This window comes from Pagrus major, chromosome 17 (genome assembly GCF_040436345.1).
Source record: "Pagrus major chromosome 17, Pma_NU_1.0".
Classification (NCBI taxonomy): domain Eukaryota; kingdom Metazoa; phylum Chordata; class Actinopteri; order Spariformes; family Sparidae; genus Pagrus; species Pagrus major.
In genome coordinates this window covers 9,707,936-9,852,114 of record NC_133231.1, presented here as the reverse complement: position 1 = coordinate 9,852,114, position 144,179 = coordinate 9,707,936, and the positions used below count along the sequence as shown (strand labels likewise).

The 144,179-nt window shown below is 39.7% G+C and overlaps 2 protein-coding genes across 5 annotated transcripts; one reads left to right on the top strand and one right to left on the bottom strand.

The window, feature by feature from the left end:
* Positions 1 to 41,922: 41,922 nt before the first annotated feature.
* Positions 41,923 to 56,975, top strand: ctnnb1 (catenin (cadherin-associated protein), beta 1). 2 transcript variants are annotated; one of them, XM_073485052.1, is made up of 17 exons: positions 41,923 to 42,083; positions 49,331 to 49,381; positions 50,152 to 50,376; positions 50,482 to 50,735; positions 50,837 to 51,075; positions 51,377 to 51,578; positions 51,714 to 51,858; positions 52,064 to 52,167; positions 52,415 to 52,549; positions 52,722 to 52,925; positions 53,265 to 53,423; positions 53,555 to 53,674; positions 53,997 to 54,147; positions 54,441 to 54,562; positions 54,729 to 54,789; positions 55,626 to 55,873; positions 56,178 to 56,975. In XM_073485052.1, exons 2-16 carry the CDS (start codon positions 49,369 to 49,371, stop codon positions 55,835 to 55,837), a joined length of 2,346 nt encoding a protein of 781 aa, XP_073341153.1. In that variant the 5' UTR covers positions 41,923 to 42,083; positions 49,331 to 49,368; the 3' UTR covers positions 55,838 to 55,873; positions 56,178 to 56,975. The 2 variants fall into 2 exon arrangements, with proteins under 2 accessions (XP_073341153.1, XP_073341152.1); XM_073485051.1 differs by having other exon boundaries at positions 41,993 to 42,083; positions 50,131 to 50,376.
* Positions 56,976 to 58,671: 1,696 nt separating this feature from the next.
* ulk4 (unc-51 like kinase 4) lies at positions 58,672 to 136,402 on the bottom strand. 3 transcript variants are annotated; one of them, XM_073485983.1, is made up of 37 exons: positions 136,343 to 136,402; positions 135,323 to 135,463; positions 134,810 to 134,909; positions 134,364 to 134,503; positions 134,107 to 134,269; positions 133,508 to 133,609; positions 133,124 to 133,207; positions 132,834 to 132,909; positions 132,375 to 132,494; positions 131,725 to 132,059; positions 131,354 to 131,423; positions 130,855 to 130,921; positions 130,464 to 130,556; positions 130,059 to 130,119; positions 129,732 to 129,949; positions 128,948 to 128,994; positions 128,550 to 128,628; positions 121,816 to 121,923; positions 116,177 to 116,260; positions 105,061 to 105,222; positions 104,626 to 104,811; positions 102,904 to 103,031; positions 96,020 to 96,153; positions 95,192 to 95,313; positions 94,968 to 95,024; positions 94,649 to 94,700; positions 94,087 to 94,181; positions 91,190 to 91,241; positions 90,058 to 90,262; positions 88,937 to 89,029; positions 83,564 to 83,612; positions 81,014 to 81,119; positions 73,808 to 73,974; positions 71,888 to 71,989; positions 68,866 to 69,060; positions 63,580 to 63,668; positions 58,672 to 59,096 (listed from the first exon to the last, which is right to left on the bottom strand). In XM_073485983.1, exons 2-37 carry the CDS (start codon positions 135,458 to 135,460, stop codon positions 59,036 to 59,038), a joined length of 4,140 nt encoding a protein of 1,379 aa, XP_073342084.1. In that variant the 5' UTR covers positions 135,461 to 135,463; positions 136,343 to 136,402; the 3' UTR covers positions 58,672 to 59,035. The 3 variants fall into 3 exon arrangements, with proteins under 3 accessions (XP_073342084.1, XP_073342086.1, XP_073342085.1); XM_073485985.1 differs by lacking the exon at positions 71,888 to 71,989; XM_073485984.1 differs by lacking the exon at positions 133,124 to 133,207.
* Positions 136,403 to 144,179: the final 7,777 nt, after the last annotated feature.

Genomic DNA, 144,179 nt, shown 5'->3' with positions numbered 1-144,179 from the left:
ATCGGAGATGGTCTGACCTGCCATTTTGTCATCATCTGTCAACCCCACGCTGTAAACAGTAAGTGCTCCAGATAAATCCGAGCTAATCCCCACATTCTCAGGTCGGCTACCACAGCTGACCCACACACATATGCACACACATTTCCAGCCAGGTTAGCCAGCTAGGCGGGAAGCAGCACACCTGACCCTACTCTGCTGTTTCCCGGGCCGTGCAATGCCAAGACTATAGGTTAACTCTTTACACACGCTTGACCACACACACATATACACACAGACACACACACATTTTTTGCTCCCTTGGAATAAGTCAGAATCTATCAAAATGGCTTGGCTGGGCTGGCACAGCCACACCTGACACTCTCAAACACACTCAGGTGTCCCTGCGATAGTCTCAGTTGGCCGGAGGATTCTGTGGAGAGATAACTGCATCAGCTGTTAGGTGAGGAGACTGAATGTAAGATGGACACGAGCCAGGATAGAGTGAGTGAGGGCAATGAAAAGTGAATGAAAAATGAGGCTGTTGAGGGAAAAACAAGTTAATAAGGGACACACAACCTATGAAACTGAAAAACATACAACACTCATTTTGGTTCAATACTTTAATGGAGTAGAGTTGATGAAAACCTATTTCTTCAACAGTAGTGAACACTGCCACAAAGGTGCCAAATCATTTTTTTGCAAGGAAAACATGAAACCTGAATCTTTACATGAAGCTTACCAACTGTGGAAAGACCATCATATCACCACATCAGGCCGGTCAGTTAATAAAAACAACAACACTAAAAAAGGAAAGTCAATACCAAAGAAACTCATTGCGCAAAATCAATTAAATGTTTATACGTACATTTTATTTAGACATTATACATAGGGGTGATAGCTAGAAGACTGTTATTACAATAAGTGGCTACAGTACAGCGTCTTCATTAGGCATAAAGGGACCTCAGTTCATTCATGTGTTTCAACATTGAATGATGTCATCCAGTATAAGATAAATCAGAACTGTATCATCTTGATAAATGTACCTTTAACTGTGGCGCGCAATCAGAACTGCTGACTCTTTATATAAAGCCAAAATTCATTTCAGTGTTAGTAAAAAATCACTCATCATCCAGAAGAAATCAGTTCAAGTGTTGTCAGCATGTGGCTCACTCATTCTTTGGTAAGTTACCTACAATTACCTTGTTTAGACGACCTCCATTTTCTCTTCTGATGTTTAATTTTACGGTTGCTTGTTTCGTACTTCTCCTGCCTCGAGGCTGTGCTGCATTCATTACAGTTCATGTAGAGAATAACTGGCTTTACATGTAGCCTGCTGCAGTGATGTGTGTGACTGTCAATATGGACAAAATGCACTAGTAGGTGAACAGAATTCAATTGTGTTTATTTCATTATTTACACCTTAGCTTTCCCTACTGTGACATGCCCTCTGTCAAAAAGTCTATTGTGTAACAGAACAACCTCTGTCCTCGAGTCTTGCTGTTTTTGTTGTCTCTCTTATTTTATTTTTCTCTCACATCAGTCTGTCTCTACCTCTTTCTCTCCCTGATTCTTATCTGTCTCTAAAACACTATATAGTGTAAAATACTCCTACATACACGGTTTAAACACCCATAAACAAATATGGACACGCATGGAGAGGCATCACAGCTTGTAGGCACCGTTCAGCCCCCGGTAGCCACCATCCAAATAAACCACCCCGCTTCTGCAGCGGTGATTTATCAGCCAATTAGACAAGTGGACAGGAAGAACATTGCACTCATAAATAAGAAACTGGAAGTCTATTAAAATTGATCAATATAAAAAAATAAAATAATAAACTTTAAAAGTGGCAATAAAGTTTATAGATGAGACAAATCGGTAGCCCGCTCTAGGCTGAGATGGCACAAGGCGAAATGGAAAAAGAGAGGAATTGTACTGCTACAAATATCCATATTTACAGCAGTGTTAATCAATGTTTTAACCACTAGGAGCAATCAAGACTTTGTAGGTAACATGATTGCACTCAGCTCCCTTTGTATACAGTCAGAGAAATAGAATAAAATAAGAGTATTTATTTAACCCAAAAGAGAAACTGAAGCATTATAGCAGCCACACACTGATCACAAAACAAAACAAACCTGGTTATATTCTGCACAAGTCCTCACACATTATTATACTGAATTGCTCTACTGAGTTGCCTATTTGAGATAAACTACACAGTAACAGCATATTAACAGGGGTTTGGAAGCTGCTCTCTTCAGGAAATATCTGAGTTTTAAGTTTGCTCAACTTTCACAATCAACCTGTTTGGGTTTTTTTTTTTGGCTCATTGACATTATTGCTCCTCTAGTAGTGTAGAACAGTTTTAGTATTTAAAAACAGTACCCTCAAAAAAACGCCTTAATTTGCAGCGTTGATGTGTTTTTGCAGTGATTACGTAGGCTTTGGAGAATGTAAATTCAGACTGCACCCGTGCTTTTATATTGAAGGGACAGGGAGAGCCGAAAGAAATCTACTTCCAGCTAACTTTTGATTTTATTTTTTTTACAGGAAGTCGGTTTAGAGAATATTGCTTAGTGGAGCATTAAAAAATATCTGAAACAACTCAAAATAACACGAGTAAAGATTGGTAAGTACTTTTGTCTCTTTGTTTCATTATAAACTGAAAAACTTAACTGCCGTTGAGTTGACTAGCTTGTAAGCTAACGTTAGCCATAGGGAAATGTATGCTAGCATAATTAATTACGCACGACTGAGGGGCAAAAACACATTCACATCAGCCTCCTGGTTGTCATTTTGAGTTAGAGATATAGGAATTTCTAAAAGAATAACTACACTGGAAGTTATTTTAATAAAAAATCCCATATTAATCCAATATTAAAATGTTCACAATAGGTTTTAGGTAATTAAAACGGAGCTGACGCCACACTGTATGATTTCACTTGTCAACGAAATGCTCAGTTAACTGCTAAATATGATTAAAAAACACGACTTAAAAAAGGAGCTAATTTAGGTTTAATATCCCTTTTCCAGTGTGACTACAAGGCTAACAACACCCCATCTTGGAAAAACCTGTTCTGAGGTTTTCCTGTTCTCCCCATCCTGCCAACATGTTGTGAATACAGCATCTTTTCAGGTACTTGTCTTTTCTTGTCAACACATCGCCATCATTTCAGTGTTAATGCTACAGGTGACTCAAAGGCTAGCTGAATAGGAGCTGACTCATGTAGCCAACTCAACAGACTCTTGCTACAGCTCATTAACAGAAGCAGGGCAACAGGTGTATGTTATAATGTTAATTAGGGCTGTTTCATTTAGGTGTCAAAGTAAGTCATACTTCTGTGCCAGCATGAACAACACCAAAGATCCTGGGACTCGAACAACAAAATGCAATGCCTCCTTCATTAAAGTTATTTGTTGCATCTCCTGTCAGAAAAGTCTATTCCTAAGTTCCTGAAAGGCAAATTGCACACTACACACAACAGCCAGCATTTCACTGTATTGTGCAGTGAACATTTATTTCTGGATTAAATTATTTGTTCAGGTGGACAGTCTTTTAGACTTTTACAGTAAAGGAGGAGGTAGGGCCCATGAAAGAAAGAATAGATTGAAGACCGAAAACATAAAAGGGGAGGAAAGTGTTGGGGCAAAACTTGTTTATGTTGTACAGGTTTTCTAGAAAATCTACACTTCTACTTGGAACATGTGCTGAATCATGAAGATGCTGAGATCAGTGCAGGTTTTGTTGTCTGTCACTAGCAAACTTCCATGGACACAAACAACACAAAGATACGTGTCTGGAATAAATAAGTGCATGTTTTTTTTTCTGGTAACTGAGGATAATATCTGAACTCAACTCCACCTGTAATTTCTTACCTCTCTGTTTATATTTCTCACTTTATTCAACACATTATACCAAAATGGGAAAAACACATTTCTGCATTTTCTTATATTTTACCCTAACTATCCCAAGAATTGCAAGTTTTTAATTGTGTTAACTTTGTTTTGTTGTGTTTTTGTGTTAACAACTGAGTGTTATGCTTAATTTTGTGAAGCAGCCAAGGGTCTGTTTTACTTGGCATTTAGCCAGAAATAACAATGCATTAGAAAAACAACAACTAGAGGTACTTCTTCCTTCATGAAGTTATTATTGTGACAATCATTTGTCTTCTGTTGTAAATTGGACTAGCATTATATACTAGTTTACAACAACACTTATCACATACACCCATTCAAATACTGGTAGCAGAGGCTAGCATGCAAGGTGCCGACCTGCTCATCAGGAGTGGTACAGCGCTCCCCCATCCAAAGTATGTTTTAGTTTGTGTAGTTTGCCCTTTTAACTGAGTTGTAACCATGCACTGCATTCAGCAGCACACTCCTCTTTCACATGTACAGATGATTTTTCACCATCCCATCAAATTGTAATTCAGCAAGATTGCGACACTGCATGCACTGTGCGTTCTCCCTTTACATGTGCGGCCCACACTACTGCCAACACCACTGCACTGTCTGAGCCAAAGGACTACATGCTTTTAATCAAAACTGAATTACATTACTGGAGTGAATATATTTAATATTTTTTATTATATTTCAGTTAATCAGCGGGTAGTATCCCCATAGTAAGTGAAGTAAAGTCCACAGTAAATAACCCCTATATTTCCATTTTATTCTAGTTATTTCCCCATCATTTCCATAAATTCCTGTTAAATCCCATTGAGAGTTTGAATATTCCCAGAATTTTGCAACCAAATTTCCCAGGCACCAGCAAAATGGTCATTATGCCACCATATAATGCGGAGAATGAATTTTTTCATAGGGATCAGTTACAGTTTGTGAAAACAGAAAATAAAAATAAGTGGGGCAATTAAAGTATGACGGTGTTACATACCTAATTTATAATGGTCACATAACATGTCCGATAAGGCCCAGACATCTCATGACGTTCTCATTACTCACACATATCTCACACTCCAGAGCCGTCACTACCCTCTCAGCATGCCTTCCTGTCTGCTCATGAGGTTTAGGTCTGTTTGTACCCATCACAGTTTCTCTTCTCCCTCTCTCTCTCTTTCCATACAACATACCAGTGGAGTCAAAGTATCATACCAACACCTCACACACTGAAGTCACACACATGCCACAGCACACACATGTACACACACACTCACACACACACACACACACACACACACACACACACACACACACACACACACACACACACACACACATTTTTTTCAAGTTAGTGATGGCTCTCTCTGAATGGCTAGCCCCTGGAGTTTAAATAGACACACCTCTTATGGCATATCAGCTGACAGCCAGCCAAGCTGACACTGAGCAGTAATTCACCATCACTAAACCAACACTATAGGCTTTGTGGTCTTCTTACAGCTGTAGAAGCAGTGAGGACAAGCTGTTGATATTTTTGTAAGCTGTGAATTAAACCTCTGCTAATTGCTATATAGTCTGAAATCTTTATGGGACTTTGAATTAACATACATTATTTGCTCACAAAATGCTTATTATCGCAGGGAGGTACAGTAGAAGAGATGCACTGTTTTGGCACAAAGAAACGAATGAATGCGTCCCGTAAATTGCTGTTTGTTGTGATATACCTCCTGCTGCAATTACCAGGTGTTGCTATCTACCCAGAATAGCCACCAGTGATGTTTCCCTGTTTCTCAGTGAGGAGCACCTGCTACACAAAGGGACTAACACAATCAGCCACCTGTTTGTTTTTATGACTTTTCTCTCCAGGAGAGGTGGATAACTACTAGAAATACAAGGCCCTCATGTTGCAAGATACCAGCTCAGAGCAACTTTTCAAAAGAAGTAGGCTGCAGTGGTTACACAACATAATCGTATTGTCAGAGATATTTCTGGATTCTGCCTTGTCTCAGTCCTACTCTCCTGTTGGAAAATGACAAGAAACCAAACATTTTCCACACTGAGGCTTATAATAAATAATGACCTCAAGGTAGAGAGGAGAAGCATTTAATTATACTGTAAAAGTGTAGAAAACTGTCCATATCACTTTCAGACACTAAAAAATGCTGATTCTAATAATTTCTGAACAGCAGTTAAAACATTTTAATCTCTTTTGTCTAGTGCTGAATACAGTCATCTGTACAGCCCCAATAACCTTACTGTGCAGGTCAAGATCAACAGCTATCTTTTCCACTCATAGAGGAAGAGGGATGGGGATAAGGGTGGGAATCTCTAGCCACCTCATGATTTGTTTTGATTCCAGCTATGGAAGGAACATTCTGCCTGGTCTTAAAAATAGTTACGGGTATTCATGATGTTGAGAATTGAATTTAAAATTTCTGATTATTGACTTTTCTACATTGAAGAGTGATCTTTCAAGAGAGAATCGTGATGCATGTAAGAATTGTTTTTTTCCTCCATCCCTAATTAGAGAACTGACTGCCATGATTAAGGTATTTCTGTAGCATGTAATAGACCACTCTCTACCTTAATAGAAATCAAAGTTCTCTTTAACATCACATTACATTTAGAATGGGACTCAAATAGTAATGGTGAATAAGCGTTGAATCTACAATGTGCACAATATGACTTCTGTTGAACTGCATTTGTTAATCATATCAGTGGTTCTCCTTGAGTGGGTGTTTGGTCAAATGATATTTGTCAGTTGGTTTCTTACAGCTAATACATTTATTCATAGTTCAGTGCAGAATTTAACCTCTTCTCTGTCCTACCACCTCTGCAACAGATTGATGTGTTATGCATGATCAGGCAGCATGCATTCATTATTATTCTCATTTACTTTGTAACAGAGAGCAAAAATGATCCAGAAGCTTTGCACTGACTACGCAAGATCACAAATATCTAATTCTCTTAACATTGCTAAACGTTGCTGGTCTTCAGAATCAACAAACCTTTTTGACCCCAGAAAAACTGTAAGAAAAAGGCACCAAACAGACTCATCACTGTTCTTGCAGTTTCCACATTAACTCACAAGCAAAATGCCAAAATGATTGCGAGTCACATTGCTATCCAGAAAATCATCAAAATATGTTTGAAAATCTTAAAATGGCACTTACATACTTAGAAACATACTGGATTCACTTGGCCTTACATTTAAGAAACACATATTTTATTGCATCACTGATCCCCCTGCATTAATCAGGGATAGAAATGGTGGGCACCTGATCTCCCTGTGGTCCCATAGTATTTTCACACATCTGATTAATATATATTTTTATTTTTGTGTGTGTGTGCGGGATACAATGGGCGAGCCAAATCTTCAGCTACCACAAAACCAATTATTCAGCTCTATAAATGACTATGACGTAGGGCTGCAACGGAATGAGATTTTAACTGAACGATAACCATTTAGAAATATCATAATATTACGGTGTTACACAATTATTGTTATTTATTTATTTAATGAGTTATAATTACCCTTAAAGGAATTGAAACAGAAGTTTTTTGGGGGGTGTACTAACTTTTAAGTTTCACAAAATATTATGTCCCATATTTTTAATAACACTAATATGATAGAATTCAATACTGTAGATAAGCAAATGGCCACGGTACGATAACTGTCAGGTTAAACTTAATGATATAAGGCTGCAGGCCCAGTATGAAGTGTAACTATCTTTCAAGGTTGCTGAATAAGACTTTGCAAAAGTTTCAAGAGATTCGGCTGACCAGCCTTCACACGGTGTGTCAGCCACAACCTTGCCATTTTGCCTGTGTGCCATATTTGATGTTGTTTTGAATGTACTGTCAGCCTGAGCAGTATGTGTTTGTGCTCATACTACAATCAGGAGCTTCTGGCTTTGGAAAGTTGCCTGTTTGCAGGGTAAATAGTGGAATTCGCACACTGCTACAAGCTACACTCTACAGGTTATATACACGGGATGCTCGTAATTTAACTGGCTAACGTATAGTGTTGCTGGAATCATTGCATTGCAATGCAGCAAAGGTTGAACCGAGATCAACTGTCAGAGCCCTGAGCAGCGTAACCTCTGCTGCTCTAAAGACGTGGTATCATAGAAATGAGTGAGGAGGCAGTGACGCAGTGCTGCTGCCAGTCTGAACGCGGCCTATAGAAAAACAGAACGGCTGGTTTGTGTTTAACCTTGGTCTCAATGTCACTCACCAGCCTCATGCTTCTCCACAACCCAGCAGCCCTCCCCTCTTCCTCCAGCCCACACCACCACCACCACCACCAGCCCCCGCCCTCAGTTGGTGTGTTTGAGCTTCTCAGCAGGGGGCCTGCAGTTCCAGAGATATGTGGGGGTGGTGTGTGTGTGTGTGTGTGTGTGTGTGTGTGTGTGGGTGTGTGTGTGTGTGTGTGTGTGCGTGCGTGCGTGTGTGTGTGTGTGTAGCCTTTCGGCTTCTCCCTGGATGTGCTAATGTGATAATTGAGTATTCCAAGTTCTGCCTGCAACTGTGTCATGATGCACACACACACACACACACCCCCACACACATACATCACACAGCTAGTTTGTCTCAGAATAGCTTCCTCACTTCTTGATGACATTCTTCAGCCTGAGCTGTGTTGAATAGTTAGTGATAACACAAGCAGAGATTAGTCTGTTCTTTATTTGTTGCCTTTGTGTCGTAGATATGTATGTGGCATCATGTAGAATTAGCTATGTATTTTTTCTCATGTGTATTTGCATGCAAACCCTGCAGCCAAAAACATGCAACCAGATTATTTAACGGTCATTTTGAGCATTTCCTATGAATTTATGCAAATGAAACAGTTTAAAAATCCCATTTCAATCTCTAATTATATCATGATTTCTGTATCGTTAAATGTAATAATTAAGTCTAGAAAAACGCAAACGGAACAGACAAGTTTGGGAAGACCTCTTGCCTATAAATAGAACATAATGTGCTCTCTCCCGCTCTTTCTCCCATCTTCATGGACTGTCTCACTTGCAGGAAGATAAAGCAGAAAGGCGTCTCAAGAATCCCTTTCAAAGAGCCACCAGTGCGCCCGGGGACCGGTGAGCAGCATCCAGAGACCAGCACTCGTCCCCTGCCCAGAGTCTGAGGAGCAGCGAACTGAAGAGTTGATGCGTTCAGAAGCCAGTAGGTCATAGCTGTACTCTGAGGCTCCAGGCAAACACATCACAGACAAACCAGAAAGGCACTCTGGCTTTCAATATTGATCACTTCTCACACATTCACAAACACACACACACACCAAGACACACATCACACGTCAGAGAAATCAATGAACAGACAAATTTACACTGGCTGTGAACCAAGTAATTCTCGTATTATTTGTGATTTTTGAGTTTATGTGAGATGGAGTGTATATGCATGTCTGAAAAACAAGAGGAGAGAGTTGAAAAGTTGAATCCAGAAAGTTCTGTGAACATTTTCAACGAACGATTGTTTGGGGGGGTGACTATATAGAGAGGAGGAGAGGAGGCGTAGAGGAGGCGTTGACGAGGCGTTGTCGGAAGGAGAAGAGAGGAGGGGATTAGGGTTGGCGGTTCGCTGTCGAACCAGCATCGATACAACGGCAGCATTTGCCTAATCCCCTGGTAATGGGAGCTTAGCAGCCTCCTCGGACACACAAACACTCCCACTGCCTCCACCTCCGCTCTGCTCCTCTCTTCTCCTTTCCTGCCCTCTTCCCTACTCATTTACATAACATTAGAAACATTAAGGCGGCTCCAACAAGGCCCCATTATGTGTGTGTTGGTTTTGGGTCCCATTGCGTCGGCCTCGAGGCTTTGGAGAGGAGAGGAGCAGAATGAGTCAGGACATCACAGAGGCTTGTCTACTGTTTTGTCTGCTGGAGATGGTTTGTGTGCCTCTAAAGGACTTATTGAAAGGAAAGAGAGAGAGAAAGAGAGGAGGAGAAAGTGATTAATGGTTTTCTGAGAGTGCAGAGCTAGTGATCCGATCGCAGATGTGTGTCCAAAACATCAGCTGCAACATCCCGAAAATACACAGGCTTCAGTTAAGATTGGTGCTGTCTGCTTTTCTGATAATTAATTAGGCCGGAGTAACATTAGAAGCACCGTGGCAATGATGTTTCATGGACGGCTCTTGGCACCAGAGTTGTTTTTCAGAGTTCAGACATCAAGGTGACAGAACTGACAAACAGAACTGCGCTTTTCACCTAACAAAGTCACTGTTAACACTCTTAACAAATCCACACATTTATTACTGTGAAAATATTCAATTTACAATTAAAGGCAGTAGCTTTTACCGTAACTTTCTAGTTTTAAGTTTGATGCTGATAAATATGATGATATACTGTGTGAAAGTGCCGCAAAATAGCTGTCTTTAAAAAAATAAGAAAGATCATAAAACTGTTGATGCAAAACTTTCAACATTCTGTGATAGAAAAATAAAAAACACAGACCCATAAAATTTGGATTTATGATCGTAAAAAAAGAAATCCGATTACTGTCGTACTCCTTGGCCAATTAGGATTTTTAATATTTATAGCAATAAAAATAATTATAGGATGGTGCCAATCAGACAGATGCTAGATGATAATGTATGCTATGATATTCGAAATGGAAATAAATACATGAAGAATATATTTTTTAAAAATATTTAATTCTGAATATAATTTTCTAAATTCTAATTTTAGTCTGAGGCCCTTCATATGAAGAATTGTGGCCCTCTGAGTCCAACATTTCCTTTATTTTATAGCCCAAATCTATAGATCAAACCTGGGGCTGCAGGAAGAGTTCCAGTAGAGCTGGACTCTCTACATCATGTTCCACAGCAATAACATTTCATAATAAATATACCATAAATAATAGAAATATACTCACGGCACAGACATCATCACAACAGCTTTGTCCCACTTTTTTTTTTATAGCTGCTCAGCCTGTATACATATTCTGATGCATGTAAATATCAGCCATTTAGATAATCAGAAAATGATGAAGATAGATGAAACGCAATCCAGACAAAATTTATACTGCACAAATTTGCTCTCCCCTGGATCATCATCATACAATTCAAATAAAAATAGCAGCCACAGTTTTCCTCCTAATAGTTTTGCATAAAACATAAAATGTCTTACTGTAGAGATGTAGTGACTTGTGATTAAATTTCAGTGTTTTGAGGAAATTTTAAAAAAAATTTCTTAAAAATTGATTTAATGTTATTAAATGATACTATTAACAAGCAACTGGTTAAAAGCAACAATCAGTTGTGTCTGAGATTGAAAGCAAATATGCTTTAACACAGACGGACAAACTTCAGTGTCACAACACCAAAGACCTCACATATATTTGTGAAAGTGACAAACACAGCCTGCAATTAATCCTCAACAACACACAAGCTCATAACCAGTAGAGAACGAACAGCAACAGTGCTCGATGTTTCTCTGCTTTTTATAACTTTCCTCTCTTCCTCGCTTTCATTTAGTCCCATAAAGCAGAGTTTTCAGTCGGCTTCAAAGCTCTGTGCCGAGCTCGGTTGGGGGCCTTCAAAGCCCCCTGTCTGTCGGCAGGTTTAGGCACAGAGAAAGCTTCTTGTTCTTTAAGGATTTGGCTCACAAATAACGCCCAGCCAGGGCCAAGGCAGCTAGCTTGCACCCTGACAGGATAGTAGACAGACTTCTGCATTTTAGTGATGTGTTTTGGGGGCTATTCCTGCATCTAACTGAGTGAGTACCTGCATGGTTTAGTTTTGTTCTACGCTGTTCTGATGTTTTCTTTGCTGTCCTCTTAGAGATGTTGCTGCAGAACATTTTCTTGTGAATGTTTACAATTACTGAAAGCTGTTTGCTTGAGACTAAAGAAATAAATCTAAAATTATTTCTAATTTCAAAATAGAATTTTCTTATTGCATTATTACTTGATGTTATTGGTGCATAAGTACACTAATAATAAAAAGTAGCTGTTAGTGCATATTAACTAACAAAATTATCATTGAGCTATAATGGATATTATTTTTATGAATCTGAATTTAATCTTCTTTTTTTTTGCATCGTGGAGTGCAGTGTATGGGCCAACATTTTAATTTTGAGAGCAGTGCTTGTTTGGCTTGATAGTTTGTATGGATATGAGGTTTCAGAATAAGCCCCAAAGTAATTATAACACTTATCAGATCCTTTCCTGACAACATAACATTGTGGTTAATACTTTATACACTCTGTCCTCCTGAGTTAACAAGTGTAGCATTGTGATGATAGCTGATGTTAAATTATTGGCATCAGATAACTGAAATGATACATTAACACTTTCATTTGCTATGTATCAGAGTGTTTATATCTTTGCCTTTGACCTTTGATGCTTCAAGTCTCCATTAAATGGATACCTACATAGAAACAAAACAACAGGTTTCCTTGTTATATACCATGAGCAGGGAGGAGACAAACTTGCTGTGGCCAATCATTGTCGGATTCAAGTTTGGTTCGAAACATTATTTTTAAGAGGATGTTTTTCTACCAGGCAAACATGTAAATAATTAATGCAAAATGTAAATACAAGATATAAAGATAAGTACAGATAATATCTATTTTTATGTTAACTCTGTGTATACTGGACTAATTTTAACTGAACATTATTTGCAGTTGTAATCTAAATATTGTTCTGGTACATTTGCATTTAGTCAGATTTGTAATACTTTGCAGGGTTTGTACATTCATATCTCTTTTTGTTGGTAATGATAATATATTCCCCATATAGAAAATAATAATCACATGTAAGTGCAGTACAGGAAGATAACTTAAGAAGCTGGCAATGAGTGTGTGTGTGTGTGGGTGTGATGCTGTCGATCTTAGTGCTGTGTGTTAGTTGTCTCTTATGTGCATTACTATACTGTGCCCTCTACTGCAGAGGTTAATGAAACAAGACTGCATCTGTCCATGTTACCATACCTATACTGTAGATATAAGGACAGGCAGTCGTTTACACAACAGTATTAAACAATTGAAAATTGACACCGATACACAATGAACCAATTTTCTTTTTAGCGCAGTGAGAAGATTGATGGCATTTAATCAGATTTAATGAGTGAAAAGAGCTGTGAGTTTATAAAGTCAGACTGCAGAGAAGAATATTAGCAGGAGCAACAGGAGAAGTGATCTTAGGGATTAATAACCTACTGGTTGTGTTCTTGATGTTTAAAGGTGGATTGGAGGAAATGATGTGCAGGTTATGGTGAGTGCTCAGTGTTAATGCAGCTTGACCTTGACAAAACCTTCACACTGTGAGTGTCATTATTTTTTAAGTGGTAGCTTGAGAGAATAGGTTGGTGTCCTTTGGCCTGTCCTGGACTCCCTCTCATGTTTCCTTAGTTTTTGGACCAATATTATTCTGCAAATATCTGAACTGTGATCAGTGTGTTTTATTATGAATGCATATGCCGGTGTATTCTACATCATAATCATGGTCTGGACTTTGCTGTGTCTGTAACCATTTCTAAAAATACGTGAGGAATGAATGACTATAGCTGAAAAATATGAATGAATATCACCATTTACAATATCATGTAAGCAAATACAGGACAGTCTCTACTGTCAGTGTGAGCTGTTAGTTCTTCTATTCATGGGACGTGTTGATACATACTTCAGTATTGTACTGTTGTCTTGTTGTCTTCTCTGTCTTCCTTTCACTTGGTTGGCACTGCACCTGTTGTGGAGTTCTTCACATTGTGGTCCACCACTCTTGTTCTTTACCAGGCCGCTGAGGATCACAGGATTCACAGACACCATAGCCTTTTCTACTGCTGCTCTTATTGTTGCTCGCTTTGGATAAGGGCGTCAGCTAAATGCCTAAATTGGAATTGTAAATGGTAGGCCTGCCCACATGTTAGCCCACTAGACACAGCACTCTTAAGAAAGCAGTGCTGAGAGGCAGACGGGACGAGATCGAAACAGGCAGCCATTATAATCAGTCATTCAGCCTTTTGGAGTAGACATTCACTGTTTGTGGTTTGTTCTAAATTCAAAGGGAACCTCTGTGACCTGCTGGCTTTCACAACGGCCTAAAACCACTCCGCTCTCCCTCCCTCTCTCTCTCCCTCCCTGTCTCTCTCCCTCCCTCTCGTCTTTTCCTGCATTCCCTCATTCTCTCTCTTTCTCTCCCTCGCTCCCTGCCACTCTTTCTTTCATAAAAAATCCTCAATCCACTTCTAAAGATGCAACTAACAACAAACTTTTCGCACGCTCAATTGATGTTACTTGAAGTCATGACTTGTGATTGCATCTTCAGTTGATAATATTGTTTATGAATTATTTTATTTGTTTTCTTTTATATCCAAAATAGTTTCAGAGTTTTGCTGTGTCAAAGATTCAGCAGTGGCATGATCAGTCCTCCAATTAGCCTTTAATTTAATGTTAATTTAATTCTTCAATGGTCACTGAGCTGCTAATTCAATTTCAAGCCTTTTCTCTATCAATACTTGTGCGATGCCCTTTCCTCTTGGATGAAGAGTCGATTTACAACTTTGTAAATCTTGAGCATTTTTGATGGTTGTTTGTGTTGCTCCTTTTATTTTTCACTGCAATGCGTATGTCTGTTAAAAAACTGTGTGTGTGCAGCTGTGCTCACAATGTGTTCAAATTTAAACACGGACAGGGGTTATTTGAGGAGAATTGTGGGAGTGTGCATTGCGTGAACGTTAACCAATGATTGATGCCCGGTACTACAGTCACAGTATTTTAGGTGGAGCCATAAAAAAACCATAACAATGAAGTTCTTATGAAATATGATTGCAGTGTTTAATGTAAATGTTTATTATCATCAAAAAATAGAAACATTAGGCTATGTTTAGTTACTTTTATATCATTTTTGTACCTTGTATTATCTCCTAAAATGTATGTATATTTCAGGATTTGGTCTAACTTATTCCTATTCACAGTAACAGTGGAGGGGGGAAAGGACTAGTGCCTTTCCCAGCATGCACTTAACAGAAGATGGGGAAACTCCCAAAGCAGGTCGCCAGTGGCATCATATGGTGAATATGGATAAACAAACACTCACATTCAGAGGCAATTTAGCCTCTCCGATCCCCTTGTGTATGTTTGGGCTGATGGAGAAAACCCAGGCGAACAGAAGGGGGGGGGGGGGGGGGGGGGGGGTATCAGACAAACTCCACACCAAAACTCACTAAATTAGCTAACCACTGCGTCGCTGTGCTGCCCTGGTATTATTATAGTTACACCGTCTCTCTGTCTCACCTTTCCTCCCTCCCCCGTTTCTTTCTTTCTTTCTTTCTTTCTTTCTTTCCTTTTTTCTCAGCACTGTGCAGTTGGGGAATATCGCCTGTGTATGTATGTGTGTGTGACTTCTGCAGCAGACTGTGGTTCTCAGCTCTCCGCTGTGCTAATCATATTTCTTCTGGCAAGTTGTTAGCTGTAGCAGGAGGGAGGGAGGCAGGGGAGAGAGGAGATGGGGATGAACGAATAAAACAGTAGAGGGGAGAAAAGTGGAGGCACATGTGAAACGAAGAAAGATGGGAGGATGGAGAGTGCTGTAATTAGTCAAGTTTTGCCGAGGTTTCTAACTCTGACACATTGTAGAGACACGTTGTTGAAGGATACCTGAATCTCTCTCCCCCTTCCCCTCTCTCTCTCTTCTTGTCCCCTCTCCCTCCCCTCCTGTCTGCGTCTCCCTCTCTATCTTAAATAATGCAGTGCGAGAGATGGTTCTTACATACTGAGGAGGTGTCAGCAGACAGTTATGGGAGCGCCATCGCACCTACCAAATGACACATACACATGAGCACATCCACGCACGCTTCTGTCACCTCTGTTTAGTGTGTAGCTCGACTCTGCCACACTGAGTGGATAATTAGACGGGTTTATACTGTTAACGTATAGCATTAAGGCCCGAAAACATCAAATGAGTGGCAATGCCACACATTTATACAGAAACACATGCTGAAAAACAGACTGGAAATGACAAATAAATGCAAATGTATTGCATAAAAACTAGGACATTACTATAATGTGTTTGTATTATTTGACAATTTCAATATTAGCTGTAAAATGTGTTATGATTATGATGATCCATGCTATTAATGTATTTTAACAAGAATATTAAGGATATTACAGCATGGAAAATACACAGGATGCAGTGGTTTATTATCCAAAACAATGTATAAATAAATGACATCTTGAATAAACTACAGCGTGTAGTTTATACTGTGTTTAAAATGTGGTGAGACTGAGCATTTATATAAATATGATGGTAAAATTATTATGTATAGTATTACAGAAGAGCTTATGTTTAACTTAATTGGAAGGATTATGTAACAACTAATTTTCACATGTCATTGTAAATACTGAAAATATTTTGCACTTATTTCTGGTTTAATGTTCATATAATAAGATTTGACAATAGGTATAAGAATGTTATAAATCAATGTGCCTACTGTCATCCGTATACAGTAGCTGTATGTATTTCTTAAAATTTCCCATGTTCACAGACAGCATAGATGGAGCAATGATCTAGTCTGTGTAAATGTCAAGATATGATAAACTATACAGCTTACAGTAGTTAAACTGACTGTGCTGTGAAGCACAGGAAGGCCATTTTCCTGATTTCTCCCTGATTTAAGATCAAAAAAGCGCAAACCTGAAAGTAACTCTCATCCAACCTGTGGAGAATTGACTGAAAATGACAGAAGCAGCACTTTATGTTGATGAGATATCAACAGTATTTTGGTAAGTATGACAAGCAGCAGGAATCACAACCACAGTTTGAGGATATTTTAGAAGACAATGTGAGTAATCGTTAGTAACATTAGATTATGTGTGATTAGATCGATTTGTTGCAGTAAAAAACAAATTATCTGATCTATTCATTCGATTAATTAGGAAAGACGGACTCTCTGTAATATGGTCATTTGTTTTGCTTCAGGGTGTCTGGGATAAAAATGTTGACATCAGCCAAAATTTAATGCGATTTATATTAAACCGTTAGATTATGGCTGGATGCTGCCAGTGAAAGAAAACAGCTTTTGTTGTTCCAGTCATTGTGAGCCATTTATTTGTACACAGACTGTTTTGCCCATTGGCTAACCTGATACCTGCTGTATAGAAACAGCGTGGAGCCATATTGTAACCTTACAGTCGACTATGTTTAACCCAGCATGTACAGTACAGATTCCCCATGTTTCAAAAGCCTCTTGCGTTTTATTTTCACTTCCAGGAACTGCTTTTTTATATATATATATAGCCAGACACTTTTTTGTGTCCGCCTGTCAACACTGGATCTGTTGCTACTTCAATAATCTCAATGTCAAATTTGTATTAGGCAAATATCTAATAATAGCCAGTGTGTTAGATAGATGGCTCTTGCCAGGGTTTCGACGCAGAGAGCTGTTTCATACTGTCTCTCTGTCAGGATCCGAGCTGATGAAATGTCTGCCTATAATAAAATTTGGACTTAATTTAAATAAACAATAGACAACATATTGACATTGTATTACATTTTTGCATGCCTATTATGCTCTCTCTCTGTGGGGATGTTTAATTGCACTGTGACCTTGGAGTGACACACTGATGAACATTAAGAAAAGCAAAGTCAGCAAAATATAATTACATTCACCCCCACTGCTGAAACATTTTATGAAAGGGCAATATTGGAATTAGCTCTGTGTCGCTGTGATTAGACTTGGAATATGAATGCAATGTTTCATCACTTATGCTAATTTTAAACACACAATGCAGTGTTTTCTGAATTTAATTTGTTAATGGTTTCATGTTCCGTGTGTTAAATACGTTCAACACCTAACAAATCACAAATCTATGAGGCAGTAATACAGCAGAGAATAATTCGGTAGAATAGATTATTATATTATTAATACTAAGGGGATATTTCCCATATCATTTGAAAGGAGAATATCACAACACACGGCTTTGTACCCACAGCCGAGGCGAGGCTGCCTTTATGCATAATTCATATTTCCATATCGTCATGGTGATCATGTGCGATGAGTGTTTGCTGTCACAGCAGGGGAGCTGGTTGGGTGTAGTGTGTGAGTGTGTGTGTATGTGAGGTGAGCTGCAGGGAGGGTGTGTGTGTAAAGGGGGGGAGCAAGGTGTCAGGAGGGACAGAAAATGTCCTGAAAGACAGAAGGAGTGGGGAATGGAGAGGAAAAGTGTGACTGGTAAAAACACCAGCGCCGTATTCGTCTTAATTATTCTCCGTCTCACAGCGGCCCATTTTCAGATTTTTCTAACTCCAGTTATTTTTACACAGTGGAGATAGACAGCGGGGATGGGATGGGGAGGCTTCGAAACAGATCGGAAATAGCTTATGAGTCAGACATATACTCAGAAAGATACACACATCTGCCCTGTGATCCCCAAGGATTTTACTAGGCATATTAATTGATTGCAACCCGCTGCTTTCGAATCATATCAGAAAAAGTCACATGATTATTTTGACTTCTTCTTGAGTAAATATTAGCTTGTAAAGCATTAGCTGTTTTAACGCCATAATAGTGACAATTAAATAATTTTAACGTAAAGAATTTTTAACATTAAGTAACACACACTCTAATAGCATTCAGTATATTAACATGTGTTTACATACATTACCGCCAAATTACAATTACGCTAAGTTTCCTAAAATGTGATTTGCTTGCAAAGATGCCACATAATATGATATTCCTACACTTTTAAATTCATAATATTCTCATACTATTATTTAATTGTTGATATAATTAGCTGTATTCACTTGTTATCTACAGTCAACTGGTGCAATCATTTTTTTTAATTGTAGTCATTTTCTATGCTCGAAAATACATTTTGTAATACCATCAGAGGCTGTTGAGTCACTGAGGCACCCCTACACACGATGGGAATGGGAATCTGCAGTCTTATAAAAATGTAACAGCAGTATAAAAGTCGAAAATAACAAAAGAAGAATCACCTATGTTCTCCATAAGAATTAACCACAATACCCACAAGATATAAAGAGGAAGCGAAATACTGGTGAGGCTTGACTTCCTTCTTGGTTTGTGGTTTTTCCCATCAATAACCAGCTAATGACCTTTGTTGCACAACACACTGCTCACTTCCTCGTGATTATTGCCTCCTGACGCTGTACAAAATGCAGAAATACGGTAAGAATAATGCTACTAAAAGCACTCATTGACCTTCAAATTGACCTCCTGAGTCCCATGAGCCATAAGTTTAGATAAACCACTTTAAAAACATCAGTCACTCTTTCTTTTCATTTGCTAAGGCCATGAGTGTGTTAAGTTAAAGATTTCTTGCCTGGAGGTTAAAAAAGTTTTATAGCTTGAGTTAAGGTAAACAGCTGTAATTCAGTCCTAGGATTTTGAGGGAATGTGTGCGAGAGAAAGTGAACAAAAGTTGTCCTTCTATCAACAACTACTGGCCAGGTGCCTTTGAGCAGTGCGTTTAACCTTCAGCTGTTCCACTGTAGCTACTCCAAGAGCAGACCACGTTGCTGGATTGTGATCTTTAAACGTCTGCTTCATAAATAAATGTTAAATGAAATGTTAATGCTAATAGAAACAAATAGTAGAGAAGTGAAAACAAGTGATTATTATTATTCTCACTCTCTTATTGTGTTTTGCTCTTGTTCACCCCCCTCTTCTCTCTATCCTGGGTGAACTTGAATCGATCCGGTTGCTGCTCTGAATCCTCTTGAGACTTCCCTACACACACACAAGCACACACACAAACACTTACATCTCTTGCTCAATCTTGATATTCCACTCTCCCAGCAGACACGATGGTCTAGAATTAATTAGCCCCACCCGTTATGGACACACACACCCACAAATAAAAAAGCACACAAACAAACACACACATTCAACCTTTATGTGTATGTGTGTGTGCGTATGTGTGCACACTGTTTATGCACCAAGGAGGAGTGTGAAGTTGCTCATACTTAGTATTCCCTTGGTGTCTTATGAAAAGATATTGCAAGGCTGTACGTGTGTGTGTGTGTGTGTGTGGGTGTGTGTGTGTGTGTGTGTGTGTGTGTGTGTGTGTGTGTGTGTGTGTGCATGCACATGTGTGAAGGCTGGAATTCAGAATGGTATTGATTAAACACAGCAGGGGGTGAGTGTGTGAGCACTGCAGATAGCTCACTCACCTGCCACTCTGCAGACACACACACACACACAGACAAACACACACAAACATCAAACTGTCCGCTGGCTTCATTAGAAAGAGGCTGCCTGGCTTTCGATATGATGAATAAAATGAATCAAGGAATTTTAATTCAGCTTTGAGGTACAAAATATCACATTTGTATTGAAAATGTGTTTACGAACCATTTTCCGGCAATACTGTCGTGCTAGACAGCAAACACTGACAAAGGGTAAGTTTTTGCTTGCAATCAATACATAAAACACTAAATAGGCTATCAGCGAGCTGTTGAAAGGTCCACAACTAGTGAATGCTTGCCCAATTAGCTTTTAGTCATAAAAACATTGTTCCTTTAGTTTTGGTGATTTTGATTTTTTTTTTTCGACTGACAAGGTCCATTTTAGGGATGAGCGATGTTTCTTTCCTCCAAAGCTTATGAAAACACACACAGTGAAGTTTAGAAATTTTGGGGCCTGAACAGTAAACATGTTGAAGATAAGAAAAGGCTTTTACTCAACAGCAACAGTCACTAGCCTGTAATGTCAACCAGACTGAGCAAGTATATCCTGCTGCAGCTGCAGCACAAACGTGAAGGAAGTTGAAGGAAGTTGAAATATGGTTTGGGCAGGGTTTATAGACTGATTTGGTCACAGAAGAGACTAAAAACTACTTTTGAAATGCTCACAATGTAGCCCAGGGCTATAAATTGCGCCTTCTGTATATTTATGAAGATAGAAATAGTAAAAATAATACAAGGCTCCTAAACGCCTTAGACAGTATACACTGGGTAACAGCTTCAGTAGGAAACTTTATGTATAAATATGTTTTAAGGGGTTAGACTAACACAATTATTAGTTTATCCTCATTATTTCTTTGTAAACCTACTACAATAATTATATTTAAATTTATTTTACTAATTATTTAACTTTCCTCAGCCATCTTTTCTTTGGATTTATTCATTGATTAAGAAGAAGAAGAAGCAGAAGAAGAAAGCATACTTTATTAATCACCTTTGGGGAATTAATTTCCTTTTATTTATTAAATCACAATATTTGCAGTGAAAGTCATATATTGTTGTGCTTCAGATGCATAGGTTATCATTATATCTTTGTTGGTTTGGACCATGGACCTATTACAACTGGACACAGCCTTTCCTATGAAAGCTGCTCAGTGGCGCATGAAGCCAAAAGCGCATAGCTTCCGTATTGTGGGGCCCACAGAGTGTGTGCAAGATGGCTTACTTCCGGTTTAACGCCCAGCTAACTTGAATAGGGATAAAATAATTTCAAAATGTTATTGGACCGATGGCTCAAATTATAATAGTAAAACAAGTCATTTCGCGGGGGCTGTGACGCTCCAAAAAAATTATCCACCGTTTTACAGACCCTTCTTTCAGAATGCTAGCTTAAGGGAAATACGTCTTTCTGGGCCGCAGTGCATCACATGACAGTGTAATTACACAGTTTGGTCACTAAGAAAACTGGCTTCAAAGCCTGGCACTCCTCCTGGGGTCTTGGTTTGGACTGGCTGTGTTACTTCCTTGGCCACTGAGAAATGGCCGTGTTTTGTCAGGGGCGGGATTTGTATGGGTGTGGTTTGTACAGTCTGCAATGCTGAAGCTGGACCCTTCTCAAATTTAGCAGCAGTGACAAGAAGAATTGAAAGTAATTTGTTGTTTGTGTTTATTTGAATATGTCAATACCTGAATAATAATAAAACAATGTATTATTAATTGTTATAATCTTGTCATCTGTTGCATAGTCCTCGTTGATGAATTGGCTCCTGAATCCTCGTGGCAGGACTTTCACAAACAAATGTGACAACACATTCTGGAATGATTATGTCCAAGAAGGATTTGTAACATTAAGCATCTAAATACGTGTTCAACTTTTTTAGAATTTGAGTTTTCATTTGTTTTCAATTTTTATAGTCCACCAAACACACTTATAAGTCTCTAAGGTATGAGGATGAGTTGCATTTTACAGTGAATGTGAGTCGTAGTTTTAATCACTGCATAGTCAACATTAGAGGATTTATTTCAGTGTTTGCATCCCATGTCAACACACGTTTTCTAAGCCTACAAAAATACCACATCTCCTGAATTTAAGTACGCCAGGAGGCTGATGTAAAAGGTGCTTCTCAGTAGGGAGCTTGTATCATCTGACACGACACAAATGCGCACATGACTTCACATCATGACTAGAGGAAATGCAGTGGTTATGTCTGTCCAACCCAGCAGACATTACTAGTGATACATTTGTTTAATTAAAGTGCTTCAGCCACTGACTTCTTTAAAGGTCCAGTGTAGGGGCAGAAATTGAATATTATAGTAAGAATTATGTTTTCATTACTGTATAATCACCTAAAAATAAGAACCTTTGTGTTCTTGTTTCTTAAGAATTAGCCTTTTACATCTACATAGGGAGCAGTTCCTCTTCTACTGAGTCCACCATGCACTGCAGAGGGCCTGCAGGGGGGACTGCCACTGTAGGGGTGACTAGGAGGAGGACTGCCATCATTCAAATGAATGAGATTACATGGATTTTTGCCAGATTGCCGGATTTGGTGTGAATGTAGCCTCTTTTAACCTGTGTTGTTATTGAGAAAAGACTTTACTATCGATAATGAATGAGATATCATCCACACTAGTGATACTCATAAAGGCAAAGACCAGTTCAGACACAGCTTATGTACACATTTGTAAGAAACTTGAAAGCTGTAAGAAAGTTTTTGAGTCTCATTCTCAACTTGTCAAATACTGATGCTTTGTGTTTCCTAACTCGTCAAACACTGACGCTTAGAGATGGTGGCCGACCCGACCCACACTCACAAGACATCAGTACTTGATAAATTGGGAATGAGACTCTACTACAATGACCCTGCTATTAATGGCTTCAATAAATGTAATGGCTGCAATTAATGTATTGCTGATGACAATGAGAATTTGATTATCTAAGCAGTATTGCTGAATGCATAGCATCCATTGTACTGCTATGTTTTTTCTTACTTCCTTGTCACTCTTGATATCGTCTTCAACATATATTTTTTTTCTCATCTATTCCTCCCCACCCTCTCCTCCAGTGCTCTAATGTACCTCTCCTCTTTTGCAGCCACAGGCTCTAGTTTATGTGGTGAAGGCATACAGTTCATCAGAGGAGAGATGCAGCTGCCTCTGCTCCTTGATGCAAACTGTGAAATATCTTATCGATCACCCAGTCCTGACAAAGGGAAAGATACATTGGTACCATTCCCTTGTTTGTCATTCTGCCCCTTCCTCTGTTCTTTCTCTCCATTCACTCTTCTGCCTGATTCATTGCGAGGGGTTTCCGCCTTTCTCTTTGCCATACATTTTCTACCGTTAAGGCTGGTCAGATGTGGAAAATGCATAGGACAAGAGGCTGCAATGTGACTTGGCCACAGCCAGTCACTGAATGTGTGGACTGTTAAATCCCATGTCATGTCTTCCTCTCTGTATGGCTCGACTAAGCTTCACAGACAAAATTTAAAATGTTTTGACACAGCTTTAACCACAGAGGTAGCAGGAGTGGCTGGCTTAGTCTGAGGAAATGCACTTTGGTTCTGATTATCTGTTATTATCCTCCTTACAATAATGATGCTGGTTATTTTGACACATGCACTCACCTTTACAGAGATCCGACTCAGGTTTCATACAGAAAATAGCCTGAATCTTTGACTCAGACTGTCCACAAATATCACAACTGCAATTCTGTAACATTTATGGAAAAAGCTGCATGTGTAGGAACATGTTTGTGTCCTTGTTCATTGTAGCTCTGTCTGTCTGTCTTTCCATACCCCTTTCTTTTTCTTTCTGTCTTCCTTCCTCCCTCTCTCACTCCCTCTTTCCACAGTACCGGGTTTTAATCACTGCTGTAATTGGCAACTCCCTGCTGTGCACATACACACACACACACACTCTCTTGCGCTCTGCCTAGCTGCTGCAAATCCCTCTGGCAATGTACAGTGTGTATGTGTGTGTGTGTGTGTGTGTGTGTGTGTGTGTGTGTGTGTGTATGTGTGTGTGTGTGTGTTGTGGGGGCAGGAGAGAGAGAGATATGGAGAGATAAAGATAATGAAAGAAGGAGAGTTTCAGAACTGCAGGCCAACTCACCAACACACCAATCTGTCTGCTGTGAAGCACTGTGAGGAAGAGGAGCCGTGCAGCCAAATTGTAATTATCTGAGAGAAAAAAGACATGGCTCAAGATTTATTACAGAACACAACAGTGTGTTGGAGTTACTGGAGAACGTGATGCTGCCTCAACTTAGTCAAATTAATAATTGGCCTCGTTGTACTGAGAGTGTGCCTGTTTATATAGGAACATATACTTGCATGAATAGATCACTATAAGGACTGCATAGATGAACAAATGGATAGATTACTGGGGGCAGACAGATTTCTGAGTTTGTTTGCACCAAGGAAAATGTTCAATGACTAATACCACATTGGAGGACTTACAAGTTAGCCTCACTGAGCACATACATTAACTTTGTCATCTATTAGGTTATGAAATACAGCAAGGGAACAACATAAAAACAAAACAGATCTGGCCTATTACTTCATAGCTGTTACATAGAAGAAGAACTCAGGTCTGGATTTGTTTTGCACAGTTCGTGGACAAAGATGGAAGGTTCATTAATAATCTGGACTACAGTATAGGGATAAAGGAAAATAGACTAATTTACACACTATGGACATGACAGGCTTCTCCTTAGCTAGCACAGATATTTAAATGCCACAGTTATTAATATTAAAGTGTCAACTTTAATTTAAAAAATGAAATGAAAAGCAAAAAACCCTCCATCCATGTTACATGTAATGTATTCCCAGTAGGTGTGTGTGGGGGGGATTGATTCTTAGATTCTCTCTTGAAAGATTATGCCTTGATGCAGAAAGTCAATAACCGGAAATTTAAAACCCAATAGGATGGTGAAACATAACAGACGTAAGCATGTGCATCATGGTTACGAGCTGAGCTAGGCTACTTCTTGAGTTTTGGTGAGGGTGGCTGAGCGTTAGTAAAATGGAGGTTATGGAGGTTCATTTGTTTTTAATTTAATTATGGATCATTACAAATATGCTATGTTTTAAAAGTAGCAAGTAGTCACACAAAAGAAATAAGTAATCATGTATAGAAATCAAAGGTTTTGATGCATCAAAATGTATCAAAATGCATTGTTAATCGCTTTATAAACGAAATGATTGTTGAGTTGATGATGAGTTTCCCAGCCCAACATCTCAGTTACACTGCTAGTTGAAGTGTATTTGTAGTTCTAAACCTGTATTTGGTAAATATTTATTAAGGTCCATCTATTATATATTTGGGCATGTATGACTTTCTGAAATAGACAGTTTATACAGTGGTATATTTGACATGGTTTACACATTGTTGTGCTTTACAGTCCTGTTGTGTCTTATGTTTTTTACACAATATGCTGTATTGTCTGTCAAGTCTGACCGATACTCAACTTTTGGGGCCAGTGCTGATACCCATAATAATAGGGGGTAAAAATAAGGAGAAAAATTACGATATCGGTTTATCGGCCGATATTGACACATTTTTTGCACTTACCCTTGAAATGTGGTTATTAAACACTTTTGACAAAGATCTGTAATGGAGGCAGGTTATTTTACAGTTTAACAATCAACTTTATAGTCGAAAATGTTTCAGTGCACTGACACAGTGAACTTCAGTAGGAATTTAATAATGGTAAATCACCCCAAGCATCTTTTTCTACATTATAATGTCTAAAAAAAGTTTTCATATCAGCGCATATTGGACATCATATGTGCTGATACCGATATATCTTTGATTGGCCAATACCAGCCAATGATATCTGCCAACAGATATATTGGTCTGGCTCTACTTTTAAGTAATGCTCAATAAAAAATACACATTTGAAGCCAGTTGGCAGTGATAACTGTAGTTATTAGAAGGTAAAATGAAAGATTACAGGAGAGATGGTATCTTATTTTGAGAAATATGTTGATGTTAAAAAATGCCTGCGACAATAATTTTAGAGAATCAAATCACTTACTGCACATGCACGAGGAAAAATAACTTTCTGACAGTTTTACTTAACTTTGAAATTAGTGCTTGTGTAGGGGTGTGTAATGCAGTGTAATATAAAGTAATCCAATGCATTGCAGTATCTCTTACCATGTGAATGTTATGAACTCATTCTCTGTTGAGACTATCTGTGTCAGACAGGCCTTAATTAGTGATTTTGTGGCCATAATTTGTTGTGTTATTGCTAGTTGTATGTGCTGGAATGAAGCCCATATTCCCAGCCCACCACATGCTGTTCCTCCCCATCATATCATCACAAGTCAGTCAATAAATGCTGACAGAATTACAGAAATTAGCCCTTCATGGCATAAGTGTATGCAGTGTGTGTTGAAACTTAGTACAGAGAAATACAGCAGAGCATCCACTGTGAGAAGTTTTCACTCAGAAAATTGAGCAGGAAGAATGTGTTTCATTGATGAAAAGGGTTTGTTGGATTTGTGCTGAATATATTGAGGCTTATTGGACCAGCAGTTGCCCACCAAATCCTACACTGTGAGAACCCGAGAACCATGTGACAATGGCCATGCTAAACCAAATGCAAAAGAATCCCGGCTTTATGGTTATCATGGCACATTGGCCGCAAAAAGGAAAGTTTCATGGTTGTGTGTGTGTGCTTGTGTGTGTGTGTGTCTTTTATGTGGGTCACCCCACCATGTCTAATGGCCCCTTGCTGTGTGCAGCGTCCTGCGCTGAGCTGCTCCCTGCTGTCACACTCACACACACACAAATAAACGCATACACGCAGCGGGGGAGATTTTGGGGTGTCCCTCACCCTAATACCCTCCACAATACACCACCACTGCATCTGTTGCTCCTGTTCTCAAAGTTGAAAGTTGATCAGTGAAGTGCTAGCATGCCTCCGCTCTCTCTCTCTTTTTTTAAAAATTTTTTTCCTCTTTCCCCAAACCTCTTTTCTCTCTACTCCACTCTTATTACTTTTTGATTTCACCCCACACCAAAGATAGGAGACCATTTTTTACTATTTTACTTCGTAGTAAAGTTTCTTTTTTTTTTTTTTTTTAGCCCTTAGTTGATGGGATTTTAAGGGTTAGCTGATGGCCCATTCTATGTCTCTTGTCTGGCTTGGCCCTCTGCAGGCCTCCATCACACAGGTGAGCATCTGCACCACACACTATGACTTGTCTTATGCTTACACCGCTTCAGATTCAGGTTTTATAATGGTGGATAATACTAACGTCATTTGGTATATGTGTATAGCTGTGTCAATACACGGCTGCTGGACAAAAAATTACTTCGTATTAGTATTTTCTCATGAAATAGCTAGCTAACATGATTCATTAAGAAGCTAACACCAAGCTAACCAATGAAATCATCTTAACACTATGTCTCATAAAAACAGCCGAATCCATTCAGCTTGTATTGTAATGGTATAGTTTTATTAGTAGTATCATTATTGATAGTATGGTGGAGATAGATTCTGAATATGTTCTGCGTGAATGTGTGTTGTTATCCTCAGAAAACGCCTCTGTGTGTCTGTCTAGGCAGAAACCAGACAATAGGGAAGAAGAGACCGTCATTAAAATTCTAGCTCTGCAATTTTATTTACAACCGGCACTGTGGAATAGTCTGAGGAGAGGAGAGGATAGGATGGGAGAGGAGAGGAGAGGATAGGTATCGAGTGAGAAAAGGGGAAGGAAAGAAGAGCGAACACTGAGATGCTGGGAATTCAGATTGCAACAGCTACAACATGCCCATCCCCACTGTGCTCCTGAAACACACACATGAACACACAAGAGCATATCAACAAAACACATGAAGAAGACATACATGCAAATACAATCAGAACAGTGAACATTCATGCATACACATATACATAAACTTGCTGCATATTCAAAAGTAAAGTCGCATGAACCTCCTGCACATGTGCACCCACTCAAAACATAGCATGCATATTTGCTTCGATCCTAAAAGCATGGACACACACTCGCACACACACACACACACACACACACACACACACACACACACACACACACACAGACCGATCTCAGCCACAGAGAAGCCAGCTACGTCAGTATATTTTCACACTGCGGTAGTGTCTCTTTGTCTGCCTGTCGGCCAGCCAGCTGTAAGATGGAGGGCGAGAAATATGCTTTTAGCGGACGGCTTCGTAAGACAGAAGACACAGCTTTGTCATTTTTGTTTCTAAAAGCCATTGTTGTAATATTGATTTTTGTCACGCGATTCTTTTATTTTGGCATTTGGAGTTGTTTTGTGTTTTTCCGTCAACGCGTGTATGTCCGATTATTTGTTCACAAGTTAAGAGGGTGTACGGGTGTGCATGTTTGTGTGCATGTCGAACAATGCATTAATTGGAGTTACTAGCTCTGCACTCTGCACAGTTATATATGCTTAGTATGGGAGATTTGTGTCGACTCAAACATGCTAACACATACCTGGTGTGTGTTAAAATGCTCGTGTGCACGTTAGTGGGGAAGGGCGACCTTCTGTCCACCTGTCCACAGCATCAGCTGTTGTTTGTGTTGCCACACACACACACCTATACACACACACACGCACAGAGCAGGGGTAATTTGTTCCAAATCTGTCCTTGTCGAAAAGGAGAACTGCAAGCAGCCTAGCAGTTGTTATGTAGGAAGCATGTACAGATATATTGTGTGTTGACAAAACACAAGGATATGATTTAAGTCCTACTGCAATCCATGCAGGACTATGCAATATGTAAAGCATATGATATAAACTTATAAACTATTTTTTGACAACTTATAGTTGTCTGTGCCATCGCTTGCTGTCCTTTTATTTTTATTTTAAAGCTAGCCTCAACTACTTGACCCCCCCTCAACAAACATACAGCAATGTCACAGCACTGTTAAATGCAAATACAATATGTACTTTCCCTCTTACCCTACTCTTAAACCAGCATGCCATTGTAAGAGGTTAAACATGCCTTTTTACCCTGCACGAGCCCTACAGTCATTTTTTGTGCAGTTGACAGTGATGCACAGCTTAAAAAGAAAGCCATTTCAAGGGGAACGCACCGATATGTAACACACAACACACAAAATAGAATCCTGGAAATGCATGGCGAGGCAGAGAAAGACACAGAGCCGTAGAGAACGATTCAGATGTATAGAAGGCCTCAGTGAGAGAAGGTTTGCCATTGTGTGATAAACATAAACACAGATGCATTTAGGCTTTGATTTCAGGTTGCTTTTCACTGCTCGCAGTGGGAGCTGTCCTAAAGAAGCAAACCTCACACACACATACACAGACACATACACACACACACACACACACACCATGGACCGGACTGATAGGATTAGAGACTGGTGCTATAGTCGCTCTCTCTTTCTCTTCCTCTCTCACCCCCTCTCTCTCGAGTCTGCCAAGCCTTGATTATTCACAAGGTTAGTTTCTGATTGCCTATAGCAGTAGCAGACACAGGTTCATTATCTCTCCACCTCTCTCCCTCTCTCCTCTCGCTTTATCTCTGTCCTTCTTGCAGTATGTTTATGCATGATGGTTGAGAGAGAGGGGCTTGACTTGTGCAAAACAACAAAAATCTACAGGCTCACAAAAGACCCACCAAAACACAGTGTGGCTAAAATTTCATGTGTCTAATTATCTTTTATTATTATTATCATCTTTTTTTAATGATGCAAAATTAAGCTTCCATGTCTATTACTGTATTATATTGATGTTATTTGATAATTGGGGAATGGATTGAGGATGATTAGAATGATTTTATTGTTAAAAAAAAAACATTTATTTATTCATCCTACTTTAGAAACATATCTATCTATCTATCTATCTATCTATCTATCTATCTATCTATCTATCTATCTATCTATCTATCTATCTATCTATCTATCTATCTCAATTTTTTTACTTTATATTTTCAATGGTCTGGGTTGACTCCAGATATACAGTATCAACAGAATATTATTTTTGTATTTGATGATACTGTCAGCTGTCAATTATATTAATAAAATACAGCAGAAGTGGAGACAAGCAGGATTTGTAGACTACTGATGACACTGTATGTGTATGTGTGGTGGAGGATATCAGTGTTGCTGCAGCAGGCTTCAAAAGGTAGCTGTCGGCCAGCCCTCCACTGTCACGGAGGAGCCGTCGTTATAAAACCTCCTCCAGTTGCTTCGATTTAATACAGCATACGAGAAACGGTTTTAAAAATACATCAACTAAAATTAAATAAATTGATGCTTTTCCCTCAAACATTTTCTTGTGAGAATAATCATCTTGATATTTCGCTGCAGATATCCTGACAATGACTGAAGCTTTATTTATCTGCTCCACATTTGTTGTCAGGATATCGAAGGAGTGTTAGTTTTTCCTTCTGTCTGTTGGACAATGTCCCCTTTCTGAGGAGAGTGTGAGTGTAGTGTTGACACATGTTAGTGCTGGCTGATTAGTCGACACATAAAGGAACATGCAGCTCCTCCATCACCATTCAGCCATTTTGTCTCCCTGTCTGTCACACTGGTGGAGTGGATGTATGTGTGTGTGTGAGTCTTTTGTTAAGGTAATGCAGAGGAGAGAGGAAAGAGCGAGGGAGAAGACACCGTGAAAAATTACACAGACCACAGCCAGGTCCCGATGACCCAGGGATGCTGTTTTTCTTTTAATGTCTGGACTTCAAAATCATGCGATTTCAGTCATTTTTACCCCAAAAGTCATGATTTTATAACAGCAGGGGAACACCTGAAATGAAACGTTTTTAATGATAAATTGTTGGGAACATGTAGCATGGGTCTGTTGTGTATTGTGTCTTAAGTGGATTAACAGAGCGGTCAGTGAGACAGAGAGCCAAAGTGGCAACCATGGCTGTTGTTTACAAGCTTGTGTCGCCTCTGTCGCTTCAGATTTTCATCCGATACTGATTTGTTTTCTTCGACTTTCCTCACAATAGCAGGGTGGAGTTTGTGCAAAATCGTTGTGTAATCTTTTTGATAAAAGCATGAAAGTTGGCACAGTCACATCTCCACATGTTTAGATTTATACATTTAAAACTTCCTCAATATTGCTGCATGTGGTCAGGAGGGATTCGGTAGATTTTATTATAATCTAATTTTAATTTAAGATTTTATAAGAAATACAAATTCATATTAGAAAATTCTGGATATCTGATTATGGGCAAAATAAAATACCATGAAGCCTGTTAAATAAAAACTACTGTAAGCTACATTTCCTTTCTACAGAACACTGCATATATTTTAAGATACAATTATTATTGTCAAATTATGTTAAGTGTCACAATGTAATCTCACTTTGCAGTAGTTGTTTTGTTATATTTTGAATATCCGCATACCATTAAACTGAAGCTTCACAACCTCTATTAAATAAGCACATTTCCAGTAATGTACAGTATTCCTGTCATTTTTTTATAATATGTATTATATGATAATGAGGTATGTGAAAACATGTAGATATTAGTCATCTTATATAACATTCAAGGTTATCCAGCACAGAAACAAGTTGTATCTTTGAAATGAACTTGGTGAGAACAACAGTTGATTCATATTAACGTAGTTTAATACCAAGTTAAATCAAATTAAATGTTATGGAATAACTCATTTCTGTTAAAATAAATCAATCATTTACTTTTTCAAATATAATAATAATGTTGTATTTAAATCTGGTTTAACACTGAAATATGTTATATATTGTAAATACTTCCTTAGACGTATTTAGTCAATACACCAAAATGTTCTAGATAATTGATGATCAACATTAATATATTGTTTTAAGCTCAAAATGTAAACAATGGATTTTAGGATCTCAATGTGTCAAAGCATGAATGAAATCTCCAACAAAGGTACGAACCATGTTACAGTAATAAACAACTATTTTAGTTTCAACTAAATAAATCTTTAGAATGGGTTGATTTATTATTATTATTATTGTTATTGTTATTGTTATTGTTATTGTTATTATTATTATTATTATTGTTGTATTTGCATATTGTATATTATTGTTGTTGTTATTACTACCACTATTATAGTTATTATTATATTTGCAAAGATATTTTAGGAAGATTAGTGAAGTTAATTAGGACACTGATTGTTTTTACATTTCTTGCAGAAAATACAAACTAATAGATTATATCTAATAAACAGACTTTATGTGTTTGAACAGCATAGCTCCCCCTCTGGCTTTCAGGTGGTTTGACATCTTAACACACCTTATTTAATAGATCAAGTTTGTGTGCAAAGTCAAATAAGTGTTGTGACAGTAAAGTGTGAGGTTTTCAATTTGGGCTCCACTCTGAGACGATTTATTCAAAAGTTATCCAAAAAAGTGCATTGCATATAATCAGTTAAAGTAAAACATGCAATAGTGTTGAACTACTGATCTTTTTTGCTCTGTCCTGAAGTCGATTTTGTTCTTCACACATCATTTTCTTAGAAAATCAACCACTGAGCAGTCACCTGAAACAAACAGCTCGTAATCAAATAGCTCGTGTTGTGATGTGACTCCATGTTTGTCGATTGTGTGTATGTGTGTGTGTGCTGGTTCACATCAGTGTATGGCTGTAGATATACTAATAGCCAGAGAGGCATATGTTGACGAGACTTGTGATTAAATAATACATATACTCTAAGGCTTTTGATCAGACTATTCGAAGAGATGAAAATCATTTTAAGTGAAGCTTCTTTCATATTTATCATCACGCTGCATATTTCTTATCTCTCCAGATAACAAATACTCACATCTTTCAGATTTATTATCATGCTGCGTATTTCTTATCTCACCAGGTAATATATACCTCTATGCCTACACACTTAACCTTGCCTTCAACAGACCAAAATGATAAGAATTCTATAGTTGCTTAAGTACTGTGAATCAGCTGATGCTGTGATTCACCTTCAAGGCCTTGAAATCAATTCAAGACCAAAAGTGTGTTTTATTCTTCTTATTTCTCACAGATTTCTCCTCTTTTTTTCTTTTGAAAAAGATTTCAATAGACACGAGCTGCCCAAGGTTGCGTGTGACTACATATGATCGTGTATTCAATAGTTAGGTGATGTGTGTGGTACGTTGTTCAAGTGCATTTGTGTATTTAGTGTTAGGGAAGATCCTGTATAGTGCATGTTGGAAAAAAATATAGTTGATCTGTTGTGATAATTTACAAAATAATTTAATGTGAGATGACTTTCAGTAGTTATGCACCACAATTAAATTTTGTGTTGAGGCTCAGTAGATTTTAGAATCAATTCAGATGTACGCTGCCAACTTAAACACAGTAATACAGAAGATAAATAACATCCACCTCTCCACTGGTGTCTGTTGGCTGTCTTACTTAATTTTTTTTCAACAGAAATGTAAACACCACCTGCTTTTGTTTGTTTTGGAGTAGCACTGACTGAGTTGTAGATAAAGAGCTTAGTGTGAAGGTGTAGAAGTCTATTAAAGCATTATTATTAGCGTGTTAAGCCACATTATCGTTTAACATTTAAAAGGAGCATCTCCTCATCATTGAATGGATCAATTCAGTCCTGTTAGCTCTGATTGTGGCCTGTGCTATGGGCTGCTATTCAAGTCCAACAGTCTATGTAAACAGAGAAGTGCTGTCCTGATGGTGTGTGTGTGTGTGTGTGTGTGTGTGTGCCACAGCCTTTTAATCTGACATTTAACATCCACAATACTCCCTCTCTGTTGTCTATTTTTCTCTCTTTCTTTTTCTGTCTATGTCAAGATTCTCCAAATCATGAACACACACACTGACACACACACACACACACACACACACACACACACACACACGCACAGAGCCAGGCAGAGCTACAGAGGATCAGTCATGCTAGAGGTCGTCTATGGGCCAACCTGACATTGTTGTCTATAAGCTGCTTTGGAGCAAGAGGAGAAGTTTAAAGGACAATTCCAAATAATTTGAACAAGAAAAGGATTTCTCACTCCACATATAGCTCGGTGGAGCAGGCTTTGTGCGGGAGGGGGAGGGCGTTGATTTATTCTCGGTTCAGCCTTTTCCACACGTGAATAGAAAGTGCAATTGATTTGCTAATGATAGAGTATTCACTCTTAATAAGATGGATATAATAACCTTGTCCTTCCCAGTATTGGAATGTTTGGAAGAAAATTGGCTTCCTAAATTGATTAAGCTGAAGGTGAAGTGGAGGCAGCCGTGCAGGATGTTGTTTTGTGCTGCGGAAAGATGGTTTCAGATAAATGTGATACAGCTGTTTATGTCGCTGTTATTGCTTGAAATTGTTTGGGCTAACCAAATTATAATTATTGAATGGGTGGAAATGTATGCTCAGTCGTGATTTATTAGATTAATTTGAATGTAATCAATGCTCTCAGGGAGCACTCTCCCAAGCTCAGGAAGAATGTCAGGCTCAGGCAGCCAATATTAGTGTCATCTTTTCATGTGCAGACTTTAACATGATGTAGTTTTACAATTTAAATCTAAAAGCTTTAGTTATTCCACTAATTTTATTTTAGCATTCATAATTGTTAAATTCCTTTACACTTTTTATTGTAAAAAAAGTGTGTTTTATGAGGGACTTTTTATTGTCAGTTTATATTCTTATTCTATTAATGAAAAGAAATCCACTTTTTTTAAATGTATTTTGCTTGATTTATCAGATTAAAGTGGTCTGATAATATTAATCAGTAATTGTTTTATTTAACACAATCAACAGTTAATCATTAATGTTTATTTCTCACATTTGATCTTTTATTTCTCCCTTTCCATACATCCAACAGTGGCTGTAATATACAGCACTGGCTGGCATCATTTTAGTTTTGCATGATTTATGTTTTCTAGTACATCTATCCAAAGTAAACTACATCGGCTATATCATGACTGAAAATCAGTGTAGTGCTATATTTGAAAGTGCACTTCCCCTGCTATTTCCCATCAAACTCACATTCGCACTCTCTTGTGGCTTGTTGAAATTATTTCTGAGTTCATAATGATATGACAATAATAATGACATCCATTAGGACATGCTGTGTATGTGACACAAATGGCATATAAATCCAGATGTGACTGGCTCTAATGAGCAGCTGTTGACGATAATCCAGCTGATAAATGACTTTTAGAAGCTCTAAACCCCTCGGCTGCAGCATCTCTCCATGTGAAGTTTAATTTGAACATGACATCATGAGATGTAATAAAATATCAGGGAGCAGTGTTAGTGCACCAGCCACATAGTGTCATGTTGATGGAAATCCAGGGTATGGCCTCCCTCCGTCTCTCCTTTCGTCTGTCCTGTTAAATATAACGGAGACATGCCATTTAAATTATCTTAAGAATAAAGTGCTCAGAACAATAAAGCTGCAGATATCTGTGAACACACCCTGTGGCCTTCCCTGACCGTAGGCTTGCTGTGCTAGTCACCATGTCGTTACTTTGCAGTGAAGGTGTGATGGATACATTGCAAGAAATCTCAGCGTGATTTCTCCAGTATATCTCAGTGCTAGTACATCACACAGCTGTACTGTGTAACTGTGAATAGCTGTCATCGGGTTTCAGCTGTTTCTGACTCTCAGACCCTCAATTTCCTCCAGCAGAAATCGGTATGAGTGTTGCCTCTCTGTCTGCGCAGGATAGATGCGGGATGGAGGACTTTTTACCATGGCAACCACTAATGCAGTATAGATGCAGGGACTGAGCCTTGGCTACCGCTGTAATAATACAGGATTCATAGAAGGCAGGTGAAATGTCATCCGGGCTGTTGTTTTAAATGAGCAGGGAGTGCTTTTGATGTCTAGTGTGGTCAACACTAAATCCCACTTGGCTCTGCTGTGGAAATGAGGTTTCTCTATTAGTTCAGCACCACAGCATCCTTTCTATTCATTTTCCCTTCAGCAGTTTGGAGATGACAAAGGACTCTCCTCAACATGGCTTCCCATATTGCATTATAGCGCCACTATATAGCACCACTCTGCCAATATATTGTCAAGTGTCTCCTTCACATTGTTTCCTATATCGGCTTATACTGGCCAATCCTCGTAATCCCACTGTAGCCTGAGTCAAATATCTGGTCCCTGCAGTGTCCTTTCACCTTCTTCTAGGATGTCATTTCTGTATCCTCCTCTTCACACACTGGATTACAACTTTGAAAAGTGACACCTAACAGGTTAGCACTTCGTTTTGATTGAAGTAACGTTGTGGGTAATGATCTTGTCGTGTTTTTGCTGTCAAAAAAAAGAAAGAAGTGGCGGATAAGGTAATGTTTAGATGATGCAATGTTTGCATGTTGTGTGTAAAACAAATTCTCAGTGAACTGAAACACGTAGCAAACTATATAAATTAGGCCATTCATGATCTATTTTAAATTTTATAAAGAATACACTCTGACTCATTTGTCTCATTTTCCACTTTTAAATCGGTGAAATCTCATATTATATTCATAACAAAGGTGGATTTATTACCTTGAGAAATAAATAGAGGACATGTTTGACTCATGTCACAGCTTCAGACATCTCCAGCTGTACAGTTTCTTTAAAATAATTGATATGTTTGATTTGTCCTGCTGTGTGAGAGCCATTTTACAAGGAGGCCATAAGTCACAACCCTCTACAGGAGAGTGTCAGTCCAAAACAAACATTCCTTCCATGTTGCCGCTTCCTTGACCTGCGCTACTGTCGTCGCGCGCACGTGTGTGTCCGTGTGTGTGTGTGGGGGTGTTTGTTTTGTCTGCCCCTATCTATAGCTGTGTCCTGCCCCTTTCTTTCACAGTTAAAGAAAGGAACCACACCCCTAAGGCCCTGTCCCAGTGTATATGTGTGTGTGGCGTTTCGCTCTCTTGGGATCTTAGGATTCTTACCGTAGTCTCTGTTCCTCAGCAATACACAACATTGAGCACATATGCTTATGCATAAAATCAAGAAAGGACATTCTAAGAAAGCTATATGCATCACATAAAGGTACGCAGGCTTACACATTTATATATATGTGTGTATTTGTATCAAAAATACCCATATTTGGGCACACACACTACTGTATATCCTTTACTGCTCTTTCTACAAACAGCATACACAAATCCATATAGCAGGGAAACGCGTTCACACTAAGTCGTACACGCATGCATATGTAAACAGCTCGAATGTGACCTGTGCTTCCCTCGTGAATATTAACCCCCAGGGAGACCAAAACCTTCCCGTTTTTTCACGTGTTTGTGTGTTATTTGTGTCATTCCGGGCTCTGTGTTATCATAGGCTCGTCCTCGGTTTAGTAAGAGCAGGAGCCACATACACACATATGCAGTTTCCTTACAATCGTGCATTAAGCCGGATGAGTGAACAAGTGAGGATAATTATCGGGTCTGCACAGGTGTGTGTGTGTAAAAATGTAAAAATGTATGCAATCCCTTATATTGTTTGCATATGTGTGCTGGTCTGTATTATAATTTTTAATCTACTTTTATTTATTCAGTCAATATGTACGTGGGATTATTTTCAATATTAAGACCCTGATAGTATTTGAGTATGGCTGTGTTGTCAGACCAGCTCCATGGAGAAATTATTAAAAATGAAGGTTTCATCTCCACCCACTGAACAGATTAATACTATTAGCTGATTGCTTAAAGTGAATTGACCTCAGCCCAGCAAGGTGTATAACATTGGAGAGCAGCCAAATATTACCAGCAAAGATTCAAAATAATTCAATCTGTATGGAAAATCCATCTAGAAATCCATCTTAACATGTCTTGTTTGCATTTGAGACATTTCTCTGTCTACTTGTAATAAATATTCACTACTCCATCAATCATGTGCTTTAAATAAAGGCAAGCTTTTTATGTACCACATTTGTTTACGTACACACAAATCTTTCATAACAGTTACATTATGCTGTCTCTAAAATATGCTGTCTTGATGTCCATACCAATCTACATTTATCAATAAATTGCAGGTGTAAATGCTCATCCAGCGAGCTCCTCACGCTGCCACGATGGAAAATGAAACGGCCTCTCCAGCTGGAAGAACAAGTGCTGTGTGGGCTCCCTGAAGTGGTGCAACATTGGGTCATTGGAGAGCCACAGCGTGTTTGGGAACAGAACAGTCTGTGTTATTTCAGCACAGCCTGTTGGATGAAGGGCCATTTCACAGGCATTATGGATTAATCTTTGGCAGGATCTCTCCAGGATCAAACAAAACTGGATGTTTAACCTCATGTGTCCTAGAGCTGAGAGATCTCTTGTGATAAACCCAGATAGAGAGGATTGAATGTGACCCATATTGGGTTAAGCATCACATACGAAATATATTTAAACTGACTCCTGAATAAAAAGATGAAAATATAGTTAGTATACACATCCTTCTGCAGGTGATTGTAATCTAACCTTGAAAAATAAATAAACTAAACAATCTGCTTTATTATCTTTGTCCTAAATAAAGTAATTTTGAATATACACTAGTTTTGTACTCGCTTGATGTAAAACTACCCCTCCACAAGCAGAAAAAAAGGAAACGATTTTGAAACTTTTGAGCAAGCCATGCAAACACCTGATTGTGTTCCTGTTGAGGGAAAAAAAGAAAAGAAACATTTTTGTATTGTATTTATTTCTCCACCTTGCTGTTTTTATTAGCCACACAGATTCTTCCCTCACATATTATAAACTGTTTGTTATATTGGGTTGAGTGTACAAATATCACCAAGTTCAGTTTGACAGGAGCAGTGATTGGCAGGTCTAAATTTAACAGACAGGGTCTATTTTCACATGCAGAAGGAGTTGTTGTATTGGCCTAGAGATGAGGATATAATAGATTTTTATGTAAACAATAAAATGCACACTGTCAACAGAAATACATGCATGTGATCTGTTTTACTGTGTTAACAGACACAAGCATACAAAGTGAAAAACTTTGACAAAGATATGCTGAATGCAGAGGCAGTGTGCTTGATGCAGAGTGAGTTTCATCAGAGATTAGACTTCAGTGGGATTTTCACAGACTGTAAATCAGATTTTTAACCCTGTGTTCTTAATCCAGACCCAGTGGTCACAGGAGGATATATGCTGACAATCTGCTTGTGATTAAAACTTTATTGTAACTAAAGCCTAACTGTCTAACCGCAGTGTTGCACCATCTCTTGAAACACTTTCAATCCTCAACTGTCAACGTTTAAAGAAGACATTTTATTACTTTACTTATTCATTGGGCTTTTAGAATAAGTACAGGCATTGTGTGACAGAAATAACATACAGTTTTGATTAATAATAAATCTGTCACAGACATTTATGTTTTGAAAGGTTTGTAAACAGTGATTTATAATGGGTTAACACAGTATACAATATAAATGCACTGGAGGGGGGAACAGACTGTATGACATTATCTCTTCAACTCTCATATATGCTCTTCGGATTTTTGTGTTGTACTTGTAAATGCAAGGTGGGAAACAATCAACTTGATTTATTTATATTCATTATAATAACCACAAAGATAAACAGCTGCATTTTGAGAATGTTTTTTGGAAGTGAAATACTTTGATTAGTGTTGGCTCTATTTCACAAATAGAAAGGTGGGTATACCTTGTTATATAAAGAAACTGTACATGCATTTTACAAGAGAGTGCATCTGTGAGCAGGTGAACTGCTTTAAGGCTCACCATCTAACACCAGTGTGATTATGTCAGGAACGACACGTACCTGCCTCTCTGTTCAGAGACACTGTTTTCATTATATGTTTTAATGAATTTTATCCTTGATTCTTTTTTTAACATCAGCACCCACACCCACAGTCTGTAGCATTTAATATTAAAAATAAATATTGGAGTAGTTGGAGGCTAAGAGCTCTGCTCAAGGACAATAAAAAGGAGTGTACATGTCTTATTCAACTCTCTTCAGCAATATTTGAAATGCAAACCAACAAACCTCACCTCCTAACCATGAAACTACCTTTGTACTGATAGGTGTTTTGTAATATAATCAAAATACCTGCAACCCAGAATGTCGTGTCATCCTGTTGAAATGTTATTTCAGTCCTTGAAGTCACTGACTGTGCCATGATTTCGTACCTGTTTGCTCATATCAACATGCTCCTGTGAAATCACGTGACTACATGAACTACGCCATCTGATTTCACAAATCACGACTCTATATTAAACTGACTGACAGCAGTAATTCTCACTGTGGTTTGAAAGATCGTCAAAATAAAATCAATCATGCTCACTTACCGTAATTTTCCATGTTGCAATCTAATGACGCAGGGTGGACTCATGTGCTCACATATTGTGTATAGAGGCTGTGTTGGTATAATTCCCGTATATCCCATCCAGGGAATGCTGCATTGACTGTTTTGAATTAGAGTTTGGCTTTCGGTAACCTATTCCACCCACATACTGTAAATAACGGCAAATGAAATAGCCTGTAGGCAGATGACAAGAGAGGATTTTACCTTTGTTTGCCTATGACATTGTTGGATGTGGAATGAAGGGACAGTGTGAAGGTGGCACGTTACCTGATCTCCACTTTTTATAACGCGGAGATTAAGGGCCCAAATACCGACTAAAGGACTTGTAATGCATATTTAAATTTCCTACGTGGCCTCTCCACTAACTTACTTTTTATTTAGCCAAATAGAAAGTCATCTGAAAATTAACAGCTAAAACTGTGTGATCTGAGAATAAAGGGGAGATCACACTGTTCACTTGAAGGACCTTGGCTATGCCCACAGATCACTAATCATTTTAATGAATGAATCTGCTTTCTAATGGAGTCAGGAAATATGATTAATCTAATTCTACAATATTTTGAAGAAATAATCCTTTTAGCAATGCATGTATTGTTTGATCAATTAAGTCTATAATACAACTGCCTGACTGAACTCAGATTTTCTCCAACTCAAATTATGAAAACAATAGTAATGAGTCCCTTCATTAAAATGTTATCCTAATATGTGAGATTTGATTGAATTCACAGACCTAGTTTTGTCTATTTTAGTGATCAGCAGCTCTCCAGGGATCACTGACTCACATGTATCACTTAATTCATTACTTTGAACACAAGCAAGCAAGGTGCTCCAATCTGCTGAGTGACTATCGCTCTATTACCTGTCGGCCTAATAACAGTTTTGTTATGCAAGCTCATAGCTCGTGAACTGTTTGCTGAACCTAAATATGCAGGCTACAATAACAGTAAGAATATATCCAATGTCTATTGATTGACTGCCAGTGCAATAATAAAAACATCTATGTTGTTGATGAGTTTTTGTGTGTTGTCTTCATTATTGTGTTGTTTTTCATCACAGTTTGACCTTTGGCATCACCTAGATTTTATGAGAAGCAAACAAATATAGATACATGGAAGCTCATGAAAACCAATTTGTCTCTTGTTAATGACTTTTCATTACTTTGTTTATAACTATTTTGTGGACCACCATAACTTGTTTTGTTTAATCTGTGAGGTTTTTTGTTCGCTCTTTCATGGTAGGGGACTTCTGGTGTTAGGAATGATGCTGTTAACATTGAAACTCTCACTGCCTCACCATGGACAGGCTAGGTGGGGGGAAATTATCTGTTTTTTCAGTCCAAGAGGTTTTAACTTGGGGAAAGGAATCGGATTTCCCTTTTCTAGTCCGCCGGAACTTCATTCAATTGTGTATTCATACTCATGCTGTAGACACTGATTTTGGCTGGCTTTTCTTTACCTAATCAACTAAAACTCACAACAAAGGCATATAATCGTTATACTAGGTAAATATATGCGGAGAAGTGTGAGAGCGGCGCGAATTAAAGATTGGTCTAATTTTAGTTTCTATTTTATTCGAGCGCACGGCAGGATATGTGACCACTAGAGGTGTGCTCCGGTCTATATAAATGCGCCGCCATCTTACATTTTTCAGTCTCCACTGTTCCGGCCAAGTTACTGCTGATTGACTGCGGAGGGAGTGGACGAGGGCTCCCCGCTGACGCTCGTCCTCACATTTTCCTCGACTTTTTCCATTTCTGAGTGGGCTTTACTCTCCAGGACCCGAGTGGACGGACTTTCTGTGTTGACAAGGGTAGGCTTCAACGTTCAAACTATCGGCTCCACTCAGTTTTTCCCTCTTTTCTTGTCGGGCTCTCCCTGAATGCCAGCAGGAATGGAGACGGTTGTTGTGTGCGGGCCGGTCGGGGATGCTGCTGCTGCTGTTGCCGCAGCTAGCCAGCCAGCCAGCCAGCCAGCCAGCTGCTTTCACGGCAGATATTTGGGATATGTCAGCCACCGTCTAATGGGAACATGCCTATTTTACAGGCGATACTCATTGACTGTATCATAGAACGAGGTTTGCGTTTACTTAAATAGACAGTAGTTCGCTAACGTTAGATGTATCCGATGGATTTCATTGCCAGGCAATTTATTCGGAAACCTCTGGGAATAAGCGCCGATGTCGTGTCCTCACTTGTTTGAATAGTTAGCTAACCAAGGTTAGTTAGCTTAACTTACTAGTAGCCCACTTGCTGCTGTTCACATTCCACTGTTCTGACTCATGTTTGCTCGGCTTGAGTTTCGCCTTTTGGTGGGTTGTTTTTGCAGCTGGTTTAGCTTAACAGACACTTAATAGGGGGTGACGGGTACGCGTGTGAAGCTCGGTGGCCATGTGAACTGCTTTACATTGTAAAACTAAGTTAGCAAATGTTAATTCACGTTAGCTTGCTTATGAAACCCGTTGGAAGTGCGGTCACGTTAGCGTCAACGTTTCATCCAAAGTTTAGCTGGAACTTCGTAAAACTGAAAACCGCTGGAAAGTTCAGTGTTAAATCCAGCTCTTCGCTAGTAGCATCGTTTTAAACGAATGTTTGTAGCGTATATTTAAGATTAGTTCAGGTAAAGAGCTAGTGAGAGTGTGTTTTCCTCTCGTCCTTTTAAACAAAGACCGACAAATTCCTCCCAGCCGTTGTGCTTTGGGAGGAAGACGAGGAGGAGCCAGAGTGTGAAATCTGAGTCAGTGGTGTTGGAGCAAGAAAGTCAGGGGCGGCCAGCAGCTGTGGGGGAGAGGAGAGGAGAGGAGAGGGGGTGCAGCGCACTGTTATTTGGATAGTTTAGCTTGTGTAGATATGATTTTTTTTTTGTGGTAAATGTCATGTAGGGTGTTTACTTTTCCGTATGCTCACATTGCACAGGAAAAGGTGTGCTTGTTTGCTGCTGTAGAGGGACAGGCGGGTACCTACGGCGGGGGGGGGGGGGGGGGGGGAAGTTGCCTGCCTCACTGCTTTTCGCCATCCTGCCGATACAGAGAGCAAGCGATATGATGGCGTCGATTAAAACGCTGATTGTTGAACGTGGTTTAGATTTAAAGTTATATTTTATACGTCATTATGTTTTGGCTGCATTGGAAAAAAGAGCGAGTTTGTAAGAAGAGATGGAGAGATTAAACCGCGGCTGGAGGATGTTGACATCCAGCGGCTCCACATTTTTTTTTTCTCCATCACGGATTATAAACAATTTAACAACAGGTTTATATTAAATGATAAAGGCACAAGAGCATGGTCTAATTTTGTGCGAACTTACTGAACTGAGATTTTCAGTTTTGGGTGTTTTCGTGCCACGGAAATCACTGCAGCATCTTTGAGTCACGGTTTGTTTTTGTAATTGGTTCAAATGTATATTTTTCTGTTCTTATTGTGAAATCCCCCAACATCAGATTACACAACGGAACATAAACCAGAAAAAAACAGTCGTCTCGTCAGCAACATTTTCTTCTAACGGTGCGTTACGATATTTAGGACGGAAGCGCGGGTGGAGGCTGCATCCGAGACCGGTAGTGGTTTGAGGTTGTTACATGAACCTTTTCTGTGTTATTGCCATTTCCTAAATCTCTACATTTTATCATTTATTGACCCATTGACGTGTGCACATTTCGATGGAAATTCGTATGCGCCCTACAGATCTTTTTTTTTTTTATATACAGCCGTGTTGATGGTCATTCAAATTTTTCTAGACATGTCTGATAAAATCACCTCCATGAAGTAGTGAGGAAAGGATTCATCACCTTGTTTAATTACAGGCTCAGTTTAAGTTTGAAGTGTCTTCTTCTTCTTGAAGGATTTCTGTGCGACTTTGTGCTAATCTCAGTCCAAGCAACCTTGTGTTTTTCCATTTTATATAGATCGATAAATAATGAGCAGAACAAGGGAGAAGTCATGATCATCATCATCATTGTGTGGAAGTTTCTTGGATGTTTCCTGGAGCTCATGTGTCTCCACGGGCATCCATCACTTTGCTGTTGAGAGACACAGCAAACACTGCAGCGGCTACAGCCATTGAGCTCATTGTATTGTTGGCAGCCGGCAGTGAGTGCTGCTGACCCTGCACATTAGGTGGCTAGCACTGAAGCCTGTGGCAGCTCCCGTCTCTCTGTTTGTGCCGATAATGCAGCTTGTTTGGGTCATTTACTCATATGGATGTATTGAACTAGTGTTTTTTTGTTTGGTTTTTTTTTCGCTTGAGAGGAAATGGGCTGTGCAGGAGTTGAGATGGATTTAGCTCTTTTGAAGTCCTGTTCTCTATAAATACTTTCCCCCCCCTCTAACCCACACACTGTATATTTCCTCTAACAAATTAATTTTGTTATTTAAATGCCACAGCATGCTCAGAAGAGACTGTAAAATTAAGCCACAGATGTCTGCAGGCCAAAAGGGTGAAATGTAATTTAGAGGAAGTGTGTTTCATACACTGTATTTTTTTTTTAATGGCAAAAATGATGCTCTTCTTTACACAAAGTAAACCCCAAGGCTCACCTGAACTCACTTTGTGCCAGTCTGGCTCAAATTTGCTGACAGAATGGCTGTGTTTTCTCCTTCATTGAGAGGAAATGGGATTGGAGAGTTTAGATGTGCTTAGCTACTTTGAATTCAAGCTATGAATAAATGCATACGATTCAGTCATCCTGTGATTGGGTTATTTAAAGTTTCCAGAAATTATTAAGGAAAGAGACAACATTCACACAGCAGTATTTTTTCTGTCACTGCATTCGTAATTAATATTTTCCTCTGCTTGAAGGTTTTTTGAGCTGAGTTTACAGGTTTCTTCACGCTTGCTTAGATAGATGCAGATGGTTATATATAATTGGTTAAACTTGGGCATATTGGACTATGAGGACTAACTGTGTTTTTAATTGATTTGAAAACTATCAGGACAGAACTTCATTTCAAGTCCCACAGTCATCCGGCTTGTGTTGTTACAAAGAGCTAAGCTTCATGTCATGTATGCGATACATGTCAAGTCTTCCTCAGAACATTTTTTTCATGGTTGAAATCATCTTTTCTTGATTTTTATATATTTATCAAAGTCGTACCTCTGTGTGTCAAGTTGAGCTTCATACAGCTCGGTCCATGGATGTTGGTTGTATTCTCTATGCCCTGAGTAGAGTCAGCCTAACCGACTAAATTAGTACCCTTGTCTGTTCTGTGAGGCAGTGTTAAACCAATCCTTCTCTTAACAGAAATCACCTCATCTTCTGTTGTTTTGTGTTTGTCATTCACACATTAACAAACTCTAGCTCCCGCTATGAACAGCTTGTTGTTCATTATATTCAGGGCAGAGAGACTAAAGTGCACTATTCCTGGACATCCTGCTCTGTGCTGGAACAGTAAGCCTATCATTTGAGTGCTGTCCTGGGACAGCGGCGCTGTGATTACACTGCACTTCATAGGGCTTTGTGTGCCTGCGTGCACACGCATTACCTCGTCATCTACCTTCACATTTGTGTGTGCCAAGATTATAAAATACCTATTTGATGGATAACTCAGAGCAGAGCTTCATGTGACTTCCTTTTTCTCCACAGCTCCCCATGGGGGCACATACCTTGACTCAGCCCACACACTGCAGCCAAAACAACCATCTGACTCCGGTGACTGGTGTGTCACTCATTAGTCATCTGGTTTCAGTTATATGGGTTTCAACTGAGCTAGGCACAACTCTACATATAAGATTTCACATCTGGCTTCAAAGAAAGCTCTCGTTCAGATTTTTGTGGCCAGGCTGCGAGCCTCATAACTAGGAACTCTTACTGTGATGAGTTTTTTTGTTTAAACGTTCAGAGTCTGACTTTATAGTAAAGCTGCCATTTGTGTCTCAATTGGAGAGCAGACTTTGCTTGTTTGCCCTTCAGAAAAACTATCATCAGCTCAGTTTCCAAAGCCAGATGTAAAGAGCCACATTTTCCACCAGTGTAAATGATAAATGGCTCCACTGTGCGCTTTGATTGAATGTTTGATTTGTATGCACCCTTGTATGGGACATATGGCTCCCATTAGGGCAGGGCTAGGTTATGTGAGGGCAGGCCTGGAAAGCTTGGGAGGATGGCGTGTGAACAGTGAGTTTGAGTTGGTGTGTTTGTGGTTAGAAACGGCAGTCTTGGAGCCTGACTCAAGATTGTGTTTTAATCACACAGCTGAGCTGGGGTGGTGTGGGTGTGAGAGGAGGAAAGTAGTCCAGAGCAGTAGTTTAGTTTAGCTCTCCTTGGGTGTATTTGCATTTTGGCCTCCATTAACTCCATAAAACTCCTACACATTCACTGGTTATCCCAGCATACAGTATGCATGGCTGCTTTTAGGGATGCTCCGATCAGGGTTTTTTGCCCCCGATACGAGTCCGAGTCCTTTGATTTTTGAGTATCTGCCGATACCGAGTCCCGATCCGATACTCTTATAATACATTTAAAAAATTAAAAAGATCGAAGAAAACTATCCAAGGTGTCCCTTATTTTTTATTATATTTTACCACCCCTCGATATCCCAAATTTACATATCTGACAGTTTGCAACTGCATCGTTCTCGTCACTCACTTTAAAATACTTCCACACAGCAGACATGGTGCGCCACAACTCGCCACTCCGCTTCAAAACAAACTGGCGTGCTGGTCTTCTGCGCATGCGCATGTCGTAAACGGTGGTAGTAAATACTCATTTTATTTTTTTTATTTTGAATCACCAATAGCCCATATATCAACAATCTAATACAAATAATGACTAAATAAATATATATAAAACCGATCTCTGATCGGGTCGTAACGTCCGAGTCCCGATCGAGTCTTCAGTGGCGTGATCGGCCCCGATTTCCGAGTCACGTGATCGGATCGGTACAACCCTAGCTGCTTTATATTTCTGTATGTCCACATCTGTTTCTTGGCCATTTAGTCTATTTGTGCTTTATCATTTTCATTTGGTTTAATGATACTATTGTTTTTGACAATTCATAATATAGAACCTTTTGCAGGCAGGATAATTAAAGTCCCCCAAAAAAGCTATTCTCCTGCAGTGATCATAAATATCTGTTTTTACGATTTTTGTGCTGCACCCTGTCTTGTTTTGGGATGTGAAAATGTGGACTGTTTTTGTATCTCAGAAACCGCTGAGGTGAGTCTTTACAGAAACAATCAAGGTGAACACATCACATAATAAGACACCTTGTTGAGTAGGCAGCTATGGTTGATGTGTCTGAAGCAGGACCTTCAAGATTTTGTATTTTGAGGTAGCATTTCCTCTCAGTATGTTAACCAAAAGTTGGCTCACACCTTGAGAAAGACACTGTTTAATTGGATGTCACTCAGATTTCATTATCTAAAATCAAAATTCAGTGTGTCTCTCTGAATGATCACACAGGACCTTGAAATATCAAATGATTTTTTTTCATGGCCTTTTTTTAGAAATACATTTCTTTCAAAGCCCAAGATTGAAGTTGCCGATGTCACTACATCATACCACAGCACTAGCCCTCATACCCATTGTGTCAAGCCTTGGGGCAAGAAGTTGCTATTCAGAATTTGAATCTTAACATATTAACTTTCCATGGGGACAAATGAAAAGTCCACCATAACTGCTTTCATAAGAGAAAAGTTGATTTTGGTATGAGTAGCAATATTAGTTCATAAGTTGCTGTAGAGTCTTTGGGTTTCGGACTGTTGGTTGGACAAAAGAAGCAATCGAAGATGTTGCTTTTGGATATTGCGATAGGCTAAATGATTAATTGCAAACATAATGGGCAGATTAATCAACAATGAAAACAGTCGTTATTTGCAGCCCTATTTGCTGACACAATGTTGGAATTAAAAGTTTATAGTCTTAATACGTTTTAGCCCATCGTACTGCGATTTCTCTGTCAGGCATGAACAGCATGCTGATGTTTGAGCAGCTTATTTTTCCTGTATGTCATAATAGAAACGCACAAAGCATAAACTTGTTTGTACTTTATTCAGTGTGACAGTGCATTGTTTTAATGCGTTTTCTCAAACGAATGTGGGCACAACAATTGAATTAAGTTCAGGTAAATAGTTTTTTTTGTACTTTAAGAACATGTAGTTTTGTATATTTTCATATGTGCTGTAGATTATCTAGAACCAACATACTGTGTCAGCAGGTCTGTGGTTTTAACCTGGTTAGTTCACTGTAGGAAAGTCTGTCTTGTTGTGAGTCACCTCTGCTTTCTCTACTGAGGTATGACTCAATTCATGGCTGTTTATTTTCCATATCATTGTTTTGCTTCAGTGTTTGTTTAGTATTAAAACGTGTCCAGACTGGTATGCCATGATTGAAAAGGGTTTAGTCTGTTTTCCTGTTGGATCTATCGTGGAATTACCGCTGATGTCCTTTTTTAAAAGGGTTTGTCAAAAGGATTTCTGATTGTGTGGACACACAGCCCCTGTTTCTGTGTCTCATTTTAGCCAGGATTTTCTTCAGCATTTTCCCCATTTCCTGCCTTCATGCGTTACTGTCATAACATTTATTTATGAGTATGAATTGAAAATACCATTGTTTCAATTTTACTTGTTTTTTTTCCCTGAATTAATCCCCTCCCGTCCGCTCTACCTCTCTCCTGCCATCGCTAGTGTTTACTTTCCCGCAGAGTGTGGTTTCAGCTTCAAAGCCAGCGCAGGAATGCGTATGCCCTCCTCCCCCTCTTTTCTCTCCACCCAATGCTCCACTTCCCCTGTCCTTCCTCACCTAAATAGTGGCTAGCTGCTACGCTTAATGGTGGCTTTGTGTGTGAACTGCTGCTGTTTGCACGTCTGGCTGTAACAGAAGAGGAAATCCAAGTAGGGGAGGAGGCAGGAAAGGGAAAAAGTCATTGGTCTGGACTGTTAGTTTTGAACCCACACTGCCGTTCATTTCCAATGGTCTGTTTTTCTACCTTTGCCTCTGCTGTGATCGTTCTGTGTTAAAGTAAAATGGCTGATGTTGGACTGGCAGTGAGCTGGGTAGAGGGTAGGAATGATGGATGGTGAGATTCCACTAAGACAGTTTGACTGACTGCTTTTTTTCTGTTTCAGATCAGGAAGCTGTGTCGGCCGCGGTTTGAGAAAGGAACATGGCTTCCCAAGGTGAGTTAATAGTATTTAAGACACACACTCAAACTCCATACCTCACCGCTCTCTGCAGCTTCTACATCATCTGTCTGCATCACTCTCTTTCTCACACACACATGCATGAGTATTACATGGTGTGTTAAACTTTGCAGCAGCTCTTCTCCTGGTGTAGATTTATGTTCTCATTAGAGCAAAGTGAATTAGTTATTGATTTCAATTTGAAACTTGAAGTGAAACTTTATGCTTCACCAGACCTTCACTGGTAAATCACACATATCACTGAACTATGACAATGTGGGAAAATAATGGAATGAGAAGCAGGTTAGAAATCCATTTGTTGCAGTGCTAAAAAAACATTGTTGAGGCAGTTTGTACTTTGTGCCACTCATAAAACATACAACAACAATAGTTGAAGAAATGTTCTAGTGTTGAAGGACTTATATTGTATAAAGGCATCCCTTTGTTTGACATAAAAATGGGACCGTTGTAATCAAATTTAGGATCCTTTTAAACTTTTGTAATTGTCATTAAATCGTTCATTCCTTGTCAGCTCATCTAAAATTAACTCCACACCCTTCCTTAGAAATGAGAAGCGGACAAACCTGTTTCTCTGTATTATGATACTGACATTTGACAAAGCAGAATTTTATGGAAGTAGTATTTTAAGTTTTGCCAAATTGCATATGTTGATCTCTTTTTATACTTGTCTACTGCAATGAAGGTTAGACTGACTTTTCCCAGTTGTTTTTTTCCCTATTTTATAGATGTACTTTGTCTCTTTCCAGCTGATCTGATGGAACTCGACATGGCCATGGAGCCGGACCGTAAGGCAGCAGTCAGTCACTGGCAGCAACAGTCTTACCTGGATTCAGGCATCCATTCAGGGGCCACCACAACTGCTCCCTCCCTCAGTGGGAAGGGCAACCCTGAGGAAGATGATGTGGACAACCAGGTCATGTATGAGTGGGAACAGGGCTTCAACCAGAACTTCTCCCAGGAACAAGTACAGGGTATGTCAATTAGTCGATCTGTACTGCACAAAAACATCTTGGACATGCACGGCCCAAATAGCATCTCAAGTCCCATATAATAAACAATTCTTTTGTCTCCGTTAGACATCGATGGTCAGTATGCCATGACTCGTGCACAGCGGGTGCGTGCAGCAATGTTCCCAGAGACTCTTGAGGAGGGCGTGCAGATCCCCTCCACACAGTATGACGCAGCGAACCCCACCAACGTTCAGAGGCTGGCAGAGCCCTCGCAAATGCTCAAACATGCTGTGGTCAATCTGATCAACTACCAAGATGACGCGGAGCTGGCGACCAGAGCCATACCAGAACTCACCAAACTACTCAATGATGAGGACCAGGTAGTTACCCATGAAACCTTTGGCTCAACATTAGCTCTGTATTGTTGTCCTTTTAGTTTTTCCTACTATAATTCCCTAACCTTTGTGCCTGTCTTGTCCAGGTTGTAGTAAACAAAGCAGCAGTGATGGTCCACCAGCTTTCAAAGAAAGAGGCTTCTCGCCACGCCATCATGCGCTCCCCTCAGATGGTGTCTGCTATTGTCAGGACCATGCAGAACACAAATGATGTGGAGACAGCTCGCTGCACCGCAGGAACACTCCACAACCTGTCCCACCACAGAGAGGGTCTGCTGGCTATTTTCAAGTCTGGAGGAATCCCAGCTCTAGTTAAAATGCTTGGGTATGTGAAAGGAGGATGAATAGATACTTCATGTGGAAGTCTTTATTTCTTTCTTGTACTGTAACTCATCAGTACAGGAAGCCAGAAATTACTGTGGTAGGATGTTTTTGGTTTGCTACCCTTGACACACAGACCTATCTACTGTGTTTAGAGAAACGTGAAAATTTTAATTGGCTGTTAATTCATCAAAGGCAGAGGATGTGGAGAGGAAGGACCTCTGAGAGACCTGATCTAATAAATATATAGTTCTGGTTATTTCCCAGTGGGGAAATAATCTAATAAGCCTTTGTTTGTTCTGCAGTTCACCAGTGGACTCTGTCCTGTTCTACGCCATTACCACCCTCCACAACCTCCTCCTGCACCAGGAAGGAGCCAAGATGGCTGTCCGTTTAGCTGGGGGTTTACAGAAAATGGTGGCTCTGCTCAACAAGACCAATGTCAAGTTCCTGGCCATCACAACTGACTGTCTCCAGATTCTGGCCTATGGAAACCAGGAAAGCAAGGTGAGGAGTTGGATAATACTGTTAAAACACACACACACGTGTTCTTTGTGGTTAATTGGTCTCAGTTTTTTATTGTTTGGCAAAGCTACTCCTAACCTAAGCCTTTACTTTTTTGTGTGATCTCTTCTTGTGTAGTTGATAATCCTGGCCAGTGGAGGCCCCCAGGCGTTGGTCAACATCATGAGGACTTACACCTACGAGAAACTGTTGTGGACCACAAGCCGCGTTCTCAAAGTTCTGTCAGTCTGCTCCAGTAACAAGCCTGCCATTGTAGAAGCTGGTACGTTTGGTCTCCTAAACATTCAAGAGCTCTAATCTCATTATACATACACCTTGTATTCATAGGTGAAGGTCTTTCTTTTGGGTTATTTGAAGTGCACTAATAATGGCAACCACTACAATGAAAACAGACTTGTGTTTTGAAATGTCTTATGATTTGTTCACACAACATATGTGATGTTACCTATTTTTCTCCATATGTCCAGGAGGCATGCAGGCTCTGGGACTCCACCTGACAGACCCCAGCCAGAGACTGGTCCAGAATTGTCTCTGGACTCTCAGGAACTTATCTGATGCTGCCACCAAACAGGTGATGAACTGGCCCATGGACCAACATCGTGTTTTTGTCAGTAAAAGGCAGTGATAATATCGTTATAGACTCTGCAGCCGACCTCTTGTTGTGCTTTCTGAAATGCATTTCTCAGCAGAGTGACTAGACAGAAACGCATTTAAATTTTTTAGTTGAAATTTGTCATAGTCCAAGCATTCACTATGCTCTAGATACTGTGGACCCATCGTTCATTTTTATGCTAACTTCACCCTTGTCTTTCTCTCAGGAGGGAATGGAGGGTCTGCTAGGAACTCTGGTGCAGCTGCTCGGTAGTGACGACATTAATGTGGTGACCTGTGCTGCTGGCATCCTGTCTAACCTGACCTGTAACAACTACAAGAACAAGATGATGGTCTGCCAGGTGAGTGTACACTTAAATCAATGTTGAAATGAGTCACTTTTTAAATTAGTTTCTGATTTCAAATACTGCGGTTTCTTTTTGGTCTGTGTGTTTTTATAAAGACTCTATGTTTAACATTATTCACCCAGTAAAACTGACTCTAATGATCTGTTATGTCATCCGTCCTCTGCAGGTCGGCGGTATTGAGGCATTGGTTCGCACAGTGCTTCGGGCAGGAGACAGAGAAGACATCACCGAACCAGCTATCTGTGCCCTGCGTCACCTCACATCTCGACACCAGGACGCTGAGATGGCACAGAACGCTGTCAGACTGCACTACGGGCTGCCTGTGGTCGTCAAATTACTGCATCCGCCATCACACTGGCCACTCATTAAGGTACACTCACACACTGACTCACCAGCAGCAGTGAGCAAAATAAGCAGCTCCTCATGCTGGTGTTTTAGTGTTGAAAATCAGCTCACACTGACTGACTTGAATCTAAGTAGTGGGCCAAACCTGGTTTTTAATGTGTATTTGGCTACTAATTTACAGGCAAGCTTTGACAGGACTTGTCAAATTATAAAATGTCTTGTAACAATGCATTTTAAAATCTTGTGACCATAAATGTATACCCCGGGCAAACAGCTTTTGGTTGTGATTCTTGATCAGATGTATTTGATGGCACTTTAAGTTTTAAACTGGCATAACTGACGTGTAAATATCTTCATCCATCAGGCTACAGTGGGTCTGATCCGTAACCTGGCTCTGTGCCCTGCAAACCACGCTCCTCTGAGGGAGCAGGGGGCCATCCCCAGACTGGTTCAGCTGCTGGTCAGGGCACATCAAGACACACAGAGACGCACCAGCATGGGAGGCACACAGCAGCAGTTTGTGGTTAGAGCACACACACTGCCCAGTTATACTGTTGGTCACTTTAAAACAATGAGATCAACAATCTCAATCTACAACATTCTGAGAAAGAGCAGATAATGGTGAGTCCTAACATGGTTTTCTTTTGTCAATAGGAGGGAGTTCGTATGGAGGAGATTGTGGAGGGCTGCACAGGAGCACTTCACATCCTGGCCAGAGACGTCCACAACAGAATAGTCATCAGAGGACTCAACACCATTCCACTCTTTGTACAGGTCAGAAAAAAAGCTTCATTTTGCCTCTTCTCTTGTGCTTCTCATCATGCTGCAGTTAAAGTGAACCCAAATAATGGAGACTGTTGATTTTAAGTCATTCAGTTTCAGGTGTAATTTTTGATTTCATAGGGACTATAGATATTAAGTGTCTTCCAAAGTCACATTGAGGTAGTTTGGAAGAACACTGCCTACCTTGGTTGTTGCTTGGTGCTTAGAAGTTACATTTATTTTACCAGCTTGTGTGAGAGTGTTCTTGCACTCCTCGACTCTCACTGAAGGTTAAGAACATGTTTGTAAGCATATTGTCCGTGTTTGTGTGCAGCTGTTGTATTCTCCCATCGAGAACATCCAGCGTGTAGCAGCAGGCGTCCTGTGTGAGCTGGCTCAGGATAAAGAGGCTGCTGAGGCCATTGAGGCTGAGGGAGCCACCGCCCCACTCACAGAGCTATTGCACAGCCGCAACGAAGGAGTCGGTATGTTCACAAAATCACTCATTTACATACTGTCGTCATTCACATAAGGACTACTCTTGGGCTACGCAGATGTTCAGAAGAGCCAGTCCAACAGAGAAATGAGTGCCTATGATTGGATAAAACACTGGCTCTTGAAAATGATCGTTTACAAGTTTCCAATGGTATACATTAATGTTGTAAGCGTAATCATGGCAGTATCTGACCTCTTATTTGTCTCTTCTCTGTGATAGCAGTAGGACTTTTTAGTAATAAGTTGTTTTTGACTAACATGTCAACTGTCCATCCTTCTTCAGCCACCTACGCTGCAGCAGTTTTGTTCCGTATGTCAGAGGACAAACCCCAAGACTACAAGAAACGCCTCTCTGTAGAACTCACCAGCTCGCTCTTCAGGACGGAACCAATGGCCTGGAACGAGGTATGAAGCATTCTGCATCAACTGAAATTGTTAATCAGTATATTTGTAAAATATACACTCAAAACACTCAGGTGCTTGTGCACTGATGTTAACTGTATAAGATGTAAATAAGGTTGTGGACTGCTGTCCCTTGCTCATCCTTGTCTGTGTGTGTGTTGCTCTGCAGACCGGAGACCTGGGTCTGGACATCGGAGCTCAGGGAGAGCCTCTGGGCTACAGACAGGAAGGTAAGTCACCTCTTCACCTCTGGCAGGCTGGGAGGCTCTCAGGAGAAACACAGGGCGATAAGGATGTGATAAATGTCAGCTGCAACAAAAAACATTTTTAGCTGATCAGTTTCTTCTTTTACTAATTGGGCATACAGTGAAACAGCCACCACCTCGACCCGCCTTATTGATACACAACCAAATGTTATCACAGTCCAATGACTGAGCTCCATCTTTCCATTGTTATAACCGCTGATGACAGGATTGACTGTTAAACGGTTGAGATAGCAGGGAAATCAATCTCTATTCTCAACTTGAAAGCATTATTGCCCTTCACTGCGGTCTCAAGTTGCCTTTCTACTGCTGCTGTCACTCAGATTAACACAGAAATACAATTGAGCTCGGTTTACTTATTGTCACAGTTGGCCATCTGAATGTTACGGGTGTAATAGGACCTTGGACTGTGTATTGATCAGTAGGCTAAGAGGTGACGGCTGGTGGGTGTTTTGTGTTATAGTCACTGCTCTCCATTCCTCCAGCTCGAACAGCTTTAATTGGCTCTTGGCCAGCTAAAAGAAAACAAAGACTTGAAGCTGTTCACTGCACTGCAGATGAATCTGTTGGTGGAACCAAACTGAACAGTGAACTGAGTTCAGCAGAATTCAGTTCACAGACCTGAACAGCTGCAGTTTGAAGTGATTGTTCTGTGTGCTGGAGGATGGACAGTGTGCTGTGTTGCTGTGTAGTGCTCTGTTTGAATGATCATACTACTGTGTGACCGCTTGGTTTGTTAACATGCTTCTAACAACTGCTCTGCTTCCCCTGCCTCTCCTCCATCCACTCCTCCCTCCCCCCAGACCCAAGCTACCGTTCCTTCCATTCGGGAGGTTACGGAGGGGACACAATGGGTATGGAGCCCATGATGGACCACGACCTGGGCGGCCACCACCCCGGCCAGGACTACCCCCCTGTAGAGGGGCTGCCTGACCTGGGACATGCCCAGGAACTGATAGAGGGCCTGCCACCTGGTGACTCCAACCAACTGGCCTGGTTTGATACCGACCTGTAAATACCAAGACCAACATTACACTACACTTTCTACTAGGTAAGAATATGAACACACTCGATAAGCCATGTGCTCGCTGAAATGAATGAGAGCTGTTTTTTGGGTGGGCTGTGAAGTAAAAGCAGTTGGGAGGTCTGGGGGGGAGAGGAGAGTGGGTTTACTCACTGTGGCTGCTGCATGTTCAGACTGCTCCTAATTGCAGAGTTGTGTGATGTGGCGTGTGTGATGTTACATGATGTTTGATCTGTGTGTGTGGTCTCAACCAACGCCTGTGCCCTGTCTCTTTCCCCTCATTCCTCCTTTTTCTTTTCTTTTTTTAACTCCGTCTCTCCTCCCTTCGCAGCTGTATCATGTGATCTGGATGAACCTGCATCGTGATTCGCCCATATGGAGGAGGCGGGGTTTCAGAAAGTGCCTGAAGACGACTCAACAACAGCAAGCAGAGTTTCCTGTCTATGGGAACTCCATTGGGACAAACTAGATTTAAGTGCGGTTCTGTTCTGGTCTCTCAGCCTGACGGAGGGCTGACTCTAATCCTGACATGACACACGGATTTTGATCTCAACAGTTGATTTTTGAAAAAACCCTTTTTATGTATTTGTTTTTCATTTTTACTTATTTTGGTTGTTTTACTTTTTTTTTATTCCGTTTTCCTCAAGTCTGTAATGGTACAAACTGATTCTAGCTTGCTTTTTTTCATTATTCTGAATTATGATACTCATCTCTTGTTTTTGCAGTCCCTTGTATTTTAAGTCTGATAGTGTTGAGTTTTTTAGTGGTAATGCTCCATCAAAGTAAAGAATCTGATCACATTTTAAATGGTGTCCAAACACTAAAGTTAATCAGTTGAATTGTATTCTGATGATCAAGTGTAACATTGTGTAGCTTTTGTATAAAAAAACATGAATTGGAAATCATGGTCCAAATATCAAGCTATTTTCTTGCTTTAAAGGTGGACACTGATGTGTCTCAGCTGTTCCAAAGGTGGTGTAGCTGACCTAGCTGGATGGGTGTGGCTGTGGAAGGACAGGGGTGGAGGAGGGCTCTTATTGGTCTGCTGTTACTATGGGGTGGGGTAGTGGGAGGAGCTGGTTGCTGTAGCCTGCTGTGTTCTGAAACAATAAAATGGACTGTCATTTCACCTGGACGCCTCCACGTCTCATTTCACCAACACCTTCAGTCCAGGAGGACAAGTGTTACACAGCAACACAACACATTGTGTGTGGCTAATTTCTGAAGAGCGTTTTGACTGAATCCCACAGCCCTCTACAACAAAGTCCATGGGATACAGTAGAAATGTAAGTGATACCAAATGTGTTCCAATACCCATACTACCATACATTCCTTAGAGAGATTTAGTGTGTCAAATGCAGTATACCAAAAAATACCAGGATGTCCTGCATCCGCTCACATTTTGCAGTGTGCAAGCCAGCATGTTTTTCTGGCGAATCTGACCCATAATCCTCTGCACAGCGGGAGCGCCATCACATGGGCTGAGCTGCCGAGGGCACAGACCGATAACAGTCATGCAAGTTTAAACACTACATATTTTTGGAATGTGTGTAATTATAACTGACTGGGACAGATGTATATTCTAAGTATAGTGGAGTATATTCTAATGGCATGCATACGTGCAACAGTACTATGTAAAGGCAACTGCAACATGTATTAAATGTAAAAACCCCAAAATGGGTAAAGCCATGTTTCTCAGTAAAACAAAGCTTGAATTCTCTGCTATGAGACGGCAGAGTCAGGACATCAGTATGAGCTGAACACATTCCAGACCACAAAGGTTTCAGATGACAACAGTGGTGTGAGCCTCAGTTTTGCACATCAAATGACAGCGAGGTAGTGAGGTGACAAAAACTGACGATCCACCAACTGTGAAAACAAGTGTCCACATCCACCTGCAGAGGCCATGCAGCTTGGCAGGGTGCCAGTTCAGCTCACTTCTCCTCCTCAGGAGAATTACAGTTATTATAACTTGGTGGATGTTATTACACAACTGATCAGCGACAGCTGTGTTTGCTGCAGCTTTAGTGAGATTAGTAAGATTTGCATACAAAATGAGAACCTGGAGTGAAGAACCAAAAGCCTGCAAGTGGTGACCGTGTGTGGATGGCCACCATTTTGTGTTTCTCCAGAGGACATGATGTCACGTGTAGGACAGCTGAGGTGGTTAGAGGGCATTTCCCAGGACTAAACACAACCTTTGCAATAAGACCCATGACTTGCCTCACCTTCAACTATCCCTGACCTCATCCAGTCTCTCAACAAAATACTTGGCACACCCGCTTTCATGCAGACAACCCCTGTAATGGTTTATTAGACTATTCTATATGACGATGTCCAATTTATACAGATAAACCCATTGGGAATCTAATGGTAGATATCAGATGTACCTGGGATCAAGAAAATAGAGTAGTAGTAGTAGAGAATAACCTCAGTCTTAACCTAAACTCATGGCACTGGTCGCTGCTGCAGCATGTTATCCAGTTAAATGGCATCATAATTCCTGATAACAAGATCCATTCCAGTGTGTGGTGGCATTAAAGTAAAGTGAAAAGATGGCAGTAGCTGAGCAGCGTGTTGCTCAGAGCTGAAATCACCATCAGGCAAAGTCCAAATTTGTGATTATGTCACATTACAGACACATATGACACATGATGGCAGACAAGTGAACTAACAAGTTAACATCCCTCCATTAATGCTGACTGGAAGTGTCTATACAAACCCAGAGGCCAGCGCTGTGATGCCTCTGACAGTCTAAATTAACTCCCATGCAGTAATCCGCTGCATTCTGGACACTGGATGGATGCTTTGATTGAACTGTCAAATTATTTTAGTGACACAGCAATATTTATTAATGTCATTGATCCAATTTGCACATTTGAGAGAATCATGTGGAGGGCTACACTAACCAAGTGCTCTGATACCAGATTCACTCGTCTCAAAGCTTTTAGGAGCTACAAAACTATAAATTAAAACAGTCCCCAACATACATACATATTAAATTATTGTATTTACATACAGTCCAGTTGCCTTATTTTCTAAAATATACATTTTATTTAAAAACTGACAACAGTCCTCTAAAATTATTATTCAGAAAATGTTACCTGAAGACAGAGAGACTACCAATCATAAGTGTCTTCAAGTTCTGAAATGGTTCTGGTTTGCTTCAGGTTTGAAGATGAAATGCTTTCAGGATCCAGAGATCTCCTTGAGGATTTCAGCAGCCAGTGGAACCACATCAACATGACACCTGGGAGAGAGAAAAGAAAAGTTATACACCACATCAACCTTATGTTTTTAGCTGGAGACCGGAAACATTGTCCTTAAAAAATGTGCAAATGATTGGTGTCCTTGCCTCACGGTTGAGTCATACAACATACACCACATCGTCCACGCTTCGATGCCAACTGAGAATCTATGTCTCACGTCATACCAATTTCTCTTCCCTTGTTCCCTGTCTGCCTCTATACTGTCCCGTTTAATAAAAGGAACAATGTCATGCAATTTGTAAAGGATTCATGCATTGTTTACATTAACTTTTATAACTCATCTCAGTCTTTCTACAGCTCTGATGGGGCTCCACATTTTCTCACCTTCTTCTGAATTCTGAATATGGAATTAATGTCTGTTATCCTGGCCAAACTACCCACATGTACACCAGGAAATGGTTCAGTGTTGGCCAGACTGAAATAGATGTGATCATCAAGTGAGCACCAAAGCCATCTCTCTGGCTTGTAACTGAACTATTCTGAACATTGGCAGTGCGATCTGAAATCTAGATCATCCTCAACATCAGGCCTTTGACATATTCTGTGCACTCCTGAACCAGTAGACGTGCAGCTGTCTGATTTTAGTTTCATCATCATTATTTGTTGGAGACTGTGCGTGACATGCTGTCTGACCTACATAATGCAGACACAAACCGAACAAAAACCCACAGCTCAAAGGTCTCAGTGACCCTGTGTGCATGTAAACTGCACTGGTGACTCCAATTTGGCTGTTTATTTGTTGAACCAGAGTCTATTGATACTTTGAGTGCTACTCATCATGTGTAACTGTTGTGATGTCTCAGTTCTATATTATAGACCCGTGGATGCAGAGTTGATCCACTTTATTAACAAATGAGGAGGTTAAAAGTAAAAGTCGAGATGTAGCTATTGTCATTAAATCCTGAAGAGGGGCGCTGAGGGGTGAAAACTGCCAATTGTTTATTGTAAGGGGATGCTTGCTGTTGAAAATGGCTGCTGAGAGTCTATTTCTGTACTGTTGTTTCTTTTGTCTGTGGCCTTGTTGAGTTGGCTCATATTCATCTCAGTTCTCTAAAATGCTCAGATTTTTTTGATTTCTGATTTAAGCTGTTGCCATGGAACAGTTATTACAGTTAATACTTGATAGTTGTAACTGAGATCAAATGCAAACATACATTTACAGTATAATACTGTGGCTTGGTGAACACGTCCAATGTGCTCAGATCCTCCAGGCTGTCTGTAATCTACCTCTCCTCTCTATCCCTCTCTTATCTCTCTCCCTCCCTCCCTCCCTCACCCTCCTCCCCACCTCTCTTCCTCCCAGGTGTCTTTGAGGGCAGCCTGACAGCCAGGCCGGCAGAAGCCCATCCCCTTACTTGATTAAAACCTACATAATTAACCTAATTAACACAGCTCCCCGAGGCCTATGAAATCCTTGAAAGTTTGTGAATTTGGATGGCATAAATTGGATGCATAAAAGTTTTAGACCAACTTTCACAGTGCCAAATTGACACTCAGCAGCTGCACGGTGGAGAGCGGAAAATGAAATAATTGGTTTCAGATTACAGTGAATGGCTATTACAGAATCACCATTAGCCTCACACTCGGCTTACACCAACATTGTTCTGTCGTTCGCACTTTTCCATGTATAGTGGGGATGTTTATTTTTTTAGGTTTACACGACTTGTGAACAATAAACTCAATCAGCATTTTTGCTGGTATGTAACTTTTTTGTAGTATATTTTGTATAATTAAGTATAATTTAGTATCACATGTACGTTGTCAATTTAATCTTTTTTTTTTTTACAAAGTAGTCTGAACTAATTTCTTCAGTAGCTTTAGTTAACCAAACTAGATTCATCCCTAAGGCAGCTGTGCTGTAGTTCCACTTCTACCAGTGTGAAGTAGCTTCCCCAACACTGCCTGTAGCAGAGGTTCACACCCTACCCCCCCGAGCTGAGCTTAAGTAGCCCTTCATAATGTTCCAGATGTGTTCTTTTAATTGGATTTCTTCACACCAGACGCAGTGATCCTAGAATTGTCTTTTTATTTCCTATAGGTTTTCATTTGTACTCAATGCATCCCCGGTAACTGCTCAAGTACTCACTTGGGTGCCTGAGTGCTGTGCTGTTGTTAAGCAGCGACATACTACTTCACAGTGCAGTTTTTAGGCATAAATGTTGGCATTTTGGTAAAATTCAGAGAGAAGAATGACTGCAGAGGAGCTTTCTGAGCAGGTATTATTGGGCTCTACTGCTGATGGCTTCATGTTTGACTGAATGCAGCAATAAACTAAGGATCAGGTTTTGGGCCTCAAGGCTTTTCTTCAGGATGGAGGACTATGAGTGACGCTCCTCCCCTCCTCCCCTTCTTCGACACTCGGTCAGGCTAGAGGGTTTGAAAAGGCATTCCTCAGGTTGCCATGGTACAGGCTGAATGACATCATTTGGGTTAGGATCTCAGCCCAGACCTCCCCTCTCCTCCCCACTCTTCTTCCGTCTCCTCTCTCTGCTCCAACTCCTCTCATCCTCTCAATTAAACCCCCCCTCCTCCGATCCCTTCCTCTCCTCTTCTCTCTCCTCATAACTCCTTTCATCTCCTGCCCTTTCTCCTAAAACCTCTGCTCCCCTCCTCCTACCGCTAAACCAGTGGGAGTGTGCCAGTCTCAGCCACTTCAAAGGCTAGAGCTGATCTCTGCTTTCATCTGCCAGAGAGGGAGAGGAGAGAGAGGAGATGAGGGGAGAGGAGAGGAGAAGTGGGAGAGAGAAAGAGGTGAAAAAGAAAGAAACTGAGGGAAAAGGAAAGAAAATGGAGGAGGAGAAATGGTTATAGAAAAGGGGTGACCGAAGAGAAAAGAGGGGGAGTGGGAGGGGAGAGTAGGAGAGGCCTCTATAGCAGGACAACAATACACCTTTATTATCGATCTGACAGGGTGTGTGTGTGATTGAGAGACAGAGGGTTTGTATATAGAAGGGGGTGAAAGCGTCTATTTGAGTGTATTCATTTTCTATGTGTGTGTGTGAGTGTGTATCTGTGTTTGTGTGTGACAGGTCGCTGGTCTCATACATCAAGAGATCAAAGGAAGCATGGGTGCCACGGCGACAAAACCCTTGGCTCAAAGAGGGAACACACATTCGGCCCACATACTCATAAAAGGCAGCCAGATGCAAAGATACAGGTGCACACATGAACACACACACATACACACACTGCATTTCACAGTGATTTTTCTTTGCTAAATAGGTAGTCAAAACAATTAGTCTCCTGTTTCTAGCACACTTTTAAGTATATCACACCAAACCTAATCATTTGGTCTGATTCAATGTTGTAATGAGAGTGATATTTACTGGATGAGTGTCTGATATGTTACAGTCTTTATTGCAGCCACCTGCTTCCCAGTAGATCTCACAGCTTGTCAATAACACGGAGAAAATGAACAATGGTGTTCTCGATAGGTGCTGAGTGGACAACACAGTTTCTTAAACAATGAGGGAGTAAAATCCCTTTCAGCTTTAAGATTGATTCTGTTTTTCCAAAAGTCGGGATGTTGTGTAAATAAAACAGAATGTTGTAATGCTAATCCAAAGACTGGGAAAGTGTTAGGAAATAAACACGTGTTTGGAACATGCCACAGGTAAACAGGTTCACAGGTAACAGGTGATAGTATCGTGATCGGGTAAAAGGGGCATCTACAAAAAGGCTCAGCAAGGATGGGGTGAAGTGAAACACAATTGTCCAAATAATTTTACAACATGGGCTCAGGAACACCGTGTAAACTTATCTCAGCCTTACCTTACCTTGCAATAAGTCATTAAACAGAGAATCACAGCTGGAGCAGTGTTTCCTGTACATTTCTAGTGATTGAGGTTGAGTTGATCTTGATTCAGAGTTTCTATCATCTTAACATCTCCACACAAACCTCACTGACTCCCAAAGTCATAAATCCTAGAAATAAGAAGCTGTTACTTTGTAGGGTGTGTAAGGGTGGAGCAGGTCACATTTCCTGCCATTCATATGAAATCTCAAGAGACTCCCAAACAAAGATGAAGTTTTGTTTTTAATATATGTATATATTTTATCTCTGAGCCCTTTGTGAGGCATTAAGCTGACACTTGTCCTTTCAGAAGCTCGAATCCTTTCAATTAACAACTAGAAAAAGATCAGTTTGACATGTGTAATGCAAAGACATGTTCAAACATGCATAAAAATAATAAGATGAAGGAAAGGGCTGAAGGAGACATAACAAAATCCACAAAGATTTGTTACTGCTATCCTTTGAGGTATGGTTTTGACACTGACATACACTACTGACAGAAATGAGCGCCTTATATGAACAGCCATATATCTTTGTGACAGTTATTAGGAAGAATATTATTATTTTGTCAATGCAACATGTTATATCAAAATGGAACAATAGTAGGAATATTCCCTTTAGAGCTGATATTTTATATAGCACACAAACATTTAAACAGCAGAAACTCGCACCTGTTGGATGTCGTTATATCCTCCAGTAGACTCTTTAACCCCGCTCCTTCAGGACATTCTAACCAATCAGATCGCTCTGTAGTTTGCACCTGGAGACAGAATGAGCGAGGAGGAACAAAGTGAGTGAGACAGAATAAAGATACGGTCACATTAGTCTTTGGTTAAATGGCAGGGGTCCACACTTGACAAAAGGGTGTGATGATGTGGGTCTGACACAGGTAATAAATACTGAGCAGTGTATGAGAGCACTGCTGTGATTTGTAATCTGGCAGTGTAACATTGTAAAAACAGGAAGATGACACACTGAATAATGACCTCCATTTCCAAACACAATGCATCACTGTTTCTGCTGGCCAACTGTGCAGACTCACATGTTCAAAGTGGGGGGAAAAAAGTGAACTTTGACCTGTGAGGAAACCAAAAAAAGGAAACACTGTTTTTGGTTTAGAATAGGTTGTTTATGCAGTTTTGCCAACTACCATGTGGTCCTGGCTAACTCCAAGAGCCTAAAAGTCAATATTTATTACAACTAGCTCAAATGCTACACCTCAGTGCAGCATGACTTTGTATGATGTCATGTTCCAAAGCCCTATAGTCAGGACAGACACATGATGATATATCATTGTTTTTAAACAAAGAAATACCAGTCATGATGCTAAAAACATGCAAGATGATTTTTGTTTTATGTTTTTTTCTGTTCTCTTTTTCAGGCTACTGGACTAATGAATCAGAGGACGAAGACAAGCAGCTATAACTATTGTTTGATCAATGATAAGAAACCTATGATGATTCACTTGTACATTAAAAATATAATTTTCACGTTCTTTGTTATCTTTTCACAGTGCCACTCTAAATCATCCCACGTACCACTACATTATCAGAACCACTGATGTGTGTTATCATCACAGAATCATTTTGCAAGTTAGCCACGACCAACTGCTGAGTGACATCACACTCATTTGTCAATGCCGTTTCAAAGTAAGTTGATCAAAGAGCTCATTTGCCAGAAATTGCCTTGAATGCACACACACACATACACACTCATTGGTGCTTTTTCACATAAATCCGTCATTTTGATTCTCTGTGATTCTCACCCTCCTTACGAGTCCTGCATGTATTCTCTGATTCTGCTGCTGAACTTGTTCACCTCTCTGGATTTAAGTATCCCTCTCTCTCCCTTCACTGAATTTCCTCACTACATCATTTGTTTCTTCTCTTTGTCATCTCTCTGTTTTTATTCCTGTCCTGACACGTCTCCCCACACGCACCCAGGAACACCTGGTTCTCAGACCTCTGTGTGTGAGTGTGTGTGTGTGAGGGTTTTCACTTCAAAAGGGGGTATTTACAGAGTTTAAACTGATAGCCAAGTTAAGTTCTGAGTTAAGACCCGATTTATTATCACAGTGATAGTTTGATGTGGAAATAAACAATAAAAACTTGTTTTTTTTCAGTGTGTCTTCAGGGTGTGTGTGTCAGTGAACATTCGTGTGTGTATGTGCGTGTGTGCATGCATGTGTGACGGAGTGGATTTGTGTCTGTGTGTTTGGTGAACGTGTTCTCTCTGATCTCCGGTGACATCATCACCTCTGTCTCTGCGGCGACACAGCATGGTTGTTGCTAGGCAACGGGGTTAGGAAGAGACAAAGACACTCCCCTCACTCGCTTACTTTTCTCTCTCACACACACACACACACACACACACACACACACACACACACACACACACACACACACACACACACACACACACACACTTCGCCTTCCCCATCAGGATGAAGGGACATTTATGTGTGCCTGCCAACCAACCACTAAACACACACAGCTACTTATCATCCCTTCTCCAACCCTGCTCTCCACCATATCCTTACCCTCTCTGCCCCCTTCGTCCTCCTCTCTCCTCATCTCTGCCTGACCAACACACTGACTTTATAAATCTGAACAGTGTCAAATGAGACGCAAATAGACATACAGATTCAGACATGCAGTGCTGTCATAACAGATATTAACTTCAAACAAGTGAAAATACCTGACAGCAGAACTGAGTACATTTCGCAGGATAACATAGATCATGCATGAATTAGACATTACATATATGTATTTGTGTGTTTAAACCCTTTGTGCAGATGTCTCTGGTCACAAACACCTTCTAGCACTGATTCTTGGTCCCACATAGGGAAAATGTCTTGATGAAATTGTAAACTTGTTGACACTGAATGTGTTTTTACAGTACAATTCATGTATTTTCATTCGTGTCTGACCCTTATGGTCACTCCTTCAGATACACTTAGCCAGCTCACCACAGTCTCATTGAGCACTGCAGCTGAGCGATTGATGGGGGGATGAAGGATAAATAAATATCCTTGTTGGCGGCTCAAACATGTAAAAGGTCACAATAATTGGAAATAATATGCTTTGACATTTTGGAGACTCGCGCTGAGATATTTCAGCCTCTGGAGATGTGAGAGGAGGAAGCTTCTAGACACAACACTGGGATTAACATGCAGTATAAGGAGAAACACAGGACAGCGCTGACAAAAAATATCTAAACATCCTGCCTTAGATCACAGATCCATGTGCACAATTTACATACAAATAATACATATTAATGATCATTATTTCTGCTGGACAAGTTAACATTACAGTATTATGGGGTTTTGTGTATGAGAAAGAAAGAATTGAGAAAATTGTGCATATGTATTAAGGGACAAATCACTGAGCACAATACATTTTATGTTGCCAGAGGCAACTAAGAAAAACGTTGTACACGGACAAATCAAACTGCTGTAGAAGAAATACTAAATGCTTATTTCTCTGACAACTTCTTCCGAATCCCTTTGCATTTAATTAGCATTCCCCATTTGAGTCTTCCTAAGTTGCATGTGTTGAAAAAAAATAGACAAGTTGAAAATTTCACTAATTCGGACTTGATTCATTCTCCCTCTCTCCTCCTCTGCAGTTTCCAAGCTATTAGCGGGATCTTTGATTGAGATTAACAGAGCCCTGAAATCAATGAAAGATAATTAAAAAGCCTTTGTTGAAGGGCAGGCACTCGTCTGGGTGTGTAGGTGTGTGTTTGAGGGAGAATGTGTGAGTCATTGTGTTTCTGTGAAGAAGTGTGTGTTGTGGATAATAAATGTCTGTTGCATTCTTTCAAAGGTGCACACTGTTCACTGCCAAGTGATTGGCTCCCTGATAATGAGATTTAAGAAAACTCAACGTAGCAAATAGTTAGAAGATGGTGATTTCTGTTTTCCTTTAAAACTTTTAAAACAGTTGCTTAAAACTTGAGCTACTGGACTCCAATAGAAAAAGTACAAGGTGGGGGAAGAGTATTACAACAGTTCTCTGATGGGACTTCAACATGTAAATCTTCTAAATCAAATCATGTGCATTGATGTAAATGACTAAATGTTCAGACTGGTACATGGGTATTCTGTTGAGCAAATAAATTAGTTCTGCTTTTAGCACTGAGCTGCTTAGTGACTCATCCACTAGGTACGAGGAAATGGCTGAAACACACACAGTTTTGTCTGTGTTGCTCAGGGTGGTACGCAGGATAGAGAATACACACCTCCATGTTACTGTAGCTCTAAGCACAGGGGGTAATGAGGGAGTTTGCACAAGAGGACAAATTTGCTACAACAGACAGAAAAAGGATAGAGGGAAGTCTGTGAGTGAGTGTGTGTGACAGAGTTTGTGTGTGGGTGGTTCAGGTGGCTGGAACTAATTAGTGAGAGGACGAATCAAAAATACACACACGCACACTGTTGCACACTCGCAAAATCTCTCTCTCTCTCTCTCTCACACACACACACACACACACACACACACACACACACACACACACACACACACACACACACACACACACACACACACACACACACACACATTACAAATGTAAAGCAGCTCTCAGGCACAGCCTTCAGTCAGATCATATGATCTTGGGGTGACAGCTGACCTTGTGTCCCACGTACAGAACTATTTCATGACCCTGCGGCTGAGCCAAAACATTAGGAATGCATTTTACATAATTCATAGATGTCTCCAGAAAAATCAGCCAATTTTTCAAACTGCTCCTGTTGACTTTTTAAGATGTATTTTCACTTGACTGCCCTGAACAACCCTGCCTCTCTTTTACAGACCTGACCAAATTAATATTGGACAATTCTGCAAAGCCCTGGATTAAAATCAATGGCTCCAACTTGTTCCTTCAGTTATTTTACCACCACAACTTAAGTATGGTTACGTTTATCTCCTCAACATGCTGCCATCATTGTTTCACAGCCTGAGAAAGGATGCAAACCCTGGTCTTTTGTGTCAGTGAAATGCTCTACTTCAACTTTCCCCCATACTACATAAACAGCATACAGCTTCCTGATTTAGCACTGTGTGGGCACTAGGCGTAAATCTTGTATCGCAGAATCATCCAATATAAATTTATTTCCAGGGAAAGCTAGGCTGCAGAATGTATACCAAATATTTGACTGTTTCACAGCTGGTTTTGTCGACTGTGGCAGCAGTTTAGTTGACTTTTTTATTGGATAAGTAGGGCTGCCAGTTAAAATTCCAAGAGAAATAACAGCACAAATCATTTTAATTTCTATCTGAATTAGTGAATTATCGCACTGTTGTTTTATTGTTGTGTTTTTCTGTTGGGGCAAGAAACTGCCACCTTGTTAACACCTGCCTCATACTGGTGAATGTTAGCTGCTGCAGCTGCTTCAGTTTACTCCATGTCACCACATTTAGCAAATATTATTTAGTACAACTGGAGAGAAGAAGCTTCACTAAATCTCCACCTACTTTACTGCAGTGTGCTCTCTTACGAGTCAGCCGTCTTTGGCCTGTACTACAAATCATTTTGACTATCAGACAAAATTGGACAGACACTCGAACAGAGAGTGACAGGCAGATACAAACCAACACTTTTTCTCCCGCTCCGGTTTGCTCCCTCTGTCAGTCTAGTTGTGGTGAAACTACACTCTATTTTCAGAGCAGCAGCACAGCAGGGCTGTCTATTTGAGTGTGTGTGTGTGTGTGTCTCCACTGAGTCTGTTTCCATTATTCCAATATTTTCATTTTGCAGTGGCGGCTGTTAATATTTCAACCCCCAAAATGCAAACAAACACAAGACCAAGATTCTTGAATAATACAGAGGTATTCAGAGTGCTTCAGTGCTGAGATATGACCCATAAAGTCACCTGAAAAGGGACACACATAGACCAAAAGTTAATATCTGATAAAAATGACAGACAAGCAAAGTTGTCTATGCACTATACTCACCAGTCGTTTGATGATCCTAAATGTTGTGCGTTGGATTCGGGGGGTCTCTGTGTGCATGTGTGTGCGGAGCACATGTGAAAAGCTTTGCAAACAGGAAGGTGACAGACAGTCATAACCCTCTCCTCCATACAGCTGGACCAGTAGAGACAAACAGTGAATAGACTCCTCCCAAACCTCCTGGTTTTCAGCTGATAGCTACAAGGAGAGAAAATGAGCTAATAAATGGAACGATCAAATAAATCCATGCACCATGTTTCTGTTTACATTACTGTGGGTACAATGGGTCATGGGCTGAAATTAAGGATGATATTTTCCAACCTGCTACAGTAAATGCATGTTTTTTCCCCACCGTACTGCAGAGAACATCAAGTCTCTCCTGTAATAGAATTAACATATTATTATGCCTACTCTTATTGTGGGGGCCTACTGCAGATGCAGACATACACTATTTTTCAAAATGTGCACATTCACTGAGCAAAATAAGAAAACTACTTAGTTAATGGTTCGTGTGGCATGCACATAATTAAAGCCTCTTATCTGCCTGTCATATCAGCACAAATGTTCATTCTTGGCTGATGCCGATATTTCATTTTAAAGCCTTTATTGGGCAATATCCATAATGTACCAATATTATCATGCATCCCTAGCATAAATTAAAGACTGACTGAATTCTCCTTCTCCTTCTAGGTGTACAGTACACATAGGTTAGTATATCTACAGTGGGTGATTAAAAAAACACCCAGAAAATCCTTGGAATGCATCTACTGAGCATCAGTGATATTGGTGAAGTGAGATGTCTGCACAGAGCACAAAGGATACTAAAAGACCAAAACACCAACCCCTGCCAAAGTCTGTCCATCTGACAAAAGATACAGAGGTTTCCGCTGCCATATCACCAGACTACAGAGCAGCCTCTTTCCAAAGTCTATGAGACTCCTCACTCTTTTGTCTTTTGGTTTATTTTGTAACATAAACAGGATTTGAAACTCATATTTCGTTCTCAACCCTGGTGTTGTAAAATAATACATGAACCTTTTTAATCTTTAACCTTTAAAGTGCACATTCAAGACTAATTATTATTAATATTAATAATAACAGCTTGTATTTTAAAAAATGTGTTTTGTAGCTTTGTAATCATAACACAAAGAAGATTGTGCAAAAACACTGCTAGAAGTTATTTACTGTATTTGGATATATCAATTCATTTGGAGGCTGAATGTACCACAGAAGCTTTCAGGATCAATGTTCACTGTAAACCGGGAGCAAGATTGCTCCTGGTAACTGAGCTTTGCCAAAGTTACTAATTTAATGCACTGAGTAAATCATAATATTTGACCATGCATCAATGATTAGCCCATTCCTCTTCAGAACTGTATTCTTTTGGCACAAGCAATTTTTGCAGTCTTAATGATATTAGATTCAGTGATCATATTGACGCTCCTGCTCTCTCTATCCCACTAATCTCCCATGGGGCAAAGGGGCTGCGTAGAGGCCGGGGGTGTGTCAGCTGCCCCTTCAACCCTCTCATACACAAACACACACACAGACGCCCACCCAACATTCAGTGTGTCAAGGATAAGTAGAAACCTCTTTTGTGTCCCTCGAGACCTCCTCTTCTCCTCCTCCCACTCGCCCCTCCTTCCTTTACGTCTTCAATTTCCCAGGACGCCTCACAGCACCTTCTCTCTTTTGCATGAATTCTCTCTAATCTTTAAATGTATAGAAAGTTGTAGAAGGCAAGAGACTTAGACCATCATTCATCAAGTACTTAAACGTTCTCTGATGCTGAAGTACCTCAATCGTAATTCTGAGATTTTGAGTTATTTTGCACCACATTACTCTTTAATATCTGATTTTAGCTGATTATTCAGTGCTCAGTGGTGTGTATAGAGGCAGAAGGTGTGGATGTATAAATGGCTATTGCAACAGTCCCATATTTCCCTCAGCAGAATGGCCCAAACTGTCCCCACTCTTATCTTCCTGTTTTTCAGACTGCATCTTGTTTTCTGCTGGCACGTTATAATATGTGTGGTATATTTACTTCAGTAAACTGGAAATAATCATCTATATTGAACAGATGGCCAATTTGCAAGAAGCATACTGCTTTTATTCACATGACATTCCTACACTGAAATCACATGTAGCATAGTCAGTGCATCTGCAGAAAACTACATAACCTGTAACTTGATTACTTTAACAGAAGTAGTTGTAGGAATATGGACTTGTCTGACAGTGAAAGTGCATTTCAAGCATGTTACTTGTCTCTTTGAAAACAGTGTACTGTTGGGCTGCTTGATTAACTTCATTACCATATACTCTTCAGTGGAAGACAGCTAATTAAGTAAGAACTTTTAAACAAGCTTGATGTTTACAGTGCAGTCAGACATGGGAGTAGGTTTGAAATTTGACATACATAGTCTGAGAGGAAGCTCTAGTTACCGGTCTAAATAGATTCAACCAGTGTTAAGAAAAACAAAAACTCTCATTTTACAGAATTGGTGTCACTCTCTCGTGAAATCACTGTTCTACCTTTAGATGTAAGTTACTTTACTTTACTCTACCTTCCTACAAGCTAACTTGTTATAAGTAGGTCAAACTCACTTGTGGAACGAACTGTGAACTCACTCAGTCTACTAAATGATACAAATTATTACACATGGGTTAAAGTCATACCCAGAAATTTATACCTGACACATCATGAAGAATAACATGAGCATGCTCTCTGTTTACCTATCTCAGTCTCTCTCTCTCTCTCTCTCTCTCTCTCTCTCTCTCACACACACACACACACACACACACACACACAAACACACAAAAACTCCCATGCATAAATAAGCATACATACAGTTGGTCTCACTGTATCAGGCTTACATTTAGACATACAGTACACACACACGAATGCAGAAAATATTTATGTATTTATGCATGGCATTCACACACACACACACACACACACACACACACACACGCACACACACACATGCACACACACAAACACACACTCAGTTAGTGTTGGTCTCACCATGTGAATGAGGTGTGTGCTGAGTTGGCTCAGGGGTCGGTTTTCTAGGAGCAGCTTCTCTGCTGCTTCCATCTCTACTGCTGGACAAGATAGCCTCTGGCTCTATTCACACACACGCAAAGACACACACACAGACACACACACACGTTAAATCATTTATAGAGATTTGACAGTCAATAATGACGGATCCAGAGACCTGCCAAGACACATTCTGACAGACTGATAGATAGACTAAGAGAGAAAATAGGTTTTCTGCATACGTCGTGGTATTTTCTTTTCTTTAACACAGGATGTGCTCAGGACAACACAGGTTCAACTATTTTCTTTTCATTTTTGCATCTCATTAAGACTTTAGTCTTCTCACCTCCTCCTTTTTTCTGCATCCCCCTCATTAGCACCTCTGTTCCTCACTTTGGCTTATTTTAGTTCAGTCCATGCCTACAGTGGAACTTCAGGCCAATTAGCAGTGGAATAATGTGATTAATACTGGCACATATTTTCTCTCTCTCTTTCCCAAAGTCACTTCTGCTCTGTTACGCTCTCTCTCTCCTTCTCTTTTTTCTTCTGTAGTATATATAATCTCTGACTCTCTCTCTCTTGACCAGCGGAGTAATAGTTTGGGGAGAGCGGTCTAGTCACGTCCTCTCTCCTTATCAGACCTTATTACCCAAATGAATTTGGTTTGGGCAGAAGTTTTCTTTTTAATGAGCTTTGCATTTCTTGCAGAATTGATTTCCGCTGCACATTCTGCTTGCTCCCTTTCCCAGCTCTGTCTCTCCTTCAATCTCTCCATCCTTCCCTCTTCTTCTTCTGTCCTCCTCTCTTCCACCCAGTCTTTTACCCTGCCTCCCCTTAGTACCCCCCCTCATCCAGGCATTAATATGTATGCGTTGGGCTGTGGTGCACACTATGGGGAGATGGGGGCTGGTGTGAATGTCTATATGTGAGTGTGTGTGTGTGTGTGTGTGTGTGTGTGTGTGTGTGTGTGTATGTGTATGTGTTGGGAGGCAAGCTGAGGACAAAGCCAGTGGTGATAATGAGGCCGCAGGGACATAGCCAGACAGGCCCCTCTGTGTATGCCTGTGAGTATGAGCTTGTGTGTGTGTGTGTGTGTGTGTGTGTGTGTGTGTGTATGTGTGTCCCAGGGACTCGGGACCTCATCCGCTTTCTCCTGAGTCCACAACTTCAATATTGCAATTGCTTAAAACTGCTAGCTTCCACTGCACACATCAATGAACACACACACACACACACACACACACACACACACACACACGCCTTCAGGGACATGATACAAGGGCAACATTTTGAGGGAGTTGACTTTGTGATTCTGTGCTCAACAGAGATGAAACTGGTAAATAGAAGTGAATCAATGTGGGAAAATACATGAGCCTATAAGGTCCAAATGTGTCATGATACAGCAAAACAACTGACACATGGCCAACAACCATATGGAAAATCTAAAAAAATACACAACAGGGCCAGAGTTTGGTTTGTCCGTTCTAGGCTCCTGTAGAAACACGGCCGTGCAACATGGCGGACTCTGTGGCAGAGGACTTCCTCTGTACATATTAAAAGGCTCAGTGCTCAGTTGCTTTAGGGGATTATACACTGATGAAAACATAATAATGAATATTAGATTGCATTGCTGCCCTTAAATCCCCTTAAATCCTGCAAACTGGACCATTAACAAAGCAACAAGATACAGAGCAGAGATCACATCCACATGAAACTCTGATTAATCAGCAGTATGATTAAGGGCCATTTATGTGCCTTATCACTAGGTTTTTATTCATGAAACGCTAGAATGTGAGAGAAAGAAGTGAGCATGTTCTGAAGTGTTCTGTGCCTTGCTCAAAGGCAGCTTGGTGACCCTTTGTTAAAAACAGAGTCTCATTAGCTACATTAGAGTGTTCATACCTGCAGTGCTGAGCGAACAACAACAGATGTTTGTTTTAGGATGTTGTGAAGCAGTTCCAAAAGGGCTTGTAACACAAGATGGCTGACTTTCCTCCCAGCATGACCCTCTCCATCCAGGTGGACAAGTGCAGCTTCTGACAGGGTGTTCACCACCACCTCTATTAAGCCTGTGCAGAGGAAGAAAAAATCACTGATTAGTTACTGGACTTTTGGATACGACGACTTGTTGGTACCAAAACTTAGTATCATACACTCTGGTGACAGTCTATACAGCCAAGTACCATAAACAACCTGAAGTGGAACACTAGCTACCCGTTTCTCCATTGTCATGATGAAATATCAAATTTAGAAAAACATCTGTTTGCTCAGAAAGCCCATTAATTCATTAATGTGAGCTCACATTATAGATTATACCCAATCAAACCAACCTACTTCAACATTCCAAACAACCAACACACCTCCTCTCTCTCCTACATGTATGTCAGAAGTAAATGTCTGTAGCTGCAGGCTCTGGTTTGACTCCACAGTGGATCGATAGCACCTGCACAAGATGAGGGACACTCTCCCTCTTAGGTCAATTAGCATTTCATTGTCAACAATTGCCAAGCATAGAAAAATAGTTGAATTTGACATTTAACTATTTAAAGGGAACTTGAAGCTGTGCGGGCTGAATTCATCTGTGAAAATCTGATAGTCCACAGAATGGTGAAACAAACAGCAACAACAAAAGACAACTCGGTTTAGATGCTCATCTAAAAACACATTTTGCTTATCTCTTTGGATCTCTTTGTCTCATTTCACTCTATCCTTCCCAAGAAAACTGTCCAATGTAGAACATGTTGTAAAGCTGCTAACCCCTGCTAAGCCATGAATAAATAGCTCTCACTAAAGTGCAAAACCATGTTCCATTGCTCATTAAATTTAACATGACACAGCAGCTACTCTCCGTTTTGCAGCTCTATCTATGTAGTTAGCTATTGAAGGCTTCTGTCCCTTAGGCGTTCTCACCATAAGACTCTGCAAGTAAATCTAGATAGAATCTGCCCTGACTAGGTTGACATGACAATCCAATAAATGTGCACTGTGCCTATCAATATGTCCAAAGCTGTACTCCATTTTCATTTCTGTACACAAAAAAGTAACAGTTAAATAACAAATGAATTAAATAAATCAGTCTTCACTGGGGAAACGCACCTGGTGTTATTTTCTATTCAATAGATCTTTATTTAGAATGTAGATGCTGTGTGTGTGTATGTGTGTTTATTTTTGTGAGTGAAAGTGCAACACTGCAGACACTAGAAAGATATTAAGTTAGCCTGCTGTCAGTGAGATGTACTGTTACTTTGTCAAGCTGCCTCATAATTAAATAAACACACTGCTCTACTTTAGACTGTTCAGTCAAACAAAGACCTCCTCTGCTGCGAATGTGATCCGACAACGCAGTCCTGTTCAGATGAAAACTCTGTGCTAGATACATGTATATGTTTATAATATTATTCTATTATCATCGGTTGAGGACAGCAGCCATCACTATACATGACTGTATCAAATCACACGAAGAAAAAACACAAATCAAATCCATTTTCTAAGCTTTCCTGATATTTTAGCCACCCATTAACCTGGCCTATAATCAATCAAAGCTAAAAGTACTCTCTGTTTGTGTATTAAAAAATGTAAGCATATGCTCATGTTGGGAATATACATAAATATCAACGAGTATAATAAATAACAGGTGATCATATGGACTATTGTGATATAGATTAATCTTAATATTGTAACTAACTGAGTTTTTTATGTAGACAAAACAGCAAGAAACAAGCCAATATATAGGTTTTTATGTTTACACTCTATACACACTCTACCATGAGTAGATGACACCAACATTGCTCATCGATTTAACAACCAAGAACCATGCTTGTTTTTAGTACAATGCCACTCATTTGACTGAATTTCACCTGGAATGGTGAACTAAATCCAGTTACATATTAAAGCTCAACAATATGGATAAACAAATGACTTCAATCCGAAGAAACATTGAGATCCACATCAATACTACAAAAGAAAGATGACTACAGTACTGCATTGTAGATTGACAGATATTTAGATAGCTGACTAAATGTCTAGTTGTCTGAAAGTCATGGGACAGGACATTTTCCAACTGTAGTATCCATTTCCAATGCACAAGACATTTCTGCATGCTTGACAATCTGTGGGTACCCTCGATTAAATTATTATTTATTATTATTAACAACTACCGAGCTGCAGCTCTCATACAAACTTATAACTCCATATTCTACACAGACATATCCTGATAATGTACTGAACACAAGTCCAATGAAAAATTATTTATAGAGTAATGTGAGCAGTTACTGTAATGACCATTCTATTCACAGAACTGAGCAAAAACAGTAAATGTGGCTGAATATGCGCTTAGGTTTGTTGCACACATGACAACTCTTGCTCTGGTCATTATGAATAAAAAACAGGGAGCTACACTTATTACCACTGTAGATTCATTATAGATTACAACGGCCACTGTATTTGTCTCAACAGGAATATTATGAGAGTGTCATAAAGATACTCCATTATCCAGTCTTATCTTGGTTTGGCTCCTTTCTGGTATTCAGTCAGATATACATCAGGAAATGCTGGTTGGCACATTCTGTCAGAAATCAATCATCTTCTGACCTTGCCCCATTCAGGCTCTGTGCACGCATTAGTGTGAGTAATGCAATGATGAGTACTGCTGTAACTGACAGGTATGGACCTGTATGTGTCTCTACATTGTGTGCGAGTGTGTGTGGGTCTGTGCACTTGTGAGGTGAGGACAAGTACAGTTCAGTCAATCCTAACAGTCAATTTTTAAAATGTTACATATGTACAAATGTTACTTTGTCATTTTCAGACCGGAGGAATCATTTATGAGTGAAAACCACTGTGCTATGTCCTATTTTGGAGTCTGGACTTTTACTAGGTTAAAAATAGACATTCTACAATGCTTGGCAGTATTATCTATTTATAAACCACTGTGAATTGAGTACTATTGGGAATCAACAGGATGGATGGCTCAGAGCATTGCTGCATATGCAAAGTGGGAAAGTTTCCTGGGGAAAGAAAGAAAAAACAAAAAAATGTTGCAATTGATTTAAATAAAGTTCAATTAAAATGTGTACATCGTTTCAATGATGAGATTTTTCCAAATAATATATGCAGGTTAGTCTTCTTTAGGAGAGAGTGAAGCATGGTATGATCAAATCATGTGTGTGTTTAATGTGCTTGATACTTAAATGAAAATGGATTTATTCTCCATATTGATGTGCCCCTACAGGCCCAGGTCTTCAACTGGTCAGGCCGGGGCACCCTGGGACTGATGTTGTGCAAGCCCTTTTATTCACTTCTATCATGAAATTAACAGAAAACATTTAATTCACTATACATGTTTTCTAGAATGTATGCAACATTTTTTTGGTCACATCCTATTGCTGATAGAAGTGGCCATGACCACTGTATTCTGTAGTGCACTCCTGATTCACGAATTGGTTAAGAAAACTACCTAACTGAATCCAAGGAACCTAAAAAAGAAAGAAGAATAAGGAAGGGTCATCACATCTCTGAATCATGCTTTGGTGCCAGACTGTGGTGACAGCTGCATTGAAGTCTTTGGGAGATGAGAAACACACTAAAACCCAACATATCTACTTTGTATGACTTCTGATGAGAAAATGCCTCCAGAAAATTGAAGAACACATGTCAGAGAGTAGGTTAACAACTGTTTTTTTTTTTATCAACATATTCGTCCCTTGATTTTTTTTGGAATGGCCCCCCGTTCATAGTGGAATTGCAGACTCATCAGTGATAATTGGTTGGTCCTGCCCCTTGGTCACAATATTATTAGCCCTGTCAATCATTTTGACATACAAAATAGCAGCAAAACTGTCACCAAAATTTTGCATTCTTCACCGAAAATAGACCTAATACCCAAACGATTGCCAATGCCTTCCAAAAATGTTTGTTCCGAAAAATAACTCAAAAGCCTTTTCTTATCTACTAGCCTAAAGATAAGATGTAGTTAAGTTTAGGCAACTGAAATTAATTAGTCTCAGTTAGGCAAAGGTTGTGGTCAGGTTTAAAGTTAGGGAAAGATCACCACATTGCCACATATTTAAATATGTAAATATCTGACATGTTATGATTTTTTCTTCCGTTTGTTGTATGACAAAACACCTTAGTACTTAATAATTACAAATCTTAATACATCAATAACTTTTCATTGGTATCCAGGGACTACAATGCAAACTGCACAACTATGCAATGTATGCACAGCAAAACTTACTGTCAAAACTGTCTCATTGATTGCTTTTCTGTTAAATTGTCAATCCACTGACCTCTTGGGTGCTTGCTAATATGAAAATAATAATATGGAAGACAGATTTTTGTGGTATTAATTATACCTGGGGGCATTCTATTGATTGGACACATATGGACATGGTGTGGAAGAACCATTATAGAATTCTTTAGACACTGTTTGGGGAAATGAGCGAAAACCTGAAACTAATTTCAAATAGCAATTTATAGATGCAAGATCCACAGAAACTAGATAACACCGGCGCAGAGGCAATTACCTCAAAGATTCCTCTGAGCTTCTCACAGAAGGTCAAGAGAAATAACAAAGATTGGTGCAGGTCAAACCCGGAGAGGAACCTCAAAGACTTTTAAGGATTCTGAAGACACATGGAGCCCCTGAAGACTCCTTTACATGCTTTAATTAACTGGCACCTTGTCAGCACCTCAGCCTAAGACCAAACTCGGGTTACTGTGGATGCGAAAACTTCTGAATTGTTGGGGTGAATTTTTGCTGCTCTACATGTGTCGATTTCCTTATCAAATCACACAGTCTGCTTGTCAATGTGCCTACAAAATGAGTCTTAGATTCACTCTCAGTAGAGAAGCTTGAGGCTTTGTAGCCTTATGTAATCAGATTTCAACCTAGACCTTCTACGTTAGTTGGCTACATGTTCAGAAATTAAAACCAAGCCATCCACAATCATATTAAACAATAATAACTTTGTTAAGGAAGTGTGTCTAACTCCACCATCAAGTTATTATTCCCCTCCCGCCTCTCTCTATCTCTCCCTCTATCAAATTGTCACTCCCTTCAACCTCATATTTTCTCTCCTATCATCTCATCCCTCCTCCTCGTCTCCTCACCCAAATGCACCACACTCTCTCTCCGTGTATCCCATTCTGCCTCTCTGTCACCTATCTGCTACCTTTTTTACCTCCCATTTGGCTTTCCTGGCTCTATCATCTTTTCCCTCTCTCTTCTTTCTCATGCTTTTTTGCCATCTTCTTTTTCTTTCTGTTGTTCTGTTCTCCCTCCCTACCTCTGCCTTTCTCTCTCTTTGCTCCCTCAGTCTTCATTCCCCAGGGGGTATTATCTCAGTCGGAGGCAAATCTGCCCAATTATAAACCTCATCTCCTCTCTCTCTCTTACACTCTCTCTCATACACACACTGACACACACATATACTGGGTGCTACTGCATCCAACCCCCCCACACATACACATCTCTTCTCTGTCTCACACATACACAGAAGCGTAAGCACAAATACATTCACACTAGCACAAAAAACACCTCCCTATTTTGGTCTTCTTCACTGTCTTTTTCATTGCCTCCCAACACACACACACACACACACACACACACACACACACACACACACACACACACAAGCTCACACACCACCTCCCCTCCTCTCTCTGTCACACCTTAAAAAGCCAATTATACACGCTTCCTCCCTTCTCCTCTTCTCTTCCCTCTTCCTTCGTTCTTGCCATCGCCACACTGATCTGGAGTGAACCACAACTAAAAGAAGGGAGAAGGAGGAGAGGGGAAGATAGAAGAGGAGCCCAAAATAGTGGAGAGGGGAAAAGGTAAAAATGGGAACAAGGAAGCAGAGGAGTCAATGAAGAAGCTGAGCAGATTGGAAAGTGGAAGTAGGGGAAGAGGAGAAGGAGGGACAAGAGGAGGTGAAGAAGTTCATACAGTGAAGGGCAACAGGGAGAGGAGAGGAGAGGAGAGGAGAGGAGAGGAGAGGAGAGGAGAGGAGAGGAGAGGAGAGGAGAGGAGAGGAGAGGAGAGGAGAGGAGAGGAGAGGAGAGGAGAGGAGAGGAGAGGAGAGGAGAGGAGAGGAGAGGAGAGGAGAGGGAGATAGCGTTAATTGCCCGGCCAGTATTAGTGCTGGGTTGACAGTTTCTTCTTGAGAGGAGAGCTGATTGGACGATAATGATGCTGACTACTGAACTGCCGCACTGCTGACCCAATGGAAATAGAGGGAGAGGAAGGGGTGATAGTGGTGATGGTTTTGGGGAGGCAGGGGGTGGATGGGCGGAATGATGAGTGAAAGAGAGACAGAACGAGAGAAGGAAATGAAGAAATCGCTAAATAGAAATTTGAGAAAGCAAGTATTATTGTGTTGCCTTCTCATTGCCGCTGAGAGTTGCAATTACAGTGTTGAACTGTGGGTCCTGAAACATTTGCATATACACACACACACACTCACAGAGGCAGCAGTGTTTGTAAATGTTTTCTTGCAAACACCTTTAATTTATTTCATTCATTCTATAAAGCTAGGTTAAGACTGCATCCCTACATCCACAGGCTTTGTGCCTTACTACTCCCTCCTTCTAATTAAAGTCCTAATCCTAAAGTAGCTCTTGGGTGTTAAATAGGCCAAAAATGACCTACCTTCTGACAAAAATCATTACTCCAAGAGGACACACTCCCCCCTCTGGATCCACTGGAATCATTTGCAAAAGACAGGAAATTCTAATATTATTGAGTTTTACCATAGCTGAAGGACAAAAAACATTGCCTCCGCCTCACACACACGCACACACAGAGCCAAGGTTGTTGACCCGAATAAGCATTATGCTGCAGCAGGACAGCGGGCTGGGGAAAACAAGATGTCAACGAGTAACATGACATTAACTAATGCTAGCAGAGTAGATACATGATACCGACACTCCGGGTCAATGACAGATGGGCCTGTGGGACAGACTTAACTCACTCATTAATAATAGTACTAGTGTTAGAAACAGTACAAAACAAGAAGAGTAGAGAAGGACAGAATTCTTTTTTTTTAAGCAGAGAAAAGTTAAATCTTCCCTATCGGCATACAGATACTGTATGCAGACATACTGCACCTTGTTGGTGGGGTGGCTCCAGGTCCAACATTGTGTCTCCACTAAGATTACACAGCAAGGCAACTGCATTCTGGATCAACCCACTGGTAACATTACTACTGTTAGCCTACAGAGAGAAAGAGGAAGAACTAGGTCACAGGTCAGCTAACAGTATCTTGTTTCATTAGTCCAAGGTTCAAAGATTTTTGCTATGCTGATTTTTTTACATTAAAAAACATCAAACTAAATGTAAAGATTTGAGAGAGATAATAAATGATGTATATATGAGCACTGTTGATTGATGAAGCAACATTTCTGTCATAGACATCCTGCATTAAACATAGAACACAAACGGCACACCTGTAACAACTAATCAGAGAAGATGAGTGCAGCTGTGGAGTAGTGGTAATCTTCCATGTTATCTTTAAAATGTCCTGCAATGTACTGTATGGTTAAGGTTGAACACAACACAGACGCACTATTATTGACCGTAATCAATCTTTGAATCTGTTTTGAGAACATCAATCATTCAGCATATTGAACATCAAGAGAAAAAAACTGTCTTGTAAAAGCACTGATTGGATTTCTTTATCGCCATTTTGTCATAGAAAATTATAATATAAATATTTTCTCCTGAAAAATCACTGGTTTGGTGAGCAGCTGCATTTTCCATGTTTTATGGACTGTGAATGTTGTTACCTAAAATATACTATTTTCAAATGGTCTTTTTGTTGTTATTCCAGGTCAGCTTGGTTTCTTGTAACATATCTGGCTGGTTTTCATGACATTTCTATTGTAAGAAACACAGTAATATTGCCAAATATTTTTTACACATGGGAGACACAGAGAAGAATTAGATATTCTATCTGAGAGGAATGATATGTTATTCCTACTGTGGAAATAGTTATTGAGGCACAATGTTGAACTAATGGATCGAACTAACTGGGTCTATTAGAGGATAGCGTAGTTGTGACCTGTGATAATGAATTGGTTTTGAAGAGAAACAAGGAGTAAGACTGCAGTCTCCACTTTCCTGTTACTCCTCTTATCTCTCCATCCACTCCCTTCTCCTACTTTCCCCTTACACTCTTCTTCTTCCCTTTCCCCTCCTTACAAAACCATCTCTCTTCCTCCGACAGTACTTCACTTCTCCCTCTCTCTCCTGCCCTCATTTCACTATTTGATCCTCTCTGAGATACATCAGCTCTGCCTGCGGGGTCTATGTGCATCAGTGTGATCTGTGTATGGGGTTGATAAGCCTGGCTGATGCTCATCATGTGCAGTAGCCTGAGGCTGAAGACAATGACATCAATTTGCACCTCGGACAACCTGCCCATCAGTAACAACAAATGACAAAGCTCAGTTATTTTGATCTTTATGGACTAATAAGCTGTGAAAGGACTATCATGTACATCACTGAAAGCATACACCTGACAAAGAGCAATGAGGAATGAATGGCAAAGTAAAATTAATTTTAACTCACTGACTCCCTGTCCAGCACCTTAACTCATTGATTATTAAACGTGTATTTGTGGTATATCTACAGAATGTACAGTGTATGTGAGGCAGGATTTCTAAAAGTATTTGACTGCAACCCATTCCGATCAGTTGTCTGCCTCCTCAGGCACAGCAACCGGCCAGTTATAGAACCATGGTCTTGCCAGCTTCCTGAGGTCCTTTCATGTCTGAAGCAGAACTACTTCATCATTGAGACAAATACAATTAGGTGAGTTTCTCCATGACAAGTGTGATCACCAATGACAGGTGTAATCAATCCAGATCAGAGTGTTTCAGGCAGCATAAATCAATCCAAATGTGAGCAATACAGACGGCACTAATGGATCCTGACATGACTGGTTCAGACAGGAGTAAACAATCAGGAGAGGAGTTAATCAGGCTGTTGGATAACAGTGTTTAACATTCTGCATCAGCTAGTCGGGGCTGGACAGGCAGCCATGCAGAACACTGATTATTTAGCGAGTATGTGTGCGTGCATGCATGTGTGTGCACGTGTGTGTGTCTGTCTGTGTGTGTGTGCAAACCATAAATTGTTTGCTGCAGCTCAAGTGCTTTGGTTTTCAGAAAACAGATTGTGCTGTATGTGTTTGTGTGTTCATTAGATTGTGCATATGCAAAAAGGGTCAGGTGAAATAAATTGTTTACTGGAAACACTGTTATGCTTCACTGATAACAGACAAGTGCTGTGTGTTAGTGTGCATGTGTTTGGATCGTAATAGTGGAGTTCATATTCTCACTCTATTAACCCTTCCTGCTCTCTGAGGCTGACCTGCCAGTCAATTACACCAGCCCTCTAATAGGTCAACACAACCCAGACTAATTTACATAAATACATCTATGAGGGTTTGATGTAGCGAGTGAGAGAGGAAAGAAAAGGCAGGAGACAGAGTGCAACTGAGCTGTCATAAAATACGGCAGAAATGCCATAAAATAATACAGACTGTTATAACTGGGTCTTATTAGCTGATTGTAAGAGACTGATTCTTTGACTGGCTGAATGGCGATTTGCTGATTGGCTGACTAAAAGCTGATTAAGTGAGAGTGGTTTCTTACCATAATGAGCTGAAAGACTGTTGGTAGGATCCTACTGTGTTTGATCAACCTAAAAGGAAAGGCAAAAATACATATTAGAGCGGAGGTAGAAAGATGTGGGTGAGAAGTTAATTTAATTTAAAGGCAATTCAGTGCACTGTTCACACATGCACACACACACACACTCACACTCACACACACTGGACTGTTTCATCTTCATTAAGGTTGGAGTTCCGCTACAACGACTTCTGTCTGGTACCAGTGGAATTGAGGGAAACAGAGAGACGAAAAGAAGAGACACGATGGGAACAGATGAAGTGAGAGGAGGTGAGAGAGGAGAGGGAAGGACAAGGGAAGAGGAGATGAGAGTTCAGGAGAAGATGAGGTGAGAGAAGATTACATTTGGTGAATAGGAGAAAGGACGGGGGAGATTAGAGGAAAGGGGAAAAGATTTGGGCAGAGAATAGAGGCAGGACAGAGGGGTGGAGGGACAAATGGATGGAAGGCGTGAAAACAAAAGAGTGATGTGGATGAATCCACATTGAAAACTTTGAAGAAAGGCAGAGTAGAAGAGAGAGGGAGAGAGATGGATGTCTATAGAGGCAATGACATTCTGTCTACTGACTGATTAAGGTTCTTTGATTTGCAACCAATCACTGTGTGGTTGGAAAGTCAACACATATGCACACAAACCTTGTGTATGTATGTGTCTGTATGCATTTGTGTGTATAAGAAAGCATTCAAGCTGTAATGGGAACAAAGCCAGCTGAAGTCAGACTGCTGTTAATATGCTGAAGATAAAGCCCGTCCACTCATTTATAAAACTGTCCTCATGTTAACTATGATTTATAGTTCGTCTGGCAAGCTTCAGACCACTTATGGAAACCTTTATTTAAACAAGCTGAATCAACCGTGTCTATCATTTTTTAGCAGGAACATTGCGTTCCACCTCTGAACAGGGAGTGAAATTTTGTTAATGTGATGTTCTTTGTGTATCAACTGGGAATCTTAATTTAGTAAAAGTTAGATGTTCCAGTAGACATACATTTGTTCAGCAAAAAAGAGTAACAAATTACCATCAAGGAGTGTTACCAAACCCTAAAAACCTTTTACAGTAAATGTTCCTGCTCTAATGTTTCTCTTTTAATTGTCAATTGCTTTCTTTTTGGTTTGTATGTGTGCTCAGACACATTCTGTCTTTTCCTTGGTGTACCGCATTACTTTTGCTGCAGAGCTACAACCTACTTTTTATGCTGAAATCAATACCAGTTTCATTCTATCTTAAAGGGTGCTGAGAAAATATTCCCCACATTGTTACACTAACTTCTGAGCAAAATGATCAGCATCTGCAAGAGAAATTAGGATTAATTGGACCAAGCAGTAGTTCCAGACTTCAGCGGGTCATGCACCTGACATTTTCATGCAACCAACATGCTTTAACAGTAGCATTGTTATGTTTAGCTTTTTTTTTGCATTCTTTGTTACCTTGACTGGATTCAGGGGCATTGAAAACATGTTTGTTCTTGGTTGAACTACTGAGCAGGCTGCTTGTAGAAACATGGAGTTGTGGACACTGACTTTGTCAGTAATAGCTGGGTTTTTTTTTACTTGCCATGATGAATGAATGATCAATGATGTGCTTTTTCTTAAGTTCTATACCCTAAGATAGGCCTATTATGAAGGGGTTAATATGTGTGTTTGTGGATGTGTGTGTGTGTGTGTGTGTGTGTGTGTGTTTGTAGATGTGATGGATGGCCTCCCATTAGATAGGTGACAGGCTGAGAGATGAGAGGACAGGCCTGGCCAGCACAACATGATAAACTGGACCACCTTTAAACTACCAGCCATACATCAAAAGACACAGTGCACAACACCAGACATCGAACAAACCAGAGCACAACAGGCTGCCTGTAATGGAGCAGAGGAGACAACCTTCACTGCATTAGTCATACATCATCAGTATTAGCTTTATAACAGAGAATATAAAAAATATCACATTATGAACAACCAATAAGCTAGATTAACCTCTGCTCTACTAGTCATATAATTGTGCTGTCAGCTCTCAAGCTTAATCTTGGATGATTTTGGACCTTGTTATTTCAAGTGAAAATATAATGAACACCAAAGATAAAGTCAGGAGGTTATGTCTTAGCATTTGGAAGTTTTAGTCAAATATCTACTGTACATCATAAGGTGCCAGAAAGTTCTTCCCTTGAGGGTGCTCCAATTATTCCTAAGTGACACACCTTAATGAGTTTTGTATCATCTAAAGAATATCTTAAAATATTTTTCATGCATTTATTCACACCACAGAGCAGCCCAGTAAAAGAGGCTGTTACAGGCAATTACAGACTTTTAGCGTGTGAAAACGGCCACCTTGGTGTTGTTAACACCTAATGATTCCACTTTTCTCTGGCTTAGGTGTCCAAATAACTACAGCAATTTGATGATGTCATGGTTTTACAAGGTTGAGTCTATGTCACGGTATTAACTAATGATAAAAGAAAAAAAGAGGCAAGAATTATGAGCTGTTTAAGATAAAGATTCTTCTACAATCACAATAAAAATTGCCAACCCAGTTTAACTAAGAGAACAAGCTACCTGATACTTGGCTGATAAGCATGGCTAGGCCACATCCACTCACATTTGGCAGACAGACCTACATATAAGGACACTGACACACACATGTAACCACACAGCGTAAGGTTCTTTGGCTAAAGGTCATAGTAAATGTAGTTGTTTGAAGGTGTGTCTGGGCTGTGATAATGCCGAGAGAAACAGCAGGCTGCCTTCCCAACGTTAATGTCCCCAATTTACCATCTAATTACTGCTCGGCTGGCTTCATAGCCACACTTATCTAACCAAGACCCAGGCAATTTAATTTCTGATTGTATAACCGCAGTGATGGAGGGAGAGTTGTGGAGAGAGGGCACAGAGAAAGAGGGAGATGTGGACTAATGTTAATAAATTAGAGATGGTGAGAGAAAGAGAATGAGGGAGACAGAGAAAAAATGGGAAATATTGTTAATAATGTCAGAGGGAAAGGAGTGAAAGAAAAACAGAGATGTAGAGAGAAGAGTGCTGACACCAATTTGAAAAGTTCACGTCACTCTACTTGTGTCAAGGAAAGAGGGGGATGAGGAGAGGTGGAGGAAGAGGAGGATGGAGACGAGAGGGGGGTAAAATTACTGATAAGAGAAGTATGGGCGTATTCAGCTATGAGGGTGAACTTTGAACTCTCGGAGGGATGGATGGAGATGGAACGAGAGTGGGATATTAGTGATAAGAGGTTTGTTGAGTTATTATTGCTCAAGAAGATAAAATAAGTGGATGGAAGTGGGGAAAGAAATAAGGGAAGGACAAAACAGAAGCTTAACAATCCTGGTCGTTGTACAGTAATACTAAATGACTAAAGATGGAACATAAAACTATGGATGAGCTAAAATATTTTGCCATCAACATTTCCATGTCTATGACCACTTCATTTTCCACTGTTATAGACCATTTTCACAGGGCAGCCATCTTCCTCTGATGTCACACCCAGAGTTGGAATCTTGAATGTTGCACCACTGTGTTCCAGGTTGCATTTCATATAGTATAGGGAATACAACAAGTGGTTGTGGCAGTGAAATGTTAACAATTTTTCTGATTCTCTAAGTTTAAATGAGTTGTAACCTTGAACACAACAGTACATTATTTGACCTTCCCACCATGAGCATGAACTCAGAGAAAAAATGCTGCCATGTGAATATGGTCTATTGATAATTACTTTTTTATTTTTAAGGCTAAGTGACCAAAATGTACATTTTGCTCAGAGCTCCTGATTCCCTAATTTGGCTATCCTACAGCTCAGCTTGTGCGTGCAAATGCACCCTTTCATCTCCTACTTTCACGCACCTTCTTGATTCATGCTACCTCACCCATTAACACTCTGTCAACATTTTCTCTCCTTCCCAATGTTACCATTCCCCCATCCATCAAACCCAATCTCCCTGCCTATCTCTTTCCCACTTCATTCTCCTATCCTTCCTCCCACCCCTCCATCCACTGTCCACTTCTCGACTTCCTCATTCTCTCTCTGCCTCCTCTTTTTCACCCTCACTTTCTGTCTCTGCCAACAGCTGAAAAGAGAAGACAGATGACCAGAGAATCAAGACTTACTGACAGCTGCTGTCAGAACACATCTATCAAACACACATACATCCGGCACGCAAGTGAGCGTACACACACACACACACACACACACACACACACACACACACACACACACACACACACACACACACACACACACACACACACACACACACACACACACACACAGGTGAGTCATCTCATGGTTAGCCTGGGGATCAGCAGATTCTCTGTGCAACTGAACCAGGAAACACATCATTACCTCTTTTTATTTTGGTGTCAGATGACTGCTACCTCAAGACATGTTTTTAAATTCCTGAATAGCGAATTACTTCAACATTATGCAGTAGTGAATTTTACTTTAATGCCAGCAATAATTTTGTCTTGTACTGTATACTTGAGGAGTGTGCAGTACACGTTTTAACAAAGCTTTTCAGGAGTAGATAGTGTGCAAAGATATATCAGCACAATATGTCATGTCTTTACACATCTTAGCTGATACAGCACCTCATGACTGCCACTAAACTGATTACTAGTGTAGAAAACACTGGCTTTAAGACAGGTGAAAAAGGTATTGTTGAGCTTAGATTACCAGCAGTGGTCAGCTGTACTGATGTTGGTATTAGCTCGGAATGTGCATAAGCTACATCAATGAATAAATGATCATTTGTGTGTATCGGTATCTATTGCAGTGAGTAAGAATCACTGCTTAAAGTAAGTGTGTGTGTGTGTGTGTGTGTATATTCGTCTGTGTATGTGTGTGTGTTGTGTGTGTGTGTGTGTGTGTGTGTGTATGTGTATGTGTGTGTGTGTTTGTGTGTGTGCAAGGTTGTGAATAGAAAAACAGTTAATCGTGATTCACAGTACTGAACTGGGAATGACTGGCCTTGGCATTAATACATTACACACTGAGCACCTAAAATGTGCCTGTGCGTATTTGTGTGTGTGTGCCTGCAAGGACTCCAGAACACTTCAATACTACCAAAGCTTGGTCTTGGATAGAGAACCAGAACAATAACGTCTAAAGTATCTCCAGTTAACAGTAATCTATAGAGCAGGTTTGCTTGTACGTTTTTGCTTACATAGGACAGCTTCAGTGTCAGGGTAATACACAGATATCTGGACTATTCATTGTACTTTATTGTGCTAATAATACTTAGGATTGTACTGTACAGTGGTACAGTGAGTTCACATTTTGTATTACAATGACTTAACAGCGTTTTGTTTTCTTTATGTGTGATTGAAGTGTGCGTACACTACCTGCAGATATGCGTGCTGTGTTCAGTCATCGATACCAGGAGTTTGAGTGCGTACAGTGGGATGGGCTCTGCTGCTCGAAGAAGAGACTCATACCTAGACATAAACATGCATGCGTTCAACATTTGGCTTTTGTAGTGTTAATAATTAATGTACTGTTCTGATCATTAGTAACAGAGTGTAAACTGGAACAGATCTGGAGAGAGGGATGGAGAAGAGGGGGAGGGGAGAACGAGAGTCATAATAAGAGTGGGAGCGAAAAGGAAATGTGGGAAGAATTTGAGAGGCAAAGGGGGGAGGAGGAGGAGAGATATGAGTGTGAGGTGGAGAAATGGGGGTGGAAATAAAGGTGAACAAGAGATAACACATGAGGCAACCATGAGAGAAAAGAACATTTTAAAAAGGGAGATAAAAATAATAATGGTACAGGAGGAGACAGTATAGATCTCTCACTCTGCCATGATGTGAAATTCTGCAAACTGTATTTGAGTGTCTCTGCTCTCCATAGATTGCACAATCATTTGATGCAACACTCATAAAGACAGACATTTGTCAGTTAGCTGGATCCAACGAGTACTCGGATGTGATGTGGACCCACAGAAGCAGGACGCAAGACACAAAATACTCCATATATTCCATTTTAAAGTGCTGGAGGTTTCAATAAATCATTCTCACATTACTAGTACCCATAACAAGACTGTCACTTGGCAAAAAAACCCAAGAAAGAATTCATGATGGATGGATATTCCTGTTTCCATTTCAACAAATCTGGGTCTTACTTTTTTCTAAAGATCAGCTCTGACATTATCACCTGCTCTCACTGAACTGTAAAGGCTTAAACTTTTATTGAACTGGCTGCCACTGCCACTCCAGCTGTTTTGGCTGAAAAATTGTCTTGGTTGTCAAAGGAAAATTTGAGAAATTGAGAAACAAATCAATTACAATACCATTGGCACCTAACAGAGGGTAGGAATAATTTTGATGATGGTCTCATTTACACTAATATTGCTATTTTGAAATGCTCCTCATAGAACCTTTAACTGTTTTCTGTTCCTACAGACACAAGAAGTCAAAGGAAGAAACCAGAGACAGTAAGACTGATACTTAGAAAGAGTCAGATCAACCTTGGAAGCAGGGTTTTAAGGATGAGAGTTAACATTTGACTACAGGAGCTTCCATCATCTACTCCTTCTGCTGCTCTTCCTCCTTCATCTCCCCTCTCTTTCTTTTCCTCTGTCTTCTCATCGTCCTCAGTCCCATCACTCTCCTGAACCAGCAGGACAAGACTGAGTTCAGACAGCACCCTCAGAACAAACACAGACCAGTCCACTGGAACGCACACACACAGAAAGAAGCAGAGCATTAATATAAGATACAACAAGTGTTTAGTATACTGTATGAGTGCGTAGTCAGTTGTAGCTTCTTTCTTAGTTGCATTTTTGTTTCCAAGGGGACCATACTATAATAACCATCATGATGTCCATTACTGTAAGTGAAAATTGTTGATTTAGAGGCAATGCTAATGCCAGAATGTAAGAATCAACTTAAGGATGTCCATTACCACTATATACCAATATATCTAAATATTCAAATAAAGCAGAGGCGGACTCAAGGTTACAAGCTGTTTTTGAGTAACAGGATGACATGATAACAAGTCATAAGTAAACACAGTATTAATGGCCCACACACACCAAGGATGTTATTTAACCCTGAGAAACTGGCTCCATAAAACATCCTCCTACTCTGCCGTGCTGGGACCCACAGAAACCAAACATAATGACTCAGTGAGGGTCAAAAATCAAAACACTGTAGAGGATAATTACAATGGCGCTTTTTATACTGAAGAGATTTTTACGACCTTAAACATTCAGGGTTTGCTTCTTTTGCTCACCATCTCCCTTGTTCTTTGTCATGTCCTTTCTCTACACACACCTGTCTTCATCAATCTATTATCTGTCATTCTGATATGAATCTGTCTATCTATCTATTGAGGAATGTATGTTCAGTATCTATTTAAGTATCTTTCAAAGATAATTTTTTTGGCATTTTGTCTTTGTTTGACAGAAACAAGGGGAAAGAAAGGGGGATGTGTCAGGCAACAAAGGTCCTCAGTTGAAGTCTTGTACTCTTTCCCATTTGCAGTCTCTCTGTTCTTTTTTTCTTCCTCCTACTCCTCCTCCTCCCTCACTCTGACATTTGCTTCTATTTCCACTTTGTCTCATTCCCTCTTCCCTCACTCAAATATGGCCAACTTACCATTTCTGCTGAAAGCCAGTGTTGTCAGAGGAGGCAGGATGGCATTCACAACCTGCAAGAGACATAAATGGATAAAAATAAAACTTTACACATCATACTGTATTGCTCTACTAGTAAAAGCAAACATCTGGCAGATTCAATTACAATCTGGTGTCATATACTGTAGGTCCATCTGCACATGATGTCTGAGTGCTGAATCATACGTGCTGCATGAAACAACTCAGCTGAAAACAGGCTGAAATTCTGTAGCAGTAGAAAATTACATGTAGAAAATGTACCAGCATGTGTCCATGTGCTAAAGACTTCAATACATAAAAAAAGTTCATATTCAATGTCACTGTTGGACATATACAGCGTAGGTATTATCAATGGTTCAATTTGGTCCAGTGTTCCTCCCTTCGAGGGAAAAAAGAAAATATTAAAGAAAGTAATTTCAGCTTTTCTTCTAAAAGTCTACTAAACATACAGCAAATCTGAAAACAGGATCTAGTTTTACATTGAACTAAAAAGAAGACACTGCACTTTATTAATTCAGTGGGCATCAACCTCACAGACCACTGCCACAGAGGATCAAATTACTATGGAAATGCATTGCTGAATGATCTCTTTGATCAAACACACACACACACACACACACACACACACACACACACACACACACACACACGTACTTCCACAACTGTCAAAGCCCTTATTTAGGCATGAATGTGTATTGCATGAATTTGCATGATTACTAATATTACCATAGAAACAACACTAATGCTGAGTGAGTGTGTGAGGTCATTACATCGAAAGCCAGAGAAAGGAAACTACAAAGGATGTTGTCCACCACTTAATGGCGTGTGTATTAATATCACAACCATCAAAAGACTGGACAGAGAGTGTACGTGCGTGCGTGTGTGTGTGTGTGGGGGGGGGGTCCAATTTCTCTTTTTGCAATTTGCAATTTCTCTGAGCTGTGAACTATGGGTGACATGTCCTTTCACAGTCTGAAATCCTTTTCTTTTCCACGTTTTCCTTTTTTTTCTTTTGCTCTCTTACCTAGTTATCCCTCTACCTATTGTACAAGCTGTGCAAAAAAGAAACATTTCCTCTCACCACCATTGCAACTAAAGATGAAGTTCCTTCACTTGCAGTCAAGACAAAAATAGTAATATATAAAAAAAAATATTGAATGCTGTATGCTGTGTTGTACTTGCAAATTACAGACGATAGGTGGTCTTCTATAATTCTACTTCTGTTTCTGCTGGTAAACAAACTAACAAACCTCACGTGTACATTGTTGATTAGGCAGTACACAAAACTACCCTTTTCTCCATAGTACCTGCTGTGCTAAAGCAACTAGATATCATTAATTCATCAACAAACAGGCTATTGTTAGCATGCAGCTCCTAGATACAAACATGTTCAATATAGACTGAATGATTGTCACTGCAGAAGAGAATGGTGGTTTTCTGTATTTGCCAAAGTGGGGCATTCAGGAAGTGCTAATAAACTTTGTTAATTAACTCAATTCCATATTGTTTAATAACACCAGCTGGCCGTTCCTGTAACTAATTAATTGTTACTCATTGTCTGGTGGTCTGGTGTACTCCATTTATTTTATCAGAGCTACGTGGCAAGCTTGAAAAATTGGTTCATTGCTGTGTGTTGTGTTGCTGTTTTATCCTTTTTTTCCCCTCAAAATGAATGGTCAACACTTTTTCTCTGAATTTAAAAATATGCTAACATAATGCAAAATGAAATGAACCAACCTTTGTGATTGAAAGCACATTAAGTGAAATAACATCATGCTCAGTGAATTAAGTCAGTTTTAAATTTACAGCTGTAGCTTCAGATTATTAAGGGTCTGTGTAGCCTATAAAGAGTTTTAACTGTTTTTCAATAACAAAATTTTATGACACATTCAATCAACTGGGAGACTTCAATTTCTCCCCAACACTACTTTGTTTAAACAGGTTATGCTTACATAGCTGAACTTTTTAAGATGACTAAAGAACACATTTAACGTTTACCATGGTGTGAAAGCAGTTTGTCTAAAACCAAAGGATGCAAAACTTGCTGCAAACTTTACTTCGTGACAAGGATTCAGAGACATAAACTAACTCAAACATGACTGTGTGTCCTTGTCCAGCGGGCAATAAAAGTTAATCTGAGCTGGCTGGTGGTAATTAAAGTGTCTTCCCGTGTTATTGACTATCAGCAGCAGCAAACCTCCTCTTTGCTCCTTTCGTCTATTCCTCATCTCTTTTCTTTTCTCTCCCTCTATCCTGTCTGCTTCCTGCTGCTCTCCACTTCCATACGTCAATACTCATTAAACACAATCTCATTGTCCCATTCCATGCACACACAAGAAGGCACACACACAAACAGGAAAACACACAAACAGATTTGATGAGGCTCAGTTGGTTCAATAATTCATTCGTGTCTTTCCTAATAGCGCACACCTTGACCCTCTGTCCTTTCACAACTAATGTACAGGTTTAGTAGACTGGAAGACAAACACTGAATATAAAACCACAACATGAAAATGTTGATGGAGACTCTTTAAATAAATCTTTTATAGTCTTCACTTTGCAAATTTTCTATCACAACAAAGCAACTAATGTATCACTTATGTTTTTCTAAATGAGTAAACAGTAAAAAAAAATCTGTCAGTCTAAAGTGACAGCCTGAAGTATAACAGAAGGATGATGAAAGGTCTACCCATCAGAGGAAATGTACTGACATTTGTTGAGTGTCACAAGATACCTGTCCTATATTTGAATATCATAAGTCAGTCAGACACTTATACAGACAGACGGATAGACACACAAACATCCAGTCAGCTATATCAGGTAGACAGACAGTGAGTCAGACAGGAAGTCAGTTGCATATTTACTTGCATTATTACTTACAGCACTATGATGTGGAGAGGTGAGAACATGGTGCTGGCTAAAGACTTCCACAATGGACAGAGATGTCCTAATCAGCTCCTCACATACTGCTGCACCTAACAGGGAATCACATCATCATCATCATTCAGCTCTACTGAATCATCTCCTCAGTAACAGTGCAGGATGACTTACAGGCTGACCAGTAACTCAACTCCCTGCACTGACGGCTGGCTGGATTCCATTTATAAGCTAGCAACTGGAGTGGTGTTGATTTTATTGGCACTGAGCGGCCCCAGCTTCTCCAGATGCAGTGCACTGTTGCCAACCATGCATTCTGCCCCTTACCTTGTGCACAAGCATTTGAAATTCAATGCCACATCTGTCTCTTTAAGGTTGTATGTATGGACCTGTGTCTCTCCTCATCTTCCACATAAATATTTATTTTGATGATGCAAAGATGACCTGAGGACCCACAACTAAACTTCACATGCCAAAAATGTGAATTTTTACAAGGTGCCAACATTATTTTATCTTATTGAACATGTCATGTGTAAACATTTTAGTAATTGAGAAAGTAACTCACCCAAAGCACTGGCCAGATTTGTTTCATTCAACTCTATAGAGGTGATATAGTTCTGTGAGAAAGAGAGAATATACACCAGAGAACAACTAAATACTACAGCAACACTTGGTCAGCATAGTTTTAATGCACTTTCATTCATGATAATTGTGTTTTATATTAATTTGTCAAATAAATCTAAATTTAAAATACCAATGCATTCCAGTTTTAACAGCTTTATTTTTTGCCTTCAGTTTGTAAAGGAATCACTCAGATGAGGAGACAGATAAAGAGTCCTTATCTAACCATTACCATTGCTAATACTGTATTACCAAACACTCACCAGGAGGAGTCCAATTTGAGCCAGAAACTCTTCAGTTACTATTTGAGATCTAAAGACCTGTAAGAAGACAGGGAGTAGGTCACACTGGCAAATGGACAACTAAGAAAAAAGGGAGGGTGAAGAGCAGGAATACACATTTTTCTTGAGGGCTTTTTATACACAAACCCAAATTATACACAGTGTCACAGCACCTGGCCAATACTTTGCTGAACAATGCAAGCTACCTGTGATGAAAGAAGTTCCAGCACTATGGACATTGTAGGCAAAGTGTGTTTAAGCTGTCTGCTTTGAGCTGTAGATGGGTGTCTCCTCCCGATCACACCTCGTAATGCACACAAGACATCCTCTAGAGAAGGGAGATGAGACAAGACCAGGGGACAAAGGAGGAAATTAGATGGACTGAGACTAGAGGCTCAAAGGGTTACTTACTGAAATGCATAGTACATTTTTATAAAAACGTATTTTGTGCTCTTAAAATGCAAATCAAAGAGAAGAACATTTTACCACAGCTGGTTTTCCTATTAACATGAACCTCCCCAGTGAGTAAAAAGTGGTCTAGATCACGTCTTGTAGACGTCATTTGTGGACATCCAAGATGTCTAAAAGACGTCCTCTGGGGAGCCAGAATGAAGGTTTTTTATACATGTCTTTTCTGGACGTTGTATAGACGTTTATTAGTCGTTTGTCGACTAATTCTGGCTGTCCGTGGACGTCCAGATCATAGCCAGTAAGAACGTCTATTCTCAACTAATTCTGGATGTCAGTGGATGTCTAGATTATGGCCTGACTGGACGTCTTTTCTCAACGTCATTTATCGATTAATTCTGGCTGTCAATGGACGTCCAGATCATGGCCTGGCCCGACGGACATGATAGCAATCTGTTTTTGACGTCCACAGACGTTGCCTGCTCAGTGGGTCTATGAATCTATTTATAGGAATGGGAAAAGGAGAATGTTGAGTTGCTGAATTGATTTGCAAATTCAAATCAGCATGTTAGCGACATGTACACTCATGTAGAGGGGTGTGTGTGTGTGTGTGTGTGTGTGTGTACCCAGTATCAGTGGTGCAGTGCTACTCATATATACAATCAGTAGATCCAGACACTGAGACAGGTATCCTGATTGGCTGGGATTCTCTCTGAGGGGCGTGGCTTTGCGGAGGTCTCTCTCCACGTACATCACAAGTCTGGATGGAAGACACACATGCATTGCACATCACAAAAAGTATGTATCATTACTGATAAATGAATGTTGTGGATGTGGATGGAGTTTTGGGGGGGGGTTATTCTACTCATCCACCCATTGTGATTAAAATTTTGACAAGTTGAAGAAAAAGAAGAGGCAAGGAGGGAGGCAAACAGACAAGCCCTGAGTTTGAGAACATTTTCATTCTCGTCAGACTGTTTGTATTGACCAGTAATCAATAATACTCTATTCACAAATTCAGAGCAGCAAGGGAAGGTTACCACTGCTAACTGATATTCATTACTGACACACAAACACACCCACACATGTGTGTACAAGCACAAACAGTATGAATGCAGATACATGCAGAGAGATTCAGAGGTCATATTAGTTAACAAATATTGATTCTAAGCTTTAGAGTGGTACAGGGGCAGTGGGGGATTACTAATTCAGTATTTTTCCTCATAATGCTGCATAAGAGATTAGCAGTACAGTTTTGTGGAATACAGCACAGCTAATGTTAGTGTACTTCGGGTCCAGTGCATTTCAGAGGTGCTCTAATAGTAATTGCTGGATTTTCTGTTATTGTTATGGGTGAGTGCAAAGCAAAGCCTAGTTTGTACCACCAACGTTAGACTCTCAGGTATGAAAATAATTACTCCCAACAATACCTTAATAGCATGTTATAAACATTTAAAACAACAACTGAATTAACAATAACAACGGAAAGTGAAAACACATTAAAAAAAGACAAAAATGAAAGATAGAAAAGAAGGATTTCAAACAGATAAGCCAGCATAAGCATGATAGGGCCATGTTTAGTTCCAGTTCTATGAAGGTCATCTACTATATATGAATGATTTCAATTTAACTACTTTAAACCACATTGAGTTAACCACAATATTCAGCTTCCATATCCCAAGTCCAAGCATATCTTCAACTCACATTTCCAAAACAATCAGGGCTGCTCTGGTCCACTATGTGTTACCTCTGAAGAAGTGGTATGCAACAAGCTTAACAGTGGGACTGATTTCAACTGTAAACTTGGCAGAGGACATATGTATTAGGAGCCTAACTCTGGTCAGTACGGCAACCAGCGGTGGGTGGCTTAACTTTTCCAAATGCACTTGTTAAACTATGTGTAAATTTAAACAATACACTTATTATAACTAGATTCAGCTGGTAAAATTTTAATAACAAGGTTTGTATGTTTCAAGTTTGCCAAATGCTAATTCCACAGTAATAGTTATAGTGTAGACTGTGGGTGAAATCTGCCAAAAATATCTTTTGTTGTTTTGTGAGTAAATGCTTTAGTTAACATGTTCTAACATGTTTGGACTGTTTTAAGATGTCTCATATATGCCATGAACTTTATTTGGAGGGAGTATTTTTGAGAAGGAGGAAGCAGTGAGGCAGTGGGTCTATGTTTATTTTGTTTTGTTGTATTTCCACAATTTTTGCTTATTTTTTCAAGTTGCCAAATGCAGATTTAAAGATCTGTGTAAAGCAGCTTAACAAAAAGTTAAGGGATCACTAAAGTTGGACGTCTGCAGCCAAAAGCCCAGCTAATCAGCCAAGACCTGAGGAGGCGTTGTCAACTTTGCTGTCCAACTCTGAGAGAGGTGTGTCCAGCAGAGTCAATAGATGCCTTATCTTAAAGCTGTCATGTGAAAACAATATTATTGTAGATTACAACAAACGTGAAAGGCAATGTAGATGGATAAATGTTTTGTTTTTGTAATATTTATGTATTGAAAAGATGCAGCTTTTATTTTGTAGACTGCTGTAGTCTGATTATTGGAAGGACTTTCTGCATAAAAGTCAAATTTACATGATGAAAAAGTAGCCATGTGCAGTAATATAGATCATTGAGGATGCCATACACTGATGCGATGCTTCAAGAATAGTTTTGCATTCGAATCGTGAGGCCAGTGAAGATTCACACCTCTTATATACACCGATCAGGCATAACATTATGACCACCTGCCTAATATTGTGAAGGTTCCCCTTGTGCAGCCAAAACAGCTTTGACCTGTCAAGACATAGACTTAAGACCTCTGAGGGTGTCCTGTGGTGTCTGGCACCAGGGCGTTTTATAGTGGATTCTCTGGGTCCTGTATGTTGGGGGGTGGGGCCTCCATGGATCAGACCTGCTCCAGCACATCTTACAGATGCTCGATCAGATTGGGATCTGGGTAATTTGGAGGCCCGGTCAACACCTTGGGCCCTTTATTGTCTTCCTCGAGCTGTTCCTGAGCAGTGTTTGCGGTGTGTCAGGGCACATTGTCCTGCTGGGGGGCCATCAGGTAGTGTTGTTGTGATGAGGGGGTGTACTTGGTCCACAACAGTGTTTGGATGGGTGGTGCGTGTCAAGTGGCATTCATTTGAATGCCAGCACCCAAGGTTTCCCAGCAGAACATCACATTGTGATGAGATGATTAATGTTATTCACGTCCCCTGTCAGTGGTTTTAATGTTGTGGCTGATCGGTGTATTTATATATTAGGGCTGTCAATCGATTCAAATATTTAATCGCGATTAATTATATGATATGACCATTTCACAAATAACTTGTGATGATGATGTAAGCAAACCATTAACATTAGGCATTATTAACTAAGATTTAGCTGTTGTTGTCATAGCCTGTGTTTTCTTAGCCTGTCAGTCAAGGTAAGAGTGACAGTAGGTCCATGAACAGAACATGTGTTTGAATTTTAGTGCTAGGTGGACCCTTTCGTCACACTTTTCCTTTCATTCAAGCATAAATCTATCTTCGACAACACAACAGTCAACATTATCAGAAGATCACACTAGCCTCAAATATAATGCAACTTCTTTTTAAATGCAAAATGCATTATATCTATCCATCTACTGTACATGTATGTTTGTCTGGCTAGTTACTTCTCTTTCTCTCACCAGCTCTTTGCCCGCTTGCTGTCTGTCTCTCGATTCGTCTCCCTGCTAGACTTCTGCCTGTGTGTTCCTCTATTAGTCTTGCAGCCATTTTTTCCCTATTGCTAAATAAAGAGAGACAAACTTGCCACCTCTCTGTCAGTCACTGTGGGAGACTCACAAAGTATTCACACACAACTGACCTACAAGTGGCCTGCTCTGTGTGTGTGTGACTGCCTCTGTTGAAAGCCATCACACTCCACTCCCAATGGCAATCTTGACACTTCCTTAGTGAGGCCTGCGCAAGTTTATCTCATAGAGACACACACACATGAACACACATATTTTCACGCCACTGAGGAGCTAATTAAACACAACGTGCCTGGGTGAGAGCAGGACTGAGGGAAAGACGTGTGTCTGTGTGTGTGGTTGAATCATGCAGAGTGCTCGGTGGGAGAGAGACAGGCAGGTCAACTCTGACAGCTCTAACACAGTGAACAGAGGGAGAGCAAGTGAGAGAGATAGAAAGTGTGTGTATGAGAGCGAGGCAGAGAAAAAGAGCTGAGAAGAAAGTTAGAAATAAATACACCTTCATTCTGTTTTGGAGTCACATGTACAAGGAGTCTGTGTTCAGATTTTCAGGAATTCAGTTATTCTCATAACTATTCAAAACTAAGTAAAGCCATTATAAGAAAAGAACAAGCATATTATGGTCTGACATAGTGCTATAATGTCAGAGAAAATGGTCCAATCAAAAAGATGCTAAATGAGGTAATCATGCTGCTTCATTTTCATTTCCTATTGCAGACTATACCCACTTTTACACGGCCTGTTCAAGGCAGGAATGTTGTGCTGATATTCCGCCTTGCTGTTATATATAAAACACTTCTGTGTAAAAAGGGAGAGACAGCACAACAGAACACATGCTGTTAGACCCGCTGTTGTATTACACGCTTCGCCTCTTTTGCTTCCAAAACACTGGCACGCTATCTTATATCACACACTGGATCAGCATTATGCTGGCATTTTTTGGTTCAGTCTAAATAAGCAAAGCCGGAATAATGGTGAGTCTCTGTTGTCGTAATATTGCGGGATCTTTGTGTAAAAAGGCTGTCTATGTCCCAGTTTCATATGACATAGGCATGTTAGAATTAGTATATGGTATCTACTACTTCTTTTATTATCCATTCTTCATGGTTCAGTGTTCAGGCAGATAGTGTAGTGGAAGGTAATGCAGACATACACTGACAAACTGCACATATGGAAGGCTACTGCCAATTCAAAATTTGGAAACAACCTATTTTCCCAAAAATCACTTCATTTTTGTTTTCTTAGAAATTCCTGAATCTGTCCACAAACAATTTGTTTTAATTATTTCCAATGGAGACTACCTCCTTTATTTCCTCTGTGAATTGATTGCATTGTGGGACTTAAGTGTTCATGAACACAACAAAAAAGAAAGTTAATTTACTGTTGATAATGACATCTACGAGGATACTTTTGTCAGAGTATGAACTCAAAATACTCAAAGCGCAATTAGACTGTTATGTATGATAAAACATTTTAACTTGTGTATGATATTATAAAACAATTAAAACAAATAATTACTTGTATTACTGAGGACAAAAGAGAGCTCCACAATAGCGGCCCAGGAGAGGTTTTGTGGTTATTTTCACCAAAAGGTAAGAAGTAGTGAATTAAGATTGGCACTTCATTTTTGTAACATAAAATAATCATACAGAATATAATATAATATATATGACCAGCCTATATATATAACAAAATGTAAACATACTATTTTTATGGAGAGGTGAATCTGGCAGTTCGAAAAGAATAAAAGAAAACAAACAGTGAGAAAGAGAGAAAGACAGAGACAGAGACAGAGACAGAGACAGAGAGAGAGGGGGGGGGGGGGGGGGAGGCAGGAAGGAGAGAGATAGTTGTAAGGATCCATATGTCAGTAATCTAGGGCATCTTTTTCAAACTGAAATACCAACTGGTCATAAATTATCAAGGGAACTGGCTGTGTATATACAGTATATATCATGCATATGCAACTGATCATGTGGGCTTTTCACATTCACAGCTGCACTGCAAGTTAGTGTGGGGTGAAACACAGGACAACCAGCTAATGAACCATTTGAAGTTCCAGTAAAGTTGCAACATACAGCAGCACAAACTTAATGTCCAGGGTACATAAATTTATATTATCATTCCCACAGCTGCTGTGCTAGTTAACGCAAAGGTTACGGAGAGTATGAACAGTAGTCTCTGAGTGCTTGTAACATAATGTGAAACCTTTGCTTTAAATCACTCCACAAAAGCATGCATGCACAAATTTTTTGGTGTAATCATCTAATAAATCTTTAAATCAAGTGTATTCCATAATATGTCAAAACTAAGTCATGTCTAAACTCTATTGTCTTTAACCCTCAAACAACCTGAAAATGGTAGTGTGGACACAAGTCACTTTCACAAGTTAACAGCGTTTTCAGATTTAGTGAATTACCATGAATATAATGGGCTACTACAGACCACATAATTAAAGTGAAAGGCTCTTAAACTGACAAAAGTGAGCAATCTTCCCACCCCAGCAATCAATAAAACACACTAGTGAGACTCTCATGCTAACAGTACGGCTTAGCAGGAACTAGACATTGTACAATATACATACATTAACTATGTAAAGTTACTGATATGGTAGTGGGAACAAATGCCAATTTCTCAACAAAAACAAAAACATGGAGCACAATTTTGGATTTGACCCAGCACACTGTATATTGAAGAGGGAATTTAGTTTTCAACTATAGTGTAGCAGGGTAGGAGAACAAACGCTGAAACATACAGCTAAATAATTGAAGGGGAATCCTACCCTGAAATGGAATTCACAAATGCTATTTGTTTGTTCTATTAGTTTGTTCAGTCTATGTGTGAACATGGGCAACTAAATTCCAGAGAAACTAATTAGCAGTGGTCTCACACACTGAGTGGAGTTATGAGTAAGCATCGCTGGTTCAAACCTCAGTACAGTCAGTCAGTAGGAGGCTGAAGGAGGTTTATTTGCATCCTGACTGGAAACATCCCAAACTGGCCTGGGATGTACATGGCCCAGGACAGGAAGGCTCTGCAGCAGGTGATTTAAACCCAGAAAATCATCGCTACCCATCTACCGAGGATTTGTGATATCAGTGAGGTAGAGTGCCTGCACAGAACCCAAAGGATACTTAATGACAACAGTTGCAGCCTACAGAGCTACTACACAGTAGCTTCTTTCCACAGACTGTGAGACTCCTCAATTCACCCTCCACAATCAATCATAAAAATAGTTTTGTTATGACTTAAGAATTATTTATCCATCCAATTATATAGTTTTTGTTTTGAGAGTAGCATAAAGGGACTACAACTAGCATTATGATCAGTTAAAAAGACTGCGACTCTTTAATCAACAAAATGTTATTATAATTGAAATTTGCAGCCTTTTTCCGAGATGTCTATTGTATCAGACGGTTTATCATGAATTCCAGAGCTGCTTCTATGCTGGTAGGGTCACATGGACAACATGTTACTTCAGACTGAAGAACAGCTAAATGTGTTTGCTTTCACAAAGAAAGTCAGTTCATCTAACACTAAAAGCTGCTGATGAAGATCTTTAAATATCCATTAGAAATACTGTATGAAATGGGACAATTTTTATACCATACTTGGTCACAGTCTGTGACTAAATATGAGCTGCTTTCTAGTTGTTGCTCAGTTAGTAAGATAAAACAAATGTAGACATAATGACCTGGCTAGGAGTGCATGTGAGTGCATGTGCGCACTGGCGTGGGCATGTGTGCAGGTGTGAGTGAGTGTGTTTTTACCTGTGTTGACAGCAGAAAAGCAGTGTGTGTGTGTTGTCCTGTATGAGCAGTAGCAGTAGTAGTGATGCTTTGGCTCTTGTTACTGTGGATGGACTCTCTAGACAGCGCAGTACCTTCAACACCAAATCCTACAAGACATCAAACACACAAATGAATACAGTGAATGTCTTCCTGACTGGTTGTGAATGTTTCTGCTGGTGCACAGTCCGAGATATGATACTTTGCAATTCAATTAGTCAGTTATAGAGAAAAGACTGACAACAACTTAAAGCTTATATGGAAACATCCCAACTCAGTAGTTCGATTCAGAGTATGAAAAGATAACATATTTGCACTCTGTACATAACACTATAAGCTATGAGTTTATTTTATCAACATTATTGCAACATATCTATATAATGTATTCAAATAAATAAGAAATTATTCAATTTTACATTTTCTCTACCCCCCCGTCCAAAAACATTCTGACACTACATCAACGAACAGGATAAATCTTAATCAGCTCAGACTCCACATTATCACACAACATGTCCGCAGCGCACACACACACACACTCACGCACACACACACACTTACAAAACAAACATGCCCGCCTACAGCTACTTTAGACATCCATTCACTTAGCATAAACTCAGTGACAGTAACTGGTTGGAAAAATTTGTGACTGGCCAACATCCATTACCATTATCATTATCACCAACACCATACAATTCTTACTCTGTATGTGTGTCTGTGTGTGGGAGAGAATGTGCATGCATGTGTGTCTATGGGACAATACACCAAGTTAATTAATTTCAAAGCCCAGTAGTGTGTGCCTAGCTGATAAGTCCCTCCCCAATACCCATAATGCTTCGCTGAAGTAGAGGGCTGCAGCGCGTTCATTCAGCCAATTAGCCCAGATACTGACACACTCTACAAATTAGTGTTTGTGCCTGCGCTCACACACACACAGCCACTCTCTCACATGCATGGACACAAACACACACACTCTAACAGACAGAGTTCTGTGTAAACAAACTCTTGGACTGTCTGTCTTTGTGCCAGGGGAGAGAGAGAGAGGGGAGAGAGAAGGGGGGTGAATGCATATCAGTGTATAATTAGAGCAGAGTTGAAGTACTAAGTTTGTATTCTGGTGTTAAATTGGAAATGCTCAATGCAAATAAATTCAGTTCAGAGTCAATTACCAATGCTAGACTCCAACTTAAAAACCTTCAAATCAATTTTAAAACCCCTGCCTTACCAAGATTAGCACTTTGCATACACACTAGATGGGCTGTCTTATGAAAAATTAAATAAGCAATTCCTGACAAATTAGTTCATGCACAGTTCAGCATCAGTTCGTGAACTGTACAGAAGAAAGAGACACATACTGACAGAGTGAGATAGACAGAGACAGAGAGAGAGTGCAGAAAGTAAAGATTTATCAAATTTGAAGAGAGTTTCATTTGTTTCTCACATTGTTATGTTTTCATCCCTTGGCCCTTATGTAGAAACCTCCCTATTCGTGATTTTCTCACATAAACTTATAAAATAAAAATCAAACCCTACCCAGTTATGTTACCCCCTCAATCTCCTGTAGCATTTCTCTGTAGTAATATCAATAAAATATAACATTAAGACAATATGATTGTTTGTGTGTGGGTTTCTCTCTGCATTTGTGTTCAACTCTCTGCAATATGTTCTTAGATTCATATGCAGAAGTGCATAAGAGTAAAAACAAACCCTGTTTTGTGTGACGCGGTGTGTGTGAATGCGTGAGGTGAGCAAGGCACTGGCCATAGCTGTAAGCAGGTGCTGCTGGACTTGGGCCCCTGCTCCTCCCACACCATCCAAGATAGCCGCAGGGCCACAGGTGTCAATCACTGCCAAGAAGACTGCTGGGACCATCCGGGTTAGCCTCGAAAGAGACTGGAGACAGAGACAGACAGATAAACATGTATGCACATACTGAGCCAGTGAAAGTCATTCATGGATTGGGTTCCCATTCCCTTGTAATGTCATGTTGCACATGAAGTCCTTGATGTTAAGCTAGAACTTAAAAAAAATGTTTTCCCCCTCCTGATTTGTATCAACAGCTTGCCTTTTCAAGGTCACCTACTGGAGTTAATCACCATGTTTTGGCCATCTATGTGTTTGTTTTCATGCATGTGAACTTACGGAGATGGCAGTGACTCTGACAGCCTCAACAGTGGAGTGAGTAAACAGGTACCACAGGGCAGAGCCTATCTCTGTGGTAAACAGGTGGTGGGAGGGGCCAGACACAGTAGTGGAGATGTTCTCTATGACTTTTGCAGCCATGTGATGAACTATGGAATCATCCTGTAAGACAGACACACAAACCATAAGTATATATTATTAACTGAAATGATGAATTTAAGTTGGCATTGACAACTAGATCTGATAAACCCCACCAACATTTCTCATTATCTCTTAGTACAGTAAATGAAACATTTGTAGTGTTTTACTTCAACAATATCATACAGATGGCTACTGTAATTGTATAGTCCATTATGAAAAATCCCAACTGAAAAAACCTTTAACCTTTACACAACAAGTACATTCGCCAGACAACTTCTGCCTTAAAAATATTCAAACTCTTTGAAATATTGATTTTCTAGTTGTCCTGCAAGAGGATTAGGGACCATGAGTTGGTCAAGAATCTTGTGGCTTAAACACAAGGTCCTTAATGCCAACTTTATGACACTGACCCCAATGACCTTCCTTAGCATAATTACATATATTTTATAGAGACAATACAGACAAAATAACATACTGTTGTACTCCAGAACGTTCTGAAAGCTTCTCATCATTAGAAGAATGAAGTGGTAAATGTTTTTTATTTGTACTAATATAAAGATTAGCTTTCATACTTGTGCAATGTGCAAATGCATACTAATAGCAGAGCATATTGCAGCACTTTGAGTCCAGAAATGTTTTTCTTTCTTGTGTAAAATATAATGCCATTGTGAATAACACATTTTCTTGTTCATTGTCAAGTTACAAACTCAAAGATCGACTAGTCATACACCAAAAGGCAGAAATGAACAAAGAACTAATGCAATCACAAAACCGACAATTAGATTAGCTCTCAACATCGCCTCAATACAAAATGAGAGAGAAGTTGCATGTGTGTATGTGTGTGCATGCGTGAGTGTGTTTGAGTTGGTGTGCAAGTGTTTGTGCGTGTTACGTGTATACTGTATTTGCCCACACACCTTTGCCTCACTAGAGAATAGTTGTTTGTGTTCAGACAATGGGGCCGGGCTAATGAAATCTCTGCGGCTGAGGAAATGAGTTTTTCCAGGAAAGTCATTGTGGAGAAAGACAGGAAGTAGAACAGAAGTGATTGCCTCTGTCAGGTTATTATTATGTTTCACTCTGTTACATCACTTAGACTCTACTCTCCCTAGATATGAGATACAATAGAGACTATTCATAAAACACAGTTAACTGTATTCTGCTGTAAAGGTTAATAATAACAGCTGAAACATTCATTTAAGCATGGTAATTTATCATGGTAATTCTGAAAAGTGGTGCAGGTGACAGATAATGACATTATTACACTACTTTATAGTTCCATATTTCACACCTAACTGTACTGACTGTCTCTGCATTTGTATATGTATGCAATGCCTAACATTTAATGAATGAGAGACTAAATGTTCATGTTATCCCCCTCCTCAAAGACAATAAAAAAATATATTTTGCAATATCCTCAGTCCTATGGATGGACAGCAGTTGTAGATTATGTGGATTCTGCTGTGGGAATGGTTTGAAAGGTCGGTCTGGACATTTGGATTAACTTCTGCCATGAAAACTGGTCAACATGGGAAAATACTGTATTATAATAGACAAGAATTCAAACTAACTATAGCTGCTGTTCTTCAGAGGAAGTAGACTGTCAGTTTTTATCCTTTACTCTACAGATCTACCTCAATCCCATCTGCCTAAATATATGCACTTTGCAATAACAGCAAATTAATGTCCCTACTGTTCTGTGGAGACCTTGAGTCCAAAACAAAGTGAACCTTTTGAAATTGAGAAAAATCTTGATTCTTTCATGGAGACATACAATGCTTCAATGGTCAGGCTGTGATCTGTGGTTATTTAACATTTTATAGAAATTAAAGTCCCATTCTATTCAACCACATGGGGACTCTAATCATAACTGATCGCTTAAATAACCATCTATTAATCCAATATAGGACATCACATTGTGGTTTTAATACCAAGGGACAACGTAGTACGACAAGATAATGAATCCTCTGGCACACCTCCGGGAACCAGTAGAATGGTCTGTTCCAGCATTCCCCAGGCCGTGCGGGCCAGCTCACTAATGAGCCCACGGGGGAGCACCCACTGTCTGTGTGTTTAATAGACTGTAGCCCTGCCAGGAACTACACAGAGAAAAGGAAAGAGGGGGGGACTGAAAGAAAGAGAAAGAGAGAGAGATGGAGTGTGAGAGAGATAACTTACATGTGGTGAGAAACAAGTAGCTCATGCAGAAACTCCATCATTATGATGCAGACAGAGAAATGCAGGAGACAGAGGAAGTTATTCTCATTATAACACACTCATTATATTATACTCCATGTCCTACTTAAACCTCACATCTCCAGAAAGTCAACTTTAAAGAAATTGAATCCAAATTTTTGCATTGCCTTTCCCAGTAACTTGGCTACCAAGGTCATCGAAGATTGTTTTTTCTTTACACGCAAAACTTTGCCAAGTTTGAACAATTTTTCACCATCTCAGTTTACCATGTTAGCGTGCAATCAACATAAACATGCTCACAGACGTTACAGCAGTAAAACACAGGTTGTAATTTATAAATTTACAAAAACTGCATTCCATTAGGTGAACACCAGGGTCTTGGTATTGTGCATGCTGGCTCACTGACGTGGCTTTCTGAGACACTTAATGGAACTGAGCCATCGTTAGCAAACTTTGTTTCACCTGTACTTTTCCTGCTTTGACATGTCAAAATGTCAGTCGTAAAAGGGTCTTGTAGCTCTTGATGCAGTTAGGGGATCATGAAATGATCAAATTATTAAGACCAATAAGGTTCATTCTCTTGGGACACTGAATATCTGAACCAAATTTCATGGCAATCCATCCAGTATTTGTCAAGATATTTTACTCAAAACCAAAAGTGTCAGCTTCATGTTTGTGATGAAGGAAAAGGCAGAGGATCAGAAAAGTCATTAGACTGGAATAATATGCTATGTTAGGTCTTATTTTAGCATAATTATTTAAAATATTCATAACTCTAAATCATGTCCCAACCATCCTGAATTATTTTACAGCTTACCCAAGTGACTACACTGCACCATGCCTCCTCATGCCTTCACTTGACTGTACTCCCACTCTGAAGCTCTCACTGTGCTGTACTGCTTGTTGATACAGTAGCATTAATATGTTTGGTAGCATCTTTTTCAGTGATTCCCCCAATGTGGGGGGGGGGGGACATCAGTTAGGATGGAGTAAATCAGATTCAGGGGGTAAATTAACTCAAAGAATTATTGAGAGAATAATAATGGCGAATATGGTTCTAGCAATACATTAACAGAAACTGTAGACACAAAGACTACAAACCTAATTAATTAAGTAATTGAGCCTGAAGTACTAAATAAGTATTGCAGTGTATAGTAAGTATAAAAGATATTCAAACATCCTGATATAAGGATGCAGAAAATGATTCATTATATTAAATCATTACGAAGTAAATGTTGATGGCACAATGTAATGGATATGGAATAATGAAACCACCAAATTTACATTGGTTCCCTATAAACAACGCTATCACTATACAATTTTGTCTCCCACTGGGCATGCGGTCACCTGGGAAAAGGAAGGTTGAATGGCCATCCATTCCTATTATAGACTAAATGATAGAATAAACTCACTTTTGTTTTTGAGAATTGCAGAAAAAACAACCGCTAGATCCCTTTCTTTTATCTTACTGATATATCTAGCTTAAACAGGATTTCCTTTTTTTTTACCCAGGTTTCAACAGGCTTCCTGGCAAATGGGTTAAATTAAAAATCTCCCTTATTCTGTAGCTCAGTGCTGTCAGATAAGATTTACACACTTTGAACCTCTGGCTAAAAAAAGTTGGAAAAACCTGTTTTCAGATGAAAAGAGTTAAAAGGCTCGGCGGATATGGAACAATAAAATCCTGTCTTCAAGTGTCGATCAGTAGATTAGTTTTATATCCAAACATGTTTGCACCTGGCCTCTGAGTCTCAAGAAGAAAGAGGCGCACATCACAAAAACTATATCACATGACTTGATGCAGGATTTGTATGTCTGCCTGTGTGTGCACAAGTGCATGTGCTCACATGTCTGATGTGATTTCCCTCTGTAATTAAAGTCCTTTAGAAGCCAGTGCACCTGGCTTTCAATGAGCCCCTATGGCAGAGACACAGAGACCATCTATTAGCCTCAAACAGCACATCTAACACCACTAATAGCCACACTCAAAGAGAGGGACAGGCTCTCTGATTAACAGGCTAACAGAAAGACAGACAGGTAGAAGAGGAGGAGACATGTGGACAAAACAGCAGAAAACAGCAACAGGTAGAGTTGCAAATAGACAAACGGGACAAAAAACGGCCAGCAGACAGACACATGTAAACTATGAGGCATCAACATGCACCTTGGGTGATCCACTCACAAATAGACAGCTCTGAGTACAGGTGTGAATGCACCCAAGATTGAGGAGGATGCACAGATCAGATCACTCGGACCACATTCTGTAGTCTGGGCCAAATGTGATCACATTCTTTTAGCAGTCTGCACACGAATGTGTTCTGGGCCACATTAAAGGATGACCTATTTATCTGACATCCTGTATGAAAGAAGAAGAAGAAGCTACAACAAAAGACTAAATGGATTCTTGTACAAAAAGCATGCTGTATGATTTCCAATTTGTCCACTGTTGTGACATATTCAGGCTTTCTTACCTAACAAGGTTAGCAGCAGATGTTTGTGAACACTGATTTCACCATTGAACTAGTGACCACAATATCCCCAGACTCCTTTAAAAAACTGCACAACTTTAAGAGTTGAGGTGAGGGAAAACTTTTACAAAGGGCTACAGCAAATTCTTCAGGTTGTTGTTTCTTTCCTTGTAAAAAGTTTCAGTTTGTCACAGCATCGCTGTACCAGTCCATCAGCTACTCTGTGTCTTACCTGCCAACATTTTTTTTTGGCCTTTCATGGCTTTATTGACAGGAGGGGTCAGAGAGGTGACAGGAGACAGGATGAGAGAGAGGGGGAATGATATGCAGCAAAGTGCCACAGGTCAGACTCGAACCCTGAGCTGCTTCAGCGAGGACAAAGCCTGTGTACATGGGACATGTGCTCTGTCAACTGTGCTACCGAGTCGTTCTTGCCTGCCAACATTAGCAACTGTTTGAACACACTATTTCAACTGATTTCACCATTTACACTTAATTTATGAAGAAGATAAAAAATCGTGCAATTTTGTGTTTTTACATTAGCAGAAAGTAACTTTCTAAGAAAATAAACAATTCTTAATTAGCCCTAACCCACTTCTTGTAAATTCTGCAAATGTTATACATTAAGTTCTTTCTTTGTGTAAAAAAAAAGTTGTTTCTGTTTGTCCCAGTGATGTACATATTTGTCTGCATACAGAGCAGGAGTGAGATCAAACCACAAGTGGTCACTTGAGATCCATGTCAAGACGTTTTCTAATGCCAGCTGTGACTGACATACTTAGAGCTGTCCACTTGTGATCGGATCACCCATGACACAGGTGTAAACAGCCTCGAATAAGTAAACAAGAAGACAAGGAGACAAACAAATAAAGAAACAGGGATACAGACAGGTAATGAGAGGCCTTAGAGACAAACGCTAGTCAGAAAGACAATCTGACATAGGACAAAGGTCAGGCTAATACAAAAGGAGAAAGAGGAAAGACAGGTAGACCAACGGACAGGCATAAAGATGTACAGTGTTATTTGTCATCATCCATTTTCTGTCAGTGGCACTCTCATTTAAAAAAAAAATTCTAATCAATACAACACAGTAGCTGTATATAATTATATTATACAATGGCTTGCACTCTGTGCGTGCATGTATGTGTGTGTCTATGTGTGTGTGGAGTGGTCATCTTATGTTAGAGACACAAGGGTAGGACCCATGACTGTCTTAGAGAGTCCCCCTCTGTTCTCCTATCCTTTGTGGAAGATAGTGATAAATCATTAATAGGCTCACCAGTGTGTGTGTGTGTGTGTGTGTGTGTGTGTGCGTGTGTGCGTGCATGTATATGTAAGGGGGATTTCTGCCTTCTGCCCCCTGGCTTCTATCACTGTAATACTGTTCACACATCATTTCTGCGGCACACACGCACACACTCACGCACACACACACAGATTTTTCATCATAGGCAGCAGAAGCATCATCTTGTTCAGGCTCATAAATAATTTCCTGCAGCTCAAGTCTGGCCTGGAAACCTGCCTTTCACTCCATGCCATCCACTCCCCCTCTCCAAGTACAACTCTCTCTCTTTCTCCCTCTGACTCTATGCCATCTCCTCTCCCCCTCCCTCTACACTGATCCTTCTCTCCTTTCCTCTCTGTCACTCCCTGCCATCCCCCACTATCCCCCTCTCCCTAGCTAAAACCACCATGCTCGCTTTGGCTCTGTGCCCTCCCAGTCGACCCGTTCTTCTAGTACAACGATCTCTATCCCTCTCTCCAGTGCTTTACTTGTAAATCAGGGAAACTCTCAACAGCAGCGGAGGGGGCTGGGGTGATCCAGGGGGTCAGGAAATGCATCAAAACCACACTGCCTGGAGCGCATTAGACAAGGTCTTGGCGCTGTATCTCAACGCTGTCATGCAATAAACAGTGTGTGGCACTGGATTTACATTTAGCACATTGGTAGACAATCTCCTTTCCCAGACAGCACTACAAGAGAAATGCATGACTAAATTTTAGAGACACCACTGAAGCAATAAACCAATAATAATGACAGATTATTGTAACAATAAGGATATAGCTGGTCACTTATTGAATCAGACAATATAGGCTCTGAAAAGGTCTTCAGTGGTAGGTAAAAAGAGTAGTTCAAACGTCATATTTGTTAATTATGCTCATGTGCTATTTGAGAGAAAATTTATTTTGAGTGTTTTCACCATCACCTCACATGATTAAATAAGCTCACATTTTGTCTTGTGTTTTTATTTGCGAGGAGGAAAATGGAAATGATCTCGTTGTCTTTGCACCAGAGGCGGCAACAATAATACCATTTGGATAAGCTAGGGGGATAAGTTGTCTGTTGCCAGTTTAAAGCTGCAATAACTAATATTTGTTTATATTAAAACGGATCAAATTAATATGTGTAAAAAGGTATTGTAAAAAAAAGGTATTGCCTGTTGTGAGAAAACTGCACACAAATTCCATTATCAAAATTAGATTGTCCCCTATGTTTTCCATCATTGACTGAATGTTTTTAACAATGACAGAAAAACCTTAAGGCTGACCACCATTCTGACAGAACACTGAGGGCGATCTATTGTTATGTTAGTAACTGACACGCAACACTGTCAATAACCACATGTTAGACCACCTGTAGTAGGCTCCCCTCTCTATCCGGTCTTGAAATGCTGCGGACTGAGAGCCTTGGAGCGCATCTGTGACCACTATGGGTCACAGAAGGGAGCAGCGCGCACCCGGTACAGAAGGAGTGCATGCTGCAAGATTTCCATCCAGTGAAGCTAGTGCTTGCAGGACCGACTTAAAACCTCTGGCTGAAGTGGCGATGGTAATTACAGTCTCCAGTTTGGCAGCAGAGTGCAGGTTCACAACACAATTAAAAAGGCCATGAGAACTCGTCTGTCTGAGGCCAAGACACAAAATCTAATGACAATCGCCTCTGCAGCATTCTCCCTTGATGAGTTTGACTATGCTCAAGTGTTTGAAGGTTTGAATTCAGGCTACACTACAGCAGGTCAATTGAGTTCAATTTAATTTCTTTTACATGGTTTGTTAATATTTTAAGTGTAATAATCTCATTCTGTAAAACTGCATTATTCATATTCTCCTGTTTAGGCAGAATGGCTGCTGTGTTTTCGTGCCCTCTGCTTTAATTGCGTGGAAACAATGTAATCTGCTTTGTGTTTTGTTGACATGAAACGTGACCACATGGTTGGTGTCTCTGTTCATCTTTTCTCTCCATGGCAAATTTACAGACTAAATTATGTATTTATAATGCATAACTATGTCTGTGTGTGAACGTGCTTTCAGATTCTATTTCTTTCTTCAAAATATTGATTTACATAGACACAAAGTATGTGTGAGCAGTATACATAATCTGTGTGTATTCAATCATCTCACTCTCATTTTTACATAATAAAAAAAGTAAGTAAACTTTTACCATACTCCATACTAAAATTCATAGGACTGCATATAACTGCAAAAAAGTATTTTCATTGTAAATTAATCTCTCAGTTACTTTAACAAATGATCCATCACTATTTTGTCTATAAAATGCCAGAAAATAATGATTGCTTGTTTTTTCTGAGATTTTGTCACCACCAGTCCAAAACAGGGAACAATCTTGCCTACATTCAAGTAATGCCTGTCATGGAAACACAAAACAGATCTAGGGTTGGGGCACAGTAACTATGTTACGTACGGGTCCCAAAGGGTACTATACCAAAAGCACTTTGGGGGAAACTAGGCTTAACATGCGAGCTAGCAGGGACTCGCACTAGTTACAGGTCACCAAATTGGATGATAAGTTATAGCCACACTGTTAATTCAAGAGACATCTTGTTTCATCAACTTCTGTTTCACAATTGTCTAAAAAAAAAAACACCCTAACCCTAACCCTGTCTCCGGGAGCAAATCCAACAATAGCAGTGATTCCAATGTAATGCAATAAATTTAACTTGTTATGAATGCTAGTGTGACCTTCGCCCTGAAACTGACTTGGACATCAAGTTTTTCTGGATGCCCAAAATGTCCCCAAAAATACTGTTAATTATTTCTGAATTAGGATTTATAAAGTAACAGTATATCTCAACAGTACAGCTAAGTATAGTAAGCTATGGTATAGTGTGACCACCTTGTTAAGGAAAAGTAATACCCATGAGACAAAGACTATTTAGACAGCGCTGTAATGTAACAGCAAATACATTATATACTTGTGCATCCAAGGGAAAAACAGCCAGTCAGGAAGAGGTAGAAACAGAGAGAGGAAGAGGATAGGAAGGTGAGAAGGGGAGATGGAAAGAGAGGGAGGCAGGTTGGGTCTGGGGATGAGTGGTTGGTCCCTAAGGCTGTGTATGTGTGTGTGTGTGTGTGTGTGTGTGTGTGTGGGTGTGTGTGTGTTTCCGACAGCCTACCCTCACAGCTCAATAATGATAAATAAGTCAACCTCCTCTATCCTCCCCTCAACCCCTCTCCCTGCTCCTGTCACACACACCCCTCCTCTGTTCATCTACCCCTCCACTACACTCCCAGTGGTAATGAAGCAACAGTAGGTACTAGCTGACAACTGTGCAGACCAGAGTTTCATCTATATTCATTCTGCTACAGTGGGCCACCACAGTAAGACCCTGTCTACCTCCGAGAGACAAAACAACATCCATCCATCTCCTTCTCTCCCTCTACCTTTTCACTGTGTCCATCAGTCTCACCACCCCAAAATCTCATTCAATCAGCACCAATGGCCCACCCTGTAGGAAGACTGCAAAGAGCAACACTATAATATCTCATGATGTGATAGAGAAGCACTTGTCAGAAATGAAAAATAATATTAACAGGAATGGAATCTGATATTCAGAAATATGTTTTAATTAGTGTATAATCACCTGAAACTAAGAATAGCTGTGTTTTCCATTCCTTAGAATGGGCCTTTATATATCTACAGAGGGAGCAGGTCCTCTTCCATGGGGGCCGCCATATTGCAAGGCCATGTTTCTACAGTAGCCCAGAATGGACAAATCAAACACTGGCTTAGAGAGGGCCTTTTGCGTTTTCCCACCATAGCAGAGGGTCAGACAAGAGGTATGTGGTTGGTTGCAATCTGCAACTTCACACCTACAGTAGATGCCACTAAATCCTACACACTGGACTTTTAAACAGATAGAGCCAATGTTAAAACCTTACCATCTCTACAATCATTTCAGGAGGGAACACTAAGCACTTAATGCTGAAAATTAAGGAGCACACAGTCCAAACCAAAATAAAACCAGGTCAATCTCTAATCGTGAGCAGTGTTCTAATATCACATAACCAGACCTCAACAGCGCTGTATCATAGCTGGAGAAAGGTCTGGCTGCACCACTGGTCATTCCGGTGTAGGGGAAAAAAACATTCTGGTTTGTTTGCATTTTTTAAAACCCAATAGCAATCATCTTGGCAGTAGCTAGACCTAGGACAGAGCGACGGTGGACGCCTCCCCACATGCACATTGTTGTCATGTGTGGTGGTGAGTCCTGGCATTAAAATGGCTAAATCCATGGAAAATAAAAGCTGCTAGCTTGTTGAGGTTTGTACCGTTAGCGGCCAGGTCAGTGTGAGGGTAACTTATCAGCTTGTAGCTCGCGAGCACAAAGTTTGTTGTTGGTTCAAGTAGCACAGAGATTTTGAAAGAAGTAACACGCAGTTAGCGGAAGGAAGAGCGGAGGCCATGTAATGGATGCCCAATGACAGGCTTATACCAAGAGGCTAAGTCAGACTAGCATTATGCAAACACTGATACATTACCCATATATTTCTTTACATTACTGACATTTATCACTGGAGATATACAGTATGTGTCATTTTCTTAAACAATTATTCAAAAAGGTAATTTATTTATCTTTTTATTTGTTGAGGAGCATAATTAAATAGAGACAGAAAAAAAAATAAACATAGCAAAAAAAAAAAAAAAGCCAGCAAAAAGGAGCTACCTATATTTCTGCTTGTATTTCTGCTCCATCTACTGCATGCGTGTGTCTGGAGGGTCCTAATTGCTGCTGAGGTCAGGCTGCTGAGCGGTAAAGGGTTGTGTTTGATGCAGGTAAGAGTGTGTGTGCGTGCATGTGTGTGCGACTGCTCTGCATGCCCTTGACTTGCAGCTGGCAAACAACGCTTTAGGCCCCCACAGCTGCCTCATCATTACTGTTCACAGGGATCCCCTGCCACACACTCGCACACACACACTCGCAGGCACACACAGTGAGAGAGACTTAGTCACAGCTACACAGGCACAGACACAAAAACAGACACACGCAGACATACACAGAGACACTCACCCCTTCCCGCAGGCTCCTCATTAAGCCAGTGTAGGCGGCAGCGGGAACGAACCACAGTCCCTCTGGGGAGCCTCTCTTCTCCTCCTGATAGAGAGACATAGCAAAGACAGGGAGAAAGGGTGAGAGGAGAGAGGAGGAGGGGGTACAGATATGGGGGGGCGGGGGCAGTGGAGGAGTAGAGTGGGAGTGAGAGAAAGGCAGAGAGATAACGTGGAGGAGATGCAAGTAGAGAGGAGTGAGGGAAAGGGCAAGAAAGGGCCAGGTCGGGCAGGGGAGATGGGAGCAAGAGGAGCCATGACATCTTGATTACTTGGTTACCATGTCTGTGTGTGAACATGCTTTCAGATTCTATTTCTTTCTTCAAAATATTGATTTTACGTAGACACACAGTATGTGTGAGCATTATACATAATCTGTGTGTATTCAATCATCTCACTCTCATTTTAACATAATAAAAAAAGAAAGTAATTAAACTTTCACCATACTCATAAAAGTTTTAATTTAAAATTAATAGGACTGCAAATAACTGCAAGTAACAAGTATTTTCATTATCAATTAATCTCTCAGTTACTTTAACAAATGAGTCATCATTATTTTGTCTATAAAATGCTGGAAAATAATGATTTTGTCACCACCAGTCCAAAACCCAATAACCCCAGTTATTTAATTTAAACTGAGAAAAACAGCAGATCCTCATATTTGACAAGTTGGGGAAAAAAAAAGTTTGAAAAGTTTTTGTTGATTGATTCTTAAATTATTCATCTGATAATGATGCATATATGTTCTTCTCTTACTAACAAAATACACTACAAATAATGTCATGCCAGCACTGTCTTACATTAAAAAAATCTAATTTTTACAACAAATATTTTTTTATATTTTCATGAAACAATGCCCAACTCCATTCCTACTGTGCTAGGCTCTAGGCTATATCTAACCTTGAGGATAAAGACAGCACTGGAGGCTATAGCTAATCGTTGTCATTGACTGGTGCTGCAGAAGAAGAGAGGAGCAAAGCAGATGATTTTATCTGGGGAAACTTAAAGGCCATTCCATATTACTCAAATTAACCAGTTTCTCTTGCCATTAAAAAGACAAATTGATTCCAGCTGTCAGGAGGAGTTGTGATAATATTAGCTACTGCTGATGCTCTTTAAAGAACTTGAACATTATTGTGCATGATTAATATTAGTGAAGGGTGTCATCATCATGCGATTCAAATGATCCAAGAAATGAATTGCTATGACCTTAAATGTTTACTGTGGTCATGTACTACTTCAGTAAACCTTGTGTTGTCATTTGTGTTCATGTACTACTTTAGAAACCATTCCATCATACCCAATTGTACTCCTATAATATAGTCTAATAACTTTTTATTCCAATCTTGAAACTATCAGTCCAAAGTCCAATAAAGGTTCATTTTGCTGTGGTGTTTGTCAAGGTAGTAAGTTATATGTAACCTTGAGAATAGAGGCAGCAATGCAGCTGATCATTGACAGCAAAACCCTAACAGACAGCCAACCTGGCCATCCACCAGGAGACTCTTAAAAGACTCACTACAAATCAAATAACTACTGCTATCAATTCCTTGACTGGTGCTGCTGGAGAAACAGATTCTTAAGTCAAAACTGAAATAAGGGTTAGGTCTGAGATGGGGGCTCAAACAACACCAATCATCGTCATTGACTACAAAACACAAACAGGCGGAGATTTTTAAAATCTAGTCCTCGGTCCGAAGCCAATAAGCAGGTAGACTGCAAACCTCTAATCACTACCATCACTTCACATAAGAAAGAACTCTCTGATGATAGATAAAAAATGTCCCAATCCTAAATTGAAATAACAGAACACCTAGTAGGCACTACCAGGCAACCAGTAAAAGCAGCCATTCATAGCAGTGCAAAGCTGTCTGTGGCTCTTAGAGCTCTACCAGGGACATTTTTTGGCAGCATATCAGCAATACAGTCAGGGGCAAGTCCATGAAAATATTTATAAACAAGTAAAAGCATCTTTTACTATCTATTCTAAAAATAACAGCCAGTACAGGGACTGTACAACACAAGTACAGTGAGCTCTTCCATGCTTCAGTTAGCGCTTCCTGCACAAGTCATAATTGTATTACAGATTGTTGTTTAGAATTGTTGTTACAAAAGCATGCAGTCATTTTTGTGTAGCAGGGAGATAGAGGAGAGGCCAGAACTTCTTGATTGCCTTTAATTGAAATAATGCCATTTGGTCTTTACTCCTGAGGTACAAATATACACTCAATAAAAACATTAATGTAACACTTTTGTTTTTGTTTTGAAAGATCTTTTTATGCACACAAAATAAATATTTCTCTCTCTATTAAAATCCATGCTAGTGAACACTTCTTCTTTGCCAAGATAATCAATCCACCTGACAGGTGTGGCATATCAAGATGCTGATTAAACAGCATGATTAGTGTACAGGTGTGCTTTGGACTGGACACAATAAAAGGCCACTCTTAGTCCACACGAACACAGGTATTTTTGGAAACATCCAGATGAGCCTTTTAGCACCGTTTCAGAAATAATCTTCGTCCATACTATCACTTTTAAATACGTATATCCCATGGCCATTCATGTACCCTGGCCATGAGCGTACCGTTGTGAACAGGAAGCAGATTGTATACCCTGGTCGGTTGCTTAGCTACAGAAAATACTATGAACTAGGGAGGGAAACATGACTGCTCTTCACAGAACCTTTTTGGTTTTGTCTGCAAAACATTGTAAGCAGCCGTTTTGTCTCTCTTTTCTATCCTTGTATTATCATGTCCTGTTGTGTCTTTCTATATATAGACAATATATCCATTCTGTCAATGTACAAATTTAAGTACTATACTGTTTCCAAAAATCTCTGTTTCTCTTCGTCCAGACATGAGCACCACCAAGGCAGTTTCGTAATATCTTCACCCTGGATATGTAAGTGTGTATGAATGCAGTTTTATCACAGAACACAAAGCCACAAATGTCACAAGTTTTGAGCAAGCGTGCAGTTGTTATGCTGGCTGCAGCAATGTCTATCAGAGCTGTTTCCCATTAATTTAATTTTCATTTTACTACAATAAGCCATCTCCAGTGGCGTTTCTGAGAATTTGGCAGTGCATCCAACCGGCCTCACAACTGCATACCATGTGAAACCATGCCACCCCAGGACCTCCTCATCACCTGCAGGACCTTAACCTGCAAGATCGTCTGAGACTGGCCACCCGGACAGCTGATTTGGATTGCACAACCAAAGAATTTCTGCACAAACAGTGAAAGTGAAGCCCATCTGTGCTGTGCTCATCATCCTCACCAGGGTCTTGATCTGACTGCAGTTTGTTGTGGTAATGGAATTGAGTGGACAGATGATCACCTATGATGGTATCTGGCTCTGTTCTGGGAGATTGAAGCGACAACCCTCTGGTCATAAGCTCGCTTCTCTAACCTTTACACCACCACTGCCACTTTAACCAGCATCAAGATATGCCACACCTGTCAGGGGGATGGATTATCTTCGCAAAGGAGAAATGCTCATTAATACAATTTTGAAAAAAGAAAAACTTGCTCAAAATCTGAGAGAAATAATTATTTTGTATGCATAAAAACGTCTTAAATCATTTACTTTAACTTGTGAAAAATAAGAGCAAAAGCAAAAGTGTTTATATTTTCATTGAGTGTATTTAATGGTTGGCAGCAACTATCAATACATTGAGGTAAGTCTTCCATTATTCCTTAATTTCATCTTCATTTACTATATTACACCTGATGCCACATTCACTACATTCCTGAATGACTCAAATCAAGTATACTTTGTCACCCTGAAACTTCATTTTCATTGAAAACAACACCACCCCCATTTCTTTTACCGATTTAGCCTCAGTATTTCATTCTCTTACCATTTCTAGCTGACAAACAGTTAAACTTTTGAGACGTTTTTCAACAAATGGTCCTGATCTCAGAGGGAGGTACAGGAATGAGTTAGCTATCAGGTTATTATTTGTTAAGAACACTCATGCAACGATGGAGATCTGGCGAACACTGCTCTTGCAGGAGAAGAAAAGTCAGTTTATTAGGATCTTCTACAGGGAACTGATGAGATTTTCCATGGCTTCAGCAGAGTAATAAGTGTAATCAGGCAGGGTGATTGATTTTTTAAGCTTATCCATCAGTCGTGTAAATAAAAATCTTGCACTTAATCGACTTGCCTGGCGAGACTGAGGTTAACCAGAAATAAATTGGGATCACCTTTTCTAATGAAGTCAAACGAGGCCTCCTCCTCACTTTCTCTTGTAATTGTCAGGGCAGGGGGTAAATTCGCTTTCAATTCAATTTAGTCAACACGCAAATTTAATCTCCATTACCTAATGACAGAGCACTCAGTTTCATTCATTTTACTTAAAATTGGCATTTCTGACTGAAGTAATAAGAAAATGTCCTTTGATGTCTCTTGCATCTGGCATCTGTGTTGTGTTTCATTCACTTAGACTCATTAACTCAAAAGAAAGCAGTCATTCCACATTAATTACTTAAGAGAAACTTTTCTCAGAAATATGATTTCCACTACTCACATTTAGGAGGCCATCTCTTGAGGGCATCCTGGTGGCCTTGAAGGTGCATACTACTTGAACACAAAGTTATGGGCTAGTTTGTTTTAAGTGTGGGTTGCACATTATTTATAGATCAAACTAGAGGTGAGCTACTTCCCAGTTTACCAGCCTACTGCTTTTATTATTTATGAGCAAGGTGAGCAACAAATAATTCACTATATTCAATGTTTTTCTAACAGGATGTAAAGATATGAAAAAAAAAAACAAAAACAAAAAAAACACTGAATTTAATGACTTTTTCATATTATTTCATTAGCACCTCTGGTATGCAGTAGTAGCCTCATAAATATTGAGAGCACTTGTCTTGATTTATTAATGACCCTGACACACTACAGGATGCCGATTACATCAAAATGTTTGATTGAAATCAATAGTGCCTGAGAAGCCCAGATAACTTTTCACCTTTGATTTCTTCTACTCTAGTGACTTACAAAAAGCAAAATGCCAAATTCAATACCCTAATTAGACTAATAATAAGTCAAACAGTAAGGAATACTTTACCAAAGATCTGGCATAAGTCAGTGAATTATATATAGCTATAATAGCTGGACCATCTTTGATTCTTTGTCAATACTTCAAACCACTGTGTAGTATATTATCTGCTGAAAAAGTACCTGAGAAAATGATTGCACGTTCACATGTTCAAAGTAAAAGCATTAGTGGTTTTCTTTTTTTGCCTTCACATCTCTGCATTTTCCTGAATCTTTCGTTTGACTTCCCAACAACAGTTGGTCAGATTTTCACATGAACCAAATAACAGAAATATTACAATTCTGCCCCACACGCTGTTTTGCCCTGTCTAAGAAAAGAAAATAACAGAAAAACAACCTTTCAAGGAAAGAACAAAAAATAATCAGCTATGTAACTACTGCAAACAGTACCTTTTATGTGCATGCAAGTAAGTTCACATGTAGATTTAAATAGTGTGTTTGGATCCAAATATGTTGTCCTTTATAACAATCAACTGCAGTATGTCTATCTTTCTATATGTGTCTCTTGATATTGCCTTCTGTCATGCAGAGTCTACCTGAGAGGTGATGAGGTAGAGGAACTCCCCGAGTGGTGGCAGCAGGAGCTGCTTTATTTTACTATTCCTCAGGTTGTCTCTCAACAGATCAGTTAGCGTGGACACAACCTGGAAAGAGAGGAGAGAGTGAGATAAAGTTTCATCAGGACTTCTTTTTTATTGGTGCAATATAAAATGAAGTAATAATAATAAAAACATGCTCTATAAAACTGAAATGTATTTATGAAAATCTGTTGTCAATAAGTAATTGTTATAATTTTACAAACGTAGTATTCCTATAACAGGATGTGGGCGAATTGAGGTAACATCTATAACTTCATCCTATTTAATTTTGTGATTTTAAATTTATGATTACAATTTGCCTTCAACATTCACACCTCTTTGCATAATCTCAAGCATATACTGAGTAGTGACAAGACAAAATGTGTTCAAGAACCCATAATTGCAGTGCAAATCTCCCTGCCATCCATAAATTTAGTAGAACTGGAATTGTCCTATCTTATCAATTGGCGAGAAATTGGCGAGACAGCAGTTTCCCTTTTAAACAGCACTTGGAGCAACTGGCATAGAAACTAGATAAGGAATGTTTTTTGCATCAGAATAAAGAATGATTCTAGCTTGACATCAGGAAAAGCATCATACAGTCAGCCATCATGTCTGTGTTTTGCTACAGAGATATTCTTTATTCTCATGCTGCTCGCTCAACATTAAATCAACTTGATTCAGTTTTGCATTTCATCACAGCAGACAAATATCGTAATCATCACTGTGTGTGATAGACTGGCCATCCCTAACAAAAAGAGAACTTCATTCTTTAATTTTTATTCATAAAGGTCTGATGCCATAGCTGCCTTTTCCTCTCAAATGTAGAACCACTTCTCAACAGAAAAGATCTCAGGCTTGTTTAACTCTAGTTACCCCTCAGGTAAATACTGAACTTGGGAAGGCTGCCTTCCACTAGTTTGCACCTTAAAAATGGAATTAATTAAGAGGATTTTAAAATTTGAATGTCTTATCCCACTAGCTGACTTTAAATTTTCTATGAGCTGTACTTGGGTCTCTCTTGCAAAAGAGATATTGATCCAAATGAGACTGCCTGATTAAGTAAAGGTTATTTAAATAATATGTAATAGATGACTGCCTACACAGATGACCCACAGACATCAGCAGAGTGATTCTCTGCCAGGTCTGCACTGCAGCTATCTGCACTTTTTACTTGATTCGGGGACTTTTGTTGCCTTCAGTTTGGTCTTTAGCAAGTTAGACTGAGATCAGGTGGATGACCTGGCCTGTCAAGAACACTCCACTGACCCCAAAAAACTCATTGGTGGGTTTGCCTGTATGTTTACAACAAAAGTTGGAGGACCATATCATATCACACACAAACGATGTTCTGTGTGCACAAAATATACTGTGTGAAATGCAACTGTTAGGACAAGTCTGTTTTGTATACAACCAAAAAATGAAAGAAACTAAAGAGAACTAACTAATGAGGAGGAAAGGATAAAGAGGGAAACATGAAAAAGGAAGAGGAAAGGGGGTGTATAAAACAGAGACACAATGATAAATGAAGACAGTAAAGATACAGTATATAGGGAAGGACAGAAAAATGTTGGGAAAGAGGCAAAAAGACAAAAAAAGGGAAAGAGAAAGATATGAGCCAGGCAGCAGCAACAGCAATCTCACTGAAAACCACTTAAAATGCACACCAAAACACATGGTAAGGTACACACATGCATGTATACACAAATACACGTATACAAAGCATTAAGTATATGCACACACATAACTAGGTGCATAAATGCGTGCAATCATATGTAAGAAACGCATACTGCACTCACACGTGAAACACACACACACAGTTAAGTATATGCAGAGACAGCCTTGCTGGCTGGCTGCTTCCTGGCATTAGCATTACTGCCAGCTTCCCTCCTCTATGATCTGATGCAAGTTGTGCCTCACTCCTCTATCTCTCCCTCTCTCTTCTCCACTTCTCTTTTTCCATCTCTATCTGGTCTCCAGCTCTCCTTCTTCTATTGTTACTCTATCTACTTCTGTCTTTACTCTTTCTGCTCCACTTTGAATTGCCCTCTGTGTATCACACAATAAACAATTTCATTTATTTTTGCCCAAGAACCATGGTTTATCCACATGCTGAGCCATCGATGAGCATGGTAAGGTGTTAGTTTGCCTGATATCCTGAGTAGGTCTGAATATAAGTTCCAGTAAACTTTAAGACTAGGACAGAAGTCAATATGTTTTGACCTTCTCTAAACTTATTTATACATAAACTATAAACTCATCCATGTTGTGTTGCTATTAAGCCAGTATGTGAATGTTGCACATGGGCTGTAAGAGACTCTGCTCTTGGTTTTCATCCTCTTTCCCACATTATTGCTCTACGTTCTTCTCCTGCACTCCCCTTCTGAGCTGAACTCACTAATAACATAAATGGCTGAGTGGGGAGTTGAGATTCTGGGGTGTGTTTTAAACTGGTCACGCAGCTGCTCTCAGGCAGAGGGTGCTGTAATGCACCACTGTTCAACGAGCCAGCAAACACACGCACACACACACCATCATTATCTCAGCATCAACATTCCCTAAGATGAAATGATGCACATAAGAAAACATAGGCAATCAATTTACATGCATAAACAACAGAGAAGAGAAAGATGTCTCAACATATATTAGCAGACCGAGGTTTTGCACTTATACACACAAATAGTGCACATGAGCAACTACTGCATGTCTACACTTGGGACAGCCAGATATGTTAAGAGAGAGTACAGAGAACAGATTGACAGATTATCTGTCCAATAAAGACGAAACTGCACATGACTTAACAGTTAATACAAGGCTTGAGGTGAGAGAAGAGACTGGCATGTAAAGCAGTAGTGCAGCATTGCAGTCAGATGTAACACTTTTATCTTCAAATGTCTGGCATCCCAGCCAAATTTGTGAAACTTTCTTAAATTTACATGTTAACTTTTTACTGAGATGTCCTATAGAAGTGTCACAGCAGATGTGACACACTGTATGTTAAATGTTAAGGATATAATATATAGGAATTATGTATTAAAATGTCTGAAAACTCCTAGGTCTTTGTTATATATTTTGCTGTTGTGTACTTACATAATCCCAAATGTTTCCAACAGTCATCAAGCCCAGAGAAATCCACAAGTTTACTCAATGTTGTATTTCAACGTTTCAATGTGTTTATCTGATCGGTCTGAGCAGCTGTGAAGCAACTCTTCTCCAGAAAACACTTGGCATATGTCTCATGTTTTGTTTTGATAGAGAGTCTCCTACAGGGGAATATCAAATATTGTACATTTACATCAGGAGGACAAATGTATGGCTTAATTATACAAAGCAAGTATGTATTATAATTAAAATGCTCTATTGATTAATCAAACACCTAATCTAAGAGATGTACATATTTGTGTTTGAACATATACATAAACTACTTGAAGAGCAAAGAAACTTAAGTGTCCTGACTGTCATGGAGCATATGAATCTATACTGTATTGTAGTTGAAACGCTATTTTTTTCCTTGTAAGAAGTATTCAGAAATGTTTTCGAATAATGTCTTCCTAAAAGCCAGTGCCCTCTGAATTTGTGTTCCTAAAGATTGCTGTGAGCTTTGAGAATGTGTTAAGACTCCATATCCCCATGAAACACCCTGCACAGTGGAAGCTTTACCGGCCAAACCACTGTAAAAGCCACAGAAAACTTTAGAAGTGATGATAAGTGAAGGGGAAAATCATATCAAGCACAGCTTCACTACTTGGCATTAGGAAAGCAGCAAGGTTGTATTAGTAACATTAACCCAGAAAATGTTATTCTCATTTTATTCTCTCCGTGGAGAGAGAAAGAGAAAGTGTGGGACAAAGACAGGTGGACAAGAGACAAGAGAAAGCAGTTGGACAGACATAAAGAGAGTGAGACAGAATGAATGACAGATGTCTGTGTGTGTGTGTGTGTGTGTGTGTGTCATTTGGGGGGCATGGGGTGTGTGTGTGGGGGGGGTATGATCGAAGCATATAGCAGTTACCATGGTAACTAAGCCCAGCCCTAACACTCCAATCAGCAAGACTGCAGCAGGAGAACCCCTGCTGAGAGAACATGCACATGCGGGTGCGCACACACACACACACACACGCATAGAAAGATGCAAGTATGTGCTGTTTTATTGGTCATCTGTTAGCATGACTATAATATATTACACACAAACACAGAATACTTGAACGTGCACGCACGCGCACACACACACACACACACACACACACAAATAAATTAGGAAACAGAAAAGCAGATACACAGAAAACTACATACACAGGACCCCTGCTGAGTGTACACACAAACATATCTCAAAGAAGCCCATGCACGCTTAAAAACACACACACACACACAGACACACAGACACACAGACACACACACACACACACACACACACACACACACAACCCCTGCTGAGTCTATAGATGGACACACACTCGCACAAACAGGCAGACACACAAAGACACACAGGCTCAAACGTACAGCTTTGTCCTATTCTTAACAATTTGTCATCCTACGGTAGCTGCAGGGAGGTAAGGAGGGTAGCGGAAAAAATGTTCCGCCATTTGTCTTTAACAACAAGCGCACCGAAAAACACTGCTATGCCACAGTCGGCCATTTTGTAAATTGCCGTGACGACTCGGTAGCAGTGAAGTGTCAGACCAAGTGCAGAATGAGAAAAGAAAAAGACAAACCAGGGAAGGAAGCGGATGTGGGATCAGAGCTACTACAGCCAGAATGGATTTCATCCAGTGTAAATAGATGTGATCGAGCAGACGAAGAGACAAAAGAAAAGTATAGAGACGGTAGAAAAAAGAGAGACAGGAAAAAGGTGTTTAGTTCTGTTCAGGATGAAAGGATCTAATGTGGGAGAGAGGCTCCAGGTCTCACCTCCATGCTAAACTGCTTTTACGTTGAATTAGTTCAGCACCACTGTTTGAACTGATGGGTGCATGTGTGTGTGTGTGTGTTGTGGGGGGGCTCAGTTAAGTATATGGAATGGATTGCCTATGTGTGTCTCTGTCAAGGAAAATGTGTGTGTAGGCAAGTGTGTCCTATTGCCTTACCGCACTTTCTTTAATATTATCATGGATACTAGGTGATCAGTCCCCACAAATACACAGCTGTCTTTTATGAGGTTAAAACTAACGTAGTACAATAGTCCTGTAATAAATCATCACTTCAGGACAGTAACAGCATTCATTCTTTGTTAAAACTCTATTAGAAAGGTGTTGATTCATACAGCCACCAAAATGAGCTGCAGTTTGTTTATGGTACTGTTGAATTGCACTTTGATATAGTAATAGGTGATACTATTATTGTGTCCATCCTATTTATATCAGTTAGGGTAGGCCAAATAACAGCATCACCTCTCTGTCTAATGCAATACATAGCACCACAAACTACATCCTCCAAAATGATGAGAAAGCAGAATCTACACTACTCTCTTTTTCATGTTTACGATCCATCTATACTTTTGTCAAATTAATTGTCTGTACTGTAATTCTACTACGTTGGTCTGTTCTGTTTACACCACATCTATTCTGTCTATCTGTCCTACCAGAGAGACCACTCCTCTGTTGCTCTTCCTGAGGTTCCTAAGGGGGTTTGGTAAAGGCCCTTGAGGCCTTGAGTTTGGGATTTGTGATCATGGCTATAGAAATAAAATCAACTTGACCTAGCTATTAAGAAGCATTCGTTTTGCTAGTTGTACCTAAAAAAATATATTTGATATACATACAGCAGTTTCACTTGCATCAATGATGATAACAAAGAATTTCTCCTGTTTGTGATATTATGACTATGATGCAGTTAACAATTAAAGTTTACACATATGAATAAAAACATAGATTCTGTCAAATCAATGCACAATAAAAAAATGTAAAAAAACTCACCTGCAACTACCTTCATAGTTACCACAGAAGTAACAATAGCATTAACACCATTTCCAGGTGTCATATAAGCATTTTCATGAGCAGAAATTCTATATCTAATCAGTTTATGATTATGAGAGCCTGTTTACCAAACTGTAAAATGCAATCCAGTAAAAAACTTAAGTAAACCTAAAGTAGCCAAAGGTTTAAACCTAAAGCGTGTGTGTGTGTGAGAGAGAGAGAGAGAGAGAGAGAGAGAGAGAGAGAGAGAGAGAGAGAGGGGGGAAAGAGTGAGGGGGAGAGAGAGAGAGAGAGAGAGAGTATGAGAGAGTGCTGTTACAGTATCTCTTAGGCTAATGGTAGACCTGTTGTCTTGTAGGTTTTTAATGCCACCTGCTGGTACAGACTAGTACTATAAAGTTAGAGTGGACAGAACCTGAATTTTTGTAACGTTCACATGGTGGGCTCCTGCTGGTATGTACTGCCACCTCATGGTGAATACTGGTGCTGCAGCTTTTAAGTCCTCAAAAGTTTTGTAAAGTTTTGAGAATTCTCCTATCTCTTTGTTATTGACCATTTACCTTGTTTTGGAGATATAATGACAACAGATTTGAATGATTTCTTTTGTTCTTTTTCTACAGCATCAGTGCTGCTCCTGTTCAAGCCAATAAAGGCTGAATGAACAGATGTATACTGTAACTCCAATTTGAATGAAATTCAACACTAAACATGACTTCAACTAAAATAAATACATTACCATTTACATAAAAACACTGCTCGTGTGTGAGTGTGTGTACTGACCTCAGACACTGGACTGTCCTCTCTGAGTGCAGTACAGTGTAGAGCAAGTAGACCCATCACTCTGAGAACCTTGCTCCGCCTAGAAAACATTTGTATTTTAATTGATAAAAAGCATGAAAGTTGTTTCTGTCGGCTATGGAAGATTTTCAGTTTCAATCACTACAATTCTTAAAGCTGTCCTAGTGGAAAGGAAAAACATGGTTAGGAAAAGGAGGATATCAGTCTCTATAGTTTATGTCTAAGTGGCTTTCCATCAGCAACCTTTCCATCAAAGGTAAGTTCTGCCACATCTTGCATCGTTGGCATCAATAATTATCACTTCTCCAACAGTCTAGCTAATTTGAAGGACACAATCATGTTCCCTGGTATATACAGAGAAACATACATAATGTACTTACACATCCCAGTTAGGGGACCGTCGTAATTGTTGGGTCAATAATGGAAGCTGAAAGAAGGAGGGAGAAAATTAGAAAGACAGATATGGAAAGAAAGAAGAAAGATTAAGAGCAATTAAGAGAAATTATGAAATATGACAGCGAAACATTAATTTTAGATTCGTTATGACTTTTAATCAGCCTGTTCAAATCAAATTTGCTACATTTGTTACCACAACAGTTATACATTATCTAAAGGTCTGATGGGTAAATAAAACAGATTAGAAGTATGACACCATGGTATATCACAAATGATATGTCTTGAAAGAAGTCAAAGTCAAAAAGATTTTGAGTCATTTTTTTTGTGTGTTGTGATAAATATGTATGTTCTCATGTATTTAATGTTCAAAGTCAGACAAAAGACAAGTCACTTTTAGCCCTGAATAATTCTATGGGATTATGTCCTTGTCACTGCACTAACAACTCCCATTTGACTAAACACTAGTTGGGAGAGATAACAAAAATCTTTATGCATGTTACATCCTCCAAGTGGAGCTGGTGAAAACAAATGGCTGGCAAATGTGTCACAGAGGGAGTACAACAACTGAGAAATCTGACAAAAAATTATATTGTAGAGTTTAAAAATATACATATTAAAAAAAACTAGGATATTTTAAAACCTCATTTCCACACAGCGATGCAGTGTTGAAGTCTAAAATGCTCCCTCAAACTTGCTAAATTAAAACCAAGCCAATAGTGATGCAAAAATGTTTCAACAGGGATCCTAAATAAATACAGGCTTTCCTACCAGTGTTGAGTTAATCAGCCTGTTGGCAATAACTTTATGTCCAACCACACAGCAGAGGTAGCACAGCAGGTTGAGCTTGGCTCGAACTGTGGTGGAGGGAGGAGGAGCAGTGGAGGAGGTGGAGAGAGGAGCTGAGAGGTTCTGTTCTCCAAGGGACGAATGGAGTTGTACGAGGAAGACTGCCCACTCCTCATCACTCAGGGACTGCAACTTCTCAACTGAAGGAGAATAGGGAAGAAAAAATTAGCCTCAAGGCTGATTGGGACCAATCATCTATTATTTCTGTGAGACACTGATGAACTCTGACTTGAAACAAATGTACTATACCTGAATAGGCTGGGACACAAAGGGTTTTGGAATCAAATCGTACAGGCAGACTCTTAAGAATCTGGTAAATAAAAAGAGAATACCACACAGTCTCAGTATGAGCTGTCTGATCCTTATATCACAATTCCCAGGTAGCCACTTTTCTTACTTCTAGTAACCATATCTCATTGAATTCTGTATGCAAGTATTTTCTTTACAGTGACAACCATTTTTAGAAATATTTTTGTTAGCTTACACAATTTACTTATGTGAAGAGGTTATAGTAAAACATGAACAGCAGTAAAGGCTCCTCAAAAGGACACTTGCTATTGAAGATCATTAAAAGTCCAATAGTTGCATTTTAAGTATCTGAAAACACCCTGAAATCTGAAATAGCTGGTGTCGATAATATTATAGGTACAAAACCTTGGGGTTGTCCATGATTGGGGTGACAATTAGATCAGAGTCAGTATGGAGAAGAGCTTTCACACAGGATGTGATGTCAGAACCAGATCTGGCCTAGGGTGAGGGGAAAGGAAAGAGAGAAGAGCAGAAGAGGTATTTAGTATGACTAATTTGGTATTTAAATATTTACCAGGCACACCAACACAGTGCAGTATTAACATTCTTTAATGTAAGACCTTCAAGTAAATGTATTTAAGTCTTTGGTTGGAATAAAAATAGCATAGAGTTATTGGGTATGCGTAGTTACTTAGTTGCCATATTATCTGTTACGTGTGTTTTTATTTTAGCATGAACCACTCCTGTCTGCAGTGTACATGTTCCTACAGATTTCAGAGTATATTGTGACAATTACCTGGGGTGCAGGCGACTGGTTCAGAGAGTCTGAGATACTGCAGCTTCTCCTTGAGTTGACACAGGAGCTAAAAAGACACACCAGGGAGAAAATAAGAAATAAAAATTAAGAAATAGTGCTAGTTGTTTATGGCTAGCAGTTGAGGCTGATCACGTGTAGCCTAATTTGTAGAGCACAGTGTTGGATAGCAGTTAGACATGCGATATGACTACCACTGGGGGAACCAGTAAAATGACACATATACTGTATTACAGTGTATACATTCCCATAGCACATTTGTAGATGTGTTTGTCCAAGATAAAAGTTTGGATGGAGTATAACTTAAAATGCTTTATCTAACACTTTTGAGATTTATGTTCTTCAGAAATAAGAAAATAAGGCCATTACTTTACTTACTAGGGTAAAACCTATACACAACATGTCTAACCCTTTAACCCTGTGACTCTGGCAAACCATGGACAAATGGGTGGACAGGCAGCAGATAGACTGAACTCAATACCTGAGCAGAAAAATGGCCTCAGTGTTGTCCTCATCCACGCCACTCTTTGGCCTGAGCTCTGATACGTTATCTGGAAAGAAAGCACACAAGATACTGAATCAGATTTCTGAGGTTAAATGACACTTATTTCAAAGACATGTGCCTAGTAAAGGCCATACAGGTGAAAGATGGTGCACACAATTTAATCTGGGATGAGACTTGTACAATAGCAATTACAGCAAACAGTGCAGTGAAAAATCCAAATGTTTCCCGTTTCCAGTTGAAGCAAAAGCAATAGGAAAAAACATTTGGCTTGGAAACCAGATTACTACAGCTACACTACTGTATGTCCATAAAACTCTAACAACAACAGATATTAGGGAATGTGTTACCTAGTTTGAATGACTTATTAGGCTGCAGTATGGTGAACTGCTGGGCTCCAGTAAGCTTGGGGTCATCTTCTGTTTTTGCCTCCCCTTCTCCTCTTCTCTCCTTCCCCATCTCCCTGTCCAAGCCCTGGTTATTCCTTGAGGCTCCACAGGTTGTGTGTCTGACAGCTTGTTGGCAACCTGTCCTTCTGTCAGATGGTCTGTGAGTTATGGCAGTTGTTGTCTCTGATGAGATGAGTTTGTTAGAAATCATAGAGGCTGGCTGTGTGATGGCTGAGTGGCTGTCGGGAAGCTTGTCTGCCTGCCCTGGGGAGACAGGGTCATGGACCCTTGTGTATCTGTGGAGAAAAAAATACACACACCAACACAAACTATTCAACTGAGGTAAAAAAAAAAAAAATGTTTTAAATGCAGCATAAACTGTAATCTTTATTGTAATTGTGCAGGCGGCTTGTTGTGCTGTTAAAATGTATTGTATGATATTAAAATGTGTTCCAAAAATGTTGGCCTCTCTCAGGGGATTAAAGGAGGCTGGACTGGGCTTGAACAAAACTTTGTCTTTCACAAAAAAGCTGTATGCAGTAAAATGGTTTCAACAAAATGCCTGTAGATTTCTGTAGGAGCTGTAAAGAAATTTTAATATATCAACATACCTCAAGCTAGTTATTTCCTCATGATGCCGTTCTTCGTCCTCCTCCTCCCCTGCCACATCCTCTTCCTCTTTAAGAACTTGTGTCCAGAGAGGGTGTTCGAGTAACTCTGGCCAGTCCATCCTAAAGAACAAAAAAACAACAAAAATAAACATTACGACAAAAGAAACGCGGCACTAAGGTCAACATGGGATAAAAAGTAGCAGTCTGAAGTAATTAAACATTGAAGAAGTTGTACATTTCACTATCTTAGACAGTCTCTCGCTGTCCTTTTTTTGAGTCAACAACGAGATTTGTTTAGTTAATGAAACTTCTTTTTGAACGTGCAGTAAAAGATTATAGGCTCTATGTTAAGATAACAGATTAAATAACACCAGTAAATTTGTTCATGAACTGAAATTATGATACTAGTAACAGCAGTACTAGAATAGAGAGTGTGCTGTGTGTGTCTATGAACCTGACCTTTTATCTGGGTTTTTATTGAGCAACCTTTTCAGGAGATTTTGGAAGTCCTCACTGGGCGGACTGGATGAAAACACTGTAACAAACATCACATAAGATAACTTCATGAATTAAAAACACACAAACGACTCCATAACAGCAACCTATAAGGGAAAGTTGCCCTCAATGAGACATCACACAGCCGCAAATATTTCAATTACTAAACAGCAAAAAATATATTTATGTTCACACCTGTGTCTGTGTTTGAGCAAGCATGTGTGTATGTGTGTTTGTGTGCGAGTGTTAATTACTTGTCTGTCTTGGAGGGGGTGGTTCCTGACGTAAAATCATGTCTGTCAGTTCAGTGTTACTATCAGAACTGAATGGAGGTCTACCTGGGAAACAATAACAGTCAGGATTTAGGTTGTTGAGGTCACTGCTAGCATTGAATTGCCTATTAACTGCTGTGCTGTTTCACTGATTTTGCATTTCATTTTTTCAGGGTTAAATCATCAGTTACAGCACACTATGTCTGTTATCATCACAATCATCATGAATTACAGGTACCCAACAGAGTACAATAGAGAACAAAATAGGCCCAAAAACATTGTTAAATTCATTTGTACTTATGTGCCAAATTATATTCAGTATATGCATGTATCAGTGTGTGTGTGTGTATGTGTGTATGTGGGTACCAGTGTACATGTAGTAGAGTATACAACCCAGAGCCCAGAGATCAGAACTCATGTTGGTTTCTGATCCCTGCAAAACCTCTGGAGCACTGTAAATTGGAGAACCTGAAAATATACAAAAACATACATACAATAATTAGGAAAGACAAAAATAGTAAAAGAAGAGAAGCATCCTCATCATGAACAAAACAAGTTTTGATGTTGAGTTTTAGCCAAATTGTACATATTAATGAGTATTTGCATTCTTGGTAGTGCTGAGGTAAATTTGCGAAGAATAATCAATATGCTGTCTATTGTTAAACTATTTACTGAAATTATGAATGGATAGTGGACTTAGAATAATAGGTATCATACAGTTCCCTTTCTCCTCAATGTATAACATGTTTCTGATATGACATGTCATTAAAAACCTCTGCCTGCCTTTTCACATGTTCCCCAGCTGCCAATGTGTTCCCCCCAGCAAATATAAACTGTGTTCTCATTTACTCCATCAAAATTTGTACGTCCATTGACTCCTCTTGGCTAATCTACTGGTTAGCCTTTTCATCAGTCAAGAACGCAATGTATATAGGACCAATATGATGAAAAAATAATCATCTGACCTTGTAGCCTTTTACTCATGTTTTCAAAGTGCTCCTTGCCGTCTTCTTCCCTTGCCTCATCTGATGTAGAGAGCATGGCAAAGAAATCCTCCAGTGTCTCTCCCTCTGCCTTGGACATACAGAAGTTACCAAACTTCAGAATGCCACTGCCATCAAGTTGGATCTATGAGGAAAAGGAGAGATACTGTATTCATATGGTAATGATAATTTGGCTGTTATTCTGTTAGTCCTACATACACATGAAAGCAGATACAAACCTTAGCAGGGGTCAAGTCAGAGAAAATTATTCCTGATTCATGGATGTGTTTCAGTCCTTTGACCAAGTCCCATCCAAATCCCCTCACCACATCTTCTGATAGACATCCATCATGACTTATCACAGACTCAAGGGATCCACCTGATGGATGGACAGAAAGAGGGAGCAAAGAAACAAGAGAGCAAGCAGGAGCATGAGACAGTGCCTGACACATGTTGCATTGTTTTAAAAACCAACAATCCAATATGCATAAAAAAATAATTACATGACAGATTACAATCTATACTTGAAGATAAATATCTCTCACTAATCAATAAAAGGAATATAAGGGTATTAACTTTTTGTAATAAATTATCAGTTTGAAGCTGTTATAAGATGCAATTCTCAACATCCTTTGATGGCTGAAAACCAGCAGTAAGTTATTATGTCTAATGGTGCATGACTGACCTGTACAAAGCTCCACTACCAACCAGAGGTGGTTATTTGTCTCATACCACTCATAGAAGCATACTATGTTCGGATGATTCAGATCATGTGTGAGACGTACCTAACAGGGGACAGAAACAAGACATCATTAAATGTGTACAGTAGGGATACTTTTTTACAAGGCCCAAAGCAAAATGAATCCTAAAAAGAGTTCTTGTCCAGTATCCCTATGATCTCCGGACTGTTTGGTAGACAATGCTGATTGAAATTTGGGGAAACTCGGACACAGACACAGGGCCCACATCTCCAATGCCTAAGTATACATCTGCAATGTTGTTTGTTCTTTTTTGCCTGATGACAACATAGTTAGTAGTATTTTAGGTCAATATTACTGTTAATAATCTTTAAACCATCTTATCATAGTTGCTGATTTCAGGTGTCTTCCAGTTGCATAAAGCAATTATATTATTAATATAATGAAAATGCAACAGATTTCTTAAAACAGGTTTATACAGCTTAATGGTATTATCTTACATGGTTAGTGATGTGAGGTCTCTTGGCTTTGTCGGCACAGATGATGGCTACATAGTTGAGATTGCCCTTCTTTCTTCCTTTATAGACCACAGAGCTACTGCCTGTCCAAAGCTCCTCATACAGAATAAAGTTCTCCATCGACTGTGGGAAAGGGGGAGGCGTCAGACTGTAATCATTAAACATTTTAAGAAGCTCAACAAAATAAGCGAGGGCCTGCCATCAATGGGAGAAAGTAGCAGAGGAATATCAGAGATTAAACCAAACATACAGTACTAGTGCATTTGCTGAACCGATATTTACTCTGGCAGAATACAGGATATTTGAATTACACAGTTATTATGTACACAATTAAATACCATAAACTGAAAACTGTTGAAATGCTTTGACATTGGCCATCATCAGTCTTTGTAATATATACATATATATATAAACAACACAAGACTATATACTAAAACTGTGTCTTGTAATTTGTTATACATATGTACACTCGACCTGTTACCATACGAGGGAATTTACTTATTTATATTTACAGGTTTATATTTTTGCACAACTAGCTACAGCAGCCTGTAAATTTGCAGCCTGTAAATTTAACCAGCTGATTACAATTAAGGTAATGGCTAATTAAGCTAGCTGCAGAACACCTGGCTGGACTAGATGGGAAAACGTTTCTTCAAAGAATTTTAACTTTCAGCGAAGATAGGACGCCAGTGGCTAAAATAAATGGGCATGTTTGAAAAAGATACTAAGCTTTAAGGTTATGGATAAAATACTTAGCGTTAACTTCAAGCTGTCAAATATGAAGCTAACGGTTGGCTTTTATGTATGTGGTTCATCAACCGCTAACGTTAACGTTATTCAGAAGTACAGTTTGTTCGCTTGTAACTCGACAGAAGTCGACTGCAACACCTAAAAACTGTCGGAATTACATGGAAACTGAATGCAACTTTACACACAGCCACACAAAAAACGTGGTTAATAATGTTTGCTATTCCTCACTTTTCATAGTATTTTGGAACTTACCTCCTCAACAGCCCGCTGTTTGATGGCGGAAGAGTGATGGGCCACGTAATTCCAACTGGAAGAGGGAAGTCTGGGATGCTTCAGATAAAATGAAAAGTAATTCTATTCACTGAAGTGATTATATGTGTATAAAGAAGTGCATTTGTGGTAGTAAGATATTTCAACATACACATGATTCAAGAAAAAAACGTCGGTTTGATTGTTAAAGGTTTTTTGGTTTTAACTTGACCACCTCCAAATGGCATATTCCTGCGTTGCTAGGATACAAGAGTGCATACAACAGACGGTGCACCTCGGAGCGCGTGGAGTGCAGCAATAACTGTTATAAAAATGGCTGTAAGACATTTTAAAAAGTAGGATATATTTAACAAATGTAATCCAATCCAGATGTAAGACCAACACATTGCAAAATACACAAATTTCCCTCGGCGTGGTTTCTCTCATTCTGATTCTCTGTACATTTTAGAGGCTTATATTTTCTTTTTTCTTCAAAATTGAATTGTATTAATTTCAATAATTTGTTAGGGTGTTGTTCTGTCTTCGTGCTAGGCCAAAAAAACAGATGCAACTGCATGATTCTTGTATTGCTCACTGTGTAGTCATAAACGACCCCCACCCCTCTCTCTCTCTCACACACACACAGACACACACACACACACACACACACACACACACACACACACACTATCCGAATACAATTACGTCATGCATTGAATGAAACCGGCAGCAGGACACAAGGCACCCGTGACACTGCTGAATGGATTTTATGCAGTCTGCAACTGGCGGAAAGTTTGGAGCCATGTGCGGGTTAGATGACCAAAAACTGTTGAACTAGAAGCAACAAACAATATAATTTACCGTTTCCTTACAGGATCCGTCAGTATAATCTCCGACCAAGCAATTCATAATGCAGAAAAAAAAAGTTCTTTACACTGAGTGCCTGGTGAAGCCCTTAATCAGCGTTAGCCTTTAGAAGTTACGTTTTTCCAATTATAGAATAAAACTTTCACACAATCATGTAGGTCTAATAAAACCCCAATAGAAAATGTTAAAATAAGGGGGGGGGGACCTATATAGCAAAAACAAGCACGGTGAAAAGGGGTCAATGACATTTTAAGACAGTCTGTATGGTTACAGAATATGTTATAGATGCAGAGGGACTGAACAACAGGGGACAGTGGAAATCCTCTCAGTATACAGAACTTGAAACTTCCTAACCTGTAAGGTTACATACAATTGCTATGAGTACCGTTTCCGGTAACCTCATTTTGGTCTACAAAATAAAAGCAAGAAATTCAATTCAATTCAAAAAATGTTTTCCACCACATTTGCCTCTTACAACACTGTATAACCTAATTTTTTTTTTAAATGTAACGAACACAAAGGCTGTTTTCATGATTGGCGATATTATGCTGCCTCAAAGATAGCCCTTTCTGTGTGGTGATGTTGCCACACCCAGATTACTCTAACCATCAAGAATTTAGTTAATTAAGCAGAATTACGAAATTAAATGTATGTCTTCCCTTCAAGTCAGAAGAGCTAAGCACAAAGCCAGTCTCCTACTGTCGACCACCAAAGCAGCTGCAATTTAGAGTCTAGAGTCCGACGCAGATAATGTCACAATTTAAACTGAAAACATTTCAAACCTTGCTTTGGATTGGTGTAAGTGTTTATGTTTTTAGTTTGAAAATATATTATGTAAAAAAAAAATCACATTCCCATAATGACAAACTACCCTGTTACTTTAATGTTCCGAATAGTTAAATGAAAATATTGTTATATACAATTATTTAAAAATGTTCTTGCCACAATCACATTACAATATAATATTTACAAGTTATAAATCATTGTTTCTAAGAAAAAAAAATCTCATCCAGGCCAACAGTTTCAGCCTGACACTGTGGTAATGTTCAAGAGGTTTTGTCATTTCAAAAGTTTTCCATATCACAACACTTTCCAGATAAGTATATTTTACATCTACTTATGGTATTTATATGGTCTGTTCAGCTCAATACACTTGTGTACCTAAGAACCTACTAAAAATAGTCAAGTGAAATCAGATATTTTGAACCACCTCTTCTAATGCGGGTTATTTTGAAATCACTCCCACCGGATGTGGCTCCACATTGTTTCTACTTTGACTCGGCTCACCTCAGCAGCTTTGTTCCCACTAAGCGATTCAGTCAGCTCTGCTCAGGAAACCAAAAAAAAGCTGCTGAAGTTGTGTGAACAGGCTCAGGACTTACTGAATTATTCTTTCCGATTCTTGATATCCTGACACCGGTGTTGTGTTGAAGTCTGTTCCCCTGTCAGATAGTGGTTGCTGTAGCGGCGGTTGGGGAACAGGGTTTAGGTTTAGGCGTAGCAGAGACAACTGGTTGGGGGGCGAGGGCACGGTCGGGGTCAGGTTAAGCATCTCAGAAACCTACTTGTTGTGTTTAGGATTAAGTTTAGGTTGAGGTGAAGGTAAGGGGGAACCAATATCGACGGGGAAACACACTTCTTCACCCGGCTGTATCGTCGCATTTTGGCTCAACCATTTGACGCTGGTGAGCGGAGTCACGCTGCGTGAGCCGGCGGTAGTCTTTGGCTAGTCGCCCAACAGAGAAAACGGGATTGTGTCTGCCTCTTCAGAGAAGTCTGCACTGTCTGCTAAACAGGTAAGAAGTCGTTTTATTGAGTTTGTGAACGTCTCAGATTTGAAGTTTTATGATTCCGGTGATCCTGGAGCAGGTGCACCGTGCCACACAGTTTGGTATGACGTGCAGCGGTTACTCAATGATAGCATCTGTTCGTACGACACAACTCGTCAAGCTTTAAATGAGTGAAACTTGTGAGTCTCTTCCTCATCTGTTACTTTATCTTGCTGGCTCAGCTGGCTCAGCTCTACTAGATGGCCCACGCGGTTTTGCATGAGAACCACCCTTTGGTTTGATCTAATAAGTAGTTGGCAGTAGTTTGTGTGACTCAGAAGCGAAAATGTAGAGCCTGGGGAGTGTGTCACAGCAGCTTGAGGGCTGTGGGCACCTTTTAATAAGATTGATTTCAGGCTTAGGTATACCTAATCCTATCCACTAAATCTGCCTCCACTCATTAAAAGTGACTGAAGTCCCCTCAGTGTCTACAAGCAGTCTGACTGATTATCACAGCTATGTTACCTCTCAGACACTGTGAACAGACCATATCCACTAATGTCAATGGACATGTTTATTGTCACTCCTCTGGTCAGTCAGTGGGGTCATTATATTCTCAGACTTGAGTGGTTTTTGAATTTGTTTTTTTTCCAGCCATTTACTGAAAAGGTACTATGTCAAACATGCAAATCACACTATGTAAATAGCAGATTCAAATAAATCAGTTGGCGTATAGTATCAGTCCTGTGTGCAATTAAAGCATTCATGTCAAAGGTATTTATATATTTACATTAAATGCAATTGTGATTTGAATTCAAGTTAAACCCATAATCTCTTAGTTATATAGAATTAGCTTTTACTTATTAGATTTCCCTTCAAAATCCAATCACAAAGACGAAATGATGGTGTGAGTCTCAGGTTAGTTGAAGTTGGCCTGTGAGGCTTTACTGAGATGTGGATCCTGAAGAGGCTGCAACACAGTATCATACATTCAGTGTGAAAGGCATTGAACTTCAGCTTCTTCGCTGAGGAGGAGGAGGGTTTCTCAGCCAGTCCAGAGAGGCTAAATAAGGTTCCAGTTGGTTTTGCCAACAAACAGCACATGATCTGTGGAAGGCAAGTGTACAGTCTCACTGCTTCACACACACACACATACACACACTCTCTGTCTCACACACACACACACACACACACACACACACACACACACACTCAGACTCCTGAGAACTTTCACACAACCAGAAGCTGGACCTGAACTGATAGCTCACATGTCTGCCTGGTGGACAGAGCGACTGACAGATGGGCTGCGGGGGGTGTTTGTTCTTATCTGACCTCTCTGTCCCACCTCGCGCACACACACACTCAAAGCCTTGTAGCATATGGTAAATCATTTATAATCATTAGACATGTGTTATATTAGTGTTTTGTAACCCTAGCACCTCCTGTTAATGAGCCAAAATGAGTCTCCTCCTTCTAAAAGATTGAACAGTATGCATTCATTTATTTTGGTATGACATTCTACAGAATAATATGTTGTATGTTTTACTTTGCCAGCACAAAGACTTTCATGTAAGTGTGCTAGAGACTCTAGAAAGAGAAATCCTTTTGAAAAGACAGAAAAAGTCAAAGGTTGCTTTCAATGAGGCCCTTAATATCAACTCCAAAGCTGCACACTATCTGTGATGAGTAACTTTATGAATTTATGGCTAGTTAGTTTCTGACACTTGAAAAGAAAGTCACGTGGAATGATAATAAAATGTGTGTGCATCAGTGCATCAGTTTACACTGGTTGAGGTTTGAGAAGAATTTATCAAAAACTCACTTAAGCAACACTGACTTTTACACAGCCTTAAGGTTGTCATACCTGTTAAACATTAATTCCACAAACAGAAGTTAAAAGAAATTCTAAACAAAATCTCAAATATGAACCAGCTAGGGGTTTTTAAAAATTTAATCTAAGAGTTATAATAACAAAATGAAATAACCAAAAATATATAATGAACTGGCAGATTTCATCATTTAATATTGTGTCACACTATAACTGCCATCAAAGTGAAGTTGATGTAATCATAAATATAGAAGTAAACATAATTATATCGTTCTATATCTATTGGTGTAATGCTCATAACTGGTGGAGTATTTCTTGCATACAATGAGGAATAAAAAAGTAAAAACCCAAATGAATTCCTTAATGTTACCTATGATCTGATACAGCACAATATAGTGTGATACTGTAAACCAAATTGTAATTTTAATGCAACCATTTGGATGTGAAAAAAGCTTGTAAATGTACAAACAAGAGGAGTTATTTTTAGTGTCAGCATTACAGTTCATTGAGCTAAGCCAAAGTGATGCAGCGGTCTGTGTGTAGCGTATGAACTGGAGGTTATAGTGAATTGAGCTGAAGTGTGTGTTAGACTCAGACCAATTACAAACTTCAATATGTTTAATGCACAACTGCACCAGACCTTTTACACACAGCACTCCAGTCAGAATGTCTTTGCCTTATGTGACTGCCAGAAGTTTCACTTTGTCAGTCTTTCTCTTCCCTCATGTGGGAAAGCGCCGCTATGGAATTGATAAGTGTAAAAACAACACTATCAAAACTTGAACCCAAGTCTTTGCAGACACTGTGTCTCATTGCCAGGCTGCATGCTTGATAAAATCAACAGAGCTGAAGGCTGAGAGATTTAGGAAGACTCCTCTGCTGACTGTGCCAGCTTTGTTCAATCCCAACAGGACGAGCCAAACAGCCTAACACCATGTATGGCTTCCCGAGCCATAGTAACAACAGTGTCTGTGCTCTCTGCCATGTTTTTGTTTTTTTACCTTATCTCTCTGCTTTCCTGTTGTCTTATAGAACATTAACTGTCAATGACAGACCTTGTTTCTGCTCCACTCATCTTATCACTTGTCTTTCTTACACTACTGCCTCTATTCCTCCATCCCTTTATCTCTCTCTCCTCTTTCATCTCTTTCTTCCTCCACCTCTCTCATCATATCCTCCCCTTTTCATCCGTCTTCTTCCTGGATGTGATTTCCTCCGTTCTGCTCGGTGTGATATGAGAGCAGGCACAGTTTGTACTTTCACATACAGTCATGAACACACATCAGCCCTTTCCACACCATTTTTAACTTGAAGAACAAGGTACATTCTCTCTTTACTAGTACAACGCTCTTCAGCCAGGAGGTGTTCAGCTCTGACATTACATGAACGGTTTTAAAGGAATTCGGAAAGGATGTCTCAACCTCCTTTGACAGATCATGTGACTCGTTGGTCTTTAAATCCAGGTTCCTTCTTCTCTGTTTGTCTTCCTCTTTGTGTCTCCTTCCTGTGAAGTAGTTGAACTGAGACAGTGTGAGTAATGGTGTAGTTTTTTTTCTGACAGCAAGCCTGCTAGATTTTAAGTTTGTAGGAAAACTGTGCCTTTGCAAGTGGTATGTCAGACAGATGCAGTGAATAGGAATCGAAAGAATAGAAGAGATGTTATCCTTTTATGCCTGTTCTTTTTGTCTTCTCCCCTCGCCATCAACCAATCACGTCACAGAGACCACAAGTATTCAAACATGCTTCAGTGATGCGATAAGCTTGTTGCGGCAGAGCGGGTGCGTTCTGCAACTTTACTCACCAGATTTTAAAGTTGAACTGACCAGGCAGAGTTTGTCATTTGTGCCTTCCCTCTGTTTATCTGCCATGCTGTAAAAGTTATGTGTTTGGGTTTGCCCCTCAACAGATGTGATCGGAAAGACCCTGCACACCCAAACAGGTGTTTGCAGTTATTAGCTGATTAGATGACTGCGGTGTAGTGTGTGCAAGCTGAGGAGAGAGAGATGTCAGTAAAGCTCAGCCTGTACTCGCCCACTCTCTCGAGAGGACATCTAATAAGTGAAAGTGAAAACACCTGTGGTGGGTGTGTTTTGTGTCCTCGCAAAATGAAGCACGTGTAATAAAAGAGAACTGTCCAAAACTAAAGTAGATAACCATGTGATTAAATGAGACCAAAGGGCACAAAATCATTTACAACATTTATCAACCTTTGACAGATTGACTAAAGAATTTAAACAACACATTGAACTGATAGGTCTTTGAAATAACGTGAGATCATAATGGCCACAAAATAGTACAATTAACAACCAACAAATAATAATGTAGATGATAAAATAGCTAACTGGGCATGGGCAAGCGCACTGTGAAACAAAAATACGACTTTATTTTTCTTTTGTTTGTCTTTATTAAGAACAGAATGTCTTGTCTAAAGAAATACAATAAAAAAATCCTCCTTCCCATGCCGCTGCTTCTCTTCAAGGTGTGTGTGTGTGTGTGTGTGTGTGTGTGTGTGTGTGTGTGTGTGTGTGTGTGTGTGTGTGTGTGTGTGTGTGTGTGTGTGTGTGTGTTAAGGGGCCATGCACTGAAGACCATTTCCTACAGCCAGAAAAAAAAGTGAATGTATTGTTGGAGACAGTTAATGTAAGCTGAATGTTAATGAGTAAGGGTGAAGTGATAGTGAGGCACAGCATTACTAATGAACAACCAAGCAACTAACTCTATGCCACAGCAAGGTTTTCTTTTTTTTTTTCTGAGATACAATCGCCTCTGAACTTTCCTCTGTTTCATTAATCACAACTGCCATATAGTTGTTGAGCTAGCTAATATGTGTGCACGGTTATTTGAAATCTGTAAAACAGCGATGAGAGTTGCAGAGTGTTGCTTAAGTTTCACACATTGGTCATTTTAACCTTAATGATAGAAATTAGGATTTTAATATATCATGGTTAAAGGCTTTGAAAGACAAAAATATTAGTAATATTATTGTTTCCATCTCTCTCCTCTTGTCTGTCTGTGTGAGTTGCAGGGCGGTGTTGAACTATACACACACACACACACACACACACACACACACACACACACACAGAGCTGAGAGGTAAATAGCGGACATGATGAGGTGTGTGCTTCAGCTGAATTCTCACAAATTCCAGCAATGCAGCACCTTCCTGCATAGTTATTCAGAGGTGTGGACATTTTTATTTGTGCTTTAGAATATAACCGACGTGGAACTATCAGAAAATAAAGTCTTATTTCTCTGATTCACTGCTTTGTTTATGGTAATGCTGCTCCCTCTCGGCGGAGGGGGAGGATGGGCCAACTTTTAGTGGTTTGTTTTCAAACAGCAAACAACAATTGCTGCATGGTATGCTGTAAACAA

What these genes read in the sequence shown, in the direction of transcription:
- ctnnb1 (XM_073485051.1), top strand. An exon ending in AACCAATGGCCTGGAACGAG is followed by an intron (nt 54,563 to 54,728) that starts GTATGAAGCATT and finishes GTTGCTCTGCAG; the next exon opens with ACCGGAGACCTGGGTCTGGA. An exon ending in TCTGGGCTACAGACAGGAAG is followed by an intron (nt 54,790 to 55,625) that starts GTAAGTCACCTC and finishes CCCTCCCCCCAG; the next exon opens with ACCCAAGCTACCGTTCCTTC.
- ulk4 (XM_073485983.1), bottom strand. Translation starts at nt 135,460, where the DNA reads ATGGAGAACTTTATTCTGTATGAGGAGCTTTGGACAGGCAGTAGCTCT. An exon ending in CATGAGTAAAAGGCTACAAG is followed by an intron (nt 133,610 to 134,106) that starts GTCAGATGATTA and finishes GTATATTTTCAG; the next exon opens with GTTCTCCAATTTACAGTGCT. An exon ending in TTGTTCGCTCAGCACTGCAG is followed by an intron (nt 71,990 to 73,807) that starts GTATGAACACTC and finishes GTGTGTGAATAG; the next exon opens with AGCCAGAGGCTATCTTGTCC.